Source organism: Eumetopias jubatus, unplaced genomic scaffold (assembly GCF_037043125.1).
Source record: "Eumetopias jubatus isolate StellerSeaLion01/CBP00866 unplaced genomic scaffold, mEumJub1_p1.0 scaffold_8, whole genome shotgun sequence".
NCBI classification, from domain to species: Eukaryota; Metazoa; Chordata; class Mammalia; order Carnivora; family Otariidae; genus Eumetopias; species Eumetopias jubatus.
In genome coordinates, this window is record NW_028274814.1 from 88,994,800 (window position 1) to 89,138,978 (window position 144,179).

At 37.4% G+C, this 144,179-nt stretch overlaps 1 pseudogene; it reads left to right on the top strand.

Moving 5' to 3' along the window:
- Window positions 1-42,646: 42,646 nt before the first annotated feature.
- On the top strand, window positions 42,647-44,510 carry LOC148163782 (pyruvate kinase PKM pseudogene; annotated as a pseudogene).
- The last annotated feature ends 99,669 nt before the right edge of the window (window positions 44,511-144,179 follow it).

The following is a 144,179-nucleotide window of genomic DNA, read 5'->3' on the forward strand; positions in this document are numbered from 1 at the left end:
TTTCTTTTTCTTAGCCAGAGGTTTACTCCATAGGTCAGAAGAAGATGAGAGACATAAGAGGTGGAACCCATAGAGAAGTTGTGAGGTTAAAGTCATGTTCCTAGAACACCAGTACAATACGAGGCCTGCCAAGCCATGAGGTAAATGGAGAAATCTCCTGCAGTGTTTTCAAAGAAACCAGATATGAAAACCAATCTAAAAACAAGCTGCGTGAAGTGTGAAAAAAATCACGCTGTTGCCAAGACCCATCTTCCCTTTCCCCGGAAGCACACACTGTAGTGCACACATGCACTTCTGCACGTAGACACACACGTACCTTTCCCCGGAAGCACACACTGTAGTGCACACATGCACTTCTGCACATAGACACATGTACCCTCATATACCCTCGTTATCTCTCTGTCCACAGTGTTTTGCTTGGCTGGCCGCCAGAGTAGAGGTTCTGAAATCATACTGTATCCAGTACATTTGAAAAAGAAAAAAAAAAGTTGATCGTAAATTTCCTTTAAAATACATTTTTATCTCAAACTGTATCACCAAATACATAACATGAGGCATCCCACTGGGTAGGCAGGGGACATTGCTAGGGTTCCTAATACCATTTGAACCTTCAATTTCCTAATTATCACCTACTCACTACTCCTAGAATGAACCTGTTAGTGTATTTTACAGTATTAATAGATCTTTTATTAGCAATTACGTTTCAGAATTGCTTTTCATATAAAAAGCCTTGCACTAACTGTGTCATCCCATTGATCTTACCTCAATACACTCCTTACAGTTATTTCAGATAGCTAATAACTTGCTAATACAACTTTACAGGTACATTCTGTACCTTTCTCTCCACCTATTGTAGACATACCAGCTCATTAAACACTGCAAAAGAATACTGGCTAAGGCCCCTTCTTTTAACAAGCCAGCAGTATGAAACCAAAGTCTAAGCTTTTTCCTGTAATGATCTTGCTGCACCACCTCCATAATACCAGGAGGTAGGATATGGGGACAGAATATCTCCTGGAGCTGCTTCTACAAGGGACAGTTAATATTGGGGTGGTATTTCTCAAACTTTCTTTCAGATGTTGTTTTAATCTTCCGGTTCCTGTCTTGCGTCATTTCGAAGTCTTACTGGCACAGTTAGCTGGCTGAATGAGGAACATGCCAAGGTCATACTGAACAATGAAACTTGTGTCAAGGCACACTGCCACACTAATATCACTAGTTTCAGTCCAGACCTATCTCTAACAGCACATAAAAAGAACGAGTTGCTGTCACTTGGCAAAATAACATCAAGGATGGCTTGAGTCTACAGGAATCCTCATGGGATGATGGTTGCTAACATAGTTACTAACTATAAAACACAGGATCTTTCTATTCCCAGTAGTCCTTGTGGTTGTGTTTGATTATTTGGAGGTTAAGTTGGAATGAAATGTGTCTTCACTAGTACAGACTGTTTAATAAACTACTTACAGGTAAGAGAGAAATATGCCTGCAGTTGTTTATATATTCAATAAGAAAATAGAATTCAGTTAACAGTAGAACCAATAAGAATTTAGTGGAGTCTCTTGCTGAGTTTACCATACATTTATATAAAATAGATACTGCATACCTGCCAGGAAAAAAAAAAAAGACCAGAGCTTAATTTGAATTCCATTACCCCAGTTAAATAATATAAAATGACAAAATTTTTCAATAATTGTATTCTTTTATTATACCCACTGTTGATGCTTTCAAATAAAATCAGTCATCTCTTACAAACAGTGTTTTTCTTGGGGGCCCTTTTAGTGAACGACTACTTCCAGAGTCTTCACTGAGTGAAAACCCCCACTGACTTAATTCGCTTACAGATATTTTCATAACCTCTTTCACATGAGCATAAATGTTCATGGGCTAAGTCCAAGAAGTTAACAAGCCTAAGATAACAGCTCTGCCGAGCTCTGAACGCAATTCCTCCTCCACTTTGAGGGAGAACATGCGATACTAGCAAAATAATGAAATGCAATACATCAACCTGTCTGCCTAGAGAATTCAACTTGCTCAGAATAAATTAATTTCAGCCACAGGTCTGGAGATTGGAAATGCAAATGAGCCAACATGGCTGCACCACCAATGCCATCTAGTTTTCACCATAGCATTAGTTTTCTTTTTTCTTTTTCTTTCTTTTTTTTTTTTAAGATTTTATTTATTTGTCAGAGAGAGCCCACACAAGCAGGGGGAGTGGCAGGCTGAGGGAGAAGCAGGCTCCCCGCTGGGCAGGGAGCCCATGTGGGACTCAATCCCAGGACCATGGGATCATGACCTGAGCTGAAGGTAGTCGTTTAACTGACTGAGACCCAGGCATCCCTATAGCGTTAATTTTCGCTGAGTGGAACACAGAGGTAGTGACTCTTACTCAGTGCTCCTATAATGCTTTGTACACGCTGCTTTCCAAGCCTTTTCATCAATGCACTGAACTTATTTCTTTCGATGAATTTTGCCCCTTAATGACCTTGCATCCCCTGAATGTAGGGAGGAACATATTTTTGGTTTTAACACATGCTTTTTGAATGAATGAATGAATGAATGAATTCTAAACATTTCCATTTTTTCCCCAAATGACTTAAGCCCTTCAATTTCAACTTATGTGTTTAATTTTAGTACTATTTAAAAAAAAATTTTAGTACTATTTTAGGTTTGCAGATATTTAAAATTTCAAATCTACCATCTCATTTTATTTTGCTAATGATCTTTCAAAGACTATTTCAAATATAACTTCAACCATGGAGCCTTTCTTAATTCCTCCTACTGCTGTGATTTCTTCCTCTTTTGAATATCCATAGCACTTGAAATGTATTTCTCTTCCAGAACCCTGCTTATCCCCTTTAATTCCGAGCTGTTTTTTGTAATCTTTTTATTTTCCCACACCCGTGTTAGACTAAAATTTCCTCAAGGACAGGGCTCATCTTTTCATCAGTTCAGAATGGAGCCATGTACATGGTGTTGTACATGCAACTTAACCAAAATTATTGATCACAAAATATGGCTCAATACTATAAAAAATATCTTACTGATTTCAAAAAATAAATGACAGTCCCTTCTTGTAAAACATTCTGGCCTTAAAAAATAAAATTGAAATACATGGAATTTACCTAATCCAACTAATTCACCAAAGGCACAAGTGTAGGCTAATATATTTATAGATATCTGCATAGAGAAACAGGTAATGTTTTGAAAGGTAGAGTAAAAAACAAGCAAAATCTATGAAAGACAAACATCAGGAGCTATAGTGTTGTATAGAAGAATGAGCTCTGCCATTTGCTATTTCTTGGGACCTTGGGAAAATTGCATTGCCTTTTCAGGTCTCTATAAAACGGACACAATCATGCCTACTTTATTTATTGTGAGAAGAATAAGATTTCTGAAGTTTTCTCTAAACTCTAAGATGCTACACAAATATAAGGTGTTTTTAAACACACAGGCTGTGGGTTCAGGAATAAAACGAAATGAAGATGGATAGGAAGGTAAGGTGGTATTGAAAACTCAAAGTCAAACAGAGCAGCTTGGATTTGATGAATTAGAAAATAGATGTGCATATATCTTTAATGTGGAGAATGACATTATAAAAGTAGTTTTAAGTTGTATAACCAAGAAGTATTCTGTGGAATTGAAGTAAGACTGACAGAGGAAGACAAATACTGTATGTTCTTACATATATGTAGAATCCAGACGAAGTTAAACTCTTGAAAATAGAGTAGAATGGTGGTTGTCAGGGGCAAGAGGGGGGATGGGGAGATGTTGGTCAAAGAGTACAGATTTCTAGTTATAAGATGAAGAAGTTCTGAGAGTCTAATGTACAGCATGGCTATAGATAGCCATTTTCAAATATATATAAACACAGGATCATTAAGAGAGTAGATCTTAAATCCTCTCACCACAAAAGAAAATGTTAATCATGTGAGGTAATGAAGGTGTTAACTAAGCTTACAGTGGTAATCATTTCCCAACAGATGTGATCATATCATCATATGATACACTTTAAACTTATACAATGGTATATGTCAGTGATATCTAGTAAAACTGGGGTGGGGAGAAGATACAGTAAATTTGTACAGGTGAGGTAGGACCCAGAGTTTAGTATTTTTAAAAAACGCCAACAGATTCCTGTGAGTCAGACTGAGAATCACACTACATACAATGATTGTCATACTTTAATATGCATAAATTTTACTTGAGGACATTGTCAGTATGCATATTTTGAAGCAGTGTGTCTGGATTGCATCTGAGATTCTGCATTTCCAATAATCCATAGGTTCTTCCAGACTCCTTACTCTCAAACTCTCAGGGATAAAAATTTTTAAAATGATCCGCAATAGTTACAAGTCAGAATTCTTGGACAATATGTCATATTTGGGGGAATTATTTTTTGGGTTTTTTTGCACTTTCCCAGTTTTGTTATTTACATATTTATATATATTGCATCACATTTTCTTTATCCATTCATCTGTCGATGGACACTTAGGTTCTTTCCATATCTTGGCTATTGTGAATAATAGCCAAGTTCACTGCAGTGAACATGGGGGTGCAGATATTCCTCCAGGATGTTGATTTCATTTCCTTTGGATGTGCACCCTGAAGTGAAATTACTGGATCATATGGTGTTCTATTTTTAACTTTTTTGAGGCATCTCTCTACTATTTTCCATAGTGGTTGAATTAGTTTACATTCCTGCTAACAGAGCACAAGGGTTACGTTTTCTCCACATTCTTGATAGCATTTGTTATCTCTTGTCTTTTTGATGATAGCCATTCTACTAGGAGTGAGGTGATATGGTGGTTTTGACTTGCATGTCCCTAATAAAATTAGTGATTTTGAGCAACTTTACATGTACCTAGGCATTTGAATATCTTCTTTGGAAAATTGTCTCTTGGGGTCCTTTGCCCACTTTTAATTGGATTATTTGTAGTTTTGTTAATGAGTTGTATGACTTTTTTATATATTTTGGATATTAATCCCTTATGAGATGTATGGCTTGCAAATATTTTCTCCTATTCCATAGGTTGCCTTTCTATTTTGTTGTTTCTTTTGCTGCACAGAAGCTTTTTAGTTTGCTGTAGTCTTGCTTTTTTTTATTTTGTTGCCTTTGCTTTTGGTGTCATATCTAAAAATTTGTTGCTAAGACCCTTATCGAAGAGTTTTTTCCCTGTGTTTTCCTGTAGGATTTTTACGGTTTTAGGTCTTATATTTGAGTCTGTAATCCATTTTGAGTTAACTTTTATGAGTGGTGTAAGAGAGGGGTTTGGTATGATTCTTCTGCATGTGAATATCCAGTTTTCCCAGCACCGTTTATTGAAAGGATTGTCTTCTCCATTGAGTATCCTTGGCTTCCTTCTCAAATACTAGTTGACCATATATGAATGGATGTATTTGGGGGCTATTGATTCTGTTCCATTGGTCTTATGTCTGCATTTATGCCAGTACCATACTGTTTTGATTACTATAGCTTTGTAATATAATTGAAATCAGAAAGTATGATGCTTCTTCTTTTTAGAGTCGTTTTGACTATTTAAGTCCTTTTGTGTTCCTATATGAATTTTAGATTTTTTTTTCTGATTCTGTAAAAACAAAATGCTATTGGAATTTTGATAGGGGTTGCTTTGAAACACTACTGATGTTTGCATTAGAAACACTACTAATTTTTGTATGTTGATTTTTGTATCCTTCAGCCTTACTAAATTTGTTGTTTAGTTCTAACAGTTTTTGGTGGAGTCTTTAGGATTTTCAATATATAAAACAATATCATCTGCAAACAGAGATTGTTTTACTTCTTCCTTTCAAATTCTGGTGCCTTCTGTTTCTTTCTTGCCTGGTTGCTGTGGCCAGAACTTCCAGCACTGTGTTGGATAGGAGTGGTAAGAATGGGTACCCTTGACTTGTTCCTAATATCAGAGCAAAAGCATTCAAACTTTCACCATTGGATATATTAACTCTGGGCTTGATTTAAAAAAATTTGTTTAAATTAATGAACATATTATTTGTTTCAGGGGTACAGGTCTGCAATTCATCAATCTTATATAATACCCAATGCTCATCACGAAATGAATTTTAAACACACACACACACACACACACACACACACACACACACACACATACACAGTATTCAGCAGGCCCTGGTGATAGACCACAATCAAGATGACTAAGCTAGGAGATAGCTATAGAAATTTAGGGGAGAGGTGTTGAAGCCTGACAGTGACACATAAAATGTGGAAGAAGGGGAAGACCCAAAAGACATCTTAATGGAATACTGACTAGAACTTGAGCAGACAGGGACAGGATGATGGCAAAAAGGTAAGATGAATAAAATTGAGATTAGGAAAATGAATGGTGGCACAGTAACAGAACAAGTAAAAAGGGATGTCAGTGTCATACGTTATTTTATGTTGGATATGAATTTGGAAACAGTGGTTTCTCTGCAGTTTGGATTCTAACCAAATTCCTGTAGTGGAACCACATAAATTTTGGGAGGAACTAGATAGTTTATTATCTAGAAAAGTTGATTTAGCCCTTAACTTTCTGGATAGGGGAAAAAGTCTTCACTGTCTTAAGTGATAATCTCAGGAAGTTCACCTGTTATTTACCAACAATATTATATCTGGCATTTTTTTTTACTCTCCAAACTGTATCTTTCTGATGCTCTAGCCTATTTATTTAAAAAACATGTATCTCTTACACAGCCTGAATCAACTTCTATTTTTAAAATTAAGTAACATATTTATTGGATACTTAGCACTTGTTATAAATATGATGGGGTGCAAAATAGAGAATCAAAGATTCTTTACATGTTCATATGATGTTCACAATCTAGAAACTAAAGGACAAGTCCACAGTCCTTCCCAGGTGCTATAAATGACACTTTTTAATTTCAAAATCGGTTGTGTCTGATCCTCGAGTTTTGTTTTGTTTTGTTTTGAAGATTTTATTTATTTGAGGGAGAGAGACAGCAAGAGAGGGAACGCAAGCAGGGGAAGAAGGAGGAGAAGAAGCAGGCTTCCTGCCCAGCAGGGAGCTCGATATGGGCCTCAGTCTCAGGACCCTGGGATCATGACCTGAGCCGAAGGCAGATGCTTAACGACTGAACCACCCAGGTGCCCCTGATCCTTCAGTTATTCCTGGCCAAAGCAGGCTTGATAGTAAAAGGAAGAAATTCATGTTTCTTTGAAAAGCCAGTGTCTGTTACGAACCTCAGTAACTTGGAAACCCACTAAATTAAAATATAATCTTGCCTTTGCTCTGCATACAATGGCTGGACTTCTGCCTCAGTTTCTCTGCAGAGTCCTTCTACTCTGGGCTTTACTATTTTGACTGCCAATCTAAGTCTTGTTAGATGTTTTCCTTGGGGATAAATTTTGTATATGGCCTGGCCTGGCCATAAATATGCTTCAAGTGTATCTTGTCACCTGAACTCACATTACTATGATTTTTTTAATCAGATTCAGTCGTTCTTTAATTCAATAGTTATTGAGCATCTAATACATTCCAGGTTGGTTCTTATATTACAAAACTACATTTACCTGCCTGAATCAAGCCTAACCCTTCTAAGAATTCCACTCTTAAGATTATGGAACCCAGAATATGAAAAAATGTGTGTGTGTGTGTGTGTGTGTGTGTGTGTGTGTGTATTTCCGTGAGCAAATTTAAATTAAGTATGTAATGCCTTCTGCATAACATACACCTTTTGCAGGTTCCTGTATGAGCTTGCTGTACATGCAGTTTCACAAACTTCATGCCATTTCTTATAGTCTTTCATCTGCTACCTGGTTTCCAACCCCCATACTGATCCCTATCACCTGCTCATTCAGTCTTAGTTCACATGATAAATGCCAACTTCTTTTTCATTACTAAGCTCTGGCACAGTTTATTGTCAACAATCTTTGGTTTTGTTTCTTTGGAGAGTAAATCAATCTTGCCTCTGTGGAGGCTTGAAAAAAGCATGAATTATAAAGAGGCTACTTGTCCCAATTTTCCTACTCTGGGTTCCATAATCTTAAAAGAAATTGTCTTGTGGATCTTATCCATCTAAATGCCAGCCTAACAGAATACCTGAGGAACTGAAAAAGTCGTTTAACTCTGAACCTTGTAAGGACAGCAAAATATGTAGTTGAGAGTGACATTCCCCACTGTGGAATAAGAATTGGATACCTATTACTTAGCATAACAATATGAAAACACTTTTTAAAAAGCTATCCATGCAGTGGGGCTGTGATACTAATCCTGTAAATCTTGATTAAGCGACAGTGAAAACCTTCAGGGAAATAGGGCACCATTCTAGCTATGATTCCTCCTGTGTTTTTAAAGTTATGCTTATCTTCTCCTGTGGACTCCACATAATTCTTGTCTTCTGAAAGTCTGTTCACAGGTGTTACTTTCTTATCACTGGGCTCTTATCATCAATGTTGCCTTTTAAAGTTGCTGAAGTTTTATACAAGTATCCAAACTGTGGCCGAGACAAGTTGGTTGTTCACCCATATCCTCTTTCTCCAGATTACATGTCCTTGCACTGAGGTGTGACCATGTGACTAAGCTCTGACCATGGTATATGGGCAGGGAACCACACCTGTGGAAACCTTTCCACACATAGTTCTCTGTGCTCTGTTTCTCTTCCAGCTAGCTAGAAGGGAGATGACTGTGAGGGCTACCTTCAGAACCATGGGTTAAAAAATGGTAAAATTGTAAGACAAAAGATGATGTTTTAAATCACTGAAAGAATAACCACCCACCAATTGGGAATACTTGTTTGAATATCATGGTAGAGAAAAATATTGATAATCTACTGAAATTTGAAGATTTTACCTATTATAGAAGCTAGTATTATCTTAATATTGCACTATATTATTAAAACTGGAAATGGTTGAAGTGCTACATTTCTGCTCATTGCCTTTATGAATTGGATGTTTTGTGATTGGCTACTCATCTGATAAGTATTTTATGTATTTACGTCTTGGATTTGAATTTCAAAGCTCTAAGTTCTCTTCACTCTTTTCCTTAGTAGTAAACAATTATACCCTAAGTCTAGTTAAAATCCAAGAACAAAGATTATTTATGCATCTCTTCTCTTCCTACTCCTATTTCTGTAGCATAAAGGAGAAAGAAAACAGGAAAAGGAAAGGCATACAGCTTCTCAACCCAGCTCATTCTGCATCAGTGAAAGAAAACAAGGAAACCTTAGTGGTGATAATTAAGGTCCAAAGTATCTCTGGATGTGTAGGTAGATGAGCAACAAAAAAGACTCTCAAAACCAAATTCCAGTTTGGAAAGTGAACTGTGAAGCTGCTTTGTCTTCCATTAGCTTACCTGAAGACTGTCTACCTAGTTGGATAAAGTCATGACATGGGAGGTGGTGACTAGAAACCGGTCTTAGCTGTCAGATCCCCTACCATGTAGGTTTCTATCCCCTCCATCTGCCCATGAAGAGATGCACTTATCTTCTCCATTCTCTGGGGTCCCTCCCTTGACTGATGGTCGATATTTTTGCTCTGGGCTCTGTCTCAGTGCTTAGAATTTAAGAAGTGCTTTGCATTTTTTACTAACACCCTCTTACCCTCTTATTATGTTGGGAAGTTTATACAGGTTAGCTTATATATTCTGTCAAGGATAAATAACTTATTCCATCTTGTCACACAAATACCCATTCTCATAATGCAATAATAGTGTTGCAACACTCCTGACCCAGATATAGAGTCCTTTCAAAATCTTGTAAATAGTAAAGGAAAAGCTTTTTAAATTGGGAATTAGATCTCTAACCTCTTCTCCTCAGTAATACTACTCAATAAATACTTATTAAACATCTGCTCTGTATGAGTCCCCGGGTTTGGCTATAGCCAAAATATTGGCTCCTGCTCTTGTTGGAGCTTTAAGCTTCGTCAAATACATTGAAAGGGAAGGTGTGTTCTGTTCTTGTTGCTAGGAATTATACTTTTCTGATGATTACCTGAACTGAAAATACATTCCTGTTTAACATCATTAGTAGTTTGAAGGAGCTAAAGAACATATTTAAAATACTCACATTCCATATCCTGGGAGTCACAAAAATTGTGTTATGTCTTCACCTGCATTTTCAAAGCAAGTTTGTGGGGTGCCTGGGTGGCTCAGTTGGTTAAGCTCAGGTCATGATCTTAGGGTCCTGGGATTGAGCTCTGTGTGGGCTCCCTGCTCAGCCAGGAGTCTGCTTCTCCCTCTCCCTTACCGTGTCCCACCACCCACTCATATAATCTCTCTCTTTTTGTCTCTCTCAAATAAATAAATAAAATCCTTTAAAAAAAAAAGCAAGTTTTCACATTGTTTAGCACAAGAACCATATTTTATAAATTATCTTTTTTTTTTAAAGATTTTGTTTATTTGAGAGAGAGAGAACACAGAGGGAGAATGAGAGGAAGAAGCAGACTCCTTGATGAGCAGAGAGCCAGATGTGGGACTCCATCCCAGGACCCTGAAATCATGACCTGAGCCGAAGGCAGACGCTTAACTCACTGAGCCACAGAGATGCCCCTATAAATCATTATTTATCTTTTTAAAATATTTTATTTACTTCTTTGACACAGACGGAGAGAGAGCATAAGCAGGGGGAGTGGCAGGCAGAGAGAAAAGCAGGCTCCCTGCTGAGCAGGAAGCCTGATGTGGGTCCCTATCTCAGGACCCTGGGATCATGACCTGAACCAAAGGCAGACACTTAACTGACTGAATCACCCAGATGCCCCTAAATCATTATTTCTGTTGCTGAGCACAATACCTGGCACATGGTAAACCTTCAACAAATATTTAAGTGATTTTTCTAGACCGTTCTGTCACCAGTATGCCTGGGTGATATTGCTGATGGCATCAACAATGGTTGTGGTCTCCTGTTACCTTCTATTCACATGAAAATCATAGAAATGTGCCTTACTGATGGTGAAAAGGGTTCAGTCAGCCCTAGAGAAATCTCTTCATTAAACCTGTTTTCAGTTCAGATTCACATCTCTTTCTCACACTGTTGCCAACATCTCCATCACATTTCTATCTTATGGAAAGTATTTCTGGGTATTCCCACCTACTCACACTGAAAAAAACAGGAGGGCAAGTTTACATGCTTGCCCTTGCTTCAAGAGAAGGAACTGTGAGAGTACATTCGTCAATCATTCTCTAGAAAGTAAGGAGAGGAGTAAAATCTTTGGGAAATCAATAATAAGGTGAGTGGGTGTGCAGGAGACAGGTGGCAGAGTTGTAAAAATCAGAGTAATTTCAATGACAGAAACTTCTTACTCCACATACAATATGAAAATATTAGGGGAAAATTCAAAATATCAAATTCTAACTAGAAAACTGAGTGTAGTTATCACAAAATCTGTGCCACTGACCTGACAATTCATTCCTGTATCGATAGCGGCTCCTTCCAAAAGCTTAATTGAAATTTTGTCATTAAGGATCTTAAACTACTTACGTACAGATTCTTCAGAAAACATGCATTTTGTAAAGTAAGCATTTGATTTTATTTACATCTTTATTTTGTGGCTCCATGAAGAGAAGTTAGTTCCAAATTACCATCAAATGCTTACAAAGCACATATATACAAGAAAGTTACAATTATTTATATATATACATATATATAACATTTATATATTTTAAAAATTTTATATATATACATATATATAATTACCTTCTGGCATAACTGGAGATAGCTATATTTTTGTTAGCCTATAAAATTATAGTAAGTAGTCTAGGTGATAGTCCTATCAGAAAAAAAAGAGGCTTTCATTCTTTATGCCCCTTAAAGATTTTACTATAATCAGCTTACAATAAGATAAACATAATAAGACCTTTACATTCCTGAAAAACAACCAACTTCAATGAATTCCAAAAATTAAATCAGATTATTTTATCTTTTTTTGTTTTTTGCAAACTTTTGGAAATAAGAATAGGTTATACCATCAAGTTACTTGGCATTGTCATAATTGAAGATAAACGAAAAATAAAAGCCAGATACTGACTTTCAAATAAAGATTCACTCAACTATTCTATATGGCTTCCCACAAAAATTAAAATCCAAGGCATGCTTATTCAGTTATATTGTAGTATTTATAAGATTGTTCAAGGAATGGAGGGATTCATTCCATTTAAAAGGGGAAATGATATAATATTCAAAACTGAGGAAGACACAAAGAGATGGAAAAACAGTCTATGCTCATGGATTGGAAGAATAAATACTGTTAAAATGTGCTACCCAGAGCAATCTACACATTCAGTATAATCCCTATCAAAATACCATCAACATTTTTCATAGAGCTGTAACAACTAATCCTAAAATTTGTATGGAACCAGAAAAACCCTGGATAGCCAGAGGAATGTTGAAAAAGAAAACCAAAGCTGAGGGCATCACAATTTCGGACTTCAAGCTATATTACAAGCCTGTGATCATCAAGACAGCATGGTATTGGTACAAAAACAGACACATAGATCAATGGAACAGAATAGAGAACCCAGAGATGGACCCTCAACTCTGTGGTCAACTAATCTTTGACAAATCTGGAAAGAATATCCAATGGAAAAAAGACAGTCTCTTCAATAAATGGTGCTGGGAAAATTGGACAGCCACATGCAGAAGAATGAAACTGGACCATTTTCTTACACCACACACAAAGATAAACTCAAAATGGATTAAAGACTTAAATGTGAGACAAGAATCCATAAAAATCCTAGAGGAGATCACAGGCAGCAACCTCTTTGACCTCGGTCACAGCAACTTCTTGCTAGACACATCTCCAAAGGCACAGGAAACAAAACAAAAAATGAACTATTGGGACTTCATCAAGATAAAAATTTCTGCACATCAAAGGAAACAGTCAACAAAAGTAAAAGGCAACCTACGGAATGGGAGAAGATATTTGCAGATGACATTACAGATAAAGGCTTGTATCCAAGATTTATAAGGAACTTACTAAACTTAACAGCCAAAGAACAAATAATCCAGTCCAGAAATGGGCAGAAGACATGAACAGACATTTCTCCAAAGAAGACATACAAATGGCCAACAGTCACAGGAAAAAATGCTCCACATCACTCGGCATCGGGAAATACAAATCAAAACCACAATGAGATACCACCTCATACCAGTCAGAATGGCTAAAATTAACAAGACTGGAAACAACAAATTTCGGCAAGGATGTGGAGAAAGGGGAACCCTCTTACACTGTTAGGGGGAGAGGAAGCCGGTACGGCCACTCTGGAAAACACTATGGAAGTTCCTCAAAAAGTTAAAAATAAAGCTACCCTATGACCCAGCAATTACACTACTTGGTATTTACCCAAAGATACAGATGTAGTGAAACAAAGGGGCACCAGCACCCCAATGTTCATAACAGCAATGTCCACAGTAGCCAAACTGTGGAAGGAGCCAAGATATCCTTCAACAGATGAATGGATAAAGAAGATGTGGTATATATATATACAATGGAATATTACTCAGGCACCAGACAGGATGAATACTTACCATTTACATTGACATGGATGCAACTGGAGGGTATTATGCTAAGTGAAATAAGTCAAGCAGAGAAAGACATAGGGTTTCACTCATATGTGGAATATAAGAAACAGTGCAGAGGATCATTAGGGAAGGGAGGGAAAACTGAATGGGAAGAAATCAGAGAGGGAGGCAAACCATGAGAGACTGTTAACTATGGGAAACAAACTGAGGGTTGCCAAAGGGGAGATGGGTGGGGGCATGGCGTAACTGGGTGAGAGGCATTAGGGAGGGCACATGACGTGATGAGCACTGGGTGTTATACACAACTGATGAATTGTTGAACCCTACATCTGAAACTATGATGTACTGTTTGTTGGCTAACTGAATTTAAATTAAAAAAAAAAACACATTGGGAAATACTAGAGAATAACAACAATATTAATATATCAGACATTTCAAGTTTTTGTCAAAAAAGACGTGACTAATAGGCAACCAAAATGAAAATTTACCACAGAAAATGAGATGAGTAAGAGAAGAAAGGGCATCCCGTATAGGTAATATGTATCTATTTCCATACATACATGTATATATGTATGTGGCTATACATATAAACCAAAAAAGACTCTTAGGTAGGAAATGAAATCCCCTTAGGAATCAACCTCTCAAGTAAAATGGAATTGATTCTCAAAGGCAACACTGTTACAAGAACAACTGCATGGAATGCATCAATAATAAAGTGAGAATAAATCTCAAAGCCATCTATAATCCCAACTGCTGTCCCATAGTTCATATATGTTCAAATCGAGTGTATGCCCCTACAAAAAAAAATGCCCACTTCACCCTCAAACTTCAGGGAGGTAAGGAATAGAATCTTCAGTTGATCCTGAGAATAATTCAATTTGATTTTTCCTGAGGCAGCATCCTGCCACCTACACATTATCTCTCCCTTGAGTTGAAATAACTCTTAGCATTAAAATGAAAAAAAAATTTAAATGCAGAAAATACAGCTTTGGAACTATTGAATTGCAGTCCAAATTTGACTATAAAATTTAGGGAGTTAGTATAAAACCCAAAGCTGAGTCACAAGGTGGTAAACATATGGGTTCACACATCCATTATAAATAGCCCTATTGGGAAAAATTAAGAGAATCCATGTGGAAATAGTCACCAAAATTCTAGTGCACTTTAGTCTTTGGTCACCCCTCATCACCACCACAACCATTTTTAGTGTTTAGAGAGAGTGACAGGGCAATAATAGAGAAGTGGTCATCATAAGCACTCCTTCCCACGTTATGGATAAATTTCAGTCCACAGTATAAGAAGGCTGTTTTTGTTTATTTTTCCCTCTTTTGGTACAATTCTTCTGTTTACAGTTCTGTTTCAAGCCAAGATTACCAAAATGTCAGCTTAGTGTTCAGATTCCCCAGGTTGGTATTACCACACAAGCACATTCAAAGCAAATGTCATCACACCATGCCAAGAACATGCATTCTGATGCTCTGGATGAACTTCGACTTTTGATGCTTCCCTAAAATTATACCAAAGAAATGAAACTGTGGCCATAGTTTTCCAAGTATCACAAAGTATATACAGAGCAAAAAGTGAATTCCATTCCATTTAAACATAGGAAGACTTAATTTCCTCTGGAAAGAAACTCTGATTTTAAATATCACGTGTGATTATTTTTTTTAAATACAGGAAACTCAGAACAAAGAAAAAATAAAAATGACCATTATATCACCACCTGGCTAGAACCATCATTAATATTTAGAATATTTTTCACATTTTTCTGTAAATTCATGAGTGTGTTCATGTACATATGTATATATGACTAACAGTTTATTTTTACATAGTCTGTATTTTATTTAACATTTTATTTGCTATGTTATTAAAAAGTCTTCATGGAAATTACTCTAATGGCTGCATAATATTTAAACAATGATTTTTTTTACTGTATTTCTTTTTAATTTTTGTTTCCAGTTTTTTTGAGATATAATTGACATAATAACATTCTATAGTTAAGTTGTACAACATAATGATGACATACTTTTCATGGTTGTTTTTATGTCTTCTTCAGAAAAATGTCTATTTGGTTCCTCTGCCCATTTTTTAACTAGTTTGTTTTGTGTTGTTGATTTGTATGAGTTTCTTAACCCCTTATGAGACATTAACCCCTTATCAGAGGTGTGGTTCATAAACGCTGTGTCCCATTTCTTAGGTTGCATTTTCATGTTTTTGGTGACTTTTTTTGTTTGGTGTAGTCCCACTTGTTTGTTTTTCATTTTGTCACCTTTGCTTTTGGTGTCAAATCCAACAAAAAACAGCAATAAAAAACTAAATTATGCCAGGACTAATGAAAGAAGTTTACCCCTTGTTTTCTTCTATGAGTGGTTTTAGGTCTTACACTCAATTATTTAATCCATTTTGAGTAGGTTTTTGTGCATGGTGTAAGATAAGGGTCCAATTTCATTCTTTTGCATGTGGCTGCTCAGCTTTCCTAGCATCATTTATTGAAGAAACTACTTTCCCCATCATATAAGCTCAGCTCCTTTGTCATAAATTGACATATATACATGAGTTTATTTCTGGGCACTCTATTCTGTTCTATTGATCTATGTGTCTGTTTTTATACCAATACCATACTGCTTTGATTACTATAATTTTGTAATATCATTTGAAATAAGTGTGATGCCTCCAGCTTTGTTCTTTCTCAAGATTGCTTTGGCTACTTGGGGTCTTTTTGGTTCCATATGAATTTTAGGATTATTTCTCTATTTCTCTGAGAAATGCCTTCAGAATTTTGACAAAGATTACATCAAATCTATAGATACATCATGTCTATAGATAAGTATGGACATCTTAACAATATGAATTCTTCCAATTCATGAACATGGGATACCCTCCACTTATTTGTGTCTTCCTCAGTTTCTTTCATCAATATCTTACAGTTTTCAATGCACAGAACTTTCACCTCCTTGGTTAAATTTATTCCTAGGTATTTTATTTTTTGGAAGCTATTGTATACGAGACTGATTTCTAAACTTCTCTTTCTGATAGTTCATTGGTAGAGTCTAAAAATGCAACTGACTTTACATACTGATTTTGTATCCTACAACTTTACTGAATTTGTTTATTCTAACGTTTTTTGGTGGTATTGTTAAGATTTTTTTATATATAAATATGTCATTTGCACGTAGAGACAGTTTTACTTTTCCAATTTGAATGTCATCTCTTTTTTTTTCCTTGCCTAATTGTTCTGGGACTTTTAGTACTATTTTGAACAAAAGTGGCAAGAGTGGGCATTCTTATCTTGTTCTTGATCTTTGAGTAAAAGCTTTCGGCTTTTCACTGTTGAGTATGAAGTTAGCTGTGGGCTTGCTATATATGGCTGTTATCATGTTGAAGTATAGTTCCTTTATAGCTACTTTGTTGAGTCTTTTTATCATGAAGTGATGTTGAATTTTGTCAAATGCTTTTGCTGCATCTCCTGAGATGATTATATGATTTTTATCCTTTATTAATGTAGTGTATGTTATTGATTTGTATATGTTGAACCATTCTTTGCTCCCTGGGATGAATCCCACTTGATCATAGTGTATGATCCTTTGTGGGTAGAATTTTTTTAACTGAACTATAGGTAACATACAATGTTATATTAGTTTTAGGTGTACAACATAGCAATTTGACAAGTGTATACATATTGCAATGCTCACACTATAAGCATAGTCACCCTCTGTCATCATATCACATTAGTGCAGTATGATTGACTGTATGCCCTATGCTATATTTTCCATCTTCGTGACTTATATGATAACTTGAAGTTTGTAGCTCTTAAGAATCCTCCTCACCTATTTTGCCCATACCATTATCTCCCTCTCCTCTGGCAACCACCAGTTTGTTCTCTGTATTTATGAGTCTGTTTTGGCTTTTGTTTGTTCATTAGTTTTGCTTCTTAGATTCCACTTTATAAGTGAAATCATAGGGTGTTTGTCTTTCTTTGTCTGACTTATTTCACTTAGCATAATTCCCTCTAGGTCCAATCATGTTGTCATGAAGGTATTGCTGAATTTGGTTTGCTAGCATTTTGTTGAGGATATTTGCCACCATATTTATCAAGGATAGTAGTCTGTAATTTTCTTGTACTGTCTTTTTCTGGTTTTGCTAGGGTAATGATAGCCTTTTAAATGAATTTGAAAGTCTCTCCTTTTCTGCTTTTTGGAAGAGTCTGAGAGGGACTGGTACTAATTCTTTTTGAAATGTTTGGTAGAATTCACCAGTGAAGCTCTTTTGTTTTTAATGGGAGATTTTTTATTCCTGATTCAGTGTTCTTACTAGTTATCAATCTGTTCAGATTTTCTGTTTCTTCATGATTCAGTCTTGGTAGGTTGTATGTTTCTAGGAATTTATCCATTTCTTCTAGGCTATATAATTTCTTGGTGTGTAATCGTTTGTAGTATTCTCTTATGATCCTATTTCTGGGGTATGAGTTGTAATGTTTCCTCTTTAATTTCTGATTTTATTTGAGCTCTCTTCTTTCTTGGGAAGTCTGGCTAACTTTTCTTTTTTTCTTTCTTTTTTTGTTTATATGTGAGACATTATAGCACTTTCGGTATCTACTCAATTGGCTATTCCCTTCCTCCTCTTTGCCCACGTGTCATTATAAATAAAAGCTGAACAAGCTATTTACTGAATTTCACAAATTCTTTCATGGTAGGCAAGTAACCAAGCTGTGGTCATGAGGAAGGCTGCTAGGAAAACTACTCTTATGGCATTTGCTTTTATATTCTATATTTACTTTTATATTTTATAAAAAAATTATAAATGAAAATTCCATATATAGAATTCTGTTCCCATTTTCTTATATGTATTCTCTAAAATAGAAAAGAAAATATGCCAATCTATTTATGTTTATAGAAAATTAATTAGTAAAACTTTTAATATTTAAGCAATAGCTGTAGATAGTATTTTATCATTTAAAAATTTAAAAATCTCTTGGGCACCTGACCTGCTCAGTTGGTTAAGCATACAACTCTTGATTTCAGCTGAGGTCATGATCTCAGGGTCTTTTGATCAAGCCCCATTTTGGGCTCTGTGCTGGGAACAGAGCCTGCTTAAGATTCTATGCTGTACTTTTTATCCCTGTGACTTATTCATTTCATAATTGAAAGTCTATACCTCCCTCTCTCCTTCACCCATTTTTCCCATCTGCCCAACCCCTTCTCCTTTGGGAACTATTAGTTTGCTCTGTTTACGGATCTGTATATGCTCTTTGTTTGTGTCCAATTTTTTGTGTTTTAGATTCCACATATAAGTGAAATTGTGTGGTATTTGTCTTTCTCTCTCTGACTTAGTTCACTTAGCATAATATCCACTAAGTTAGAGCACATCACAAGGACTCAATAGCCACATGTGACTATTCTGGAAAGTGGTGCCCTGGATTGTAGGCTGTTCCAAAGCAGGACTCATGTTCTAACACAAATCTGCTTGATACATAGAAAGACTTCGTATGTGTTTAATAAGTGTCTTAAAGAATGAATTTCAAAGTCAACAAATTTTTAAATGCACCCCTCCAATCCTTCCTCCCTTTGTAAATTGAGGTGTCTCTTACTAGTCTTCCTGTATTCACTACTAGCCTTCTTTAATAGAAATTTGTATACTTTTAATATTCTTTTTAACTTACAGAAATAATTTATATATTGCATTAATTTTATCAATAATTATTAATAGCAATAATTTTGGTAATTTTTTTCAAAGCCACTCATTTATTCCTTCTTTTAATCAACAAATAATTATTGAGGGTCTAGTATCTGCCACATTGTATTGGGAAGAAAAGTTAAAATGATGAGAAAAATCAAACATAATTTCTACCTTCTTGCTATTATTCCCCTTTCATAAGGCCTTAGTTTATTTTTTCCCTAGTCTTCCGGTATAACATTTGGATAAAAGTGATAGTTCTTGTGTCCTAGAAAAATTGCCATTATATTTCTAATGATGCCTATTTGATGAAATATATAGTCTTTATATTGCTGCCTTTTCCCCCAAAATATGTATAGATATTTCTCTGCCATCATCAAACACAGACTGTTATAGAGAAAAATTCTGAGAACAGCATGATTTTTTTCTATTGGTAGTTGGGTTTTTGTTTGTTTTTGCTTTTTTTCCTCCTGCATTGCACTTAGATGATTCCATTCTTACATGTCCACTTTTCTTCAGGATGTCTTTTATTTTTCTTGGAACATGGTAAATTCTTTTAATCTTTGCAAAAGCTCATTTCTTTTTATTAGTTCAGGAAAGATTTCTCCTTTTTTTTTAAATCTTTGATTTTTGCTTCAGTACCATTTGTTTCACTTTATAATTTTCTCAATTTAGAAATAGTTCATGTTGTCTTTTTAAGCCATGCATATCTATCATATTTTCTCATGACATTGTTATTTATTTTTTTCTTCTGTATTTAGAAAGTATCTTTATTCCTCTCCACATAGAATTGCACACAGTTGTGCAGTTGTGACCAAATATTAGCCCATGATCCATTTATCAAACCATGTGCCCTGAGAGAAGCTGAACCACCTCAGAGGTGTCCCTTGTTCTTATTCTGTCATTTAGTTCAGAACTTTTTTTCCTAATTCATCAGCCCAGATAAAGCACCTTTTTCTAGTCTGCATAAAGGACACTCTAAAATCTCTCAACAGCCCTGATTCTCTGCCATTAATTTTGTATTCTGCTGGGCCATTTTCCATTTTTTGCCAATAATGTTTTTTTAGTTCCTTACTGATTTTTCTTTATCTGTTGTTTTCCTAAGCCTGTATCTCAGTTGCTTCATGTGGCTTTTAAGTATTAACAAGCTTACCAGATTCCACTCATCGATTTTTCTTTCACTTACCATTGTTTTTGTTTCTATTTTTCCCCATTTGATTATGAAAACTTTTCAACTACAAAACTCATTTTGTTTTATTCTTTATTATGCAGACATTAATATAACTCAGTAAGCAAATGAAAACTCTTGTGGCCCAACCTTCAGATCACAATGTCTGCATCCTCAATTTGAGTCTCTTTCCACAGGCCCCGGTGGATGCACTTGTGCTCAATTTCCTTTTCACCTTCTAAAAAGTAGTATTTATTCCTGATTGTAAAAATGGTATATGCTCACTTTAGAAGATTTGGAAACTCCGTACAAATACTGAAAAGAAAAAAAATAAAATAACCCATAACCTACCACTCAAAATGTTAAGATTTTGATGTGTATCTTTGCATTCTTATGTTTTTTACTTTCCTTTTCAAACACATCATGACATTTTCAACACCATTAAATACCCTTTAAAAACATCATTTATAATGTTGTATACCATCCTATCATTATGATGTTCCGTAATTTATTTAACCTTTATTTTATTTAGATATTAATGTTGTTTTCAGTGTACAAAAACATCTTTGAATATAAACCTTTGTATGTGTTTTTGGTTACTTCCTTTGGCTTTCACTAAAGATAAAATATTTCTACACACTTCTGAGAAAATATTTCTTAATGACTCTTTCCTATTTTTCTGTTGGAATGGTTTATTTTTCCCAGCTTTATTGTGATATAATTGACATATAACATTGTATAAGTTTAAGATGTACAGTGTGTTCATTTGATAATTGTGTATTTTGCAAAATGATTACTATCGGGTGTTAGATAACACTTCATCACTTCATATGCTTACCATCACATCCCCCCTGCCCATTAGGACAAGCTTGATCATTTTATTTTACTTACTTATGTTGAGTATAGTTGATACCCAATGTGACATTAGTTTCAGGTGACAACATAACTACTCAAGTTTATATATTATTCTGTGTTCACCACAAGTGTAGCATTACTTTTTTGTGGTGAAAATATTTAAAATTAATTCTCTTAACAACTTTCAGGTATATAATAAGTTATTGTTAACTATAATCATAATGCTATTCATGAGAGATTCCCCAAAACTTATTCAACTTCTAACTGGAAGTTGTACTCTTTGAACAACATCTCCCCATTTCCCCCAACTGCCAGTCCCTGATAACCACCATTCTAGTCTGTTTCTACAAGTTGGCTTTTTTTAGATTCCACTTATACATAATAGCATACCAAATTTCTTTCTCTTTCTGATTTCACTTAGCATAATGCCTTCAACATCCATTCATGTTAGCACAAATAACAGGATTTCTTCTTTCTATGTCTGTATAATATTCCATTGTGTATATACACCACATCTTCTTTATCTGTTCATTCACTGAATGACACTTAGGTTGTATTCAATTCTTGGCTATTGTGAATAATGCTGCAATGCCCATGGGAGTGCACATGTCTTCGGTGTCTTATTTTCATTTCCTTAGGATATATACCCAGAAGTGGGACTACTGAATCATATGGTAGTTCCATTTTTAATTTTTTGAGGAACCTCCATACTGTTTTCCTTAGTGGCTATACCAATTTACGTTCCCACCAACAGCAGACAAGGGTTCCCACATCATGCCAATACTTGTCTTTTCTCTTTTAGATGATAACCCTCCTAATGTGTGAGGGGATAGGCTCAATGATTTTGACTTACATTTCCCTGTTGATCAGTAATGTTCAGCACCTTTATGTACTTGCTGGCCATTTGGATATCATCTTTGGAAAAATGTCTATTCAGTTTCTCTGCCCATTTTCTAATGAGATTTTTTTTTGTATTTTTTTTTTTTTAGTATAGTTGACACACCATGTTGCATTAGTTTCAGGTGTACAACATAGCGATTCAACTTCTTTATACCTTATGCTATGCTCACCTTGCAAGTATAGCTACATCTCTCACCATGCAACGCTATGACAATATCTGACTAGAGTCCCTATGCTATGCCTATTATTCCCATGGCATTTATTCCATAACTGGAAGCATATATCTCCCATTCCTTTTCACCCATTTTATCCATCCCCTATCCCCTCCTCTCTGGCAATGACTGATTCTCTGTATTTACAGGTCTGATTCTGCTTTCTCTTTGTTTATTCATTTGAGGTGCTTTTTAGATTCCACAAATGAAGGAAATCATAAGGTATTTCTCCCTCTGACTTTTTTCACTTAGCATAATACCTTGTGGGTCCATCCATGTTGTCACAAATGACAAGGTCTCATCCTTTTTAAAAAATATTTACTTATTTTTAGAAGGAGAGAGCCTGAGCAGGGGGAGGGGCAGAGGGAGAGAATCTCAAGCAGACTTCCTGCTGAGCATGGAGCCCAATGCGGGGCTTGATCTGACAACTTGAGATCATGACCTGAACCAAAATCAAGAGTTGGGCACTTTACCAACTGAGCCACCCAGGCGTCCCAAGATCTTGTCCTTTTTTATGGCTGCATAATGTTCCTGTGTGTGTGTGTGTGTGTGTGTGTGTGTGTCTGTGTGTGTCTGTGTGTGCACGTGCCTGCATGTGCACATGCACCATATCTTCTTTATCCATTTATCTATTGATGAACGCTTGGGTTGCTTCTATATCTTGGCTATTGTAAATAATGTGGCAATAAAACTAAAGGTGCATATATCTTTTTGAATTAGCATTTTTATCTTACAGATGGCTAATAGACACATGAAAAGATGCTCAACATCACTAATCAGGGAAATTCAGATCAAAACCACAATGAGGTATCATCTCACACCTGTCAGAATGGCTAAAATCAAAAAGAAAAGAAATAACAAATGTTGGTGAGGATGTGGAGAAAAAGGAACTCTTGTGTATTGTTGTTGGGAATGTAAATTGGTATAGCCTCTGGGGAAGAGTATGGAGCTTCCTCAAAAAGTTAAAAATAGAAATATTACACTACTTTATTATTTTGTACTATTATATGTTTTGTCTATTAACCCTTATCCAATATATGATTTGCAAATATTTTCTCCCATTAATTAGGTTGTCTTTCATTTTGTTGATTGTTTCTTTCGCTCTGCAGAAGCTTTTCAGTTTGATTTTGTCCCATTTACTGGCTTTTGCTTTTATTGCTTGTCCTTTTGATGTTCTATCCAAAAACATTGCCAAGACCAGTCTCAAGGAGGTTTTTCTCTGTTTTCTCCCAGAAGTTTTATGGTTTCAGGTCTATGTTTAAAATCTTTAATCTCTTTAATCCATTTCAAGTTAATTTTTGTAAGTGATGTAAAATATGGCTTTATTTTCATATTTTCAGTTTCAGTTTTCTGCATGTGGTTATCTACTTTTCCCAGAACCATTTATTGAAGAACCTATCTTTTCCCCCATTGAATATTCTTTAATCACCTGTCAAATATTGATTGGCCTTATATGTAGGGCTTCATTTCTGGGCCCTCAATTCTGTCCCATTGGTGTATGTGTCTATTTCTGTGCCTGCGCCACAATATTTTGATTAGGATATCTTTATGGTGGACACTTTTTTTTTTCAGTTTTAGAAGATGATTTTATTGGGAAAGAAAGTTCTATGAGGCTCTGCTCTCCCACCGCCAATGACTTCTAAAGCACCATCATCTCCATGGAAGCTATCAAATACTTGGTAATAAGTTCTCCAATGTGGAAAAGAAAGTATCAGTTCTAGGCTCTCTACCAGGAAATGGCCTTGAGGCTCTCCACCAATAGAAATAAATGTATGATGAGCAGCATCTCTTAACCATTCCACATCTGTATAATCTTAACCCAGATGTTGCCTCAACTTCCATTCCTCAAATATGTGGAGGAGGGTTTCCTGAAGTGAGGTTTCCAGACATCTGGTGGTCAGTCAAGTGGTCTTTAGGAAGTGTGATGCCTCTGGTTTTATTCTTTCTAGGACTGGTTTGGCCATAAGGACCTTTTGTGGTTCCATACAAATTTTAGGATTTTTTTTTCCATTTCTGTGGAAAATACCATTGAAATTTTGAAAGTGATTATATTGAAGCTATAGGTAGCTTTGGGTAGTATGAACATCTTGAGAATATGAATTCTTCCAATCCATGAACATGGGATATCTTACCATTTTTTTATCTTACCATTTTTTTGTGTCTTCTTCAATTTCTTTTAGCAAAGTCTTATAGTTTTCAGTATACAGATCTTTTACCTTTTTTATTAAATTTATTTCTAAATATCTTGTTTTTAATGCTAATGTTAATGGCATTGTTTTTTTTTTCAGATGTTCCGTTGTTAGTATATATAAATGCAGCTGATTTCTGTGTGTTGATGTGTTGTTCCCAGCCTTTTGAGAGAGAATTGCTATCAGCTAGAAATGCCTGAGGCACTTGCCTTGCCCTTATTATTTGTACTGAGTCTCAGATATTTTTCACACTGGGGCAAATGTTGTAGCTGGATCAGCCCTGTGGTTCTTATTATAATTTCAGGATACACTTCAGCAGTAACCATCAGGGAACTTCAAAGAACAAGATTTATTACTCACAGGTTCTCACAGCATGTCAGCAGCCACACAGCAAGATCACAAGAGAAAGAAAGAGCAAGTAAGCAAGCAAGCACAGACCAGAGACCCTGTCTTTATTAGGGTCTAAGGATGGATTGTCCCGGGTTTTGCAGGTTCACTCTTTATTTTGTAACTTAATGCATAAGAGTGGGAATTAGGGCAGAAGAGAAGTGGGGTCACTCAAAGAGCCAGGTTTCCCAGGACTTTCTGAAAGAGGAAGCTTCATGGGTTAGGATAGTCTATAATTTTTTACCTGATTGTTTGCTAGTCACTATGTCTCACAACTGACAATATTTTTATTCAAGATGGATGTCATTTGAGATGGGTGGCTTGACAATAAAAAGCTTAATGTCAGTGACTTATACTGCCATTCACCCTGCAAGGCATTAGATTTAAGAGTGAGGACATTAACAGCCTGCAAGGCAAAAATGTAAAAGTCAGGGGTAGGGCAAGTAGTGGCCAAGAGAGAGAACATCGGCTTAGGATTATAGGAATAAATCCATAGTAATTATACAAGTAGTGGCCCCCAGTCTGTAGCCATTACCACCAAATAGAAGGGTCCAGCCATAAAAAATAGGTCAGTGATCTCATTTGGGTGATATTATGGAATATTTTAATATCTTGGGCCATTTAGTTAAGTAGGTTAAACTTGTTTTGAGTTGCTGATATACATGATGCAAGCAGTCCCAAGGAAGCACAAACCCTCCCTTTTTTGGCCAGTACATAGACTAGGGTCAGACAATTTTCTAAAACCATTTGAGTAAGAGGGAGTGTTGCACAAGGGACAGGGTCCTATAGTCACTGTACATGTTGGGTTAAAGTGGCCAATAATTGCTGATTAGTCTCAATTACCCAATTTTGAGTGGCTAGGGCCACTATACCTGTGCCCTAGTCACTCTGTCAGTTCTGGTAATACTGATGCTCAGGAATAAGGGAATGAAAATTATTCTTCTGGATCAGTGGTAGTGAGTCAGGGCAGAAGTTTCGGGAGGCCTGTAACCTGAGAGCTAGACTTCTAGAGCCAATCTAAGTGAGACAATGGTACATTGGAGTGTAGCCCAGGGGAAGCCAATCATAGGACTGAGAAAGCGTGTGCTAGGTGAGAGCCTTGCGACGTGGGCCCACAGTAAAACCTGAAAGTGGATGTTCCTAGTGTAAAAATATTAACTGGAGCTTCAAAATCAGGAATTTGAGCATATTTGTTGGCTACCTGTGCTATATGATTCTTGTTGGTATAATTAAAGGGATATGTGGGCCATGAGCTGTTTTTGCCTTGCATCACCAAGGTGGCCTCAAAGGCTACCCCAAAATGACCCCTGAAGGAGCAGGTGGGGCTGAAAATAGTTGAGGCATCTAACTGAAGGGAAGGTCAGGGTAAAGATGGTAAGTGGAGTTGGCTGAAGTTGAGTATATAAGCAGAGTAAGAATTTATGATGGGATACAATCAGTTGGAGGCCAAATCACAAATCTAGCAATCTCTGATTTTCAGTGCATGGGCAGCCCTCTCAGCCCACTGGATATAAGTGTTGGTGGTGTTTGTGAAATATTTTACCGACAGTGTGGAAAGTCTAGGGGGAAGAGTAGTGGAAGAGGTCGTGATAGCATTGGGGGTAGTTGTGGTATGAGATTGTGGCATCATAAGGCAAGGACTGGAGGCAGGTTCAGCAGATATGTGACCAACAATGGTCAATGAAGGGAAACTGGTGGCATAACTGGGGAAAGCAGGGGACTAGCGCAAGCTTTGGTTGGGTGTTTCCATGAAAGCACACAGAAGCTGAAGATGAGAGGGTATAGACTAGGACAAGCAATCTAAATGGGTGGTATTTCTAGGCAGGGGAGCTGTCTGGTTCCAAATGAACATTTTGGCCTGCCACAGTTGGGAGATATGATGCAATGCTGCCCTAAGGCTGACAGAGGAGGTACTCACAGGGTAGGTCAGCAGGCAAGCACAAGGTAAATTCATGAAAATAATATTCCATTGAGTTCTCTGATTCCATCAGAGCAGTACATTTAACCAATTGTTCCCAGAAAGTCTCAGTTCCCATTGTGATGTCTTGTTGAGTTTGTGGTGAACTGGGGAGTGGGGCCATATGGGTGAATGGCAGGGTTTCTGATGCATGATGACCTCGGGTGTTATCTCTGATGTAGTGGGTATAGTCATCTCCAACGATGACCTCTTAGGCTGGGGTGAGGTCATCTCAGGTGAGGTCATCTTGGGTGATGTCCTCTCTAGTGATAAGTTTGTGTCACTTGGGATTGAGATCCTCTGGAGTGGTGGTCACCCGGAGGGTGACCTTCCTATTTTGTGGCTATCCAGTGGGGTATTTGTGATGGGCTGAGAGTAGGCTAGGCTGATATAACTTGGAGGCTTCCCTGAGGATTGAGCTGCATATCTGGAACCTGCTGCTAGTGAAACAGATTTTTAAGAGGTCCCTGGAATTGTCAGGGGCTACATTTAGCATAGGAACACATGCTGCCCCTTCACTCCCTGAGGAACTCATTCAAAGTGTACAAAGATTCTGGGCAATATCTATACCCCAGACTAAGGCAGATCTTATAGATGCTATTTAGACATTCCTAGGACCAACCCATGAGGATGATTGGCAGATTATATCATCTACAGAGGGTCCATTGCATGTCTAGAGATTCAGTCCCCTTGCCACCCAGACTCAGTGGCATGCTGTCCTGAGCTTTTCCATCAGGGCTCTCCAATATTCCCTTCTTTTCCATCCTGTGGTGCAATTGGGGGCTGGAGTGGGGTTGTTTCAACATTGCTTCTAGGTAATGATTAGGCCCAAGGGATCTTTTAGTAACCCTATCACTCAGGCTTCACAAAACAGTAAGAAGAGCAATAATCATATAGAACACCAATATTTGATGAGCTTGGGTCAGGTTCCTTCTGGATGAGCTATTTGTGTGTTGACTAGTGGCTGAACGTGGTTTTCTATGAGAAAGTCATGGCTTTACCTAATCTAGTGTGGGGTAAAGCCATGACTTGGTTTCTTCCATGCTTTCATGTATAAATATGGCTCCAGATATGGCAGAGAGTTTCTTTCCTTCTTGCAGACACCCAGACTATGTCACTGTTTGATCATGGGGAGATGATTTCCACCTCCTGTGAATTAGTAGGGAAATTTAGTTTCATTAGCCAGCCTTTATAGACACTCTATGCAAGCAGAGTGGCTGGCAGGTAAGTGGCTGCTTTTGGAGAGTCCTCACCATTGTCAGGGTTTTCAAAGAAATTATCTCACACTAACTTGGTGGACTTTTGACCTGGAGAGACATACTATACTATTTGCCCTTGATCATATTGCCAGTGTGAAACAAATGGTGAGATGAAAAAATCATAGCAAAAAGGAAACAGAGAGTCAGAAGATGAAATAAAAAGGACATCATCTTGGGGGTAAAAGCTTAAGGATCTTCTGGGGTGCCTGGGTGGCTCAGTCAGTTTAAGCATCTGCCTTCAGCTCAGGTCATGATTCTAGGGCTGGGATTGAGCTCCACATCCTGCTCTCTGTTCAGTGGGGAGCCTGCTTCTCCCTCTGCCTGCTGTTCCCCCCTGCTTGTGCTCTCTCTTTCTCTCTGTCAAGTAAATAAATAAAACCTTAAAAAAAAAAAAAACCTTAAGGATTTCCAGAGACACCAAAAGTGGAATTTTAGAAGGTGTGTAGTAGTTGGTATGTGCAGTATGAAGACCCAGGGGGTGAGAATTAAGCCCAGGGTGTCAGAATTAAGGGGGCTGGGGGCAAGAGTTCAGTCCATTCTGGGGACCACATGTCTGAAAGTAATTTAAGGAGTATGTCTTTAAGGTTGTTATGATGCTCAGTGAAGCCAGTCACCTGGGGGTGGCAGGCTAGATGAAAGTTCAAAGAATATGTTGGAAGGCCCACTGTTGAGTTTCCTAGGAGATGAAGTGAGCCTTGATCAGAATCTATGTCTGGTAATCCAAAGGGAATAAGAATAAATTTAGTGAGGAAAGAGAGTTCCCGTTTTGAAGCAGAAATCTAGGTGGGAGTCCCATATTAGTTATCAGTGATTGTCCTTGTATCTGGAAGTCCCAGAAGAAGTAGAGGGTCAAGCAATGAAATTATTCTGCTAGCAGGAATATGGTTGGTCTCCCCAGGAAATATATCCCCATCTGGATAGTCTCCATTGTTTACTTTGGGAGCAAAGAATGCAATCATCTGTCACAACTTTGCTGCAAAGGAGAAAGGGGAGCTCCTTCAGTTGTGCCCAAGTTGTTAAAGCATGAATTTCCCAGTGACCTAAGGTTGTGTGGGCCCATAGAGTGACCTGGTAGGAAAGGCTAGTACCTTGAGGAGCCTGTACCAGGCAGAGTATGGAGGGCTTAATGAGGGAGTCTGTGATAATGTTGAAAATGATCTCTGATATAGAACAGTTAGTATGAGTGGAAACATGAGTAATGTTAGGAGTTAGGGGTTCTACTACTTCCTTTCATATATGGATGCCCAAATGGTATTGCTTTATGTGAGAAAATTGTCCCTCAACCATTGGCCAGACCAAACCATAAGGCTGTTAGCAACAGCTCAGAAGTTTGTGAAATGTTAATATTCAGAGGCCCCTTTTTATGGCCTCCTTAAGGGCTAAGTGAACAGCTACAAGTTCCACTAATTGGGCTGAGCCAGGGGTGTTCTCAATTAGAGAGGTGCTTTGGGGCAAGGTGGAATGTCATGACCCTCCAGTGAAATGCATTGCCTAAAAATGTGGTGCTGCCATTGGTGAAGAACACTGACTCCCTGTCCATCTCTGAAAGTTGGTGCTCAGGGGCTCCTCAAGATGAGGAGGATGTGGAGTGCCACTATCAGTTCAGCAAGGTCTTTGGGCAAGGTTTGAGGAAAGAGGAAGCCACATCCTTCTGTGATTTGGAAAGACATTGACATCAGGTTTGGCCCTCTTGTAAAAGTACCATTTCACCATGGAGGCATCAAGCTACTGCTGGGAGGCATCTCTAAACCAGTGCATTACAGGAACTTGGGAATAGACCAGTCCTGGGTGGAGGCTAATTAGGGCCTTGATTTCTTTTTTTTTTTTAATTTTGACTAATTTTTTATACATTTTTTTTAATTTTATTTTCTTAGGTTATGTTAGTCACCATACATTACATCATTAGTTTTTTTTTTTACTGACGCTGAAATTTTTTTTAATTTTATTATGTTAATCACCATACATTACATCATTAGTTTTTGATGTAGTGTTCCATGATTCATTGTTTGCATATAACACCCAGTGCTTCATTCAATACGTGCCCTCTTTAATGCCCATCACCAGGCTAACCCATCCCCCCACAAGCCTCCCCTCTAGAACCCTCAGTTTGTTTCTCAGAGTCTATAGTGTCTCATGGTTCCTCTCCCCCTCCGATTTCCCCCCATCATTTTGAAAAGGTTGCTCCCTGTGTTCTTCTCTGGGATTTTGATGGACTGCTGTCTCACATGTAGGTCTTTCATCCATTTTGAGTTTATTTTTGTGTGTGGTGTAAGGAAATGGTCCAGTTTCATTCTTCTGCATGTGGTTGTCCAATATGCCCAACACCATTTGTTGAAGAGACTGTCTTTTTTCCATTGGACAGTCTTTCCTGCTTTGTCGAAGATGAGTTGACCGTAGACTTGAGGGTCCATTTCTGGGCTCTCGATTCTGTTCCATTAATCTATGTGTCTGTTTTTGTGCCAGTACCATATTGTCTTGATGATGACAGCTTTGTAATAGAGCTGGAAGTCTGGAATTGTGATGCCACCAGCTTTGCTTTTCTTTTTCAACATTCCTCTGGCTATTCGGGATCTCTTCTGGTTCCATACAAATTTTAGGATTATTTGTTCCATTTCTTTGAAAAAAGTGGATGGTATTTTGATGGGGATTGCATTGAATGTGTAGATTGCTCTATGTAGCATTGACATCTTCACAATATTTGTTCTTCCAATCCATGAGCATGGAAAGTTTTTCCATTTCTTTGTGTCTTCCTCAATTTCTTTCATGAGTATTCTATAGTTTTCTGAGTACAGATTCTTTGCCTCTTTCATTAGATTTATTCCTAGGTATCTTATGGTTTTGGGTGCAATTGTAAATGGGATCAACTCGTTCATATCTCTTTCTTCTGTCTTGTTGTTGGTGTATAGGAATGCTACTGATTTCTGTGCATTGGTTTTATATCCTGCCACTTTACTGAATTCCTGTATGAGTTCTAGCAGTTTTGGGGTGGAGTCTTTTGGGTTTTCCACATAAAGGATCATATCATCTGCAAAGAGTGAGAGTTGGACTTCTTCTTTGCCGATTTCGATGCCTTTTATTTCTTTTTGTTGTCTGACTGCTGTGGCTAGGACTTCTAGTACTATGTTGAATAGCAGTGGTGATAGTAGACATCCCTGCAGTGTTCCTGACCTTAGGAAGAAAGGTTTCAGTTTTTCCCCATTGAGAATGATATTCGCTGTGGGTTTTTCATAGATGGCTTTTATGATATGGAGGTATGTTCCCTCTATCCCTACACTGTGAAGAGTTTTAATCAAGAAAGGATGCTGTACTTTGTCAAATGCTTTTTCTGCATTTAAGATAAGATCATGTAGTTCTTATTCTTTTCTTTATTAATGTATTGTATCACATTGATTGATTTGCGGGTGTTGAACCAACCTTGCAGCCCAGGGATAAATCCCACTTGGTCATGGTAAATAATCCTTTTAATGTACTGCTGGATCCTGTTGGCTAGTATTTTGGTGAGAATTTTTGCATTCATGTTCATCAGGGATATTGGTCTGTAGTTCTTTTTGATGGGGTCTTTCTCTCGTTTTTGGATCAAGGTAATGGTGGACTCATAAAATGAGTTTGGAAGTTTTCCTTCCATTTCTATTTTTTGGAACAGTTTCAGGAGAATTGGTATTCATTCTTCTTTAAATGTTTGATAGAATTCCCCTGGGAAGCCATCTGGCCCTGGGCTTTTTGTTGGGAGATTTTTGATGACCGCTTCAATTTCCTTAGTGGTTATAGGTCTGTTCAGGTTTTCTATTTCTTCCTGGTTCAGTTTTGGTACTTTATATGTGTCTAGGAATGCATCCATTTCTTTCAGATTATCTAATTTTTTGGCATATAGTTGCTCATAATATGTTCTTATAATTGTATTTCTTTGGTGTTGGTTGTGCTCTCTCCTCTTTCATTCATGATTTTGTTGATTTGGGTCATTTCTCTTTTCTTTTTGATAAGTCTCGCCAGGGGTTTATCAATCTCATTCTTTCAAAGAACCAGCTCCGAGTTTCATTGATCTGTTCTACTGTTCTTTTGGTTTCTATTTCATTGATTTCTGCTCTGATCTTTATTATTTCTCTTCTCCTGCTGGGTTTAGGCTTTATTTGCTGTTCTTTCTCCAGCTCCTTTAGGTGTAGGGTTAGGTTGTGTATTTGAGACCTTTCTTGTTTCTTGAGAAAGGCTTCTATTGCTATATACTTTCCTCTCAGGACTGCCTTTGCTGCATCCCAAAGATTTTGAACAGTTGTGTTTTCATTTTCATTGGTTTCCATGAATTTTTTTAATTCTTCTTTAATTTCCTGGTTGACCCATTCATTCTTTAGTAGGATGCTCTTTAGCCTCCACGTATTTGAGTTCTTTCAACTTTCCTCTTGTGATTGCGTTCTAGTTTCAAAGCATTGTGGTCTGAAAATATGCAGGGAATGATCCCAATCTTTTGGTACCAGTTGAGACCTGATTTGTGACCTAGGATGTGTTCTATTCTGGAGAATGTTCCATGGGCACTAGAGAAGAATGTGTATTCTGTTGCTTTGGGATGGAATGTTCTGAATATGTCTGTGAAGTCCATCTGGTCCAGTGTGTCATTTAAAGCCTTTATTTCCCTGTTGATATTTTGCTTAGATGATCTGTCCATTTCAGTCAGGGGGGGTGTTAAAGTCCCCCACTATTATTGTATCGTCGATGTGTTTCTTTGATTTTGTTATTAATTGCCTTATATAATCGACTGCTCCCGTGTTAGGGGCATAGATATTTATAATTGTTAGATCTTCTTGTTGGATAAACCCTTTAAGTAGGATATAGTGTCCTTCCTCATCTCTTATTGCAGTCTTTGGTTTAAAATCTAATTTGTCTGAAATAAGGATTGCCACCCCAGCTGTCTTTTGGTGTCCATTAGCATGGTAAGTGGTTTCCCCCCACCTCACTTTCAATTTGGAGGTGTCTTTGGGTCTAAAATGAGTCTCTTGCAGACAGCATATTGATGGGTTTTGTTTTTTTATCCAATCTGATAGCCTGTGTCTTTTGATTGGGGTATTTAGCCCATTTACATTCAGGGTAACTATTGAAAGATATGAATTTAGTGCCATTATATTGTCTGTAAGGTGACTGTTACTGTATATTGTCTCTGTTCCTTTCTGGTCTATGTTACTTTTAGGCTCTCTCTTTGCTTAGAGGACCCCTTTCAATATTTCTTGTAGGGCTGGTTTCGTGTTTGCAAATTCTTTTAGTTTTTCTTTGTCCTGGAAGCTTTTTATCTTTCCTTCTATTTTCAATGACAGCCTAGCTGGATATAGTATTCTTGGCTGCATATTTTTCTCGATTAGCGCTCTGAAGATATCATGCCAGTCTTTTCTGGCCTGTCAGGTCTCTGTGGGTAGGTCTGTTGACAATCTAATATTTCTACCATTGTAGGTTACATATCTCTTCTCCCGAGCTGCTTTCAGGGTTTTCTCTTCGTCTCTGACACGTGTAAGTTTTACTATTAGATGTCAGGGTGTTGACCTATTTTTATTGAATTTGAGGGTGGGGTTCTCTGTGCCTCCTGGATTTTGATGCCTATTTCCTTCCCCAAATTAGGGAAGTTCTCTGCTCTAATTTGCTCCAATATACCTTCTGCCCCTCTCTCTCTTTCTTCTTCTGGGATTCCCAAATATTCTAATATTGTTTCATCTTATGTTATCACTTCTCTCTCGAATTCTGCCCTCATGATCCAAAGTTGTTATCTTTTTCTCAGCTTCTTTATTTTCCATCATTTGGTCTTCTGTATCACTAATTCTCTCTTCTGCCTCATTTATCCTAGCAGTTAGAGCCTCCATTTTGATTGCACCTAATTAATAGCCTCTTTGATTTTGACTTGGTTAGATTTTAGTTCTTTTATTTCTCCAGAAAGGGATTCTCTAGTATCTTCTGTGCTTTTTTCAAGTGCAGCTAGTATCTTTATAATCATCGTTCTAAACTCTAGTTCTGACATCTTGGTCCCTGGCAGTCGGTACTGCCTCTTGTTCTTTTTTTTGAGGTGAGTTTTCCTGTCTTGTCATTTTGTCCAGCGGAGAACAGATGAATGAGAGAATAAAATGCTAACAGGGTAACAATGACCCCAGAAAAATATACACTAAACAAATCAGAAGAGACCTGAAACTGGGAGAAAAGAAAGGGAAAAAAGGAAAAAGAATAAAACAGAATATGAACAAATATGGTCAGGCTGGTGCATAGATCAGTGCCACACACTAGATTTTGGGCATATTTTGGTCTGTTAGAAGAAACTGCCTCCCAAAAATTTAAAAGAAAAAAAAAACATATGTACAAAAATAAGGGTAAATACAGTGAAGGGATAGAATATGACTGTAAAGTTGAAAATTATAAAAGATTGTATAAAAGGAATTAATAAGAATTTGGTTGAAAAAAGAAAGAAGAAGAATTAAAAAAGGGTTGGGGGAGAATGTGATCAAGCAGGAGACTAGAACAAAGCCATACACTAGAGATTTAGGGTATATTTTGGTCTGTTAAAAGAAACTGTATCCCAAAATTTTAAAGATAGAACAACTTATATACATATACTAAAGATAAGGTTAACTACAATGAAGGGATAGAATATGACTCTGAAAATGAAAAATAAAAAAGATTTTTAAAAAAGGGATTGATAAGATGTTGGTTGAAAAAGGGAAAAAGAAAAACTTCAAAAAAATAGGAAAAAAAAGGAAATTAAAATTAATTTTGAAAGACTAAAGAATCAGGGGGGGAAATGCCATGAATTCTCTATGCAGTATTCCCCTACCGCTGGAGTTCTCCCTTTCTCATTGATCCGTAAGCTTGGTCTTGGCTGGCTGTTCATGCTGATCTTCTGGGGGAGGGGCTTGTTGCCGTGGTTCCCAAATGTCTTTTCCGGAGGCAGAATTGCCCCGCCCTTTCTTGGTCCCAGCTAAGTAGTCTGCTCGGGTTTGTTCTCAGGAGCTTTTGTTCCCTGCAAGCTTTCCATACAACTTTGGAGGACAAGAGTGAAAATGGCGGTTTCCCAATCTCTGCCCCAGAAGAGCCGAGAACTCAGGGCCTCCCTCCTCAGTGTGCCCCCAGAGAAAAGCAGTCAGTCACTCCCATCTCCCCGTCTCCAGCCACACTCCGTGCTCACCTGACCTGTGACTGAGCATTTCTATCTCTGGCACCCGACCCCATGTGGAGTCTCCAAACCCAGCAGATCCCTGCAGTGCGCTCCCGCTCCACTCCTCCTGGGGGAGGAAGAGGAGTCTCCCCAGATCTGCTGCTTGTTGGGTCCCTGCTGGAGGAGCAGTGGCCCAACTGTGCCAAGGTTCACGGTTTTTGGTAACCCCGAGCTGAGAGCCCGCGCCTCAGCTCCATCTCTGCAGCTGGCTTCCCTGCTCTGATACCTGGGAGCTCGGATGCACTCAGGCACCCCCGGTCTTTCTGTGACCCCGAGGGTCCTGAGACCACACTGTCCCAGTGAGGGTTTCACCCCCTGCTTAGCCACTGGAGTGACATCCCTCAGCAGAGCCGACTTCTGACAGTTCTGATTTTGTGCTCCGCTGCTCTATCACTTGCAGGGAGCAGCTGATGGAGGCCCCCTCCCCCACCATCTATCCTCCCGAATATCGCCTTGGATTCACTTCTCCGCATGCCCTACCTTCCAGAAAGTGGTCACTTTTCTGGTCAGAGAGTTGCTGCTATTCTTTTCTTCCATCTCCTGTTGAGTTTGTAGGTGTTCAGAATGGTTTGATACCTATCTAGCTGAATTCCTGGGACCAGAAGAAATTTAGATCTCCTACTCCTATGCGATCTTTCTCCTCCCTGCAGGGCCTTGATTTCTAAAAGAGACAAATTAAGATGCCAGAAGCTGGAGGTCAGGGCGAGTATATTGGTCTGTTGCTCGGCAAAATGATTAGTCTAAAACCTCATAGGAAGCCAAATAAACTTATGTTTGGTCCAGAGACTCCAGGATGCATACTCAAGTGTGGCCAATGACTTGACTCAGAACATGGAGCCAAGAAATAGTTAAAAAAAAAAAAGGTGAAGCCAGATGGGACTAAAGATAAGTCTTGTCAGGCTGCCTGTTTAACAGCTTCTGAAATGCACTGTTGGACCTCACTCCGATGGAAGGTAGCAGACTTACATACATGTGATTGTCAAGGATTAGTGAGAGATGAGGGATGTGTTGCCTCCAGAACATAAAAAGGCCTAGTATGTGTGGTGCCTGAGTGTAGTGGGTAGTTTAATAGTAGGCAATTGAGGTTTGACACCTGGGAGAATATTTCAGCTCTTATAGGACCAGATGATGCCCAGAAACTTGACAGATGGATGATTGCCCAGCCATGTTGGTATAGATGGCATGTGAGAACATGTAGATTTGCCTGTACGGCCTTGTCAGAAGGACTCCTCAGCATGCCATCAATATAATACCAAAAATGGCAATTTTCTAATTGTAAGGTATTTAAATCCTGGCAGCAGAGGTTATGTACAATTGCAGGATTATTTAAATATCCCATTGGGAGCCAAGTAAATGTATCCTGTCTCTTCAAAAATGAAACCAAATTGGGTCAGGGATTATTCCACAGTGGGAACAGATTAGAACATATTAGCTAGGTCAGTGACTGCAAAGGACATTCCTTGGGCCCATTGTAAGTCCTCAAACAATTCTATAATATTAGGAATTGGAGCCTTAATGAGGGGAATCTAAGCATCGAGGTTTCTATAGTCAGTGGTGAGGCACTACTCATTAGTGACTAGCTTAAGTACAGACCAACTATGGCTATTGAAAAGGGAGATTGTGGGCTTAATGACTCCATCTCAAGCATATCTTTAATGACAGGGCACTGGCCTTCAGTGTCCTGTTTAAGTTGGTATTGGGAGATATTTACCATCTTGACTAGAGGAGGAGTCACTGGCCTCCATTTGGTGACTCCCACCAGGAAATCCAAAAACTTGGGCTTGTTCCATGTGGTTTGGCATAGTTTCAATGCACCTATACCTATAATAGGGAAAAAAAAAAAAAAAAGCCAAGAGGCCACCACCAGAGGAAGCTGTTTGAGTCAAATGGTTCCAACATTTACATCAGAACAGATTTGTTCACCTTTGCTTCTTTTACCAACAGTGTTCTCTATGTTGAAGGACTTCCCCTTTGGGAATTTAGAGAGATTTCCCGGAATGACAGTGATTGGGCCCTAGTGTCTAACAGAATTAAAAAGGACTATGTATTTTTATTGTCCCAATAGAGCACCAGAGTAGTATAGGGGGCAGTTGTCCCCAGAAAGTGGAACAAGCCCCATGGAGCCACTGATTTCCTAGGGTAGGCTCAAGTGAACAACAGCCCTGGAGATAAGGGAAGAATGCACAAGAAGCAGTGGGGACTGGGTCTGGAACAGACTGGCTAGAAGTAGCTGTGTGGTAGGCAGAGCAAGATGGTGGAGGAGTAGGAGTATTTTATAGTTTTCTGAGTACAGATCCTTTGCCTCTTTGGTTAAATTTATTCCTAGGTATCTTATGGTTTTGGGTGCAATTGTAAATGGGATCGACTGCTTGATTTGTCTCTCTTCTGTCTTGTTGTTGGTGTATAGGAATGCCACTAATTTCTGTGCATTGATTTTATATCCTGCTACTTGACTGAATTCCTGTATGAGTTCTAGCAGTTTTGGGGTGGAGTCTTTTGGGTTTTCCACATACAGTATCTTATCATCTGCAAAGAGTGAGAGTTTGACTTCCTCCTTGCCGATTTGGATGCCTTTGATTTCTTTTTGTTGTCGATTGCTGTGGCTAGGACTTTTTATTTTTTAACGGGTGCTTCAGCTGTTTATTGACACACAGGTAGACTCTATAGCGACAGGTCTGGGCACGGCTGCAGCAGTGGGGAAAATGGAGGGTGGAGGGTGGAGTGTTTGCCTGCAGCGACAGCTGAGTGTAGGAACAGAAGTGCACAACGCACACAAGGTGGGAGTGGGGGAGCCTGAGGTGGGTGGAGAAGCAAGTGAGGGCCTGAGCCAGTCTCCTTAAACTGGAACCAGTGCCCTATGCTGCTACTCTTGCTGGCAGTCTCTTGACCGCAGACCAGGGTTGGGAGTTCTCTGGGTATCCGTTTTCTATAGGTAAAGAATGGAGTACGCAAAGGACGATAAGCAGGAGCTTTTGCCCTCCATGTTAAGTTCTGGGGCTTCCAGTACTGCAGCCTTCCTTTGTCCCTTGCTTGGGTGAGGTCACATGATGTGCAACCCAGCTCTGGGTCACCTCACCCGAACAGGGTCCTAAAAAGCAGTCATGTTTTACAGAGGCATTAATCTTCCCTGGTATCCCAGCCCACCAGTGTCACGTGACAACCCCCAAGTGAGCACTACAAGCATTGCTGGCCTAATGGATGGGTTGGGGAAAGGGGATGGGCCAGGGGCTGGAAGAGGAGGGGCTCTGGGGCCCATCACGGCACAGGCACGACACGCATGGTGTTGGTGAAGCCGGAGCCAGGGCGCCACCCGGTCAGCACAATGACCACATCGCCCTTCTTGAAGAACCCTCGGACCTTGCACACATTCATGGCCAAGTTCACCCGGAGGTCCACATCCTCAGCCCAGGCCTCCTGCACTGGGTCCTTACACACCACAGGAAAGATGTTGCGGTACAGGGGTGGGCCTGGAGAACAGTCTGGTGGTTCTGGGTCACAGCAATGATGGGGGCGTGGGGGTGGTATCTAGCCATCTTCTAACAGATCAAAATATACCCTAAAGCACTAGTGTATGGCTTTGTTCTAGTCTCCTGCCTGATCACATTCTCTCCCTTTTTTTCTTTTCTTTTTTATTAAATCTTCTTTCTTTTTTCAAACAACTTATTATCTTATCAATTCCTTTTATAAAATCTTTTATAATGTTCATCTTTACAGTCATCTTCCATCCCTTCATTGTATCAACCCTGATTTTGTACATATATAAGTCTTTCTTCCTTTAAAATTTTAGGAGGCACTTTCTTCTAACAGACCAAAATACACCCAAAATCTAGTGTGTGGCACTGATCTATGCACTAGCCTGATCATATTTGATCATATTCTGGTTTTTTTTGTTTTGTTTTGTTCTGTTTTTGTTTGTTTTTATCTTTTTCTTTTTCTTTTTTTTTTCTCTTTCTTTTTTCTTTCTTTCCCTTTCTTTTCCCCTGCTTTCAGGTCTTTTCTGATTTGTATAGAGTATATTTGCTGGGGATGTTAACCTGTTAGCATTTTGTTCTCTCATTCATCTATTCTCCTCTGGACCAAATGACAAGATGAAAAAAATCACCTCAGCAAAAAGAACAAGAGGTAGTACCATCTGCCAGGGACCTACTGAATATGGACATTAGTACAATGTCGGACCTAGAATTCAGATCATGACTTTAAAGATACTAGCTGGGCTTGAAAAAAGTGTGGAAGTTATTAGAGACACCCTTTCTGGAGAAATAAAAGAACTAAAATCTAATCAAGTCAAAATCAAAAAGGCTATTAATGAGGTGCAATAAAAAATGGGGGTACTAACTGCTAGGATAAAAGAGGTAGAAGAGAGAATCAGTGATATAGAAGACCAAATGATGGAAAATAAAGAGGCTGAGAAAAAGAGAGATAAATAAACAACTACAGGATCACGAGGGCAGAATTCGAGAGATAAGCGATACAATAAGATGAAACAACATTAGAATAATTGGGATCCCAGAAGAAGAAGAAAGAGAGAGAGGGGCAGAAGGTATATTGGAGCAAATTATAGCAGAGAACTTCCCTAATGTGGGGAAGGAAACAGGCATCAAAATCCAGGAGGCACAGAGAACCCCTCTCAAAATCAATAAAAATAGGTCAACACCCCGACATCTAATAGTAAAACTTACGAGTCTCAGAGACAAAGAGAAAATCTTGAAAGAAGCTCGGGAGAAGAGATATGTAAACTACAATGGTAGAAGTATTAGCTTGGCAACAGACCTATCCACAGAGACCTGGCAGGCCAGAAAGGACTGGCATGATATATTCAGAGCACTAAACGAGAAAAATATGCAGCCAAGAATACTATATCCAGCTAGGCTGTCATTGAAAATAGAAGGAGAGATAAAAAGCTTCAAGGACAAACAAAAACTAAAGGAATTTGCAAACACGAAACCAGCCCTCCAAGAAATATTGAAAGGGGTCCTCTAAGCAAAGAGAGAGCCTAAAAGCAGCATAGATCAGAAAGGAACACAGACAATATACACTAACAGTCACCTTACAGGCAATACAATGGCACTAAATTCATATCTTTCAATAGTTACCCTGAATGTAAATGGGTTAAATGCCCCAATCAAAAGACACAGGCTATCAGACTGGATTAAAAAACAAGACCCATCAATATGCTGTCAGCAAGAGACTCATTTTAGACCCAAAGACACCCCCACGTTGAAAGAGAGGGGGTGGAAAACCAGTTAAGATGCTAATGGACACCAAAAGAAAGCTGGAGTGGCAATCCTTATATCAGACCAATAGATTTTAAACCAAAGACTGTAACAAAAGATGAGGAAGGACACTATATCCTACTTAAAGGGTCTATCCAACAAGAAGATCTAACAGTTGTAAATATCTATGCCCCTAACATGGGAGCAGCCAATTATATAAGGCAATTAATAACAAAAGCAAAGAAACACATTGACAACAATACAATAATAGTGGGGGACTTTAATACCCCCTTGACTGAAATGGACAGATCATCTAAGCAAAAGATCAACAAGGAAATAAGGACTTTAAATGACACACTGGACCAAATGGACTTCAGAGACATATTCAGGACATTCCATCCCAAAGCAACGGAATACACATTCTTCTCTACTGCCCATGGAACATTCTCCAGTATAGATCACATCCCAGGTCGCAAATCAAGTCTCAACAGGTACCAAAAGATTGGGATTATTCCCTGCATATTTTCAGACCACAATGCTTTGAAACTGGAACTCAGGGCGCCTGGGTGGCTCAGTTGATTAAGCGACTGCCTTCGGCTCAGGTCATGATCCTGGAGTCCCAGGATCGAGTCCCATGTCAGGCTCCCTGCTCGGCAGGGAGTCTGCTTCTCCCTCTGACCATCTTCCCTCTCGTGCTCTCTGTCTCTCATTCTCTCTCTCTCAAATAAATAAAATCTTAAAAAAAAAAAATGAAACTGGAACTCAATCACAAGAGGAAAGTTGGAAAGAACTCAAATACATGGAGGCTAAAGAGCGTTCTACTAAAGAATGAATGGGTCAACCAGGAAATTAAAGAAGAATTTAAAAAATTCATGGAAACCAATGAAAATGAAAACACAGCTGTTCAAAATCTTTGGGATGCAGCAAAGGCAGTCCTGAGAGGAAAGTATATAGCAATACAAGCCTTTCTCTAGAAACAAGAAAGGTCTCAAATACACAACCTAACCCTACACCTAAAGGAGCTAGAGATAAAACAGCAAATAAGGCCTAAACCCAGCAGGAGAAGAGAAATAATAAAGATCAGAGCAGAAATCAATGAAATAGAAACCAAAAGAACATTAGAACAGATCAACGAAACTAGGAGTTGGTTCTTTGAAAGAATTAACAAGATTGATAAACCCCTGGCCAGACTTATCAAAAAGAAAAGAGAAATGACCCAAATCAACAAAATCATGAATGAAAGAGGAAAGATCCCAACCAACACCAAAGAAATACAAGCAATTATAAGAACATATTATAAGCAACTCTATGCCAGTAAATTAGATAACCTGGAAGAAATGGGTGCATTCCTAGAGATGTATCAACTACCAAAATTGAACCAGGAAGAAATAGAAAACCTGAACAGACCTATAACCACTAAGGAAATTGAAGCAGTCATCAAAAATCTCCCAACAAACAAAAGCCCAGGGCCAGATGCCTCCCAGGGGAATTCTACAAACCATTTCAAGAACAATTAATACCTATTCTGAAACTGTTCCAAAAAATAGAAATGGAAGGAAAACTTCCAAACTCATTTTATGAGGCCACCATTAGCTTGATCCCAAAACCAGACAAAGACCCCATCAAAAAGGAAAAGTATAGACCAATATCCCTGATGAACATGGATGCAAAAATTCTCACCAAAATACTAGCCAATAGGATCCAACAGTACATTAAAAAGATTATTCACCATGACCAAGTGGGATTTATCCCTGGGCTGCAAGGTTGGTTCAACATCCGCAAATCAATCAACGTGATACAATACATTAACATAAGAAAGAACAAGAATCATATGATCTTCTCAATAGATGCAGAAAAAGCATTTGACAAAGTACAGCATCCTTTCTTGACCAAAACTCTTCAGAGTATAGGGATAGAGGGTACCTACCTCAATATCATAAAAGACATCTATGAAAAACCTACAGCGAGTATCATTCTCAATGGGGAAAAGCTGAGAGCTTTTCCCCTAAGGTCAGGAACGCGGCAGGGATGTCCACTATCACCACTGCTATTCAACATAGTATTAGAAGTCCTAGCCACATCACAGCAGCTCCACCTCACGAGCGTGAAGACCGTTTTGCAGCAACAGTGCAGCTGGAGTGGGACTGCGCCGGAGGACCTCAGCAGCCATGTCAAAGCCCCATAGCGATGTCGGCACTGCCTTCATCCAGACCCAGCAGCTGCATGTGGCCATGGCCGACACATTCTTGGAATACATATGCTGTCTGGACATTGACTCGCCACCCATCACGGCCCGGAACACTGGCATCATCTGTACCATCGGCCCAGCTTCCAGATCGGTGGAGATGCTGAAGGAGATGATTAAGTCTGGAATGAATGTGGCTTGTATGAACTTCTCTCATGGAACCCACGAGTACCATGCAGAGACCATCAAGAATGTGTGCACTGCCACGGAAAGCTTTGCTTCCAACCCCATTCTCTACTGGCCAGTTGCCGTGGCCCTGGACACCAAAGGACCCGAGATCCGAACTGGGCTTATCAAGGGCAGTGGCACTGCAGAGGTAGAGCTGAAGAAAGGGGCCACGCTGAAGATCACTCTGCACAATGCCTACATGGACAAATGTGACGAGAACATCCTGTGGCTGGACTACAAGAACATCTGCAAGGTGGTGGAAGTGGGCAGCAAGATCTACGTGGATGATGGGCTTATCTCTCTGCAGGTGAAGCAGAAAGGTGCTGACTTCCTGGTGACAGAGGTGGAGAACGGTGGCTCCTTGGGGAGCAAGAAGGGTGTGAACCTCCCCGGAGCTGCTGTGGACTTGCCTGCTGTGTCAGAAAAGGACATCCAGGATCTGAAATTTGGGGTGAAACAGGATGTAGATATGGTGTTTGCATCTTTCATCTGCAAGGCCTCAGATGTCCATGAAGTCAGGAAGGTCCTGGGAGAGAAAGGGAAGAACATCAAGATAATCAGCAAAATTGAGAATCATGAGGGAGTTCGGACGTTTGATGAGATCCTTGAAGCCAGCGATGGCATCATGGTGGCTCGTGGTGATCTAGGCATTGAGATTCCCGCAGAGAAGGTCTTCCTTGCTCAGAAGATGATGATTGGGCGGTGCAACCGAGTCAGGAAGCCTGTCATCTGTGCAACGCAGATGCTGGAGAGCATGATCAAGAAGCCCCATCCCACCCGGGCTGAAGGCAGCAATGTGGCCAATGCGGTCTTGGATGGAGCAGACTGCATCATGCTATCTGGAGAGATGGCCAAAGGGACTACCCACTCGACACGGTTCGCATGCAGCACCTGATTGCCCGTGAGGCAGAGGCCGCCATCTACCACTTGCAATTATTTGAGGAACTCCACCACTTGGCACCCATTACCAATGACCCCACAGAAGCCACCGCTGTGGGCGCCGTGGAGGCCTCCTTCAAGTGCTGCAGTGGGGCCATAATCGTCCTCACCAAGTCTGGCAGGTCTACTCACCAGGTGGCTAGATACCGCCCCCATGCCTCCATCATTGCTGTGACCCAGAACCACCAGACTGCTCTCCAGGCCCACCCCTGTACCGCAACATCTTTCCTGTGGTGTGTAAGGACCCAGTGCAGGAGGCCTGGGCTGAGGATGTGGACCTCCGGGTGAACTTGGCCATGAATGTTAGCAAGGCCCGAGGGTTCTTCAAGAAGGGCGATGTGGTCATTGTGCTGACCGGGTGGCGCCCTGGCTCCGGCTTCACCAACACCATGCGTGTCGTGCCTGTGCCGTGATGGGCCCCAGAGCCCCTCCTCTTCCAGCCCCTGGCCCATCCCCTTTCCCCAACCCATCCATTAGGCCAGCAATGCTTGTAGTGCTCACTTGGGGGTTGTCACGTGACACTGGTGGGCTGGGATACCAGGGAAGATTAATGCCTCTGTAAAACATGACTGCTTTTTAGGACCCTGTTCGGGTGAGGTGACCCAGAGCTGGGTTGCACATCATGTGACCTCACCCAAGCAAGGGACAAAGGAAGGCTGCAGTACTGGAAGCCCCAGAACTTAACATGGAGGGCAAAAGCTCCTGCTTATCGTCCTTTGCGTACTCCATTCTTTACCTATAGAAAACGGATACCCAGAGAACTCCCAACCCTGGTCTGCGGTCAAGAGACTGCCAGCAAGAGTAGCAGCATAGGGCACTGGTTCCAGTTTAAGGAGACTGGCTCAGGCCCTCACTTGCTTCTCCACCCACCTCAGGCTCCCCCACTCCCACCTTGTGTGCGTTGTGCACTTCTGTTCCTACACTCAGCTGTCGCTGCAGGCAAACACTCCACCCTCCACCCTCCATTTTCCCCACTGCTGCAGCCGCGCCCAGACCTGTCGCTATAGAGTCTACCTGTGTGTCAATAAACAGCTGAAGCACCCGTTAAAAAATAAAAAGTCCTAGCCACAGCAATCGACAACAAAAAGAAATCAAAGGCATCCAAATCGGCAAAGAGGAAGTCAAACTCTCACTCTTTGCAAATGATATGATACTGTATGTGGAAAACCCAAAAGACTCCACCCCAAAACTGCTAGAACTCATACAGGAATTCAGTCAAGTAGCAGGATATAAAATCAATGCACAGAAATTAGTGGCATTCCTATACACCAACAACAAGACAGAAGAGAGACAAATCAAGCAGTCGATCCCATTTACAATTGCACCCAAAACCATAAGATACCTAGGAATAAATTTGACCAAAGAGGCAAAGGATCTGTACTCAGAAAACTATAAAATACTCATGAAAGAAATTGCAGAAGACACAAAGAAATGGAAAAAAGTTCCATACTCATGGATTGGAAGAACAAACATTGTGAAGATGTCAATGCTACCTAGAGCAATCTACACATTCAATGCAATCCCCATCAAAATACCATCCACTTTTTCAAAGAAATGGAACAAATAATCCTAAAATTTGTATGGAACCAGAAGAGACCCCGAATAGTCAGAGGAATGTTGAAAAAGAAAAGCAAAGCTGGCGGCATCACAATTCCGGACTTCCAGCTCTATTTCAAAGCTGTCATCATCAAGACAGTATGGTACTGGCACAAAAACAGACACATAGATCAGTGGAACAGAATAGAGAGCTCAGAAATGGACCCTCAAGTCTATGGTCAACTCATCTTCGACAAAGCAGGAAAGACTGTCCAATGGAAAAAAGACAGTCTCTTCAACAAATGGTGTTGGGAACATTGGACAGCCACATGCAGAAGAATGAAACTGGACCATTTCCTTACACCACACACAAAAATAGACTCCAAATGGTTGAAAGACCTAAAACGTGAGACAGGAGTCCATCAAAATCCTAAAGGAGAACACAGGCTGCAACCTCTTCGACCTCAGAGGCAGCAACTTCTTCCTAGGAACATCGCCAAAGGCAAGGGAAGCAAGGGCAAAAATGAACTATTGGGATTTCATCAAGATAAAAAGCTTTTGCACAGCAAAAGAAACAGTCCACAAAACCAAAAGACAGCCGACAGAATGGGAGAAGATATTTGCAAATGACATATCAGATAAAGGGCTAGTATCCAAAATCTATAAAGAAATTATCAAACTCAACACCAAACGAACAAATAATCCAATCAAGAAATGGGCAGAAGACATAAACAGACATTTTTCCAAAGAAGACATCCAAATGGCTAACAGACACATGAAAAAGTGCTCAACATCGCCCGGCATCAGGGAAATCCAAATCAAAACCTCAATGAGATACCACCTCACACCAGTCAGAATGGCTAAAATTAACAAGTCAGGAAACGACAGATGTTGACAGGGATGCGCAGAAAGGGGAACCCTCCTACACTGTTGGTGGGAATGCAAGCTGGTGCAACCCCTCTGGAAAACAGTATGGAGGTTCCTCAAACAGTTGAAAATAGAGCTACCATACAAACCAGCAATTGCACTAGTGGGTATTTACCCCAAAGATACAAATGTAGGGATCTGAAGGGGTACATGCACCCCAATGTTTATAGCAGCAATGTCCACAATAGCCAAACTGTGGAAAGAGCCAAGATGTCCATCGACAGATGAATGGATAAAGAAGTGGTATATATACACAATGGAATATTATGCAGCCATCAAAAGGAATGAGATCTTGCCATTTGCAATGACGTGGATGGAACTGGAGGGTGTTATGCTGAGTGAAATAAGTCAATCAGAGAAAGACATGTATCATATGACCTCACTGATATGAGAAATTCTTAATCTCAGGAAACAAACTGAGGGTTGCTGGAGTGGTCGGGGGTGGGAGGGATGGGGTGGCTGGGTGATAGACATTGGGTAGGGTATGTGCTATGGTGAGCGCTGTGAATTGTGCAAGACTGTTGAATCAGATCTGTACCCCTGGAACAAATAATGCAATATATATTAAGAAAAAAAAAGAAGAAGATAGCAGAAGGGGAGTAAGTCGGAGGGGGAGACGAACCATGAGAGACGATGGACTCTGAAAAACAAACTGAGGGTTCTAGAGGGGAGGGGGTTGGAGGGATGGGTTAGCCTGGTGATGGTTATTAAAGAGGGCACATTCTGCGTGGAGCACTGGGTGTTATGCACAAACAATGAATCATGGAACACTACATCAAAAACTAATGATGTAATGTATGGTGATTAACAGAACAATAAAAAATTTAAAAAAAAATAGAAGAAGCTGTGTGGCAAGAGGGTGGATAGTAGAAAGGGCTGATAGCTAGAGAATGCTAGTTTTAGGCTCTAGAGTTTAGAACTGGCTGCCTGATGATCAACTGACCAGGAACCCCGAGATTTTATAACTCCCAGTAAAGTTTGCCTGTCTCTTCCCATAGTGGCAAAGTTAGGTAGAGGATTTACTAAGGAGGAAGTAAGGAGCCCTTTCATTGAAGAAAATTTTCTCAAGGGGAGCTTCTTTGGGGCAGAGAGGGTAGAGGGACTTAAGTCTGGAGTATCTAGACTTCTGAATGAGAATCTCCTCCATGTCTGGCAACCATATCAACCATATCAACATTAGTACCTTTTAAATGGTTTTGGCAGTCCCGATAAAATATCGTAGTGCCTCATGGAGCATGTTTCTTTGTACTGTACCATTCCAGGGGAAAGCTAGGGGGTTTAGGATCTGTGGTATCTCAGAGGAAACATACATATAGCCCTGACGCATCTTGTGGAAGGTTATGGAATTTAGGGTTTTTAGAGATACCTGCCAGTTGGCACATTTTGGCAGCCCTACATAACAATTAAGAGCCTGTTCCAAACACCTGCCAATCAGCTCCTTTCTGTCCTTCCTGCTGCATAAAATCTTTAAAGTTCAAATTTCAGTTACAGTATAATTTTCCATTTCAGCTTCTCCTGTTGTCTTGATCTTCCATGTTGTTACTGGGAAAATTTGTGGAAGACATCCCTGTGAGCCCTCTTCATAAGCAGCCACCTCCCTTTCTATGGTGTCCCTGTTGACCTCTCTGGGTTTGGAGTCCAGCTCCACTTGCTCAGCCCTCACAGTGTACTTGGGAAAAGTCACTAGGCCTTTGGAGCATAATACCAGAGCCTCTGTATGTTGGCATATAGAGGAATCAAGCAGTGCCCAGGAAGCTTCCCCGGAGGAGTTTGCATTTATCAAGAACCTGGTGAACCTCCTTAGGGGTTTTAGGATGCATAGGCACAAGGTGTTCAGGACATCTATATTAGTCCATTAATTCTTTAGGGAAGGAACCTGTAAAATTCCATCAAGCTGGGGGATGAAGAGCAATAGCTGCAGGTGAGGCAGCCACATAGAGAGCACAGGCCCTCTGAAAGCTGAATTTCCCCTTTTATGGTGCCATTAGTTTCATGTTATGAAGCTATTTCACTCGTCAGGTTAGAACACATAGACCTAGGATGACCCATTGACTCAGTGGTCATAGGGGGAGGTCTCCCTCTTCCTTGCCTACCAGAATATCCTTTCTTTATGGCTTTACCCCCAAGGCTCACCTTGGGTGGTACTAATAGCCCTGTGATCCAGTCCACACTCTGTAGCTCAGCTTGGCCCAAGGCATGGAGGACACTTACATGTATAAGTACTTAATTAAGGCCTCTATAACTATTGTTTTAACTAGCTCATTAAACCCTATGACCTTGATCATGCTATTCTGGAGAGATTGTTGAATTATTACAGCAGCAGTGACACTTCAGGATGGGTACCTCAGGCAACACATGACAGAAGCAATACACAGCAGTGTATAACTTTATGGTGAGCACAGCAGATGATGCTGTCTTCCCAAATGGTGTTACCCTCCTGGATTAGCCCATTACTAAGCCAGTTGCCACTAAAGAGCCTTCCCCTCAGTGAATTGCAAATGCAATCAAGCAATCCTGTACTGTACCCAATTGTTGTCAGTTTCAGCCAAGTGTTGTGGCTGGACCAGCCCTTGTCATTCTTATTTTGACTGCAGGACAAACTTCAAAAACCATCAAGGAACTTGAGAAACTAGATTTATTACTCACAGGTCATAAAAGGAGTACAGCTTAACTGAGGGCCACACAGTGAGGTCATGGGTAAAGGAACAAAGTGAGTGTAGACCTGAGGCTTTCTCTTTATTAGGGTTCAAGGGTGGGGTGTCTAGAGTTTTGCAAGTTCAACCTTTATTGGCTAATTTAAAGCGTAAGAGTGAGCATTAGGGCATGGGAAAGGAGAAGAGGGCTCCCTCAACTGGTAAGTTACCTAGGTTATTCAGGACCTACTGGAAGAGAAAATTCATGAGTAGGGGAGGCCTGATCCCCTGTCTGATTGTTTTGCTAGTAGCTGTGTCACATAGCTGGTAACATTTATTTAAGATGGATGACTTTTGAAATGGATGCAATGACAATCAAAAGCTTAATGTTAGGCAATTTTACTAAATCTGTTTATTCTAACAGTTTTTGGGTAGAATCTATGATTTTCTGTATATAAAATTATATCCTCTACAAACAATTTTACTTCTTTTCTGATTTGGATGCCTTTTATTTCTTTGTCTTGTCTGATTGCTCTGGCTAGTACATCCATTACTATGTTGAATAAGACTGGTGAGAGTGCTGTTTTGTTCCTGATCTACTGTTGAGTATAATGTTAACTATGGGTTTGTCATATGTGGTCTTTATTATGTTGAGGTATATTTCTTCTATACCCAATTTGTTGTGTGTTTTCATCATGAAAAGATGTTGTATTGGGTCAGATGCTTTTTCTGCATCAATTGAGAAGATCATGTGACTTTTATCTTTCATTCTGTTCATGTGCTGTATCACATTTTTTGATTTGTTTATGTTTAACCATCCTTGCATCTGAGGATAAAGCCTGCCTGATCATGGTGTTGAATTCAGTTTGCTAATATTCTGTTAAAGATTTTTGCATCTATTTCATTAAGGATATTGGTCTGTGGTTTTCTTGTAGGTGTCCTCATGCTGGCCTGGTGAAATATGTTTGGGAGTGTCACCTCCTCTTCAGTTTTTTAAAAGAGTTTGAAAAGGATTGACGTGAATTCTTTAAATGTCAGATTGTTATAGGAGATCTTTTTACTTAATGTAAAGGTTTTTACATAATGTAGACATTAAGAGTTTTTTGGGGTTTTTTTGTTTTTGTTTTTGTTTTGTTTTTTTACTTAATGTAGGCATTTTTCACTATAAACTTCCTTCATAGAACTACTTTTGCTTCATCCCATAAGTTTTGGTGTGTTGTATTTCTGTTTTTGTTTGCCTCAAGATATTTATTTCATTTTTCATTTCTTCTTTGAAACATTGGTTGTTCAGGAATGTGTTGTTTAATTTCTACTCTTTGTAAATTTTCCAGTCTTCCCCCATTACTGCTTTTGGTTTTTATATCATTGTGGTCAGAAAAGATACTTGATATAACTTGTGTCTTCTCAAATTTGTTGAAACTTGTATTGTGGCCTAACATAAGATCTGTCCTGGAGAATGTTGCATGTGCAATTGAAATTCTGATTCTGCTGCTCTGGGGTGGAGTGCATTTGATCTATAGTGTTGTTCAGTGTCACTATTTGCATATTGATTTTCTGTCTGGACTATTATTGTATTGGTTTTTATTTCTCCTTTAGTTCTGTTAGTGTTTGCTTTATATATTTAGGTGATCCAGTGTTGGGTACACAAGTATTTACAATAGTTATATTAGTGAAATGACCCCTTTATTATTCTATAATAAACTTCTTTGTCTTTTGTGACTATTTTTAGCTTAAAGTCTATTTTGTCTGCAATTAAGTACAAGCATACCTTGTTTTATTGAAATTCTTTTTATTGCACTTCACAGATATTGTGGTTTTTACAAATTGAAGGTTTGTATCAAGCAAACCTATCAGTACCATTTTTCTAATTGCATGTGCTTACTTTGTGTCTCTGTGTCACATTTTGGTAATTCTCACACTATTTCAAACTTTTTCATTATTTTTTTAGTGTCTGATCTGTGATCAATGATTATGGCCAACTAAAAGTTCAGATGATGGTTAGCGTTTTTCAGCAATGAAGCGTTTTTAATTACGGTATATACCTTGTCATTTTAGATCTAGTACTGTTGGATAATTAATAGACTACAGTATAATATAAATGTAACTTGTCATATGTGTACAGGGAAACAAAACAATTTATGTGGTTCACTTTATTGCAGTCTTCACTTTATTGCAGTGGTCTGGAACCAAACCTGTGGTATCTCCAAATTATCTCTCCGTGTAGAGCTACCTCTGGTCTGTTTTGGTTAGCATTTGCTTGGAATTTCTTTTTCCATCCATTCACTTTTAATCTATGTGTGTCTTTTAAGGCTACAGTGAGTCCTTTGTAGGCAGCATATCACTGGTATCTTGATTTTCTTTTTTTTAGTCCATCCAGCCACTCTTTTGATTAAGAATTTAATCCACTTACATAAAGTAATTATTAATAGCTATAACTTTCTATTTTAAATCGGCCACCAGCTGGGCTCCACAGTCATCTCTGGGTGGGTGCAGTCACAGGTGTGTTCCCCAGCAGCCTGGTGCTTTTGGTTGCAGTCTGCAGTTAGTTGGTGCTGTAAGCAGGGGTCTTCAATTGTTCCTCGTCAGATAGGGCCTCAGACTGTGCTCCTCAGGTGGATAGTACTGCTGTCTGGACATTGTTTGGGCAGGGCCTCAGGGAGAGCTTCACGATCAGACAGGGCCTCAGGCTGTGCTCCAAAATTGGAGCACCGCAAGCTGAACTCCACCATTGGGCAGGGGCAGGCTGTGCCCTGCTTTTGGATGAACCCACTGGCCAGGCTCTCTGATCCTATGGGGCCTCCATCCTGTGCCCCACAGTTAGGTGTGCATGGAGTTTGTACTCTGTGGTTGGGCAGGTTCACTATCCAGGCTTCCTGGTTGGGTGGCACCAGGGGCTGTGCTGAGCAAATGGGAAGGGCCAGTAGGTTGGTCTCAGCCATTAGATGGAGCTCTGCGACCTGCCTGTACCATAGGCTGGGCTCTAAGGCTGCTTCAAATCACTGTTTGGGCTTCCTGGTTAGATGGAAATGGGGGTTATGCTCAGTAGCTGCGTGGATCTGCTGATTAGTTTCCCTGCACTAGTGTGCCATGGAATGTTCTCTGCAGCTTCCTGGCATCTATGGCAAGATTTTCTGGTGGGGCAGGCCTGGAGACTATACTCAGCAGTTGGATGGAGCTGCTGACTTGCTTTCCTGTCCAGGTGGGGCCATAGAATGGACTCCACAGCCGATAAGTCCCTTGTCTGGGGACCCAAACCAGGCAGAAATGCCAACTGAGTTCTCTGGCCAGATGGGACCATGGCTGGGGTCTCAGCTTGGGCGCCACTGCCATAAGGAACATGGTCTGCCAATATCCATGCACTAGTTGCTGTAACCCATGACCCCTTCTCCAGCTCTGTCTGATCCCTGGTGGTCCAGGCACCCCAATTACTTCAGTGGTCCCTATGAGGCAAAATCCAAGTACCCTCCTGGGTAGTATCCTACAATGCTGTGGAGAAGGATATCCACCTTGGGCTCTCTTTTGCTCACTGGAGAAGCCATAGGCTGGGGGAGTCATCTGTGTGTCACTGTGCTGGCCTGGGGAAGGAGCAAAGCAGTCAGCATGAAACCACTCCTCTTACCCTTTCATTGTGGCTCTTCTCAGTCTCTGGTCCTGGGAGAGGCTTCTGCCCAACCCTTGGGTTCTGGGATTTTCACCAAGGTGTCTTGTCTATGGATTGCTTCTAGTCAGTCTTTTTGTGAGTGGGATTGAAGTCAGAAACCTCCTATTCTGCCATCTTGATGGTATCGCCTTGTTGTTTCTTTTTAATAAGGAAAAAGTAAGCTGACTCTGATTTGTCAGTAGAAAGAGAATATAGATTACCCTCCTTTCTGCTCTTAGTTATTAGGCTGCTATTAAGTAACCACTGTCAGGCTTAAAGTAAATAGATATAAAAAGAAATGCATAGCCCACTTGTGTTGATGCATAGGAATTCATCAGGTATGACTTTGCTAAATAAAGGTAAATCTCTGCCCTTACTCTTTGAATCTCTATCAGAAATAGAACTAAATTGTCTCATCAAACACAGTCTGCATTTCTTCCTTATATGGTTTAGTGCCTGGAAGACCATATCTTCAAGCATGTACTACATAAGCATCTTTCATTCTTCCCTCTCATCTACTGTGACTAATATATGAAAATCATATATATCAGAATCCCATATCCTACTGTGTACCATCTTCAACTTTCTTTTTAATATTGTTACCTAGTAGATGTAGACCCCAAAGAATGCAAAAATTTACTAATGAGACCTAGGAAGGGAATGGTCTTGATTCTGCCTTAGAAACCAATGCTACACAGTAGGGGGTTGGTTGCCAGGTTTCTTATTGCTGCAGTCTGCATCAGAGTGCTTGAAGTAGACAGCAAGGAGGACTAAATCCACGTCATCGTAGATAGCTCTACTTCAACATGGCAACATGGGTTACTGTGTTGTATCATCAGCTCCATATGATCTAAGGTTATTGTGATTTGTTCTCAGTACACATGGTACTCTTAAATGCAGTTGACTCCAGAGATCAGTTAATCAGTTAATCACAACATGAATTCAATTTACCCAATGTAACTAAAATGATAATGATAGTAATAATATAACAATAGTGATAGAGTCCAGCATTAGTCAAAACTAGCCACTAGAGAGAATTCAGATAGCTCATACTGTTTTTTACCATTGTCTGTCAGAGGATGGCATCTCTTTGTTTGGAGTATCACCTTTGGATCCTCTTTTGGGATCTTCATCCTTTGTAACTCATTAAGGCTAGTACATGGTGCCTATCAATTATCTCCCGTTTGGGAATGGTTTCTCATCCTGGAAAAACCTATATTGCTTTCAAAAGAAGGCAGTTTTATTCATTCATCTATTGAAGGGTTTCAGAGGGGAGGACCGTCGGGGGGAGGGAGTAACAGGGTAATGGGTATTGAGGAGGGCACGTGCTGTGATGAGCACTGGGTGCTATGCTTAACTGATGAATCATTGAATGCTACATCAAAAACTATGTACTATACGGTGGCTAACTGAACATAATAAAAATTTTTTAAAAAGAAGTTATGTGTTGAGAACATGATTTGTAAATAGAGTCATTCATTTTTAAAGGAACACTAAAAAAAAAAGGCAGTTTTTCCACTAGAGGACATTTGGTGATGCCTAGAGACATTTTACATACTGCAATGCATAGGACAGCCCTCCACAACAAGGAATTACCCATCTCAATACATTAATGTACTGAGCTTGAAAAACTCGCTGCTAAAATGACCAGGATGAAGACTGCAGGGGGGAAAAAAAGCCAAGATTAGGTGACATAGAACTTACATTATTACATTTATTATTTTTTATTTTCACTATCACAATCCTGTGTGTAGGTCTTATTAGCCCCGTTTTACACATGAAGAAGGTATTGTGTGTGTGTAGATAGGTGGGTAGACAGATGGAAAGAAACATTATAAATAACATTACAAAGTGTATTTTAATGATTTGTTTTGTGTCAGTGTTCAGAAAATATTTTGACAGTTCAAATGGACTATTTTGCTCAATAGCTCAAGAGCCAAGTTCTAAATCCAAGTCTGTTCTACAAACCCCTCCCCTTTCCATGGTACTACTCTAGTTCTAATAACACAAGTACATATTTATTCATCTCTGAGGCATTGGTGAGCACTCACTCAGTTGCTATTTTGCTCTGGAGTGTAGCTGGACCTGGGAAGTAGCAGCCTGCATGAGGACACACACATGTAGCTCTGTGCAGTTATAGAAAGGGATTTTCATATATTATCTCATCATCAAAACAAATGTTAAAGTAAATGAAATTTTGTACACCATTTTTCAGTTGAGTAAACTGAGGCACCACAAATTTGAGGCCGAGACTCAAACTCAAGATCTTTCTAATTCTTTCCATTAATCTTTGCTAGAAAAGCCATTCTCACTTTAGCTTTTCTCATGTTCATCCGGAGTGTTCTTGCAATGCTTCTCAAATTTTTGAACATAGTGATAATATTTGCTCAGTCACTTTGGGCAGAGAGAGGTGTTATTTGCTTATCATCCTGGGACTTCAGCTGTTTCAAAGCTTTCTAGGCCCCAAGAGCTGAAAGGATCAATTTGGCATACTAGTAACCTACACTAGTGCATTGGATGTACTGATTGAGCATATCCATTTAGTCTCACAATTAGGCTCTATGACGTTTCTCAGTTAACTCCATTGCTCCCCAAAATGCTGTAGGCAGCGCCATTAACATGTCAATAAGAGTATGAATTTATAATCAAAGTTATAATGATTACTGCCTCAGATCCTACCTATATATAAATATAATATTTTCCTGTTTCCTAATATTTTAAACATAGATCAATTCAAACACTATCCACATTACTACTGGGTTGGATTAAAGAAACAGTTGCCCCTTAAGGATCTTTCACCCAATATATTTTCTCTCCTTATCAACAGAGATCAGTAAGAAAAGTGAATTATGATCTAATCCTATTTTTTTTAGCGTACCATTAATCCTTACCTTTACATGCTATTATATAATTCACTTTACCTAACAAAAATAACGTTCTTAATGTTATATTAGCTCAAATTTAACACAATATGTCAGGAATTAGAAATATGAATCTCAGATGTAATAACAAGTCAGCATGAGTGAATTTCCTTCTGTGTCACTTTTGAGCCTATTTTTCCCCTATTGGATCTTGGTCTCTTCAGATAAACATGTCCCAACCCCCATCACACCATTATAAATACGTTTTAAACCCTTCTGAATTAAATAATTTCACAGTTTCCTCTTGGCTAACCTTTTTCTCTAGCTAATCTAGAATTTCTATAAAATGTGAACAGATCAAATAATCACATGCATCCTATTTCTTACTTGAATGTGATAATTGTTAACATCTTGCAGTATTTTCTATTATCATGAGTAAGATCACATCGATTCACTTCATCAAGGATGCTGAAAATAGTAACCATTTGTAGAAACAGAATATGTTGAATACACAAGTTTATCTGATGAGTTTTTAGCAAAATTGAATTATGATTGGAAGAGATTGTAAACTTTTCAAATATGGTATCTCAGAAGATGTTTATTAGCTTTTTTATGGCTAAGTGTTTTCAACCTGCTATGTTAATAATATTTAGTAAATTAGTTTCCTAATGAAGAGAAGATATATTTTTATGGAATTACAGAGAACAAACTGGAATGCCAGTCACCTATGAATTAATTGTTCAAAATCTAGGCTCAATAATTTAAATATTATAAGCTCATGTGCCTATGCTTTCAAAACAAATACCTGATATTCATACCCTGTATGTTTTGTTTTTAGCATAGAAATTAAACTGAAAAAAAAATTTTGTGATCCACCTTTCTGTTGATAACCCAAAAAGCTTAGCTCTAATCAAAGTAAATTTTTTCTGTCTAATCTGAAAATTGGAGTTGCATACATAAACACACAGATGAATGTACAAATTCCTTCTCATTTTTACGCCATTGGGGGAAAAGGTAAGCTCCTTTGGGCAGCCTTCAGGATAACAAAAGCGATCATCAAATAATCATGCAATAATCATGAAGAGAAATTTGTTAGTAGGAAATGAAAAGGGAAGAAGAGAGGAGAGGGAGAAAAGAGTATAATATATAGAAGATTTCAGCTAGAATTTTGAATATTGCAGAGGGACCTAGGAACAGAATTATCCTAAGATTAATATTAAGCTGATTTCATTGATGTTAATACAGACCTATCCATCATTCCAAATATCAAATATGTATTCTGCACCAAAGGACAGAATTCCATCTCTGGGATGTCTAGGTACATAGCAGGACACTGCTAAAAGAGGATCTCTAAACTGAGCTAATTATGGAGGTTGGGAGCTAAGTCAGGTATATCGATAAGAACATAAGAACCCTTGATATTTGCAAGAATGTTGCTGTAGACATTGACCACAATCTATGGAATGCATGTTAAGTTAATTTGAGCTATACTTTAAGGACAGTGTGATTCCACCAGATAGCTTAATATGGAAGAAAATCAATCATGGCACTATTAACAAAGACTTTGTTTGAAAATGCTTAGCAGAAGACTCCAAAAATCTTTCTAACAAGAGAAGTAAGGGCAGTAATTTTATAGGACTTCAGCAGGAGGGCTTACATAATTTTCAGCTTATTTTAAGAACAGCGTAAAGGCAAATATAAATTAAAAATAAATATAAATTAAAAATAAGATGCTTAATTCTTTTTGAAAATAAAGAGAGTGCTATCCTTTTCCTTAGAACATTTATTTTAGAGAACTTGTAAGTTCTTTTTCTGTCTCTTTGAAATGCATGTAAATCTTTTTAGAAGTTATTAAGCCTCTTGCCAGCTTTATGACCCTGAATGTCTTTCTCAAGGATCTGGAAACCAACCCTATTGAAATATAAGAATCAAAGGAGTTTGCATCCCTTTTCCCAGTTTCTAGGGCAAGATAGGAGCCTGACTTGAGCAGGTTCCTGGCTCCAAGTTGCAAAACTGCCTCCTATCATAAAAATATGACAAGTTTATTTTCCCTTTATATAAAAACAGGTAATACATATAATCACCCCTATTTACTTAGTCAATTAGGATGAACTATGTATGACACATGGTGCTTTCAAATACTCTTACCTTGAGCATCAGTTATCATTTATCTTTAGAAAATGTAGGCAAAGTATCTGCTTGGATGAGAGGATGTGATTTCTTCCTGTCTTCCTGTCTTCAGTCTCTTAGCACATTGCCTGTGGTACATACCACTTTCTGGTTTAATGCTCATTCATTAATAGTAAAACTGTTTACTTTCTTTACTCTCCTTGTGGAGAAGTTTTCCGGATTGGGAGATTTAGTTTGTGATTATTTCCCCAGCGGTTGGCAAACAATTAACCAACAATTGTTCAAGGACGGTTTTCCCAAAAGGGAGGAATTTTTCTTGGGTATTAGCAATCATTGGACAATTTGGATTTACTGAGAGAGAATGGGAAGGAGGGTGTATTACACCATCAGAAATCAATGTCTTTGGCAAAAGATGGTGAGGAAGAACAGCTGTGTGTGTGGGGGAGGGTGATACAAGGACATGTGAAATCACAGTGGAAAATTCTCACTCAATGTCTATTACAATGAATTATAGAAATTGACATTTGGTCTCTCCTATAAACACACTGAAATTAGATTGTGAACTCATATTTGTATTCTTGACGTCTAGCATATATTACTGTCTAATACACATTTTTATTGGTATATAATTGGCATAACATTGTGTAAATATAAGGTGCACAATGTGTTCGTTAAATACATCTACGTATAGCAGCATGATTACCTCCATAGCTTTAGCTAACATCTCTATCCTACCACGTAATTATCGCTTCTTTTTTGTGGTGAGAACAGTTAAGATGTAGTCACCCAGCAATTTTGAGGTATATAATATAGTATCATCCGTGATAATCACTGTGCTGTGCATTAGATCTCTGGAACTTATTTATCTACTGCTTCCTGGTTTGTACCCTTAATTAATGTCTTCCCAATTCCCTTGCCTCTTAGTTGCTGATAACCATCATTCTGTGTTTCTGCAAGTTTAGCTTTTTTTTAATTCCACACGTAAGTGATATCATACACTATTTGCCTTTCTCTGTTTGGCTCATCTCGTTAAGCATAATGCCCTCCGGGGCCATCCATATTGCTGCAAATGACAGGATTTCCTTCTTATGTAAATATCCGTATCCTTATCCATTCATTCATTAGAAGACACTTCGGTGGTTTCTAATTCTTGGCTGTTGTGAATAATGCTGCAATAAACATAGCAGTGCAGTTATCTTTTTGATATACTGTTTTCATTTCCTTTGGGTCTATACCCAGAAGTGGCATTGCTGGATTATGTTCTTTTTTTGCTTTTTTGAGGAATCTCCATAACTGTTTCCCATAGTGGCTGGACCAGTTTCCATTCACACCAGCAACACACAAGGGTTCCTTTTTCTCCATACCCATACCAACATTTGTCTTTTCTCTCTCTTTTTTTTAAAGGCACTGCTCTTTTTTTCTTTAAATTCAATTCACCAAGGTATAGTACATCATTAGTTTTTGATATAATGTTCCGTGATTCATGAGTTGAGTGTATCACCCAGTGCTCATCACGTCACGTGCCCTCTTTAATGCTCACCACCCAGTTACCCCACCCCCCCACCCACCTCCCTTTCCACAGTCCTCAGTTTGTTTCCCAGAGTCAGGAGTCTCATATGGTTTGTCTCCCTCTCTCATTTCTTCCCAGTCAGTTTCCCCACCTTCCCACCCCTATTGTCCTCTGCACTATTCCTTATGTTCCACATATGAGTGAAACCATGTGATAATTGCGTTTCTCTGACTGACTTATTTCACTTAGCATAATACTCTCCAATCCCATCCACGTCATTGTAAATGGTAGATATTCATCCTTTCTGATGGCTGAGTAACATTCCATTGTATATGTAAACCACATCTTTATTGATTCATCCATTGAAGGACATCTTGGCTCCTTCCACAGCTTGGCTACTGGGGACATTGCTCCTATGGAACATTGGGGTGCATGTGCTCCTTCTTTTCACTACATCTGTTCTCCTTTTTATTATAATCATCCTAACAGGTGTGAGGGGATATTTCATTTTGGTTTTTGACTTACATTTTCCTAATGTTTAGTGATAGTCAACACTTTTTTCAGATACTTGTTTTCCGTGTGGATGTCATCTTTGGAAAAAAATGTCTATTTGGTTCCTCTGCCCATTTTTTAATCAGGTGTTTGTTTTGTTTTGTTTTGTTTTGAGGTGGTTGTTACTGAGTTGTATGACTTCTTTATGTATGTGTTGGATTTGGTATATACTTATTGGATTTGGTTATGTATATGGTTTGCAAATATTTTCTTCCAATTTGTAGCTTGTCCTTTCATTTTGTTGATTGTTTCTTTTGTTGTACGGAAGCTTTTAGGTTTAACGTCACCCCATTTATTGAGTTTTGCTTTTGTTGCTTGTGCTTTTGGCATCAGTTCCAAGGCATTATTGCCAAGACCAAGGTCAAGGAGTTTCTTCCCTATGTTTTCTTCTTGGAGTATTACAGTATCAGAACTTTTGCATGAGTGTTTAATCCATTTCAAGTTAATTTATGTTAGTGAGATAAGATAGGGGTCCAGTTTCATTTTTCTATATATGGTTATTCAGTTTTACCCACACCATTTATTGAAGAGACTGTCCTTTCCCCATTGAATGTTCTTGGCTCTGTTGTCAAATATTAGTTTATTGTATATATGGGGGGTTATTTCTGGCTTCTGTTCTGCTCCCTTGGTTTATGTGTCTGGTTTTAGGCCAGTACATACTGTTTTGAGGACTATAGCTTTGTGGTATAGTTTTAAATCAGGAAATATGATGTCTCAAGTTTGTTCTTCTTTCTTGGTGTTGCTTTGGCTAATCAAGGTCTTTTGTAGTTCCATACAAGTTTTAGGATTTTTTTCTATTTGAAAAATGCCATATAATTTTGGTAGGACTGCATCAGATCTATAGATAGTTTTGAGTAGTATGGGTGCTTTAACAACATTAATTTTTCTGAATTACTAACATGGGATATCTTTCTATTGTTTATGTCATCTTCAGTTGTTTTTTCTTTTTTATCTCATTTTATTTAAATTCAATTAATTAACATATAGCTTACATTAGTTTCAGGTGTAGAGTTCAGTTATTCATCAGTTGCATATAACACCCAGTGCTCATTACATCATGCCCTCCTAATGTCCATCACCCAGTTAACCCATTCCCCCACCCACCTTCCCTCCAGCAACCCTCAGTTTGTTTCCTGTAGTTAAGAGTCTCTTATGGTTTGTCTCCCTCTCTGATTTCGTCTCATCTTCAATTTCTTTAATCAAAGTCTTGTAGTTTTTATTATACAGATCTTTCATTTCCTAGGTTAAATTTATTCCTAAGTATTTTATCATTTTTGATGCTATTATGAATGGGATAGTATTCTTAGTTCTTTTTCAGATATTTCATTTTTACTGCATAGAAATGCAACTGATTTCTGCATGTTGCATTTATATCCTGAAAATTTACTGGATTTATTTATTAGTTACAAAAGTTTTGTGGTTGAGTCTTGAGAATTTTCTATGTATAAGATTATATCATCTGCAAATATAATTTTAGTTTTTTCTTTTCTGATTTGGATGTGTTTTATTTCTTCACTGATTTGATTGCTCTAGCTAGGACTTAGGAGTACTGTGTTGAATTAGAGTCATGAGAGTGGACACACTTGTCTTGTTTCTGATCTTTGAGGGAAAGCTTCTTTCACTATTGAATATAATATTAGCTGTGAGTTTGTCCTAATGGCCACTTACATGTTGAGATATGTTTCTTCTATATCCAGTTTGTTGAGGGTTTTTGTCATGAAAGAGTATTGTATTATGTCAGATGCTTTTTCTGCATCTATTAAGATGACCATATCATTTTTAACTTTCATTCTGTTAATGTGGTAGATTACGTTTTTTGACTGAGATTTTGAACCATTCTTGCATCCCAGGAATAAATCTCACATGGGCATGGTGCATGATCCATTTCTTGTGTTGTTGAGTTTGGTTTGCTGATGTTTTGTTGAAAATTTGCATCCATATTCATTAGGGATATTGGCCTGTAGTTTTCTTTTCTTATGGTGTCCTTGTCTGGTTTTGAGATCAAGTAATGCTGGCTTCATAAAATGAGTTTGGAGTGTTCCCTGATCTTGAGTTTTTTGGAAAAGTTTGAGAAGGATTGGCATTAATTCTTCTTTAATCTTTGTTGGAATCCACCAGTGAAGCCATCTGATCCTGGGCTTTTGTGTGTGGGAAGGTTTTTTATTATTGATTCAGTCTCCTTACTAGTAATTGGTCTATTCAGATTTTCTATCTCTTCATGATTCTGTCTTGGTAGGTTGTGTTTCTAGGACATCATTTCTTCTAGGTTACCCAATTTGTTGACATAAAATTGTGTATGGTAGTCTTTTATGATTCTATATATTTTTGTGGTATCAGTAGTAATGTCTTATTTTCTGATTTTATTTGAGTCTTTTTTCTTAGTTTGTCTAGCTAAAGTTTTGTTAATTTTGTTTACCTTTTTGAAAAAACAGCTTTTCTTTTCACTGATCTTTCCTAGTCCCTATTGCATTTATTTCCACTCTAAATATTATTATTTCCTTTCTTCTGTTAACTTTGGGCTTAATTTTTCTTTTTATAACTAACAACTGACAAACTTATGCCGGATTCTAGGCTTCCATTACAAATTATTTTTAGAACAAGTCTAGCTAGATGCCACTTAAAAGAAGAGATATTCTTACAGATAGAGATGAACCCTTAAAAGAAGAGATATTCTTACAGATAGAGATGAGACATAAGGGTTCTTTAATGACCCTATTTCTCTGATCATTTCTTGGAAAGAGTAATTAAGTTCACTAGAACTATAGTCATTGAAATCTGCTTTTGCAATTTGACTTTTTCCTTATGGTAGTTTTGTTTGTTGGTTTGGGTTTTAATCTCTCTCGCTCTTTTTTTTAAATAAACTCCCTATCACTACATGAACATCTTTTACTATCAAATATTCCTTTGAAGTGCACATGTCCCATTTATAGGTTTCAAGAAAACTTTGAATTTAAGGGCCTGGCTTTCTCATTCTTAGTACAGATCACCTCATAGCACTGGGCACACTCCTGATTACTATCCACCTAAGGGACAGTATGCTGCTACAGCTTTTGAAAAATCACACACCTAGTCTATAAGGCTGCTTTAATCAAATCTTTAACCTCAAGGGGCATAAATAAGCATTTCCTTCTCTGCTTCTTTCATTATAATACTAATCATCCTGCTATAATCATATCTGACTCCTCCACCAGCTCGAGAGGTCCAGATCAGAAGTATACTCTATTCATATTTCTATCAAACCTAGTACCTTCCCTGGTACTTAATAAATGTTTGCTGACTCAATGAATAAATCATAATTTCTCCAAACACAAATGAAATTTGATGAATTAAACCAAGCTAGAAAGAAAGTTTATCTAATGTGCATCTCTGGAAGATTGGTAGTGACCATCTGGAGAGCTATGTTGAGAAGGACTCTAAATATAAATATGTAAGTAAATGAGCATGTAAATACACATACGCTCCTTGAGAAGACTGCTATAATCAGCAATATTTGCTGTGAACTAGTAGAATAGTGTTGGCATAAATGACACATATTTACCACCTCAAGACCAAATGATGAAAAAAAATGTATATTTTATAGTTTTCAAGACTATAATGTAATTTAAAGCATTTGATTTTCACATCAACCTTTTTCCCTGCTTTACACATGTGTAAAAGGAGGTTAGAGCATTAAGTCATTTTCCAAAGCTTGTAAGTCAATAACTGGCTAACCTGAAACTCAAACCTGAATTGTAGCAACAGTAACACAAAATACCAAAGATATCCCCACTACAATACTATTGCTATCTTCTCTATTACCTGTAATGACACTCAGCTCATGTGCAGGCATTCCCAAGATATATATGGATGGCTACAGTCTGAGCGTAATTATAGCAAGGAAACAGGCTGGAAAGTGCAAATGGAACAATTTTACCAAAATGTATGCAGATGTGTTTCTTGCAAAGGCCAGTTGCATTAACAGTCACTAATTATATGTTCTTATACATTTTAGTTCAAACTCCTGTATCATCCAAGTGATTGAAGGTTATTCAAAAGTTAAATAGAGGAGGGGGCAGAGCAAGATGGCAGAGGAGTAGGAGACCTGGATTTCGTCTGGTCTCAGGAATTCAGCTGAATAGGGATCAAACCATTCTGAACACCTACGAACTCAACAAAAAAAAGTTAAACAGTAGAAATGTCCAGATAGTGATTGAACTTTCATTGTGAAATGAAGTTGAAACCCTTTGTTTTTTGCTTTGTATGTATGAGAATAGCCAAGTTAGCATAAATAAGCAAACAGCTCTAACAGCTACAATCCAAATGTACTGTACTTCAAAAATATGTATGGCCAAAGAATAAGACATGGGGTAGAAACTCAAGACTAGCTCAGCGCATTATCAGCCTTTCCATGTATTTGATATTTTTCAGTTCCACCCTCCACCCCTCTCTGTCCCGCCCCACTTCACCCTTCAAGGATGTAGAATTGTTGGTCAGCAGAGAAACAATTCCAAGGATTTTTGAAATCCCGTATAAATTCTGCTAAAGCCTTGCTCTGTAGTGATGTTTTCTGAATTAGAGACTGAGTAATAAAAAAGTTGGGTCAGAGGAAGGGGGTCAGGAAAGTAGTACCTAGATGTGGGAAGACATCTTCATGTCAGCATAGCTGTGTGACAGTGGGCAAAGAGATTCCCTGCAGGTTTCTGGCTTCAGTTCTCTCACCAAACAGTTGGGATAATAACATGGAGTCATTAGGAATGTCAAATGAGCAAATGTGCAAAATGCTTAGGAAAATGCCTGGCATAGGCCAGCCATTCATTACTTGTAAGCCACTAGTAATAAAAGTAGGTATGGTTGTCAAGTTGTTTTTTGTTTTTTTTGTTTTGTTTTGTTTTGTTTTGTTTTCTCAATACGAACCATAACAGCAGTATTAAGACAGTGCGATAGTGGAAAGAACGTAAACTCTGAAGTCTAAATATCTGGCTTTGAATCCAACCTTGCTACATGTAGACAAACCTCACTATCTCTTAGCATCATCATCAGGAAAATGGACCTAATAATATTTAATTCAAAGGTATAGGGTTAAAATCAAGGCCTTACACATTAAGAAAAGTTTTTTTGCAAACTAAAGGAAAAATACTATATAAACATTGGTCACCCTATTTCTGCATATACTAGGCAGAGCCAGTCTGTGAGTTGAGGGTGACTAAATCTTCCTAAAATTTCTTTGTAATAGGCCTGGTGTAGATGTTTTTTGTTCGCCATTACAGATTATTTCTGTAGCTTATCCATGTGCTTCTAAAGAACCTATAAAGCTGTTGGGTAGGACTAGACTTGTCACTGATGTATCCCACTCACTTCTGCTCTGACAGCTGGGTAAGAGTGGATTTGAATGGGGGAGGAAGACAGCATCAGAAGAGAGAACTAGAGCATGAAACACTGTTTGGGAAGGACAGAAGTGAGGAATTGGTGGTATGAGCAACATGCATTTAACTTTAAAGAGAGAAGGCATTGGGATCAAACGCCAAAGAGAAATTTCACTCAAACAACACAATTCAACGAAGTTAGACCTAGCTTGAACTCACACAGACTTTTTGTCATTTTCCTTTTGATAAAAACTATGAAGAATATACTGTTGGACAAAATATTTTGCTTAGTTTAAGTTTGATGTGAAAACCACTTTTTAAAAAATTTATTTTCTTCACTTGTGTTACTTGTCTGTCAGCTCACTAGTTCATCTAAATTAACTATAGACACAAATAAATGACCATTTTCTTTAACCACTGTGAGGGAAAAAAATCCTCCTTTATTGTAAAATACTTATTTTTCCCCAATGATGCTGTGATGAACAGTATACAATTCTGATGTGTTGTAGTCCCTGAAACTGACTTTATTAACATCGAAAACAACATCCTGGCTATCAGAAATCTCTCTGTAGTGATGCTGCCATCCTGAAGAAGCAGAGAAAAGTGGGAGAGGTCACTTTTCTGCAGGTCTTGGTAAAAGGGACTGTGTCTGTCTTCACAGCGTGCAGTAGCTCTTAGCTCTTTAATGTGGAAATGAGCAGTCTCAGCATAGTTTCAAAACTTCTGAAATGTCACCACACATATTTCCCTGCACCTGCATGAGCCACAGAGATTACAGCAGTGTTCCCAATCGCATTTCAGATATCACTGACAATTGCTTTAACTTACCTTTTTTGTTTTGAAACTAGAAACTCATCTCTGTTTTCTATCCTAGTTAGACATATCTAGACTTCCCTGGGAAGAGTGACGACTTGACTTTAGCTAGAACCTCTTGAGATACACCATGGTAATGCTAATTCACACACAAGATTGCAAATTACCCACAATTCTAAATTGTGCCCCATATCATGCTTACTTAATGCTCAAACTGAATGTGTTCCTTCTCAGTTACTTTTGTCTACCTAATGGCAGCAAAGCCTCAGAGAGGTCTTTGGGGATTAAGAATTAATACTTTAGTCACCAGACTGGGGAATGAGGCATAAAGATAGGAGGAGTAGGATAAGAAATATAGATTTAAGCAAAACTTAGATCATAAAAATGTTTCTTCCAAGGTTATGAGTACTTTGGATGGGTCTCTCATTCACTCCCTATGGCACTCCATGCAATGACCTGCTCAAATGGGCATTTCATAAATACCTACCAATGATGACGTGCAGACATGACTTTTAATAATATCTAAGCAAGGAACTCAAAGTATCAAGTTTTATTAAACTTTTCTTAGTGCATTTTCTCCCCAGTTCCCCAGTTATTTAGAATGGCAGAACATTTTAGCTTCCCATTTCTGGGCCTAAATGCTGTTTTCAAACATTCTCATCACTCATCTCTGGACAGTTTTTATTAGGATCTTGGATGCTTGTGAATGGAGCTAAGTGGTACTTTTTTTCTTTTCTTTTTTGAAAGTTGTATTTGCAAGTATCCTCTTCTTGGGAGGCTGAAAAATTTCCCAGAAAAAAGAGAACCAGGACCCTCTCTGAGGTTTGTAGATGTAAAAATAGTTCTGATGGGCTAGAATAAGCCCATTGAGATCAAACTTCAAAATAATAATCAGGGTCCCTGAGAGGGAAATCCACATAAAGCAAAACAGCCTGGAGTAATGATCTGACTATGACACCAAGACCTAGGAGTGTTTGGAGATATCAAGGCTCTGGCAAGACTTGTGGTGCTGTGGAACCGACACTGTGCCAGTCTCCCTAGCATCTTCCACGTCTTAGGGTAATGCCAAGGGGCAAAACCCCCCAAGAGAGATAACACCACTTTTAGCTCCAACGCTATAGGACACAGATTGGTTGAATGCAGGATCATTCTCTAGATTTGCTAAACCAGGGCATATAACTAGTAGCAAAATCCAAAGACCTCTGGCTTCCCCACAGGCCTGATTTCTCAGGCAGGTAAGGTCTACTTGATCACAGTAGCACTGCCCCTGGCCAACTTGGGTTGGTGCATGCCCTCTCAAGTACATCACTGACTTCTAGGGCCATTTACAGGCGAGAAGCATGTTCCTAGGTTAATGAATATCTTTGGGGGTTTAGAGAAAATATTTGAGGAAGTAAACCAAGGAAAAAACTGGATTTTTTTCTTAATAGGTGGGGTATTTAGAGCATTAAAACCTACAACAAAATGTGAACATGACCTTATTTGATACTGGGTTGTCCAGCTGGTATACCTAAACTTTTCCTCTACATAATCCAAACTGCAAGAACTCTGGGGATTATCTGGGATAAAAACAAACAAATAAAACTAACGATAATATAGAATCTTATTAATTATAGCAAGTCAAAATGTCAGTTCAGTGGCACACATATAGTGCCATTATTTCTACTTGCACCAGTTTCCTGCAGTGTCTGTGAGCTAGTTTAACATGGCCTATGCATTAGTTTTCTCAGCCAAGCTTCCTAGAGTTGAGGCATGCATCCCTCATAATGATAGCCAAGGGATGCTTATTTCCCTTGCTTGCAGGACACCTCCCACTCATCCTCTTTCAATTGATGCCAAAGCCATGATGCACACATTGTGAGCAGTCTGACATATCTAAGGAATTGACTCATCTCCTTACTTTCAGTCACTATCTTTTTCTTGTCTCCCCTTCATTCAGATGTTACGCCCCTTGGCCACCTTGCTCTCTCCAGCTACCTTACCTGCCCCTTGTGCGATGGTATTTCCCCTAGTTGTCTGATGTTCAGTGGATTTTCCTCTCCCAGTTTTAAAGATACATGAATTTAGAATGGTGAAATTAAAAAATTGCACTTCAAAATAAGCAAAAGTTTCTGATAATCTATTTAAATATTTGAATATCTGTTCCATGTTTAAAATTAGAAATTTAATAAAAATTTGCCTGATTTTTTTCATTTTTGGCAAAATAATTACATAGTAATTAATAGCACATAAAACCATATCAGTTCTTCTCGAGTATCATACAGGCTTACATTTTCCTGAGGTATGAATAACTTAGAGTTTTTGGAAAACAGTTTAAAGGAAAAAGAGAACCAAAATATCTGCAATAAAATATAACCATGAGCCTATTAAATAAGAAATGTAATAGTAAAAGCAAAGGAAGTTAAAATAGTATGAATTATGAGTAATAACAGGGCAGTGTTCTTCATAGGACTCAACCAGTTATTATTGGCCCACCTGCCCCCAAGCCAAAATAGCCAGTAACTCCTAAAACCCTATTACCCTCACATTGCCTATCCCCACCAAGGCTCATAGAGAAATGACAAGTGGCCTTTAGCTGCAGCAGAGTGAGTGAAGATTTGAGGAAAATGAAGCTATCTCAGTTCGAGTATCACATGGATCTGTGCAGTAGCAAACAGGGAAATACAGCTGGTCGTACTTTAATACAGTCGAGAAAGTCTCCACACCTTAAAATCTGAACTGTATACACTTACAGACTGCATAAGAATTAACTGTACCTTGGATATCAAGACTGACACATGGAAGTAAACCCCTTAATGTGGTGAGCAGGCTGGTTTATGACACAAAAAGGATTAGAAAACAACCAAACTCAGTAATAAACAGGAAAGGCTGAGAGTAGAAACATTTAACACATGCAACCAAAACTAAATATATCTCCAGAGACCCAAAAATTAATGATTGAAATAAGATAGAAGTTTGCTTCCCTCTTGTAATAGTCCAAGACTGGCAGGCAGGCTCCACTCCATCAAGCTATCCAGGGGCTAGGCTAGCAGGACAGCTCTACCATCCTATGGGCATTGTTGTCATCTGCATGATAGAACTGAATTTCCAGCCAGGATAACCAGTGGAAAAGAAAAAGAGAGCATGAAGAAGCCTATCTTAAAGCCCTGTCCAAAGGGGACACATTTCACTTCTGTTCATATTCCATGGGAGGAAGTAGACGGCAAAATTTAGACAGCTAGCAGGATTGGGCTTAATAGCAAGGCTGCATATAAATGAGGATACATTTTAGTTTTAGAGAGATAAATGGCTGGTGGACGATTGCCATTTATTAATGGTTTTATAAATAATTTGTGATTTATGTGATCTAGTTGGTGTAATGACTCTTAACTAAACTTTTTTATATTTTACAATGCCCTGAGTTTAAAGATCCACTTATGTTGTTCAAAACAAAACAAAACAAAACAAAACAAAACAAAACTCATTGATGTGAATGGACTCAAATTGCAGAGGTTAAGGTGTTAAGAATAAGGACATAGGTAAGCAGCAACATGACCAAAGGGTATATAAATCAGAACTTCTCTAGACCTTCCCTTTGCTGTGTTACCAAGGATTTACATCCATTTTGCAACATCCTCAGTTTTCTTTACTGATGTGTCAATGTTTGCTACCGTTCTGTATAGTGAGCAATGATAGATAGGTACAATATACCCATGCACATAGAGTAGCACACCAAATACCAATAATAAAGTGAGCTGCAAGGTGTGGAGAAAAGGGAACTCTTGTGCACTGTCAGTGGGAATGTAAATTAATAGGGCCATTATAGAAAACAGTATGAGGGTTCCTCAAAAAATTAAAAATATGTATGATCCAGCAATCCCACTTCTGGGCATATATCCAAAGGAAATGAAATCAGTATCTCAAAGAGATATCTGTATTCTCATGTTCATTGCAGCATTATTCACACAATAGCCAAGATATGTATATAACCCATGTTCATGGACAAATGAAGGACTAAAGAAGATGTGATACACACACAAACACCCACCCACACACACACACACACACACACACACAGTGGAATCTTATTCAGCCATGAGAAAGAAGGAAATTCTGCCATCTGTGACAGTGTGGATGAAACTGGAGGATGTCATGTTAAGTGAAATAAGCCAGACCAAGAAAGACAAGTACTGTAGGTGGAATAAAAAAAGAAGTCAAAATTACAGAAACAAAGTAGAATGGTGGTTACCAGAGGCTATAGAGTGGGGGAAATGAGATATTGATCAAAGGGTACAAAGTTGTCAGTTACATAGAATGAATACGTCTAGAGATCTACTGTATAGCGTGATAACTATAGTTAATAGTACTGCATCGAACACTAGAAATATACGAAGAGAATGGATTTCAGGTATCCTCATCACAAAAATTGGTAGCCATGTAAGGAGAGTTTGTGTTAATTAGTTTGATTGTAGTAATTATTTTCCTATGTATACATGTATCAAATAATCATGTTGTAATCTTAAATATATACAATTTTCATTTAAGAATATATTTTTAAATGTGCTGTATACTGACCTGGAGACATACTAACTGACCCCTAATATTTGGGGGAAGGAAGAGAGGGTTTTCAACAAGTTCCAATCATTATGCCCATAAAACTACTCTCTTTCCTCCAAGCAAAGCATGTCAGGAAGTTATCAGGATCCATGTTCAATGTTGTCCATGCACTTAAAGGCCAGCTTTTGTGTCTCTGATCTGTTTACTTTTATCACTTATCTACTTATAAGATAACAGAAATTTGGGAGGGGGGTTTTTATGACAACCATCTAAGGCTTTCCTGATCTGAGAAGAAAGGCAGTCCCTCCAGGAGAGTTCAGAGTGTATTTAACCTGACACTTTTCAGCTGGTTCATTTGAGAGTCAGAGTCGAAGTACCACTTTTTAGTTTCCCATCACACTAATCTCAGCAACATCCAAATAAAGAGAAAAGGATATTCTCAAAAATAGTTTTCTACAATTCTGTTCAACTGTGAGCAAGTGGCAACATCTGCAGAAAGTTGCATAGAAACGGGATCACCATTTTAAGAGCCTTCTGTTCTAGTATTTCTTAGGGTTTAGGGCTTTAAACTCATTTCATTGACAAGAAACTGTTCTTCATCCCTGTAAAATGTGAAATAGAGCATAGAAAGGAAAATAAAGGCAGGCTGTTCAGTGTGCACCCACTGCTTGCTAGCTTTGAATCCACCCAAGTTATTTAAACAGTCTAGGGTTTCGTGTCCTCATCTGTAGAAGAACTAACAGGTTGATGCCATAGCATAATCTGAGGATTAAGTGAGCCCTTCATGCCTGGCACATGGTAAGCCGTCAAGAATCAGATGATGGTTACTTACTATAGTTTATCCTTTGACTTTAGGTTTAAGAATAATGTTGACCACTTTTACAAAGTGCGGCAAAATACTGTGTGGTCTCTTCCCAGGTCTGCAATCGGCAGTGTCTTTCATTAGTATTTAAATTGGTTGTAAATATGTACATTTCCCCAGCATTTCAAGATAATGTTTTCCTATATGTTTCAGTGGTGACTGATGGTCAAAACATGAGACTCACTATGCTTGGGAAACTGGTAATGAAGCTTATAGAGCTTATTGAAAGTGCCATTTAACAAAATATATTAGCCCATTCCAAATGTCATCTCCAACTCTATTGTATTTCACGTTAAACGCCATGCAAAAACAGATCTAAAAGGCTCCATTACTTGCTTATTTTCAAGGGCATGAGGAAAATGTCACCAGCTTACAAAGTAAAAACTATGGTTTCTGTAGTGCCCCTCTGACAAAATGGTAGAAAGCAAGCTAAGTGAAAAACACTGATAATGATTCATCACTTAATGGGAATGATTAATTGATGTTTGTGATTTCCAAATCTTCTTTCAAAATAGTATCTACTCATTTCACTATTTCCTGGCATCTGTTTTGTATACATTAATGTAACATTTTCTTCCACAATTCAGTGGGGGAGATTTCTCTCTGCTGAAATGTCACCCTCCATAAATAAGTGGAGTGCGAGCCTTCCATCAATGTAATAGTTAAACTATGGCAAAGCTGAGTAATTGAAACAGAAAGAGAAGTCACCTTGACAGTCCTGTAGCTGGGAAAGCAGCTTAAGGCACCGGAGCTTTTATTGTGAGTGAGCTGAGTGAGTTTATATCTATTCACCAAACAAAATATATTTAAGTAATATTCCAATTTTGAGAAAATCAAGAAAATTCTTGTTGGATCTTTAATATTCTATCAATTGCAGTAAAATAGACATAACTTTGGAAAATAAAATTAAACTATAGTTTCTCTATAATTATTGATGTCGCTTTGGAGTCTTTTACAAAAGAATCTCATTAAAATAAAAACTAAATGAGGTGCTTGCTGTTGACTCTTCCTGTGAATTCTAGGATTCATTAAAGGTTTGGGTTTTGTTTTGTTATTTAATACCCCACAACAGGTATTAGAAAAACAGGTGTATCAATCAGTCTGGCGGAAATGGAGTTGTACTAGCCAAAGTAGATATTAGGAAAAAGAAAAAAAAATAAGGAATTTAGAAAGATAAGCGTGCCACTTTACTATATAGCTCACTAGAGTAAGATCTTTTCTTTTTCTCCTGAATTAAATACATAATTGTATCAAATTGACATTTTGGCATTGCTAATATAGATTCATTCTTAAACATTGTCATTATTATTTTTTAGGCACACAAGAAAATGGCAGCACTTAATTTCACATAATAAACGTTATTTTTTAGAAGACTGCTTTGAGTCACAAGTATGTAGAATATTTTATAACTTAGTTTGGGCAGAGACTCCATTTTAATGATCTGAGCAGAAATTAAACTGCCAGCTCAACATTATCAACATTTAATTTCCATGTAGGAAATACCACATGACCCAATAATGAAAATAAGGGCTTTTCATAAATATTAGAACTCTTAGCCTTAGTGTTTATTGCCTATCAAACAGATTTTCCATAAATTTAATAAAATGTAATGCATTCTTACTTTGATGTATTAACATTTCCCATCACACTTTCAATGGCATGGTGATTACTGCTTAAAATTAAATTAAACTTGAGCAGTCCTTGAAGTCTAAGCTCAAGAGCTGCTCAGTTGCCACATGACATTTTTCTGGAAATGATAGAAATATAAGGAAAGATGCTAAGGTGAATTCATCAGGAATATGCCTTGTGACACCCCACTAGGCAAGCTGAGTTGCTTATTCCACTTCTGGAATAGTTACAGAATAACTTGTTTTGATGGAAGCAACTAGAGACCCTTTTAGTTAAATTCAGGCCCCATGCCAACTGGGAATGTATAAAAATCCTGCACAGTGACTCTACACACAAATCAAGGAAGCACTGTTACAGGTGACCCAGAAATGACTGCTCGGGTCTCACTGGACTCTCCAGGGCCACCTGATCTTTCAATTAGGAATCTCTCTCCTAACATAGTTGTTCCCTGATAGTGTTTATTGCCTATATGTAGGATGCTTACAGTTTCTGTCCAATTACAAACACACACACACACACACACACACTCGACACTCACAGATGGTCACATGTTGGATTAGAGGAATATTTTTCTTTTTCTAAACATCCTTTTACTTGGACTTACTATTTTCCTTCATGTAAACCACCGTGAAAACAAAAATTAATACCATAAGGCTCTCACTGCAGCACTTGAAGTCCAGAAACACCAAGAGATGACATTTTTAGGTTTGTTTGTAGTCTCTATATTTTCCTGGTTTCTAAACTTTGAATATTTATTTATCAGTATATATCAGGGGTGCTTTTATTTACCAAAACTGAAAATAATGCTGCATAGTGTGACATACAAGTACATTTACAAAGAAAACAGAAGAGAACTTTTTGAAATCATTATTTTAAAAATTAGGTATATTGTTTCCTGGGTTGTATTATGCTCCATGGAGGGGCAGCCCATCTGGGCAGGATATTGGCAGGGCTGATCCCACGCTGAGCTGAAGTCATCACCCCAAACCAGGAGATGAGTACAAGGGTAAAAATATCGAATAGGTCTGGACCTAACTATAGGCCTCTGGGCTTGGTCCTGAAATTGCCATCAATGTAAATCTTAATGTACTTTGCTGAAAGCAAATTCGTAAAGGGCCAAGTCTGACAATTGTCTTCATATTTAAATGACCTTTTAAAACTATTACAATAAATCCATAAGATAGCTAGCTATATGCTTCTATAATATGGTGGAGCCGATGGTTATCTGACATTTTTTACCTCCGCATTATACTTTCTGCTTCCATAGAAATGCTATAAATTTTAAATATAACCACCTTTTTATAGGAGAAGGTATTCAACATAAAATTCAGCTTTTGGCGTTATTTGACCTGAATATTACCAAGTTATAAATCCCTTTGTTCTCAGGCAAGCAGTGCTCCGCGTTTTTTATATTCTAATCACTTACTGCATTGTCTTTGCCAGGCAGATCGATACCTGAGAAACAAAAGATACAATAAGCTGCTATTTAGCTTAAACTCTCTGTATAATTAATTCCATTTTGTTTTTTACTTGGCATGAGTAAACAAGCCATCCTCCTTTACATAATATCCTTTCTTTAGACTCAAGACCGCAGATGAAGTATCCCCAGTATTTCTTCCAATTGTCTTGTCTCTGGGTAATAAATGCAGTGATTATCAGTTCCCTGTTGGATTGATTTAAAATTCCAGGTTAATATTTAAGCCTGTGGTGGTATGTGTCCTTTCCATAGGATAGACCTAAAAATTGAAGAATCTGGTTTGCTCATTTTATCAAAACTCATCTCTATGGTGAGTCACAACAATTCTTTCAATCTGTTTCACAGGGAAGAAAACTGAGTGAATTTTGTCACCTAGTATACTTGTTTATAGTCTATCCCTATGAAGCTTTGAAAAAATAGAAATGTGGTAAATGCTTGGATAATTTGGTCAAAGCATAGAGTCATAAAAGATAACCTACTTGTCCCATCCTTTATCCAAGCTTACTTTCATGATATTGAATACACACGACTTCTAGATTTCTACTTTGCTCAGCTTCCTGAAGATAGGTTCCAAAAAAGGAAACAAAACTCACCATGCAATATCCTGGGACCCTGGAAGAAGCCCAGTGTAAATCAAGAAAGATAATGTTGCTGGAATATGGCATTTGCAAATCTGTTATAAAAAGTTACATGAATTCTGGGTTTTCAAATCTAGGATTTTCCCTGTCACTCATGTCTCAACTAAGATGATTATTCTTAAAAAATTTTTCCACTAGCATCAGTGACAGAGGGAGGGCCAAAGCCTTAAGTAACAGAACCCATGAGGAGGAAAAATCACATGGCATCTTGTATTACATTGTACAAAAGGTCTTCTTTACCAATTGTGCCACTGCAAAGACCCTGACTACTAAAATAGCAACATACCAAAAAAGTCTCCTGATAGCCTATTTGGCAGAAATCATGATTCACAGCATATAAATAGATGTCAATAATATGCAGCAAATCGTACTTACAAATATTAGAGTCAACCTTGAGTCACAACAAAATAATGCATTGTGTTTCAGAACTTTTAGTTTGACTGACTTGAATTTGGATGTGTATTCATTCACTCTGGTAATTACAAGTTTCCATTACCTGAATGTCCTTTTATTTTACTCTTTAGCCCAGTAGGATAAAAGTATTTTTTTAATTTTATTATGTTATGTTAATCACCATACATTACATCATTAGTTTTTGACGTAGTGTTCCGTTATTCATTGTTTGCGTATAACACCCAGTGCTCCATTCAATACGTGCCCTCTTTAATACCCATCACCAGGCTAACCCATCCCCCCACCCCCCTCCCCTCTAGAACCCTCAGTTTGTTTCTCAGAGTCCATAGTCTCTCATGGTTTGTCTCCCCCTCCGATTTCCCCCCCTTCATTTTTCCCTTCCTACTATCTTCTTCTTTTTTTTAACATATAATGTATTATTTGTTTCAGAGGTACAGGTCTGTGATTCAACAGTCTTACACAATTCACAGCGCTCACGATAGTACATACCCTCCCCAATGTCTATTTTTAAAATAAGTGAATTATTTGGGGAACCGCCTGATGATGATGATGATGATGATGATGATGACAGCTTAAGTGGAGAACCTGATTGACATTAATCATTTCACGAAGTTCTTACAACTTCAGAGTTAGATACTGTTGCCCTTACTTTATAGATGAGGAAACAAAGACTTTGAGACCAAAGATAACTTGTGCCAAACAGTGGAGCCTGAACTGGAACTGTTGTCTTTTTGATTGCACACTCCAAGTTCTGAACTACTAAGCTAACCCACCTCTGTCTTTTGAATGTAACGATCTTCCATTGGAAGAGAGATCACAGCTTCAAAAACTTCAAAAGCCTCTTCTCTTCCACAGAAGAATTAATATTTCAGTATTGAAAAAGAAAATTAGAGAAAACAATTCCTCGGGCCAAAAGGCTAGTAAATATTTTATTTCAATTGAGAATGTTTTGCTTGTGTTTAAGACCGTGAGGATTATGTTACTACCTACTGCATAAAAGAGCAGCCATTACTGTTTCTTTTTTTTTTAATATTTTTATTTATTTATTTATTTGACAGAGACACAGCGAGAGAGGGAACACAAGCAGGGGGAGTGGGAGAGGGAGAAGCAGGCTTCCTGCTGAGCAGGGAGCCCGATGCAGGGCTCGATCCCAGCACCCTGGGATCCTGACCTGAGCTGAAGGCAGACGCTTAATGACTGAGCCACCCAGGCACCCCGCCATTACTGTTTCTAGTAAGCTGTTTGCAGCAAGACCTTTTAGAATATAAACATGCTATTATACAGCATTTTCTACCAATAGAATCATTGTTTCTCTCCATATGTTCTTCCTGTAGGTGTCTAATGAGTTCCCATACATGAAAAATGACAAGGGAATCTATCTGAGAAATAATTCCAGCAACTGTGGCATATGGAGACATTGTTTTCAAGTCCCTTTGCCATGATTTCTAGGCAAAGCAGCAAGATTTCCCAGTGGTAGCAACTAGAAATATTGTCATCCTCCACTTACAGGTTTTACTGTGTTCTTTGCTGCAGATCTTGGGCTATTCTGACAGGCTTCGGGCTAAGAGTGATAATGGGAAACAAGGCAAATATTCTGTCAGACTTTGAGTATATACTTTGTGTCCTTGTCCATCCCATTGTGAATGCTTCTCTGCCACTCACCTCAATTCCACAGCTCCGTGAAAGGAGTTGTTAGGACATTAGTACATGGTGCATTTAGCTCTGCATCATTTATGAAGCCCTCTCGTGTTTCTGAGTGGCTTGATGCTCCCGCAAATACTTCTGAGGATTTGCCAAACTGACTGGTTTTGTTTCAGTAAAGACATATCCTAATCTACAGCTGTTTTTTCCTCAAATGGAGAAGACCCTAACAACCTTTGATACAGGGTAGTAGAGAGACATAGTGGAAAGTGACGCTATATCTCCTCTATCCTTCCAGATCCTTAAAGGTTGTGATTATACAGCTTATTTCTCCTGCATTTCAGTTATACATGCATATATTCACTCATCAATTCACTCATTGGCAAATCTTAGCACATTCCTGGATTGAGCAACTCAGTACTACTTTCCATCACACTTTTGTGTGTGCAGTGCTACTTAGCAGTACATAGGTTTACTTTATCGATTACATGCCAGTTCCCAATTTGGTCTTTGGTGTTTTGACATTCACAGAATTGACATAGTCCTTATTCAGGCCTATATTGTGATTCTGTATTGTGATTCAACTATTCAAGCAAGTGGCTGTTCCAGCCTTCCTTCCCCCACCCTTTCCTCTCTCTCTCTCTCTTTCTCCTGCTTGCTGCCTGCTTCACCATTTAAATAAACATGAATATGAGTGTCTGCTACCTGCCAGACACTGTTTTGGTATGAAGAAACAATGTCGAGGAAAATAAAAAAGATCTTAAGTTTATGGGATTCGCATTTGAATCAGATGAGGGAGGGAGGTATAAAGGCAATATATGAGTAAACTAATATCGTATTTTGATGAAAGCTTTAAGGAAAATGAAAAAGTTAACTGCTGGAGTGAATGGACAGAGTAAAGTGTTGCCTACTCTAAATAGGGTACTTAGGAAAGGTGTCTGTTTAGGAGGAAACGTTTGAGAAGATACATGAGTGACAAGAAGACAACTAAGTGGAGATCTGGAGAAATACCTTTCCAGACAGAGGGAACAGCTAGAGTAAGGAAAATGGAGTTTATTCTATTTTATTTAAGTATGCTAGACCATTGGAGGGACTTATTCAGAGGAGTAAGTTGTACATTTTTAATAGAAATTTTTATTGAAACAATTATAGATTCATATGCAATTTTAAGAAATAATGAAGAGAGATACCTTGACCCCTTATCTAGTTTTACCAGTCAAATATCTTGCAGAACTTTAGTCAGTATTACAACCAGAATACTGACAATGATAAAATCCACCCCACTCTTAACTTGCCACTGTCTTTCATTTTAGCTAGCATATTAATATATGCATAATGATAGCTTATTGTGGTTTTAATTTCCCTAGTACTTAGAACATATTTTGTTTCCTATTTTGTCTTCAGTGAAATATAATTCATGTCTTTTGCCCATTTTCTATAAATTGCTTGTTTCTTATTGTTGAGGTTTTGTTTGCTTGTTTATATATAATTGATGTGATTGATGTAATTGATGTAAGATAGTATTGGTTTTATATGCACAAGAAAATGCTTTGATATATGTATGTGTTGCAAAATGATTATCACAATAAGTTTAGTTAACATCCATCACCGCAGTTAGTTTTTTTCCTTGCAATGAGAACATTGAGGATTTACTCTTATCTCTTAGCAGTGTTCAAATATAAATGATATGATATTGTTAGCTATAATTGACATGTTGTATATTACATCCCCAGGACTTATATATCTCATAATGGGAAGTTTGTACCTTTGGCAACTTTCATCCATTAGTGCACGCACCCAAACCCCACTTTGGGCTATCATCTATGAATTTCGATTTTTGTTACATTTCATATATAAGTGAAATCAGACAGTTTTTGTCTTTCTCTGTCAGACTTTTATCACTTAGCATAATACCCTCAAGGTGCATCCATGTTGTCACAAATGGCAGAATTTCTTTTTTGTGACTGAATATTTCATCATGTGCATGTGTGTATATACACACATATATACCAATTTTCTTATGTGTGATATATACACACATCAATTTTCTTTGTCCATTCCTCAGTAGATACTTATATTGTTTTCATGTCTTTGCTATTTTAAATAATGCTACAGTGAACATAGGGTTGCAGATACCTTTTTGAGATCATTTTGTTTCCTTCGGATATATATTGAGAAATGGGATTGCTGGATCACATAGTACTATATATATATTTTTTTTAAGTAGGCTCCACTCCCAGTGTGGAGCCCAATGTGGGGCTTGAATTCACAACCCTGAGATCAAGACCTGAGCTGAGATCAAGATTCAGATGCTCAACTGACTGAGCCACTGAGGCGCTCCATGGTAGTTCTATTTTTAATTTTCTGAGAAACCTCCATACATAATAAATGCATAATTTACGTTCCACCAATGGTGCACAAAGAGTACATTGGTTCTACAACCTCACCAACACTTGTTCTCTGTTGTCTTTTTGAATACAACCATTCTAACAGGTATAAGGTACTGTCTCATTGCAGTTTTTTTGTTTGTTTTTTGGTTTTTCAGCTTTTTTTTATTATTATGTTATGTTAATCACCATACATTACATCATTCGTTTTTGATGTAGTGTTCCATGACTCATTGTTTGTGTGTAACACCCAGTGCTCCATTCAATACGTGCCTTCTTTAATACCCATCACCAGGCTAACCCATCCCCCCCACCCCCCTCCCCTCTAGAACCCTCAGGTTGTTTTTCACAGTCCATAGTCTCTCATGGTTCGTCTCCCCCTCTGATTTCTCCCCTCATTGCAGTTTTGATTTGAATTTTCCTGATGATTAGTGATCCTGAGCACCTTTTCTTGTACCTATTGTCCATTTGTATGTCTTCCTTGGAAAAAGAGTCTATTTAGTTTTTCTGTCCAATTTTTAATCAGATTGTTTATTATTGTAGCTATTGAATTGTATGAGTTGTTTTTAAATATATTTTGGATGTTAACCCCTTATCAGACATGATTTACAAATATTTTCTCCCATTCAGTAGGTTGCATTGTCATTTTATTGATGGTTTCCTTTGCTGTACAGAAGCTTTTTAGTTTTATGTAGTCCCACTTACTTATTTTTACATTTATGTCCTTTAATTATGGTGCCAAATTAAAAAAGACCATTGCCAAGGGCTACGTCAAGAACCTTCCTAAGTATGTTTTTCTCCTAGAAGTTTTATCATTTCAGATCTTACACTGAAGTCTTCCATTCATTTTGAGTTGATTTTTGTTTATGATATAAGATAGTGGTCCAGTTTCATTCTTTTGCTTGTGGCTCTCCAGTTTTTCCAGCATCATTTATGGGAAAAACTACTCTTTCCCCAAAGAGTTTTGGCTCTTTTGTCTTAAGTTAATTGAGCATATATGCCTGGGTTTATTTCTGGGTTCTCTCTTCTGTTCTATTGATATGTGTCTGTTTTGATTACTATAGCTTTGTAATATAGTTTGAAATCAGAAAGTGTGATGCCTACAACTCTGTTCTTTCTGAAGATGCTTTGGCTATTTGTAGTCTTTTCTGGTTCCATACAAATTTCAGGATTGTTCTATTTCCATGGAAAATACCTCTGGAATTTTGATAGGTGTTGCACTGAATCTGTAGATAGCTTTGGGTGGTATGGACATTTTAACATTACTAATGTTTCCTATCCATGAGCACAAAATACCTCTTATTTATAAGGTCTTCAGTTTCTTTCATCAATGTTGTACAGTTTTGAGTGTATGGTTTTTTCACCTCTTTCTTTAAATTATCCTAGATATTTTATTCTCATACAATTGTGAATGGGATGTTTTCTTAATATCTCCTTATGATGGTTCATTATTTGTGCATAGAAACATATGGATTTTGCATCCAGTAACTTTACTATGTTTGTTAATTAGTTCTAACAGTTTTTGGTGAAATCTTTAGGGTTTTTTACATACAATATCCTATCATTTGCAAATAGAGACAGTTTTACTTAATCCTTTCCAATTTGGATTATTTTTATTTCTTTTTCTGGCCTAATGCTTTGGCTAAGACTTTCAGTACTCTGTTGAATAAAAGAGGTGAGAGTGGGCAGCTCTGTTTGGTTCTTGACCTTTGAAGAAAAGTTTTCAGCTTTTCATCATTGAGAATGATGTTAGCTATGGACTTGTCATACATGTAAGACCTTTCTTATATTAAGGTACATTCATTCCTTTTATAGCCACTTTGTTGAGAGGTTTTTTTTTTTAAGATTTCATTTATTTATTTGACAGAGAGAGAAAGAGAGAAAGCACAAGCAGGATGAGTGGGAGAGGGAGAAGTAGACTCCCTGCTGAGCAGGGAGCCTGATGCAGGGCTCAATCCCATGACCCTGGGATCATTACCTGAGCTGAAGTCAGACTCTTAACGTACTGAGCCAATCAGGCACCCTGTTGAGAGTTTTTATCATAAATCGATGTTGAATTTTATCAGATGCTTTTTCTCTTCTATTAAGATATTACTTTTATCCTTCATTTGGTTAATGTGATGTAGCACATTGATTCATTTGTGGATGTGGAAAATTCCTTGCCTCTCTGGAATAAGTCCCATTTGATTATGATGTATGATCCTTTTAATTTATTGTTGAATTTGGTTTGCTATTAATTTTTTTATTTTAAAAATTTTCTATTGTGATTTAATTTTGGTTATTACATTTAGCATTGCAGCATGGTTAGAAAATACTAGAGAATCCTCAAATACCAATATTTCCAAAACAATTGTACAATTATCAAAATTGGCAAATTAATATTGATACATTAATATATTGGTACAATACACACCTTTTCCCAATTTTATCAGCTTTTCCACTAATGTTAATTTTATGTTTTAGGATCCAATATAAGATCCTACAGTGCATTTTGTTATCATGTCTACTTAGTGCTTTCCATTACTGTGAGAAATCTTCAGTCTCTCCCTGTCTTTCTTAATTCAGCATTTTTAAACAATACCAGTTATTTTGTAGGAAAGTTTACAGTTTATGATAGACAACTCTGTGGGATTTGATGAATGCATAGAGTTATATTTCCACTACAACTCATTATACACAAAATTTTATCACTGAAAAAATTCCCTCATGTCTCTCCTTTGTAGGTAACCATTCCCTGGTTTGCTATTATTTTGTTCAAGATTTTTGCATTTGTGGTCAGCAGGGATATTGGCCTGTAATTTTCTTTTATTATAGTATCCTAGTCTGGTTTTGGTATCAGGGTAATGCTGGCCTGGTAAAATGAGTTTGAAAGTGTTTCCTCTTCTGTTCTTTTGGAAGAGTTTGAGAAGAATTGGTGTTCTGTTTAAAGTGTTTGGTAGAATTCAACAGTGAAGCCACCTGGTCCTGGATTTGTTTTTTTTTTTAGGAAGTTTTCGATTACTGATTCAATCTCCTTACTAGTTATTGGTTTGTTCAGGTTTTCTATTCATAGTTCAGTCTTGGTAGGTTGTATGTTTCTAGGAATGTATTTCTTCTAGGTTGTCCGACTTGTTGGCATATAATTGTTCATTATAGTTTTTTATGATCCTTTTATATTTCTGTGGTATCATTTCTAATGTCTTCTCTTTCATTTCTGATTTTATTTGAGTCTTCTCCTTTTTTACAGTGAATCTAAGTAAAAGTTTGTTATCTTGTTTATCTTTGGAAAAAATGACCTCTTAGTTTCAGTGATCTTTGTTATCATCTTTTTAGTCTCTGTCATTTATTTTCAACCTGATTTTTATTATTTTCTTCCTTTGAAAACAGTTGAGCTTAGTTCTAATTTAGTTCTCTGATGTATAAAGTTGGATTGGTTATGTGAAATCTTTCTTTTTTTTTATAATGTTAATCACCATGCATTACATCATTAGTTTTTGATGTAGGGTTCCATGATTCATTGTTTGCATATAACACCCAGTGCTCCATGCAGTACATGCCCTCTTTAATACGCATCACCGGGCTAACCCATCCCCCAACCCCCCTCCCCTGTAAAATCCTCACTTTGTTTCTCAGAGTCCATAGTCTCTCATGGTTCGTCTCCCCCTCTGATTTCCTCCCCTTCATTTAATCCCTTCCTGCTATCTTCTTCTTCTTCTTTTTTTTTTTTTTTACATATAATGTATTATTTGTTTCAGAGGTACAGGTCTATAATTCAACAGTCTTACACAATTCGCAGCACTCACCATAGCACATACCCTCCCCAATGTCTAACACCCAGCCACCCCATCCCTCCCACCCCTTACCACTCCAGGAACCCTCACTTTGTTTCCTGAGATTAAGAATTCCTCATATCAGTGAGTTCATATGATACATGTCTTTCTCTGATTGACTTATTTCGCTCAGCATAATACCCTCCAGTTCCATCCACGTCGTTGCAAGTGGCAAGATTTCATTCCTTTGGTTGGCTGCATAATATTCCATTGTGTGTGTGTGCGTGTATATACCACATCTTCTTTATCCATTCATCTGTTGATGGACATCTTGGCTCTTTCCACAGTTTGGCTATTGTGGACATTGCTGCTATAAACATCGGGGTGCACATACCCCTTCGGATCCCTACATTTGTATCTTTGGGGTAAATACCCAGTAGTGCAATTGCTGGATCGAATGGTAGCTCTAATTTCAACTGTTTGAGGAACCTCCATACTGTTTTCCAGAGGGGTTGCACCAGCTTGCATTCCCACCAACAGTGTAGGAGGGTTCCCCTTTCTCCACATCCCCGCCAACATCTCTCGTTCCCTGACTTGTTAATTTTAGCCATTCTGACTGGTGTGAGGTGGTATCTCATTGAGGTTTTGATTTGGATTTCCCTGATGCCGAGCGATGTTGAGCACTTTTTTTATGTGTCTGTTGGCCATTTGGATGTCTTCTTTGGAAAAATGTCTGTTTATGTCTTCTCCCCATTTCTTGATTGGATCATTTGTTCTTTGGGTGTTGAGTTTGGAAAGTTCTTTATAGATTTTGGATACTAGCCCTTTATCTGATATGTCATTTGCAAATATTTTCTCCCATTCTGTTGGTTGTCTTTTGGTTTTGTGCACTGTTTCTTTTGCTGTGCACAAGCTTTTTATCTTGATGAAATCCCAATAGTTCATTTTTGCCCTTGCTTCCTTTGCCTTTGGCGATGTGTCTAGAAAGAAGTTGCTGCAGCTGAGGTCGAAGAGGTTGCTGGCTGTGTTCTCCTTTAGGATTTTGATGGATTCCTATCTCACATTTAACTCTTTCAACCATTTGGAGTCTCTTTTTGTGTGTGGTGTAAGAAAATGGTCCAGTTTCATTCTTCTGCATGTGGCTGTCCAATTTTCCCAACACCATTTGTTGAAGAGACTGTCTTTTTTCCATTGGACATTTTTTCCTGCTTTGTCAAAGATGAGTTGACCATAGAGTTGAGGGTCCATTTCTGGGCTCTCGATTCTGTTCCATTGATCTATGTGTCTGTTTTTGTGCCAGTACATACTGTCTTGATGATTACGGCTTTGTAATAGAGCTGGAAGTCCGGAATTGTGATGCCGCCAGCTTTGCTTTTCTTTTTCAACATTCCTCTGGCTATTCGGGGTCTTTTCTGGTTCCATACGAATTTTAGGATTATTTGCTCCATTTCTTTGAAAAAAGTGGATGGTATTTTGATAGGGATTGCATTGAATGTGTAGATTGCTCTATGTAGCATGGACACCTTCATAATATTTGTTCTTCCAATCCATGATCATGTAACGTTTTTCCATTTCTTTATGTCTTCCTCAATTTCTTTCGTGAGTATTTTATAGTTTTCTGAGTAAAGATTCTTTGCCTCTTTAGTTAGATTTATTCCTAGGTATCTTATGGTTTTGGTTGCAATTGTAAATGGGATCAACTCCTTCATTTCTCTTTCTCCTGTCTTGTTGGTGTATAGGAATGCCACTGATTTCTGTGCATTGCTTTTATATCCTGCCACTTTAATGAATTCCTATATGAGTTGTAGCAGTTTTGGGGTGGAGTCTTTTGGGTTTTCCACATAAAGTATCATATCATCTGCCAAGAGTGAGAGTCTGACTTCTTCTTTGCTGATTTGGATGCCTTTGATTTCTTTTTGTTGCCTGATTGCTGTGGCTAGGACTTCTAATACTATGTTGAATAGCAGTGATGATAGCAGACATCCCTGCCGCGTTCCTGACCTTAGGGGGAAAGCTCTCAGCTTTTCCCCATTGAGAATGATATTCACTGTGGGTTTTTCATAGATGGCTTTTATGATATGGAGGTATGTACCCTCTATCCCTATACTCTGAAGAGTTTTGATCAAGAAAGGATGCTGTACTTTGTCAAATGCTTTTCTGCATCTATTGAGAGGATCATATGGTTCTTTTTCTTTCATTTATTAATATATTGTATCACATTGATTGATTTGCAGATGTTGAACCAACCTTGCAGCCCAGGGATAAATCCCACTTGGTCGTGGTGAATAATCCTTTTAATGTACTGTTGGATCCTATTGGCTAGTATTTTGGTGAGAATTTTTGCATGAATGTTCATCAAGGATATTGGTCTGTAATTCTCATTTTTGATGGGGTCTCTGTTTGGTTGGGGGATCAAGGTAATGCTGGCCTCATAAAATGAGTTTGGAAGTTTTCCTTCCATTTCTATTTTTTGGAATAGTTTCAGAAGAATAGGTATTAATTCTTCTTGAAATGTTTGGTAGAATTCCCCTGGGAACCCATCTGGCCCTGGACTTTTGTTTGTTGGGAGATTTTTTATGACCACTTCAATTTCCTTAGAGGGAATAGGTCTGTTCTGGTTTTCTGCTTCTTCCTGGTTCAGTTTTGGTAGTTTACACATCTTTAGGAATGCATATAGTTGCTCATATATGTTCTTATGATTGTTTGTATTTCTTTGGTGTTGGTTGTGCTCTCTCCTCTTTCATTCATGATTTTGTTGATTTGGGTCATTTCTCTTTTCTTCTTGATAAGTCTGGCTAGGGGTTTATCAATCTTATTTATTCTTTCAAAGGACCAGCTCCTAGTTTCATTGATCTGTTCTACTGTTCTTTTGGTTTCTATTTCATTGATTTCTGCTCTGATCTTTATTATTTCTCTTCTCCTGCTGGGTTTAGGCTTTATTTGCTGTTCTTTCTCCAGCTCCTTTAGGTGTAGGGTTAAGTTGTGTATTTGAGATCTTTCTTGTTTCTTGAGAAAGGCTTCTATTGCTATATACTTTCCTCTCAGGACTGCCTTTGCTGCATCCCAAAGATTTTGAACAGTTGTGTTTTCATTTTCATTGGCTTCCATGAATTTTTTTAATTCTTCTTTAATTTCCTCGTTGACCCATTCATTCTTTAGTAGGATGCTCTTTAGCCTCCACGTATTTGAGTTCTTTCCGACTTTCCTCTTGTGATTGAGTTCCAGTTTCAAAGCATTGTGGTCTGAAAATATGCAGGGAATGATCCCAATATTTTGGTACCAGTTGAGACTTGATTTGCGACCTAGGATGTGATCTATTCTGGAGAATGTTCCATGGGCACTAGAGAAAAATATGTATTCTGTTGCTTTGGGATGGAATATTCTGAATATATCTGTGAAGTCCATCTGGTCCAGTGTGTCATTTAAAGTCTTTATTTCCTTGTTGATCTTTTGCTTAGATCGTCTGTCCATCTCAGTCAGGGGGGCGTTAAAGTCCCCCACTATTATTGTATTGTTGTCAATGTGTTTCTTTGCTTTTGTTATTAATTGCCTTATATAATTGGCTGCTCCCATGTTAGGGGCATAGATATTTACAATTGTTAGATCTTCTTGTTGAATAGACCCTTTAAGTAGGATATAGTGTCCTTCCTCATCTCTTATTACAGTCTGGCTTAAAATCTAATGTGTCTGATATAAGGATTGCCACTCCAGCTTTCTTTTGGTGTCCATTAGCATGGTAAATAGTTTTCCACCCCCTCACTTTCAATCTGGAGATGTCTTTGGGTCTAAAATGAGTCTCTTGCAGACAGCATATTGATGGGTCTTGTTTTTTAATCCAGTCTGATAGTCTGTGTCTTTTGATTGGGGCATTTAGCCCATTTACATTCAGGGTAACTATTGAAAGATATTAATTTAGTGCCAGTGTATTGCCTATAAGGTGACTGTTACTCTATATTGTCTCTGTTCTTTTCTGGTCTATGTTACTTTTAGGCGCTCTCTTTGCTTAGAGGACCCCTTTCAATATTTCTTGTAGGGCTGGTTTCGTGTTTGCAAATTTCTTTAGTTTTTGTTTGTTCTGGAAGCTTTTTATCTCTCCTATTTTCAATGACAGCCTAGCTGGATATACTATTCTTGGCTGCATATTTTTCTCATTTAATGCTCTGAAGATATCATGCCAGTCCTTTCTGGCCTGCCAGATCTCTGTGGGTAGGTCTTTTGCCAATCTAAGTTTCCACCATTTTATGTTACAGATCTCTTGTCCTGAGCTGCTTTCAGGATTTTCTCTTTGTCTCTGAAACTCATAAGTTTTAGTATTAGATGTCGGGGTGTTGACCTATTTTTTGATTTTGAGGGGATTTCTCTCTGCCTCCTGAGTTTTGATGCCTGTTTTTCTTTTTCTCAGCTTCTTTATTTTGCATCATTTGGTCTTCTATATCACTAATTCTCTCTTCTGCCTCATTTATTCTATCAATTAGAGCCTCCATTTTTTATTGTACCTCTTTAATAGCCTTTTTGATTTTGACTTGGTTAGATTTTAGTTCTTTTATTTCTCCAGAAAGGGTTTCTCTAGTATCTTCCATGCTTTTTTCAAGCCCAGCTAGTATCTTTAAAATCATCATTCTGAACTCTAGTCTGACATCTTACTAATGTCCATATTGATTAGGTCCCTGGCAATCAGTATTGCCTCTTGTTCTTTTTTTTTTTTTGAGGTGATTTTTTCTGTCTGTCATTTTGTCCAGAGGAGAATAGAATGAGAGAACAAAATGCTAAAAGGGTAACAATGACCCCAGAAAAATATACACTAAACAAATCAGAAGTGATCTGAAATGGGGGGGGAAAGAAGGGAAAGGAAAAAGGAAAAAAAAAAAGAAAAAAGATAAAAACAAACAAACAAAAAAAACAGAATATGATCAAATATGATCAGGCTGGTGCATAGATCAATGCCACACACTAGATTTTAGGTGTATTTTTTTGTCTGTTAGAAGAAAGTGACTCCCAAAATTTTAAAGAAAGAAAAACTTACATATGTACAAAAATAAGGTTAAATGTGATGAAGGGATGGAATATGATTGTAAAGATGAAAATTATAAAATATTTTATAAAAGGAATTGATAAGATAAGAAGTTGGTTGAAAAAAGATGAGGATTTAAAAAAAAATGGGGGGGAAAGAATGTGATCAGGCAGAAGACTAGAACAAAGCCATACACTAGAGATTAGGGTATATTTTGGTCTGTTAGAAGAAACTGTATCCCAAAATTTTAAAGAGAGAACTCTCTCTCTCTCTATATATATATATATATATATCAAAAATAAGGTTAACTACTATGAAGGGATAGAATATGACTCTAAAAATGAAAAATAAAGATTTTTTTAAAAAGGGATTGATAAGATGTTGGCTGAAAAAGGGAAAAAGAAAAATTAAAAAAAAAAAAGGAAGTTAAAAAAAATTAACTTTGAAAGACTAAAGGTTCATGGGGAAAAAGCCATGAATTCTATGTGCAGTATCCCCTAGCACTGGAGTTCTGCCGTTCTCATTGATTGGTAAACTTGGTCTTGGCTGGCTGTTCTTGCTGATCTTCTGGGGGAGGGGCCTGTTGCCATGGTTCCCAAATGTCTTTGCCAGAGGTGGAATTGCCCCACCCTTTCTGGATCCGGGCTAAGTAATCTGCTTGGGTTTGCTCTCAGGAGGTTTTGTTCCTGCAAGCTTTCCATACAGCTTTGGAGGACGAGAGTGAAAATGGTGGCCTCCCAATCTCCACCCCAGAGGAGCAGCAAATTTGGGGCCCCACTCCTCAGTGCGCCCCCAGAGAAAAGCAGTCAATCACTCCCATCTCACCAGTCTCTGGCCACACTCTGTGCTCACCTGGCCTGTGACTGAGTGTTCTGGCACCCGATTCCATGTGGAGTCTCCAAACTCAGCAGATCCCTGCAGTGTGCTCTGGCGCCGCTCCTCTCCAGGGAGGAAGGGAAGTCTCCCTGGATCTGCCACTTGTTAGGTCCTGCTGGAAGAGCAGTGGCCCGACTGTGCTGCGGATCATGGTTTATGGCAACCCCGAACTGACAGCGCACTCCTCTGCTCTGTCTCTGCAGCCGGCTTCCCCACTCTGATGCCTGGGTGCTCTGCCACACTCAGGCACCCCCGGTCTTCCTGTGACGCTGAGGGTCCTGAGACCACACTGTCCCAGCGAGGGTTCCACCCCCCGCTTAGCCACTGGAGCGACGTCCCTCAGCGGAGCCGACTTCTAAAAGTTCTGATTTTGTGCTCCGCTGCTCTATCACTTGCCGGTAGCAGCTGGCAGAGGCCCCCTCCTCCACTGTCTATCTTCCCAAATATGGCCTCAGATTCACTTCTCCGCGCATCCTACCTTCCAGAAAGTGGTTGTTTTTCTGTTCAGAGAGTTGCTGCTATTCTTTTCTTCCATCTCCTGTTGAGTTCGTAGGTGTTCAGAATGGTTTGATCCGTATCTAGCTGAATTCCTGGGACCAAATGAAATTTAGGTCTCCTACTCCTCTGCCATCTTGCTCCTCCCCCTCTTTATCTTAATGTATGCATTTTTCACTATAAAATTCCCTTTTAGCATTGCATTTGCTACATCTCATAAATGTTGGTGTATTTCTATTTTCTTTTGTCTTGATATTTTTTTCTTTTGATTTTTTTTTTTGCTAACCCATTGGTTGTTCAGTAGCATGTGTTTAATCCCCATATGTTTTTGAATTTTCCAGTTTTCTTCTTGTAATTTCTAGTTTCATACCATTATGGTTGGAGAAAATGCTTGATATTTCATTCTTCTTTAATTTATTATGACTTGTTCTGTGGCCTAACATTTTCTCTTATCCTGGAGAATGTTCCATGTGCCCCTGAGAAGAATGTATCTGGGATGTTCTGTAAATGTCTAAGGCCTACTGAGTCCATCATGTCATTTAATTCCTGGGTTTCTTTATTGATCTTCTGTCTGGCCACTCTATCCATTGATGAAAATGAGATATTGAAGTCCTCCAGTATTACTGGATTGCTGTCTTTTTCTCCCTTTATGTCAGTTAGTATTTGCTTTATATATTTAGGTGTTCTTTTGTTGGGTGCATAATTTTTTTTTTTAAAGATTTTATTTATTTGTCAGAGAGCATGCACGAGCAGGGAGGAGGGGCTTAGGTAGAGGGAGAAGCAGCTCCCTGCTCAGCAGGGAGCCTGACAGGGGACTCGATCCCAGTAACCTGGGATCATGACCTAAGCCGAAGGCAGTTGCTTAACCAACTGAGCCTGGGTGTATAAATTTTTATAAATGTTATAGCCTCTTGTTAATTTCACCCTTTTATCATTATATAAAAATCTTGTTTCTTATTACAGTCTTTGTCTTAAGGTACCATTTGTCTGATATAAATATAGCTATCTTAGCTCTCTTTTGGTGTCTACTTGCATAAATCTTTTTCCTTCCCCATCACTTTCATTTTCTTTGAGTTTCTTCTAGGCCACTTATAGTTGGGTCTTTTTTTTTTTTTTAATCCATTCAGCCACTCTGTGTCTTTTGATTGTAGAATTTAGTCCATTTACATTTGAAGTAATTATCAATAGGTATGTAGTTATTGCTATTTCGTTCATTGTTTTCTGGCTGTTTTATAATTCCTTTGTTTCAGTCTCCTGCCCTTGTGCTGGGTGCTAGGGGAATAGTCAACGTAAGTAAGCTAGAATCTGTTAAGAATTCTTTCTTAGTTCTCTCCCAGTTGTCACTGTGCTGGGGTTTATGGCAAGACTGTATGTCACTATGTTGGGGTTTAGGGTGAGGTTGTGTCTGAACCTCTCCTACCCATTTTGATGTGGGTTTTTTCTCATTCATTTGATGTGTAGGAGTCATTCAGCTAGATTTTGGATTTCTTTCAAAGGGAATTGTTCCATATGTAGCTGTAGATGTGGTGTGTCCATGGGAGGAGGTGAGTTCAGGATCCTTGTATGTTCAATCTTGAATCAGAACTTGTACTGTTGAGTTTTGAGAGTCCTTTGTATATTCTAGGTACTAGTCACCTGTTGGATACGTGGTTTGAAAATATTTTCTCCAAATCTGTAGTCTCTCTTCAGCCTTTTCACATGGTCTTTACAAAGCAAAAGGTTTAATTTTGCTGAGATCCCAGTTATGAATTTTCTCTTTCATGGATTATGTTTTAGGCCAAATCTAAGATTTCTTTGCCTAAATCAAAATCCCAAATATTTCTCCTACTTTAAAAAAAAAAATCCTATTGCTTTACATTTTACACTTAAGTGCATAATCTGTTTTAAATTTTGTATAAGGTATGAAGTTTAGGTTAAGGTGTTTTTTTGTTTGTTTTATCTGTTTTTGTTGGTTTGTTTGTCTTTGAGTGTACAAATGCCCCAGCACAATTTGTTGAAAGGTAGATCTATTCTTTTAAAAGTTTATTCTGGCTGTTGTGTGCAGAATGGATTATAGTCAGGGATCTGTATAGGAGTGGGGTGACCAATTAAGAAATTTTTCATTTACCTAAGTAAGAGATGATGGTGAATTGGACCAGTATGATGGCATAAGAGATAGAGAAAAATAGATTCAGGATATTTGGAGTTGTAGAATGAATAGCACTTGCTGATGGAATAGGAGAGGAAATGAGAGAAGAATTAAAGATGGCTAAGTATTCAACATGAGAAACTGGATATATGGTGATTATAATATTAGAGGAGACTTAAGGAAGAAGAAAGAATGGTCTGTTTTGCTCATGTTGTGTTTAAAATACCAATTAGATAGCTGAGTGAGAATGTCTAGTATGTTGGAGTAATGATCTTAGAATTCAAGGGCACTATCTGAGCTAAAAACACACACATTTGAAGAATCATCAGCATGGATCATATTGTTTAGGGAGAAAGTCTAAACAGTGAAAAATTTTCATCATTGTCATGGATCAAGAAATTAAATCTCCTGAAATACTCACATATAGAGTTCCTAAAAGTAATTAAGTTGGGATAACTACTAATCTAACTTAGAAAATCCCTAATTCTATGTATTTATACTGAGCATTAATATTTGAATAAATATTTTAATATATTTTATTGTATACACTTATGTAAGAAATACCATCTAAATGAAATGACAGCTGTTTTGGGGTTAAAATCTTGTATGTGCTTCATTGCACCTACAAAATCAGAATCCAGTAATGTAAAGGGACTTAGCCTGTCTTGAGTGATAGTTTATCTTTTGAAGATAGCCTCCATAAAATAAACAAAATATACTGGCATAAATTACCATTGGCCAAACATTATAAATTTTCAACCTTAATAACTATGATTCTAAGTGAAGGCAACACTCACAATTACAATCGATCTTCACTTTTTATGTGATTCAAAGGAATCTTGAGTGAATGGATTAGTTCTATATAGTAAAAATACTTGTGGCTGTTTTTGAGTGGATCGAAGTTTGTCTCTAGGATTTCTTAGTCAAAGATATTGATGGATTCCTATAAGCTCAAAGAAAAGTTTGTTCAAGAGTCACTGAGAAACTGAAAATGGAGTAGGAAAATTTACCTAAAAATCCTGGCAGAACTACACAGAGAACTCTATAATGAGCTCCAAATTACTTAAAAAACAAATGTGCAAAAGATGAGATCACTTTAAAGATAGATCTGTATAAATATTAACTGGAAGTCAAGAACTGAGATGTGGGAAATTCTTGTAAAACTAAACAATCTCATTAATTTCTCTAAAAACCCAAATCCCTCTCTTTTGGCTAGTTGCTTACATGTTAAATGGTGGTTGAGAGAGAATTGCAAAATAAAATAGAAAGTTTGGAGTTTGGGGAGATTTAGATTTGATATTTAGTGATTTACTTACTGGTTTTATAGCCATCAGATAGTTACTTACATCTCTGACTCAATGTCCTCTGTAAACTTAGTGATTATATATATTCCCACATGACTCCAGTAAATATCAAATGAAATTAAATAAGTCAAAGGTCCAATACTGCAGTAGGTGTGTTTTAAAATACCATATATCTCTTTAATTTCTGTTTTACATTTGCCTGCTCTTCCAAAAGGAATAGTCTCTATTCTAGAGGTGTAATTAACATTAGGAATAAGGTATCAGGCACATATATGAGGATGGAGATTGTTTTAATGGATTCATAACTCCATTTGACGTGGACTGTCTCTCAAAATTATTGAAAGAATGCCTAGATTACAGTGCCAAACCCTTGAAGGGTAATCATTGAGTCATCATGGATGATGTGGAAGCACTGGAAGACCAGGGATAGTAAATGTAATTTTGATTTCCAAAGATTGAAGTAATAATAATGGATGGATAATGGCACAAAGAGTAGGTATACCCTATTCTAAGTTACAAAATAATTTCAAGTTATATAGAATTCATTTGACAATAGTGTTAACATAGCTACAGGGAAACATGACTAAGCTACGTATTAAAAAAAAAAAAAAGACACATAAACCTCCCCATGGTACTTTGATGGAAATTTTGCCTCCCAATAATAAGACATTTGTTTAGGAATATTAAACTGGATGTGGAAAAACCTCAGCTTGCAATAGCATCCCATGTGCTATCATAGTTTTGTGACTATTCAAATGTGACATCTGGTCAGCAGTGGGGAATGCATGACGACTCACTGGGGATGTAGGATATATGCCCATCTCTTCTTTTACTTTTTAGAGTCCACAGGAGACAAAACCTGCATAAACAAATAGTGTTGATCTACATGGAAAGTTCTCCATGAAAATATGGCCTTTAACCTTAGCCTTATTTGTATAGCACTCACATCAACTGACCTTGAAATTATATGTATCTCTGCATATTACCCAGATGATTTATAGTGTTTTCCTATACACAACTAAAGGAGACACCATGATTGATAACAAGTCCATGCTTAGGAGCCACAGACTTTGTAGCCAGATAGATATCTAGGATTTGAATCCTGCTCTACTGTTTACCAGCTGTGTGATCCATGCAAATTACTTAACCTCTGCTGCTTTAATTTCCCATCAGTAAAATGCAGACAATAATAGTACCTACTTCATGAAGTGATTGTAAGCAGTGAGTGAGTGAAAATTTGTAGAAGAAAATTTGTAGAAGGCTTAAAACCATATATGACATATAGTCACCTCCTAATAAATGTTTGTACATACTTAAGCTACTATTTAAATTTTGTCTTTAAATTGAGGCTGCTAACTGACATAAAGATGGCCTTTGGAAGAAAAATAATCATTTCCAATTAGGAGTAAGAAAATAAAATATAATGTGACTCAATCTTAGAATAGCATAAGAAGGCCATACAACTACCATATTTATTTAAATCTATAAATGTTTAAAAGATAACGTGCTTCTAATCATTACAATATGAAAACCTTGTAAGAACCACAGCATATAACCTTATTTTAATTAACAATGTACTGTAAATAGCTCTCACTGGTAGAAAATATTATACAGATTTCACCAAGATCATCAAGTGTCATGTGTCTTCTCTGGCACATTCTCATAATGATAATAATATTAGAACACATTTGCCTAGCACTTTTAACTTTGCAGAGAATTAACCAATCTCTCACTTAATCTTCACAATGGCTCCAGGTAGCGGAGAAAACAAGATATTATTATTTATCTTTCACAGATAAGAAACTTGAGGCCTGAAGAAGTAAAGTCATTTGCTTGCCAAGGATCACAATTTATCAGTTTATGGCCCAGATTCCCTTAAAGAAAATGCCTAAATCACTAATTGAAAATCTCTGTCACTCTTATCCTTTTCATTCCTTTGAAACAAAACAGGAGGTAATACCTCTTTTATGATGGAGAAACTTAGCAGAGATTCTGTTTACAGTTATGCAAAGTGGACACTGCACAATTCCTAGGGACTGACATCCCCATAATGATATATGTAATGGTGCTCCTTGGATTTATACAGTGTCCAACCTATATGACCACACGATCGCAACTAGTTTCACTGATCCAAAAGCCTGAGTCAGAAGCAGCAGGCAACAGTAGACTTGACATTCTGGTTTCCATTTCATTGTGTGGTTTCACAGCAAAGAAAGAAAAAAATAATAAAATCAAGCAAAAGTAACTTTAAGAGAAAATCTGTCACTCAGGTTGAATTTTCTCTTACTTGAAATTCACCCTGTCTATATTCAATTGAATAGAATGACATTTGATTGAACTGACTGGGAAAAAAAGTGACAAGATACATCCAGATTCAGGCTCTCAAATTCAGTTTATTGTTTAGTGCAGCAACCTCTGAAATTAAATGAACACATACAGGAGATTCATCATAATGCTATCTGTGGAAATCTGTTTTAGGAACACGGTGCTATCACAAAGTCCTCCCACAGTTAAACTCCCAGGATGGACTCGATAGTCTGCAAAATACCACACTGCATTTAAGTGAGCCTGAACATTTTCTTTTTTTTTTTTTATTTTTCTACTTAAATAAATCTTGTAATTGGATTTTAAAAAGCTCCTTGTGAAGTAACTATCTATAATCCATTCTCAAGTACTCTTTTTCAGTAAACCTGTAAGAGATGCTAAGAGATATCACATACTTTCCCTTTCACAACTGCCGCAAGTTTCTCATCCAAACTAGTTCTGATAATGAGTCTTTTGAAAGAGAAAATGGGCCATTTTAACTTTTTAAAATTAGAAATCATAAGACAAGAAAGGGACCTACTGTTAAGCCAGGGGTGAAATGAGGAAGGGTTCAATGAGTTTCACATAGTATCATGAGGAGTGCTACCAGAAATAATTAAGGCAACAAAAATATTTAAGTTTCCATTAGTGTTTAGAGATGCTGGCAACATGCATCATTAGGTCATTATAAAACAATATAAAATTTTGAAATTTCTAGAATCATCTTGATAAAAGTTTAGCGTAAAAGAAATTCACAAAAAGAGCACTGAAGGTGAAAATAAACAGTGACCGGTGCCGGTGACAATTTTAGTAAAACATTTAAGATGACTGACAGTGAAATAGCAACAGATTGTATACTCCAGAGCAAACAACTCTTAAATTGCAATTTGAGTGTGTTTCTTAATGCCTTCAAACTAAAAAAAGGAAGTGCTTTCTATGTGAACTCACCAGTGAAGACTGACAACAGTGGCTAGGTAATATCTTGGTGCCATTTAGCAGCAGGGAAATTATAAGGAACAATTTAATCCCTCAGATTGTTTAGCTGTGACATTTTTGATGCATAGTACAAGAGATTTAACTATCAGCCAGAAAAACAAAAAGAATTAACGTGACATTTGCACTGCAAATCACAATCATGCTCCATTTGCCAGAAGCTTTCCTAACAGCTGATACTCAGCATTTTGAATAAGGAACAAGTTAGGCAATCAACAAGGAGCAAACTCAGTTATTACTAAATGGGCTTATGTAGTGTACATTAAATCATGCAGTGCTTCACTTAATAAGCAATGTCTTGTCTGCCTGCTGCATCCCAGGCACTGTTAACACAATGAGATTATCAAGAGGAAAAGACTAGGATCACAGGAGTTAGCCAGACAGCAGACAAAGAAACACTGCAGCAGAAAGCAATGGGACCATGCAGAAAAGGCACTTACATCTGCTTTTGGGGGTGAGGGAGTCTTGGTGGAGTTACACACTGTAAAGGAAAGCCCTACAGTATTTTTTTTCTGTCTCATATGAAAATCATTTTACCAAAAAAGGATTTGAAAATGGGTTGCAGATAATTACCTCCCGAGCACTCTAGAAAAAAATCTTATGGAAAATATTTTCAGTACAAATTATAAAATATCAACAGAAAAAAATAAGATTAAATATTTAATACAACCTACCTTTTGTAGAATCCTGAATTAAGTCCTTATTGAGAGTCTAGTTCTAGGAAGACTTTGTTTCAAAACTATTTTACCAATACTAATCTTGTGATAACATCTCAGTATTTGTCCACTTAATTTTATGATGGAAATATTATCAACAGAATTTTTTTTAAAGATTTTATTTATTTGACAGAAAGAGACACAGCGAGAGAGGAAGCACAAGCAGGGGGAGTGGGAGAGGGAGAAGCAGGCTTTCTGCCGAGCAGGGAGCCTAATGCGGGGCTTGATCCCAGGACCCTGGGATCATGACCTGAGTCGAAGGCAGACGCTTAATGACTGAGCCACCCAGGCGCCCCTGTCAACAGAATTTGATAATTTAAATTATCACACTTACAGATGTGACAAAGAGCTAACTGGAAATGGCTGGAGGGAGATGGAGAGAGTCCAGCTTCAGAGGTAAAATGAGTGTTTGTAGGAGCAGATGTGTTCTAAGAAGTACATACAAGAACATGGGTGTGGCAGAATTAGTTGTATGGGGGCGGTAAGAAGTTGTAATTAGTCGTATGGGGGGGTAAGAAGAAGTAAGCAGGGGCCAGATAATGGGATGCCATTTATGTTTAATAGAGTACAGATTTCATATCAGGACAGTGGGGAGCCATTGAAGAATTTAAAGTTGATGTGTATCAAAATCACTTTAGGCTGGAAATGATTACTCAGATGAGCAAAGTTGGCATTGAAGTCTAGCATGAAACCACTAATTGTGATAAAAAAAAAAAATGGCTCCAATTCTTCATCCTTTCCTGATCTAGCCTTGCATTGTGACTTTGCAGCAACCTTCACCAGGAGGTGGAGTCTTTTTCTCCACCGCCAGAATATGAGCTACCTTTATGACTTGCTTTGGACATAGAATATAACCAAAGCAAGTGTCCCAGTCCTGAGCCTTTGCCTATTATCTCAAAACCTTGCTTTCTCTGCCATGAGAACAGGCCAAGCTAAGCTGGTGAAAGGTGAGACACCACTTGGAAGTACCCCAGTTGTTCCAGCTAAGATAATGGTAGGTTAGGTACATGTAGCCAGATACCCACAACACATGTGAGAATCCAGAAAAACTCAGCACTGCCTGTCCATCCACAGCTCCCAGCAGTCACAAGTGTGAGCCCAGCCAAGACCCACAGAATCTTGCAGCTCACCCACAGACTTGGGAGCAATCATTGAGGGTTATTGTTTTATGCTGCCCTGTTTTGGAGTTGTATATTACACAGCAGTGGATATCTGATACATCACTCTAACAGATCGCCCTTTGATGCATGACAGTTGGACACAATATAGGAAACCTCACTTCCAATTAAGAATCAAAGGTAAACCTTTTTTAAAAAGAACAAAAGGTAAACCTTTAAAATAGAATACAGACTGCTAGTCTTCTGTAAAATACTCAGGCATCGCTGAGGTTTCCAATTACTAATACATGCCTATCCTCATCAAAACAATGGGCTTCCTTCTAAAATATTGTTATCTCTCTGCTCTTCATTTTCCCATTTTGCATTCAGCTGTTTCTCTCTCCAGTGCTGCTATGTAACAGAATTCAGTGCTCACAGAATCTATCTGAAGATTCTTAAACTAAGTTGCTTCAAATTCTGTTTATTATCCTTACAAGGAGGGAGGGGATATCACTTGAAAAAGAAGGTAAAGCTTACTACTTTTGACCCTTGAACAATGCAGGGGTTAGAGGTACCAACCCCAGGTGCAGTCAAAAACCAATGTATAACTTTTTTTTTTAATTGAATTATAGTTGGCATATTGTTACATTAGGGTCAGGTGAAACACAGTGATTCAGCAACTCTGAACATTATGTTCACAGTAGTAGCTACCATCTGTCACCACACAGCACTGCTGTAACACCATTGACTCTTTCCCTATGCTGTACTTTCACACTTGTGAATTAAACATTCTAAAAATGGAAGCCTGTACCTCCCACCCCCCTCCCCTCAGCAATCACTAGGTTGTTGTCTGTGTTTATGGGTCTTTTTCTGCTTTTATTTTTCATTTTTTATAGTCCACATATAAGTGAAATCATATGGCATTCGTCTTCTTATGTCTGACTTATTTCACTTAGCATAATATCCTCAAAGTAATCCATGTTGTCACAAATGGCAGGATCTCATTCCTTCTTATGGCTAAGCAGTATTCCAGTGTGTGTGTGTGTGTGTGTGTGTGCGCGCGCACACACACACACGTGCACACTTACATAGATATTTACATACTACATCTTCATCCATTCATCTTTCAGTGGACACTTAAGTTGCTTCCATATCTTAGCTATTGTAAATAATACTGCAGTAAACACAGGGGTGCAGATATCTTTTCAAATCAGTGTTTTTGTTTCTATTGGGTAAATAGCCAATGGTGGAAATGCTGGATAATATGGTATTTCTATTTTTAATTTTTGAGGAACCCCCATACTGTTTTCCTCAGTGGCTGCGCCAATTTATATTCATACTAGCAGGGTACATAGGTTTCTTTTTCTCTACATCCTCACCAACACTTTATTATTTCTTGACTTTTGGGTACTAGCTATTCTGACTGGTGTAAAGTAATATTTCATCATGGTTTTGGTTTGCATTTCCCTGATGATTAGTGAGGTTAAGCATCTTTGCATGTGTCTGTTGGCCATCTGTATGTCACCTTTGGAAAAATGTTTATTCAGGTCCTCTGCCCATTTTTTAATTGGACTGTTTGTGTTTTTTGGTGTTTAGTTATAAAAGTTCTTTATATTTTTTGGATTTAACTCCTTATCTGATAAACCATTTGAAAATATCTTCTCCCATTTAGTCGGTTGCCTTTTTGGGTTTTTTTGTTTTGTTTTTTTTTTTTTTTTGGTTGCCTTTTTGTTTTATTGGTGGTTTCCTTTGCTATGCAAGTTATTTTAGTATAGGCCAATAGTTTGTTTTTGCTTTTGCTTTTCTTGCCTAAGGAGACATACCTAGAAAAATATTGGTAAGGCTGATGTCCAAGAGATTATTGCCTATGTTTTCTTTTTTAAGGATTTTATTTATTTAATAGAGAGAGAGAGAGAGAGGCAGATAGAGAGAGCATGAGTTGGGGGGAGGGGCAAAGGGAGAAGGAGAAGCAGACTCCCCACTGAGCAGGGAGCCCAATGTGGGGCTCGATCCCAGGACCTTGAGAGCATGACCTGAGCTGAAGGCAGACACTTAACCGACTGAGCCACCCAGGTACCTGACTTTGTTTTCTTTTAGGAGTTTTATGGTTTCAGGTCTCACATTTAGGTCTTTAATCCATTCTTTTTATTTTTGTGTATGGTATAAGAAAGTACTCCAGTTTCATTCTTTTGCATGTAGCTGTCGGGTTTGCCCAGCACCATTTACTGAAGAGATTGTCTTTTCTCCATTGTATATTCTTCCCTCCTTTGTCATATATTAATTAACCATATAGGCATGGGTTTATTTCTGAACTCTCTATTCTGTTCTATTGATTTGTATGTCTGTTTTTATACAAATACCATACTGTTTTGATTACTATAGCTTTGTAGTATATCTTAAAATCTGGGATTGTGGTACCTCCAGCTTTGTTTTTCTTTCTCAGAATTGCTTTGGCTATTTGAAGTTTTGTGGTTCCACACAAATTTTAGCGTTATTTGTTCCAGTTCTATGAAAAATGCTGTTGTTATTTTGATGGGGATTGCATTGAATCTGTAGATTTCTTTGGGTAGTATGGACATTTTAACAGTATCAATTCATCCAATGCATGAACATGATCTTTGCATTTATTTGTGTTGCTTTCAGTTTTTTTTTTATCAATGTTTTATAGTTTTTAAAGTATGGGTATTTTACCTCCTTGGTTGATTCTTAGGTATTTTATTTTTTCTGTGCACTTGTAAATGGAATGGCTTCTTAATTTCTTTTTTCTGCTACTTTGTTATCAGTGTACAGAAATGCAACAAATTTATGTATATTAATTTTGTATCCTGTAAATTTACCAAATTTGTTATTACTTCTAATAGTTTCTTGGTAGAGTCTTTAGAGTTTTCTCTGTACAGTATCATGTCATCTGTAAGTAATGACAGTTGTATTTTTACCTTATCAATTTGGATGTATTTTATTTCTTTTTCTTATCTGATTACTATGGCTAGGACTTCCAATACTATATTGAATAAAAGTGGTGAGGGTGGACATTCTTGTCTTGTTCCTGATCTAAGAGGAAAACCTCTCAGGTTTTCACCATTGAGTATGATGTTATCTGTGGACTTGTCATATATGGCCTGTCTTATGTTGAGGTATGTTCCTCTAAACCCACTTTGTTCAGAGTTTTTATCACGAATGGATGTTGAATTTTGTCAAATGCTTTTTCTGCATCTCTTGAGATGATCATATGATTTTTATCCTTCATTTTGTTAACGTGGTGTATCACATTGATTGATTTGCAAATAATGAACCATCTTTGCATCTCCAGACTAAATCCCACTTGATTGTTGTGAACAGTCCTTTTAATGCATTGTCAAATTTGGTTTGCTAATATTTTGTTGAGGATTTTTGCATCTGTGGTCATCAGGGATATTGGCCTGTTATGTTCTTTTCTTTTTGTTTTTCTTTTCTTTTCTTCTTTCTTTGTTTTTTTCTTTCTTTTTTTTTTGGTACAGTTTTTATCTGGTTTTGGTATCAGGGTAATGCTGGATGCATAGACTGTGTTTGGAACATTTCCTTCCTCCTTTATGTTTTGGAATAGTTTGAGAAGAATAGGTATTAACTCTTTTTAAAATGTTTGGTAGAATTCATGTGTGGTGCCATCTGGTCTCAGTCTTTTGTCAGGATTTTATTGATTACCAACTCAGTTTTGTTATTAGTAATTAGTCTGTTCAAATTTTCTATTTCTTCTGATTTAGTTTTGGAAGATTGTATGTTTCTATCCATTTCTTCTAGGTTTTTAAGTTATTTGGCATACAATTTTTCATAGTAGTTTCATAATTCTTTGTGTTTCTGTGGTACAATTTGTCATTTTCCCTCTTTCATTTCTGATTTTACTTATTTGGATCCTCTTTTTGTTCTTGATGAGATTGACTAAAGATTTATCAGTCTTATCTTTTCATAGAACCAGCTCTTGGTTTCATTGATCTTTTCTCTTGTGTTTTTCCTCTATTTTTATTTATTTTCACTCTGATCTTTATTATTTCCTTCCTTGTACTTACTTTGAGCTTTGTTCTTGTTCAAGTTCCTTTAGGTGTGAGGTTAAATTATTTATCTGAGATTTTTCTCATTTCTTGCAGTAAGCATGCATTGCTATAAATTTCCCTCTTAGAACTGCTTTTGCTGTGTCTCAAAAATTTTGTACCATTGTGTTTCATTTTTGTCTCGGATTTTTTTTTTAACTTCCTCTTTGACTTTTTCATTGACCCATTGGTTGTTTAGTAGCATATTGTTTAGCCTTTATGTGACTGTGTTTTATCCAGTTTTTTTTATGTAATTGATTCTCGTTTCATACAGTTGTGGTTGGGCAAGATAATTGGTATTATTTCAGCCTTCTTAAATGTATAGAGATTTGTTTTATGGCCTAATGTGTACTCTGTCCTGGAGAATGTTCCACGTGCACTGGAAAATAATGTGTATTCTGTTGTTTTTCAATACAATGTTCTGTATATATCTGTTAAGTATATTTGGTCTAATGTGTCATTCAAAGACTGTTTTCTTGTTGATTTTATGCCTGGATGATGTATCTATTGCTGTAAGTGGGGTGTTAAAGTCCCCTACTATTATTGTATTACTATCAATTTCTCCCTCCATGTATGTTAATATTTGCTGTATGTTTTAGGTGATGCTATGTTGGGTGCATATTTACAATTGCTGTGTCCTCTTGTTGTATTGATCCCATTATTATTATGTAGTGCCCTTCTTTGTCTCTTATTACAGTCTTTGTTTTAAAATCTATTTTGTCTGATATAAGTATTGCTACTCTGCCTTTTTTTAACTTTCATTTGCATGTATTATCTTTCTCCATCCTTTCACTTTCAGTCTGTATATGTCTGTAGATCTAAAGTGAGTCTCTTATAGGCAGCATATAGATGTGTCTTGTTTTTTAATCTATTTTGCCACCCTATGTCTTTTGATTGGAACATTTAAACCATTTACATTTAAAGTAATTATTGATAGGTATGTACTTATTGCCATTTTGTCCATTGTTTCTGGTTGTTTTTGTAGTTCTTTATTCCTTCACTTGTTCTCTTTCCTTGTGATTGATGAGTTTCAATAACATTATGCTTGACTTTCTTACTCTTTATTTTTTTAGCTGTTATAGGTTTCTGGTTTGTGGTTACCATGAGGTTCATATATAATATCCTAAGTGTGTAGCAATCTGTATTAAGTTGATGGTCACATAAGTTCAAACACATTCCAAAACAACTTTATTTTTTTCCTCCCTCCACATTTTATGTATATGTTGTTGTATTTTACATCTTTTTGTGAGTCCCCTTTCCTTTCATAATTTTCTTCTAATTATGACCTTTTCCACGGAGAGAAGTCCCTTTAACAAATTTCTTGCAAGGCCAATTTAGTGGTGATAAACTCTTTTATTTGTCTGGTAAACTCTTTGTCTCGTCTTCAATTATGAATGATGTCATTGCTGGGTAGAGTCTTCTTGATTTTTTTTTTTTTTAATTTCAGCACTTTGAATATATCATGCCACTCTCTTCTGGTCTTTAAAGTTTCTGCTGAAAACTCAGCTATAACTTTATAGAATTTACCTTGTATGTAAGTAGTTGCTTCTCTCTTTCTACTTATAAAATTCTCTCTTTGTCTTTAATCTTTGATGTTTTAATTATTATATGTTATAGTGTGGACCTCCTTGGGTACATCTTGATTGTAACTCTCTGTGCTTCTTGAACCTGGATGTCTGTTTCCTTCCCCAGGTTAGGGAAGTTTTTCAGCTATATTTCTTCAAATACAATTTTTCCCCCTTTTTCTCTCTCTCTTCCCCTCTAGGACCCCTGCAAATGTTTGTTTGCTTGATATTGTCCAAGATATCCCTTAACCTAGTATCATTTTTTAAAATTCTGCAAATGTTTGTTTGCTTGATATTGTCCAAGATATCCCTTAACCTAGTATCATTTTTTAAAATTCTGTTTTCTTTTTGCTATTCAGCCTGGATGCTTTTCATTACCCATTCTTGAAGATCGCTGATCTCTTCTTCTTCATCCTCTGATCTGTTGATTCCCTCTAGTGTATTTTTCATTTCAGTTACTGCATTTTTCAACTCATTGGTTCTTTATTATATTTCTATCTCTTTGTTGAAGTTCTCACTGAGTTTAGCTACTCTTCTCTCCAGTCTGGTGAGCATCTCTATGACCATTACTTTTTTTTTTAAGATTTTATTTATTCATTAGAGAGAGAGAGTGAGAGAAAGAGCATGAGCAGGGTAAAGGGCAGAGAGAGATCAAGCTCTCCACTGAGCAGGGAGTCTGATGAGGGGCTTGATCCCAGGACTCCAAGATCATGACCTGAGCCGAAGGCAGATGCTCAACTGACTGAGCCACCCCAGCTCCCCACTATGACGACTTTGAACTCTTTATCAGGCATGTTGCTTATCTCTGTTTCATTTACTTTTTTTTTTTTTTTTGAGGTTTTGTCTTGCTCTTTCATTTGGAGCTTATTCTCTGTCTCTTCATTTCAATTGATTCTCTTTCCTAGTTTCTATGAATTAGGCAGAACAGATACTTCTCCTAAACTTGAAGGAATAAGCTTCTTATGATCACCCCCTAGGTAGACTCTGTATGCCTGGTTGACAGACAGGGGGTCCTGAAGCAGTCTGTGCTGGGATCACACTTGTAGGATGGCTAGAGCTGAAATGGGTGCAGGCTGAGGCAGTCCTGGGGCTCTCCATGCAGAGGGCACCCTGGTGAGATGGCTGAAGCTGGAGTGGGTGCAAGCCAGGGGGTCCCAGGGCTGTGTGTGTGTGGGTGGAGGGGTGCCCTGGCAGAGTGACTGGAACTGAGATGGAGCATGGGCCAGGGAGTCCCCAGGTGCTCTACATGGTGTGCCCTGGTGGGGCAGCTGGAGCTGAGATAGGCATGAGCCAGAGATCTTGGGGCACTTTTGTGCAGGGGTTGCCCTGGCAAGTTGTTTGGAACCAAAAGGGTGCAGATCTGGAGTGCTTCAGGGTCTTTTGCAACTTTGTCACCTTGGCAAGATTACCTGGAGCTGTAGTGAGCACTGCCCATGGAAGTCTGGTTGTGCACCACCTTGATGAGATAGATGGCTGGAGCTTGTGTGGGGTAGGGGCCCAGGGCTCACTGAGGTGGTCCACCTCAGTCACTGGATCTTGCTCTTGTCCACACTATCAAGGTGGAGGAAGACCATAAACTGTTGAGTTCACCAGCAAGAGTTTCAGCAGCTTTCCCCTTCCATTTGTTGGAGTTCTGGACCTGCATCTTGTATATTGTAGTTGGTCTTTTAAAACATGGCTTTTTTTCCCCTGTGCCCCAGGGCCTCCAGGGCTGGTATCTACTAGGGGCCTGGGGCTCACTGAGACAGCAGGCCAGCTATGGTGCCTGGACCCTCGTATCAAGGACCCACGCTATCAAGGTGGAGTGGGAATGTAAACCATGGTACTTGCCAGCCCCTCAGACCTGAATTGAGTTCTAGCAGTTACCCTGCCATTTGGCAGGGTTTGGGGGCTCGTTCCTTTATATTCAAGTTGCCCTTTTAAGTCATGGCCCTTTTTGTGAGCCGCAGGGTAAATGAATCTGCTCATGTCTATCAGTACTATCCGTCCCCACTGCAGTTTGCAACATTGGGGGTGGGTTTTCCTTTGTTACCGTGCCTCTCTCTTCCCGTTTTGTACATGGTCTCTCTGTCTTTTGTTGTACAGAAGCTGTTCAGTCAGCTTTCAGTTTTTCCTCAGGAGGAATTACTGTATAAATAGGTGTATATTTGCTGTGTCCATGGAGGAAGTGAGTTCAGGGTCTTCCTATGTTACCAGTTTGGACCTCAAGACTCATGTATAACTTTTGACTCACCCAAAACTTAACTACTAATAGCTTATTGTTGACCAGAAGCCTTATCAATAACATAAAGAGTCAATCAACACATATTTTATATGTTATATGTATTATATACTATATTCTTATAATAAATAAAACTAGAGAAAAATAAATGTTATGAAAAATCATAAGAGAAAAGAGTTCTTAAAACTTTTGGCACAGAGTAAGGACTCAAGAGATGCTAGCCTTTTAACCTTGCCTGTTTTCATCCAAAGATGATCCAACTATTCATTTACTTGGTTTTTGTCCAGGCTGCATTACATGGAAAAGTCACATATCTCTACAAGTTAAGTGCCCTATATTATGACTTTATTGCTTTTTGAGCTTTGAGTATCTAAAAACACCAAAATTTGCTTCAAATATTTTCTGTTCGCCTTGATTTCAAACCAAACTCTGTATCTTGTATACTCAGCAGATAAATCTCATCTACTTAAAACCTGTATGTGCTGCTGTTTCCTCAGCCCAGAGGCCCCTAGGCATTATTTCCTTTAACCTCACTTTTAAATTTCTCCCTAGCTTCATCCATTGTTGTTCATTTATCTAACAGCAAAAACATAGATTCCTCTCACACTAACCCTTCCCTTTCATATTCCAAGACTATTCCTAATAAATCCCTTCTTTTATCAGTGCAATGCCTCTACATCTTCCCATTCTATTTAGCACAAATACCAGCAGGCCCCAAAACTTTTTATATCATATATGATATGGTTTTATTATTTTCTGTCAACACAATTTATACACCAATTGCAGGATGAACAGAACTGACCTCTTTCACAAACGAAGAACCACCATTTAGTAAATACTATGCACTACATACTGCACTTTGCATATATTAATTCATTGAATCTTCACAACCATCCTGTTAAAGTATTTTCACTTTATAAATAAGGATATTGTGACTTAGCTAATTTTTCATTAATCTATTTATGATCTTGGAGTCATTAACTTTCTAACTCTCAGTAGCCCAGGTATAAGCTGAAACTCACCCATGGGCTTATCAACTCTGATGATTGCTCTTTGATTCATGGTCTGCCACACTAGTGACACTGTTGTGTGGGAGGTCACCAAAGACCTAAGCACCAATTGCTTCTTCACTGTTCACCCCATTAGATTTTCTGTGGGATTTGGTTCTATTTCTTCCTTACACATTGACTTTCTTTCCATATAGATATGACACCCCCTGCTTTCATTTCCTATTTATTTTCAGTTCTAGGTTCTTAACGCACTGCTCCCCCTCTTCCCTCCCTCTTTTGCAGCATATATAAACACACTCTTATTTCTCCCATATTTAAAAAAATGCACTATTTGGATTCTGCCTCCCCTTGATAAACACTACCGTACTTTGCCTTTTCATTTCCCACTCAAAGAGAAGTCTATGTATGCTATTTCCACTTTCAAATCTTATTCATTCTCCAACCCAATGAAAGCTCAGTTCTACAATAAGCACTTCATTGAAACTGCTCTTTCCAAGACCAACAATAATCTCTAATTGCAAATCCAATAAAACCTGTTCAGTTCCTATCTGACATGACGTTTCTGAATGTTTCATTGGTACTGTAAACTCTGTAGGCTTGAAAAAAATGAACTCATTGTCTCTACCTGCCACTTGGCTTGCTTTTCCTCAAGTTTTTCTGCCATTTTTAACTGAGCCTCGGTTGTCCCATTTTGGTAAGCCCGGGACCTTCTGGAGTTCTCTTTCAGGTCTCCCTTTTACTCATCCAATCATTTCACCCAACTCCTCCCTTCCACCTTGAGCAAAACCCCTCATTAGAATCACCTGGAGAGCTTTTAAAAAATAATAATAATTGGTCTAGGATTAAAGCCTAGGCACAAGTAAGAGCATATCAGAGAATAGGGTCAAGCATGGGTAATTGTTAGGATCCTCAAGTAATTTAAATTGCAACTGCTTCACATTCTTCACAGTGTAATAGTCAAAGCTCAGGCCTCATTCCCTCACCCCCAGATTATTTTAGTCCTTTGTCACTTCAAGTCCATAATCTCTCTTCTTTAAGATTCTCAATCACATTTTTGCTAAAATCTGTAAAACACAACTATGGACATGCACTGTCCTGCTTACCTAACTTCTAGAATAAAGTTCAAAAATAAAGTTCAGTCACTTTCAATAACAGGATTTGCAGACAAATGTTTAGGGCATAATGCATCCTATTTAGTAATTTGCAATATATTGAAAACAGATATGAAAAAATTCAAAACAAATACGAAACACTTAAGTCTTTTGTGTACCCATTTTCCCATAGGTTAGCATAATACCATGCATAAGTAGAGCATTGAAAAATTACCTTGTGAACTGATTTTAAAAGTATTTTAAAGGTTAAAGGTTAAACTTCAGCTAACCCCCAAATGTAATCTAGCCAGATATACCTAGTAGGAATTTAGTAACTGTTAAATGCCAGATAATTATAATGTCTACACTACTTTTCAATCTCAGTGCAAATAAAAACAATGAAGAAGAAATCTCTTTTCCAAAGCATTCTATATATATATATATATATATATATATATATATATATAAAAAAGACAAACCCTTACCTTGATAAATATAGTGATGTGCTACACTCTGTGGGTATGTTCTCTGTGTGGGTAAGGGGCACAGGAGGCTGCCCAGTGTGTATGTCTCCTCTGACTTTTCTGTTTCTCCTAGCAGAGTGTCTGCCATCATTCTATTCCTCCCCACTTAAGTCAAAAGGAGAAAAGCATGATGATGAAAAATACTATTTGATATCTTTGCATATATGGCTCTTTCAGATGGATGTATCATCTATGAATTGAGAAAATAAAACTTTATCAAGTCCTACTTAATCATTGTGCTATTAGCTATTGGGTATCATCAAAGGTCACAGCCCAATTGTACAGCACAGGACTTGCTGAGGGAAATAACAGGATCAAATCCCTTTTTATTCCAACCTCAGATACAGATTCTCAGTTCCCCTCCTACCCATTAAAGTCAAAACCAAGTTTGAAATCACATGTGGTACTGTCTGGCATTAAAACTGGAAGCCTCCATTATGTTAAGGCAACAAGAGTGTTCAAAAAATAAAGAAAAATAAAGTTAAAGGATGTTATTCTAAAAATAGAGAACTTGAGAAAAGTTATTACAGATCACTCATTGACCATATTCTTATACTCTAATCCACACCACAGTAAAGTTTTACCAAGTTAGTTGAAAAGGATAAGATCTCTCTCTCTCTCTTTCACACACACACACACACACACACACACACACACACACACACTGCATGTGAAACTGGTAAAATCCAAGTAAAGTCTGTATTTGGGTTAATAGTATTGTGCCAATGTCAGTTTCTTGGTTTTATAAGATTTTGTCATTGGAGGACAGTGGGAGAAGGGGCACACAGAAGTTCTCCACTCTTTTTTGTAATTTCTTGTGAATTTTAAACTAAACTATTTTTAAAAAATTTGAAAGCTGAGTTATAACCGTATCTGATATTTTCATTAACATTTCCATATATAATGAATTTCAAAGGATAAGCAGCGTATTTAGCAATTTGTATAATAAAAAGAATTTTGCATATTGCTAGCAAACATCAGTTGTGCTCATAGTCAAGATGTGGGCAAACAGCACAAGTGTAAATGTATCTCTTTCAATTGTTTCCTAGGAAAGAAGCAAATCAAGTATTGGAACCTTGTGTAAATGGCAGGAGTTGCCATGGATTTTTATTAAAAGTTAGATTAGATTGAAAAATTTTGTCAGCTTCCCCATGAATTCAGAGGTTTTTCTGGATAGTAACTGAAGTACTTTTAAAATAAAACACTAGAAAACAAACAGATTCTCCAAATGTAACTCATGAAAGAGAGTCCATTTTATATCCCAATTTTATTTACTTTTTCTGAATAGTCACAACATTAATCTACTAGGGATAATCTAGTTAGTATATTTGAAATTCCATTTATTTTTTCTATTGATATGCTTGTGTTACACTTGTATATAATACAGAATTTCCAGTGTTGTTTTAAAGGACTCAGTTTAAAAAAATGAGAAGCATGATCTACAATTTCAGACAAACCTAGGAAAAATTCATAATTTCCAAAATAATACAGTTTTCTACTTTGTTCCAAAGAAATTAAATGCTGTTATAATTGATGCAAAAATTCCAGCACAACTGTTATTTTCTTTCTGAATTCATACATAATCTCGAACCATTGCAAAATCCACTCAGAGCCATCTAATTAGTTTTATGTATAATTAACAGGGAGGGAGGAAGTCATTTCATCCCATGGACTTGTGGGGCAGTACACTTTGGTTCAGTGTCCAAAGCATACTTTACAAATTTAATTTTTAACAAATTTTACACTTTTAATTTTTCTGCCCAGAAGACATTCTGGGTAATGTACTGCTCTTTGAAATTTGTTACCAACTAACAGGCCAAAACTCTCCAAGGTATGTCAGCCTCCATCCTGGAAACCAACATAGACTTAATTGACCATGTCAGTGAGTTTTAAAAATATGAAAGATGGTCACATCTTTTCTAACATGATGGAACTTCTAATAGGAAAATTTCTGAAGTACCTTCCTATTAGGCTAAGATGAGTAAACAAAGGAGTCTCTCCAGTTACATCCCTTCAACTAGACATTTACACAATATTACAGATTGGCTATGCATTTTCAATTCTTCTCTACCCTCACATAACAAATGAAATAAAATGTATAAAATTATACATTCTGTAATAACTTAGAAAAAAAGTACATACATGTTTAAGGCCTTTAAATATTTGTAAGACTTTCCTGTAGAACTGAAGAACAAAAATATTAAAATGACTACAAAACTGTGGACAGAACCTGACCTAAGAAATTGTTTGAATGGGACAACTGTAAGGAAATATTTATAAATTCGAGACCAAGGAAAAGGAACAATTCTGTTAACGGACTGAACAAACAAATACATAAGCATTCAAACAGTCATTGGGAGCGAGCAAGGGACAGTCTATTAAAACGAAAGAAAGGACAGTTAAAAAAATTACTAGAAGAAATCTTAGTGAATAACTCTCAAGCTAAGAAATCAGATATCCACATGCGTCCCTGTCGATTTTTTGAAACTGAAGGCTTCCTACATACTTGACTGCTCACTGCTGATTTCTGTGAAGGGAAAAAGTAAATGTAAACATGAAAGAAAAAGCCCACTTGAAAAAAAAACAAAAACAAACACCGAGAGGGAGAGTACCCTTAGAAGTACAAAATAGCATATAATGAAAATGGAAATTCAGTTCTAACTATTACCTATTTAACTGATAGAGAGCTGCAATAGTATGTTAGCCTTGGGGAAACATGTCAGCTTGTCTATACATTCTTATATGATTGATGTAGTCAGATAACTATTACTTGCCAACAATAATTATTATCAATGGATATATATTTCCATTCCTTTAACAAAAGCAACTTTAAGATGTTAAAACATGTAGGCTTTCAGAGCTCTGAGAATAGGATACAAATAAAATTGTCTCAGTCTACACCATGCCAGAGAAGTTCGCAAAGGAAATGTCAATAAAGGCGGGTGCAGTCCCACCAGCCAATGAACACAGGACCGGACCCAGGAACATATCCATGGCAGAAGGCCGGTGCACTTGGCAGACTTTCAAAAACAAGAAAAGCAGTCCCATTTGAGGCCAAGAACCCAAAAGGTGAGTGTCTCTGACATCACCTGGAAACACCAACTCTTCAGATGGCAACTTCAAATTCTCTTAGCAAGTGCAATTTTACAAGTTGAACACAGTTCAAATCTGACAAAATCTTCATGACACAGAAGTTCATGTCTGACTTTTTAAAAGTCTTGGTTTCAAGAAGAGGCTGATGACGAGCCATGAAATCCCTTGGAAATAAGACTCTGCAGTGCCTCTTGTGAGCGATATAAAAATCTCCCTTCAAGATCACCTCAGGAATTAAGTTTCTGTGCATATGTTCAGTGTAATCAGGCTTGAGGATCACTTGATTTATCCTTGGTTAATGGGTCACCTACAAAGGAAGAAGAAAACAATCATTTTATAACAAGGCTATGATCTTCAAACTCCAAACACAATTTAGTATTAGAAATTAATAACTCAAAATGGTGGTATTTGCTATATCAAATAAATTGTTGAATTTTAAAGGACTACCATATTCACATTTTGCCACCTATAAAAGTACACCAGTTTTTTTTTTTTTTCTCTTTATACTTTCACAGGATTTTTAGAGCCACCTGAACAACTATCCAAATGGCTGCAGCTCTGAGCAGGAAGATCTTAACTGGTGACACTACCCGTCTCAAATCCAAAGAATGATTCTGGAATCTTTGTTCTTGGTACAGACTTGGAAGATAGAAGCTGGAGATCATAAACACTTTATGCCAGGCCTCAGTAAAGAAAGACCTTTGTTCACAGGAACACAATCAGACCACATCTTCAAGAAAGTCCTTGGGCATTGGCTCCATAAAATCCATTCTTCAAATAGTTTAAAACTTGAGTGCTTATTTGACTCAATTAGGTTTCAGAAAAATTAACTATTCATGAGGAGAAAAGAAATACCTGGGGAGAAAAACAATGATTGTACGATATTTTACCAAGTTTTAAAAGCGTCCAAAAATTCTCAAAAAATTGATCAGTATTAATGCTATTATTAATATTATTAAGGGAGATTCCCACTGGCTTTTCACACCTACTTAAGTCCAAAGAATGTATACAGGAAAAAATAATAAACATCTAGAATACTTGATACCTATATATATATATATATATATATATATATATATATCTCTACATGCGTACATGTAGATGATAGATGGATACAGAGAAAGACAGATTTCTGCTGTGTCGTTGAATTTCTAGTTACACTCTAATATCAAGGTACTTAGAGTTGCATAACTATTCTTTTCAAGCGATGGTTATAACAAAAAGTGAATTCTTGAAATTTACTGTGGATACTTTGGTTTTATTCCATTATATAATTACTCATCCCTTCATAAAATATTTATGGAAAGGCTGTTTTTTGTTTGTTTTGTTGTTTTTTGATCAACTCTGAAAAAGAGAAACATTAAGCAAAATAACCTAGCTCTGGCTCTGCCACCTCTGGGCTCAAGTTATACTACAAAAGGAAGCTATACATTCAAAAACAAGTATTTTCTGTGTGGAGGCAGCCATCTTATTTATGTCTCTTTTGTCAGCTACCCTGCCCAAGAAGGAGCCTCTGCTTGTGTATTTAAAGCTTCTTACTCCCATGCACAGGGGAACTATGGGAGGAATTGAAGTGGCGATGGAAGGACACAAATACAGAAAGGGCCTGCTCACCTCCAGAGATGCTGGGAGCAGGGCTCTCTTAGGTAGGGCAGCAATCTCACTTTCAGTTTGTCTTCCGCTCAGTGGTCATTTTATAGAAGTTCTGTGAATGGCTTCCAGTTTGAGTGTGAGTGTACTTTACCGTGGAAACTAAACATGAATGTTTCTACAGACATTCTGTCACAGGTGGTCAATGGAGGTAGCTGATCATTGTGAAAAATACAGACTCTTTATGATAAACTTTCTTATACTGATTTAACACAATCTTTGATGGCCATTGCCTGAGCAAGATCCACTTGCCTTTTCTGAAGATTCTCCTCTTACTAGCATGATAAGGGACTGTATTTCCAAAAACTACTGCGAGGAAAACAGAGGAATTGAGAGAGACCGAGAGAGAACAAATGGGTAAGCCTCAGCAGGGATTCAGCATAGGCAACTGGAAGGACATGATGCCATGACCCCACAAGAGTGAGTGGCCTGTCCTGTGTCATTTCAAGCCCTGGTTCTTAGTAATCCGTTCGTGGGTACGGTAGATGCATTCTTCTATCTTCATTCCAAGCTAAGTATGTCATCCTGCTAGTTTATATAAAGCTGGGGAGTGATTCTCCAACTATATGTTAAACCTTTGTTTTTACATAATTTTAAAAACAGACACTCAAATTTACAGTACAATACCAAAGGTTTATGGACGTAGAACAAATTTTTCGTCCATCTCAGTAAACAGAACATGGATACACATAAACACATAATACAATGCACATCCTAAGAACATCATAAATCTACATTTTTATTCTATCAGCTAAAATAATTGCTAGAAAATAAAAATGTAAACATGACTAAAAGAATTGTCTAAGCATAGATCAAAACATGATTAAAATGACTTTTTCCCTCCAGTTTTACACAATATTCCTAGTTTATTAATCCTAAAAATATGCTAGCACATTTTATGAGATGAAGATAGGGCCTAAGTGGACTATTTGTTTTAGATTTCAGTTTTGTAAATTACTCTGATCAAGTAATTGCTTGGTGTGTGGAGTTCAAGGTTACAGTCAGGGTGGTAGTACTTGCAGGCACAGTGGATGCATCATGCCACCTCTCAGACCCTCAGTTTTCCCGTACGTAGAAAGGGGATAATCCTGTTAACCTCACAGGGTTGCTGCAAGGATCAAATATAATAATGCTTATGAAAACATCGATTCTGAAGTAGTATAATAAAAGTTCAGAGTTTTGTGTAATGCACAAATCTTCAACAAGAGAACCACTAAAAGTACAATGAGAGGTTCACACTACCAGACACTTAAGTCAAATTAGAGGAACTCTTAAGGAATCCAAACAAAGGCTAAGTAATTCCTTGCCCTTCTCAAGGTAGTACAAATTTGAACATCTGTGAGCATGCCTCAGCACCTTTCTTGACAACCTCCAGATTTGTACCAAATGAAATGGCAAAACCAAAGATTTAAAAACGTAAGGATGATTTTGAATGTAGGTACATTATCACCAATTTTAATCACCTAATACACAAGACACGGTAATATTTAAAATGAAATTGTCTAAAGTATAACACAAAAAAACAACCCTTTGATAATTTACGTGCTTGTTAAACAAGTCCAAGTTACTCAAGTCAGAATTCTGGCATGCTAGTTGGAAAACAAGTGCCCTTTGACCCTTCCCTGATATGCAAGGGTTGTTTAAGCAATATTAGTACAATCTAACATTTAAAAATGTTGCTCTTAAATTAATTTTTAAATACACCACATTAAGCATCGCCTTATTTTTAGAACTAAATATAGCTCTCTCTCTCTCTCTCGCTCCAGACATATCTTTTGGAAGAGGCCAAATAGTAAAAAGTGGTAGCTTGTAAAGAGGATTTTCAGTAACTAAAAGTGGGACGTTGCAATAAAACCATCTTTACAGGGTAGGAAATATCATTTGCTACCATGAACATACTGTATGTTGGTTCTGAGGGCAGTAGATATAAAATACTGCATGAGGGAGAGAAATGGTCCTACCATCATTACAGTTGTGCCTTGAGCTTCGTACGTTTTAATCACCACCTCAAGTGAATTTACCTCTCCAAAGGCAATGTTTCACACAGCTGTTCCTTTTTATGTAAATCGTATGTGTGCTGCACACCAGCCAATTCAGCAAGTAAAAATACTTGACAGCTGAATACAAGCAAAAGGTAATAGTAGTAGTAGTAGTAGTAGTAGTAGTAGTAGTAGTAGTAGTACTAGTAGTAGTAGTAATGGCAGCTTTTCTAGTCACAAGCACAAAGCTATCTCAGTAATGACCCACCAGGATGGAGCTAACCTGCTAACATTAAACAAAAAGCACTAATTCTTTAAGAATTATCCCCTTTTTAAAAAGCCCATCCCATTTATTTCTCTCAGTCTAACAAATCTATTATAGGATCCTGATTATCTCAAAAATTTGTGCTAAAATCACATCCTTTAAGTCTGTTCACCAATTTAATCAGAGAAAACCAGGTAATGGCATACCTAACGTTAGTTAAATATGAAATTGTCAGCTATTTTATAGTTTTTATTTTATATTTTGAACATTATGCAGTATCCTCTGCCTATCTTCTAGTGAAGATAAATTAGAAAGGCTAAAAAGGAAATTCAAGAATCTATCCTGTTCCCCAAGTGTAAAAGATGATTTTATAAAGTTCTTAAAATAATTCTATTCATGGAGTCTGTAATTCCTTATCCCCACTCAAGGCCTGCCGCCTGAGTTATCAGTGAGAGGCAACACACTATGATCAGAGGGATGACAGTGCAGCCTGGGTTCAGATCTCTTCCTTAGCGTTTTGTCACACGGTGGGGCTGAATAAGTTATTTGAACTCCCTGAGCCTAGTCTTCCCCAAGGATAATATGAGAATGGTATTACCAGACCCCATGCATTCGCTATTGTGGTTAAATCAGATAATCCTTCCAAAGTGTCCAGGAAAATGCTTTTTTTTTTTTTTAAGACTTTATTTATTTGACAGAGTGAGAGAACACAAGCAGTGGCAGTAGCAGAGGGAGAGGGAGAAGCAGGCTCCCTGCTGAGCAGGGAACCCGACGCGGGGCTTGATCCCAGAACCCTAAGATCATGACCTGAGCAGAAGGCAGACGCTTAACCATCTGAGCCACCCAGGTGCCCTGGTAAAACATAACTGGTGGTAGTAGTAGTAATTCCCAAACATGACACAAAAGGTGATACATAGGATAATTATTGGAGGGGGCATTACTGCTGCTTTCTCTGTAAGTATTGATTTAAAGTTAATTTTCAGTGTCTTATAGAAACTGACCTTGCAGTTACTCATTTCGTATTCTTAATAGTCATAAAGTCATATCAAGAGGGAAGCGCCACTGTTTGGGCCTACTTTGGGAGTGAAACACTTTTCAGATGAGGTGATATGGAGTAGTGGTTAAAAAGAGTGTACCTGAAGCCAGGCTTCCTAGGTTCAGTGCTCAGTTCTGCTGCTAACTCAGTGTGTGACCTTGAGTAAAACAGGGATAATATTAGTACCTACATCACAGGGTTGTATGAGCTGAGGAGCAAACAAATTAATAGGTCAAGTGCTTAGAACAGTGCCAGGAATGAAATAAACACTGTGTAAATGGTAATTATTATTATATATTATATATAAACACACATACACTTCTAGCCCTCTGAATGCACTGAATTCCTAGTTTTTGCCCTTATTTCTGATCATTCATTACTAGTGTTTATAGACACATAATCCATTCTTTTTCATTCTTTCTTTGTCTTTTTAATGGGCCAGCTGCCATCAGACTTTGCATACAGAATATTTAGGAAATTAGCACTATATTTTAGCCATCTAGCCTTAAAAAATAAATGTGGTATAATTATGCCAAAACAAGATGCCGATTTGTAAATTTTCTTATTACTGATGATTCCTCTGATATTATTCTACTCTGAGTTCTAACCCATACTCCAGATTTTTTTTTAAATCCCAGTTGTTCAGTTTGCCAGTCTACATAAAGTTGTGAAATCACTGCCAAATTTCCACAGCATCAATGTGAATCTTATCATTTTAGCTTAATTCAAAAAAATAATCTTTTCTCCAGTGTGGTCATTAAAATCTTGTTATGAGAAACTATTGAACAGTATTTACGTTCCTGCGAATATAAAATCGGTCATATACACACAATAATAGAACAGACAATGCATTATGAACATTACAAGTCAATTTCAAAAAACATGTTGAATTTACAGTAAATACCCAAGTTATTAGAGAAACATTTATTTTTGACTGATGAACAATATTTAAACAGTTGGAAGGCAAGGAATAAATATGTGGCAGTATTTCCAAAAGGAGGTGGTAGGTTTAAATGCAGTGCATGTTCAGTCTTTATAATACAGCTGCTTCATGACATCACAACAGGCACCAAGTCAAACTAACATTCTGATAAGTAAATTTAACTTATTTGATAAAAGTAAAAGGAAAACTAGAAAACCTTTATAATCCTAAAAACTGATTTGAATGAACTTTCCCTTGCTTGGAATATAATTGCTGCTTCGATGCAGATGTATTTTTTTAATGTAGCTCTTACAAGTACATGAATTAAGCTCTTGCCTTAGTTTTTGTGTCCTGAATGTGCAATTAAAACATCGTTACTCTGCAGTAGCAGGTTTTCTCATTTAAACTAGAGAAAAGCTGCCACTGAGCTGGTCATAATTGTATGTGAATGCACTTGTCCTATCTTAAAGCACCTTATATAATGAGGTATTACAAAATGAAAGAACCTGTCGGTCTAGAATAATCCTTCAAGAGTAAGCTGACTGACAGCATTTAGGTATAGATGAAACACTGTAAGGCAGTGACATGTGAATCATCTTCATAAATCTACCCACATATATAAAAAAATTAAGGCTGTATTTTACTTTCTTGGCAATGGAGGTGATTCCTATAGCCATGAAAACTGTTGGATTTTCATGCCACAGTTTAATTTTCCTTCCTAAGAATGTCCGGTGCTGGCTTGGCCTGAACATTTAACATTTGAGGCACCAAAAGCCAGCTGTATAATACTTCTGCTAGGGTCAGCATTTCTACTAAATGACCTTGTTATCTGTCTTATAAATTCTCTAAAAATTTAACAGCCTTGGGTGATTGGAAGGATAATCCTTTCAAACAACAGAGAGCATTGCCCTAGCTAACTGGTATAACACAGTGTGTGGAAGCAGAAAATGTCATATAATCTAACTACACTGCTGGAGAGAACCAAAACACCAAGCGTAATGGAAGAGGGGTGGCCTTACTCTGATGAGTTTTATACTACTGTTACTATCTGCTAGTCTGAGCACACTGGACAAGTCACTTAAAAATCTCTGAATTTCCAGGGTTTCTACCTACTGAGTGAGTCTGTTGGACCCAGTGAGCTTCTCATTCCCTTCTATCCCCAAACTACTCTGACATTTTTAAGAAGCACTAATTCCAAATGGGATAAAACTTTATCCAGATTACCTAAATTCAGTGGTGGTATAACCACTGGGTAGACTTCATTTTTCTAAGAAGCCTACTCATTATATTAGAATGCAAAACTAGTAAGCTTTTACCACAAACACAACATCTGTCAATGGCTTTCAGCTTCCTATGCTGTGCAAATGAAGATCTTGACTGGAAATGAATCTTTTGAACAGATGGACCTGCACTATTTCTCGGAACTTTGAAAGCTGTACAGGGCGCCTGCCATGAACTTTTCTATGTGACTCATGAAAACAGATGACTGTCTGCTTTGCCATTTATGCACATTCATCTACTCACAAGCAGATCAACTGATTCTGTCTGGATGACATTCACTGCTAGCGTGCGCGCGTGCGCGCGCGCACACACACACACACACACACACACACACACACACACACCATTCCCTGATTTTTCTTTGGGTAGCTAATAAGTTCCTTTAGGACATTAAGGAAATGTAAGACTTTTCTTCTCCTGGCCCCTGTTCACACCTTGTGTTTATTTCAGGTGGAAAATGACCCCCAAAATTAAGATCATTCTGAAAGAAACAGATAATGGAATCTAGTTATGTTTCACTTCAAAACATTGAAAAGTTCTTAAAAGGGGAAAACAATTATATTTGAATACTTGGAGGTAATCTGAGTAGACTTAAAAAAATATTATTTCATACACCAGCATAGTTCACACATTTTTAGAGACAGTTGAGATTTTGAACTCAATTGGAAGGTACTTTACCTGCCAAATTTGATATTAGGTTCATTTTTTCAGACTCACCTCTAATTTATAAAGGCGTAATTTGAATTGATAGTTTTTATCCACTTTCTGACTTAAAGCCTTACTTGGGAAGTTTAAATCTATCTGTTCAAGTATCGCACTTCTCAAGAACTTCAGCCTCACGGCATATGAGAGCTAGCAGAAACAAGCAGTATGAATTGTACTCAAAAGGTGAAGTTAAGTGGAGTTGGGGAGAAGGGCTGAAACATGGAAGAAATTCTTCTTAGTAGCCTAGAGATTACTAAGAGCAACATTTTCTCTGAACTTCCTGGATAGTTTGAGTTACAAATACAAATGGCTCTTAGTTAACAACCTTTCCTCGAGATACCTGTCTGAATAAAGAATATGTTGCTGTCACTTGGAGAAGAACTTGGTGGGACCTGTACCAAGCTAGTATCATGCCTGAAGTAACACATACACTCTCCTCCCCTCCCTATCTTTTTCCATAATACCTCATTTAGAGATGATCCTTCCATATGTGGTAGATCTTTCGAAAAAAAAATTTACCTTCTGTAAGTTGCAAAACTAGAATGTATTTTCTGAAAAACAGTGTAATACAGTCCGTGATGTTTAATATACTGGGTGCTTTGCTTTCTCCCTTCTATTTCTCAGGTAGATAGTTCCCTGGGGTGTTCTTGGTTTTTGGTTTTAGAATACTAGCCACAATTCTGTAGCTTCAAATTCCTAAAGTTGGTCAAAATGTGACTCTTTAGCTATTTCTCATTGTTTAGATGCTAGTTTGACATAGCTGAATCAATTATAGGGCAATGTAAATATATGAAGATTGGACCATTAGATAAGAACACAATCTTCACTTGGTTTATGGAGATTCAGTGAAAGCCTGATGGCTCAGTACTTTTCATGCTGATTTCCACATTAATAGGCAGGTTGAACACTGACAGAGGTCCACTAATACACCCAAAGTTTTGTATTATCCATTTCCCGTTCTTGGAAAAACAATATCAACTGCAGCGCCACTGTAGGTGACAATATTAGGTTCACCTCTTTGTAGCAGTTTTAATTTGTGGTTCTCATTAGTTCAAAGAGTGATGCCCCCTTAGTTCTATAAAAGATAGTTCAATGCTTTTCTTTACTGACCACTGAGACAGTTCTTTGCCTTCTGATCCCTAAAGCTGTACCGAGTTCATCTTTCCCTCTGAAATCAGGAGCACCTGGAATGTTAATGGTAACTATAAGAAAGAGTAGGTTACAGTTAGTCCTGTAACACAATGTACACACCTGCTGCTCTGGGAGAAATAAACCAAGACGAGAGCCCATTTCAGGAGATGTTTTGAATCTTTACTCCTCAATGAAACTTCTGTCCCTTCCTTAGAATCCGACCAACACTAGGATTCGCCACACTAGTGCTCCAACGTGGAGCCACAATTTTTTTGAGTGTGGAAAAATCAAAAATTGTCATCAGGCACAGCAGAAACCTTCTCTTTCTACTTCTCCATTCGTACTTGAAGAGTTTTACACGTTTGCCTAAGGAATAAACACATGTCAGGTACTCCACTGTTCAACAGATGATTACAAGAAGCAAACCTGAGAGAAAGGGAACATTTCAACAAAAAGGGATAGAGAGACAATAACTTCCTTTACATCCATAAAAGTCACAATGGAGATAGGATTGCATCACTCCCTAGAGGATTATAAATTCTTAGAACATTTTTTTTAATTTCAGAAAAACACATACTCATAAATGGGACCTAAAATAAAAAGCTATTGCAAGAAATTGATACAAAAGTCATAAGAATTTCTTGTTAATATTTTGGGGAGCATTCTGCGCAAACTTAATAAAAAAGTTCATTAAAATCAAGGGAGAAAGTATATAGAAATCCATACACAACCATTTTGACATAAAAGGGTAAAAGAATTATACAAATAGTATTATGTAGTAATATTCCATTACAATTCAAATATTTACTATTTGCTACCTTAACCATTCATAGGCTTTCCTGGACATCCATGTCTTTAGTAATTTGTGATTTTGCTACAGCATGAACCTGAATCATACACTTACACATACATTTAATGCTGGTAAATGGGGCCAAGTCATTTAACCAATGTATAGTATAGGTCTAGCCACCCACAAGCCAGCTTTGTTAGTCTCTGCTCATCAACTATGTAATCCTCATTAACAGTCTGAATGAAATCCATGACATTTTTCAGTTGTAATTTATGACATTTTCTAGATAGAGACTTTCAAAGCTTTTCTTTATCATCTCTTTTCCAAAGTACTCCAGAGATATAAAACATGTACTATTTGAATTTCAAATATTTGAGTAATTTACTATTTGAGAGCATAACATGAATAACAATAATAAATAATAAAATCATATGAAGGAGTGGCTAGTAGTTTCGAATTAGACAATAGAAGGTTTTGGTAACATGAATCAAAGTAAAATATTTCTTACATAAATTTGAGAGCTGAGGATAGTTAAAACCAATAGCATAAAAAAATCATGTTATATTATAAAAAAAGTATTTCCCAAGTTTGAAAAAACAGACTGAGTCTTTGAGTAGTAAGAACCAACCCCCTGTCCCCGTCATGCCTAGATCTCTCCCTACCTGACTGGAAAATGTAAGACTAAAATATGGCCTGAGAAGGAATGAAGCTTTTGAGTTCCAGTCACTATGATCACTTGATTTTATCCACACAGGTCAGAGCCAGTGCAGTCATACGTAGTAGGTCGGTGTCATGACTTGCCAAAGACACATGTGACAAAGGATGAAGCTGGAGAAAATTTAGAGGAGCTTCATATCAACACACCCACCTTCCTCTCTCCATCTTTCCAACCCCTTCAGAGAGACACAGGCTCAACTCTAGTCATAACTAATACTCACAGGACTTGATATGCCCATTCAGAGCTCCTTCTCTGTATATATATTTTAGCTTTGCATGAAATACTTGTCTTTCAAGTCTCAGAAGAAATGTTACCACTTCATAATTCATAAACCTTTGTGATTCATCCAGTCAGCACTCTGTCCATACATCTAAGACATATCTCATCGTATTTTGATTATTTATTAATCTCCTTGTTTCTCGCACTAAACTATGATGTATTAGAAAAAAGATATTAGCATACATTTTGCTTCGTCCTTGCTAAGCAGCATTCCAGGCACATATATGATGCCTAGTATTTATTAAATTGCAAAACTGAAATGATGGGTGGGTGGGTGGATAAATGGACAAATGAAGGAATGAATATAAGAGGAAAGTGATACGTAATTTCAAAAGAAGGAAACCTAGAGCCACTATTTGGATTCTCTGTGAATAGCTAAGGGAACGATTAAGTGACCCAAAAGGTCAGTTCCTCCATTCTATTTTTTCAGGATTATTCCCATGATTCTCTGGTTTCAGAATTTGAAATTATAGATATGTATGGGTCCTGACATCAGTTTCACATTCCCACCTTGGATATTTAAATTTATTCTCACTTGGAAAGGTCTGATTTTTAAAACAAAATTAATTCATGAAAATAATAATGCAAGAAGATAATAGCAATGTGTGATGCTTTAATTGGTATTAGACTAACCACTTGGGATGTGGAAAATGTCCAAATTGATACATCAAGGTTGATTCTGGCATACTCATTACAGTTAACATTTCAGTTAGAAATTATCCTAATTTTTTTTAATGCACTTCTCTCTCGAGTAATTTCCATACTGCTGCTTAACACTGTCAGGAAAATTTTCTCATGAAATATTCCATGGTGACAATTATCCTACACCTAAGTATTACATGCTCACTTGACATCAGGTGTGGTGGTATAAATGAAATACCATCAAATTTCTTATAATAGAACAAAGTAAATAAATACCACAATGATGGTTTCACCCCCAAAATAATACTGTGCATACAATCTCTCTTTCTTATACACTGATTATATGCTCTATATTTAGTTCAGGATCCCTGACCCCGCCCCCATTTTTTTCCAAATATAGAGGCTAGTATTTTAAAAGGCAAAGAGAAGTTAATTTTTGCTTAGCGAAATGCAGCAGACTCCATTTTCTGGTCTAGACTAGAATGCCAAAGACAGCTGATCCTTCTCCTCAGGGAAGCCTGGAACCCTCCTCATGCTTTCTTTTGCCTCCACCTCTCAGATCATAATTGCTGGTATCAATAGACAACTTAGGGCACATTTGTTTTCTCTTGTAATCCTCAAAGTTATTCTTCAAGACTATCCCCATTTACTACTTACAGATCTTAGGCCTTGTTTTTAGTTACTATTATCTTCAACTTACAGTTGAAGAAACTGAAGTTCAGATAAATTAAGTGAAACTTCTGGAAGATGCATCTAAGGAGCAAGTGATAGCCTGGGGACTGAGATCCTCATTCTGGGGCTTCAAACCCAGTGAAATGGGTCCTGCACGTCTGGTTCTTCCATTCATTCACTTGACTAATATTGACTGAGCACATACTCAGTAGCAGACACTGTCCTAGGTGTGAAAAAAATCACTAACCCTATGAACTGACAATCTAGAAAGGCAGACAAACAACAGACACGGTAATTAAAATTTTCAAATATGTTAGCCATGCCAGGAGAAAAGTAGAGTCAAGAGGAAGAGAGAGGTTTTTGTGGTAGTTAGCAGAGACAGGGAAGATTTGCTGAGAAATGAGACCAGTAAAAGCCTACAGCAGTGAGGGTCAGTCGAGTTAATGGTTGGGGGAAGAGCTTTTTAGACAGAGGGAACAACATGTGTAAATGACCTGAGACAAGACAGGAGGATGGTGTGGTGTCAATGGAGTACACAAGGAGAGAGTAGTAGGAGATGAGGTTGCAGACGTTATTCAATCATCAGTTTCTTTGTTCAACAAATGTTGTTGCTTCTATGTTACCTACTGAGGATGGGGCAAAAGCAGATATGGTCCTTGTTCTCATGTGGGCACACAAAAAAGGAACTAGACACACACATGCTGCATACCTTCCTCCTTCCAAAAGTCTCATTCCTGGAAGTCAGAACTGGATAGAACCCGAGTGAACACAAGAGACCTCAACGATGACTTTTTAAGCCCTGTGGAAGCCACTGTTCTTTCTTTTCAGACAGTGAGATTTACAGAGTTTTACAGGAGAGGGTAGTGAGCCAGTCTGTGTGTGTACAGGAAGCAAAAGTTTTTTTCTGGCACATGTTTTCATCTGACTATTGGCAAAGAATTCCTCAATGCATGACTTAAATTCCCTTATAATCTAGCTAGATTGAGACATCCCCTAGTATAGAGAAACAATCTAGAAGAAGAAGGGCACTCTTCCTTCACTCTTCCCTTCCATTTAGCTTTTCCTTTGAAGGGATGTCTCCTCCCCAAACTCTTCAGCTGTTCTTGGGATAATGAAACTCAGGAGAAGTGTGAGGCCAGTCATGAGGAAAAAATACCGTATCTCTGCTTTGAGGGGGTTCTGAAGAGAAGACATGGAGAAGAATGCAAATGGATAACCGAAGCAGAAGGAAAAGCGCATCTTAGGCACCACCCCATCCAATGCAAACTGGTTTGAAATGTGTAGCAGACGGGAAGCCAAAAATTATTTGGTCCATTTAAGCTTTTCCTATTCAAATATTTAACCTTATAGGTTGGAGACTAGACTGCCTCTGGGTTTAGTCCCCACTCCATTGCTTATTAGCTATGTAATTTTGGACAACCTCCTTGTCTCTCATTCTCCTGTGGAAAAATATCTCATGTATAAAATGAAGATAATAGTAAGCTTATCTCCTGGGGTGGTTGTGAGGATCAAGTAAAGTAATATGTGTTCAGTGCTTATAATACTGCTTTACGACAGTGAAAACTCATTTTTACTAATTCTAATAAAAATGAAAGTAACATGCAAGCACTAATGTAAGCAGAAAGTCACTTATCATGTGGTCTCTTCATGAGGAATTAAACCCTTCATCATTAGGAAATGCTTCTCCTTAGCAATAATTTTTGCCACATTCTTCTTTACTATTAATATTATATCAGCTTTCTTTAGGTTAGTGTTTGCATAAATGTATGTTTTCTATTTTCATATTTTCAGTTTTTCTTTATTATAATTTAGATGCGTCCCTGCTAAGCAGCATATATTTGTGTTTTGATCTTTTGATCCGAGTAACAATCCTTGCACTTATTTGCCTTTTAAGTGGATCATTTAAGCCATTTACATTCAGTATAGTCACTGATAAATTTGCGTTAAAATCTACCAAGTACTTTCTATTTGTTCTACTTGTTCTTGATCTCTTTTTCCTCTCCTCTTTTGCCACCTTTTGTACTCCCTCTAGCATTGACAATTACCTTCATGGGTTAAGTAACTCCTAAAACTGGACAAATCTCTCTCGATCTTCATCCAACCCAAATCCTGGACCAGAAACTCTTCTCTTTCTTGTTGGTTTCCAATGCCTCCAAGTATACCATCTTATATTTTGTTAAGCTATTCAGTCTCCTTTTGGAGAAGAGGAAGATGGAGTAGTTTGACAATACTACTAAACAACCATTACTAAAAGTGAAAGTCAAGTTTCAGGAGTTCAGTTTTACTGATGAACTTGGTATTGATTAGTCATCCACTGAATTAGGTAACATTTGAAATTTATCTTTGGTATTCTACCTGCATAGTACCTCTGCATAACAATCATATTTAGTTTGAGTCTTATTTCCAAACTGACTTGCATCTAACGCTCAAAACATAAGTTGTTACTTATACTTGGGATTACTGTATTTTTCAGTTTGAGTAATAGTTCTGATTTACACCTATTGTACTGACTTCCTGTTGGGTTTATCTTGGAAATATGTCCTATTATGGACAATAAATTGTATCTTCATCCATATAATTATCCTTATTGTGGAAATTTCAATTTTAGTAAACAACTCCTGAATGTTAAAATCTTTTTTTAATTTTATTTTATTATGTTATGAATGTTAAAATCTTAACTCTACGAATGATTCTCTAATACAGGAATTTCAGCCACTGTGATCAGCAAAAAAACGGAACATTTCTTGAAGCATAAAACATTTCTGAAACCCATTAAATCACATCAAGTTGCTAATAAATTTTTAAGGCTGGCATTGAGAAAGGGTTCCTAGATATAGCTCTGTATTAACTTCTTCAACTTTTCTATCATAAAAATGAGACACTGAGGTTGTAATGTTAAAGACTGACTATAATGTTATCAGTTACTATTGTAATCCAAGGTCATGAACTCAGAATCCAATTAAAGCCATGGCACATACTATTACCTTTGAGGTAGAAGATTCATTGTAACAAAGAGGTCAAAATAGGCTTCTTACAAAATCTAGATCTATTTTAAAACACTAATACTCTCTTAAGTGTAGTGTTCATTTGCTGATATATTTTGTTATTTCTATTACATCATAATGAAAAGTTATAATGGCATTTTCCTACTTTTGCCTAAAATTGAAAAATGATCATTGTGAATTTCAATTTCCCCTAATTTTTTTCTTCTCTTTACCAGGAATAATTAAAAGTTGGCTAGGAGGTACATATATTGAATGTTCATCTACTGATGATGATAAAGAAAATGATGAATTTAAGATTTTCAGAGAATCAGGCAGGCAGTAATTGATAAGTAATGGTTAAGAGCATGGGTTAAGAGTATCATCCAGCCATGGGCTTATTCTGACTTGGGTATTTATTAAGTGTGTGGCCCTGTTATTCCACTACAAAAAACCTGTTTCCTTTCCTATACGTGGAGATGGTCCCTATCTCATCACACTGCTATGCAGGTTAACTGCAATAATGCCTATAATGAGAATACAATAAATGCTACCTCTTAAACACTTACAAAGAATACTCTGAAATATTTTCAAAAACAGTTTATATATTTAATATTCTCATTATTCCATTGTTATTATAAAATATGAACTCTAATTGTATAACAAGGCATTAAGTATGGATGCATTTCTGGCTCTCTGATACTATAGTTGTCCTTTCCAAAGCTAAACGTTTCCTGTGCCAAATCTGTTTTATTTTCAAAGGTTATACTAGAGTCAGGATAAGTTATAAAGAGGGTATATTGTGCACATAAGGTCTAACACAATTTTTTTCTTTCCTAAGAACAAAAACTTATATATAACACATTTTGTTTGAAATGTACTGAGGTTAAAAAAATCACTTAGGTTTTATTTGTTATTCCATAAATAGGAATTATTAGCCTCTGCTAATTGCTGAATATCTATAAACACTTTCAGCATCAGTTTCTACTTGGTGTTTTTGTGATTTAGTAAGAACATTAATGTTGTATTAGTAATAGCAAAATGGGTAAGAGCAGCTCAGCATTCAATAAAATAGTCCTTTACTGCCATACCAACTACTCCAAGCTAACCTCATCTTAAATTGCCATAGGCAAGCAAGTACAAAAAAAAAACTTAGAAAAAAAAAAACCCCACAAACCTAGCACACAAACCCTAGCATAACATTTCTTTCTCTCAAGTGAATGGAACCTTTTAACCATAGAAGGAAACTTTTTTGTGAGACTGTCTTTGAGTTATACCAATGGATGTAGAAATATCAGTTGCGTAAATGACAATAATTGCAATGTTCAGGAAAAAAAAATCGTCTCCTTCACTTGGTAGCTCTGATAAGTCCTCAAGAGTCCTCACCATTTTATGGTGCTGTAAAGGAGAAAGTGTTTCTGCTCCTGCAGCATAAACCTGCCTTTACAATTTTTCACCAGGCCCATCTGTGATAGGTAACTGGAATGGCCCAGATCCTGTTACCATTACAGACACTAGAATCCACATACTCCAGCTCTATGGTTCCTTTCTGGCATGATCTTTCTGTAGCTAATCCAAAAGGGAAATAGGTACACAGACCAACCTTTGAAGAATTTGTGCTTTTTAAAGTCCATGTTTAAATGTGAATGGAAGGGAGGGAAAAATAAAACAAGAAGTAGTCAGAGAGGGAGACAAACCATAAGAGACTCTTAACTATAGGAAACAAACTGAGGGTTGGTGGAGGGGAGAGGGTGGGGGGATGGGGTAACTGGGTGATGGGCATTAAGGAGGTCATGTGATGTGATGAGCACTGGGTGTTATATACAACTGGTGAATCACTGAACTCTACCTCTGAAACTAATAGTACACTATATGTTAATTAATTGAATTTAAATTTAAAAAAAGATAGTTGAAAAAAATGTGAATGGAGGCAGTAAGGGAAGTCTTGAGATATCTCTCTGTTAGCGCTTATTTAACAAGACTGACTACTTGGAATAATAATGTTCATGTTTCAGTTTTGTAAAAGCTGGCCCATTTTATGAGCCTATAAAAAACTTTCTTGATTAATGTAGTTTACTTAACAAGTACATATAGCCCTTATCCTTGAACAGGAACTGTTTTAAGTGCTGTACAAATATTAACTCATTTAATCTATATAGGGAACCTATGTGGTGGATATACTATTATCATGATCTCACAGATGTGCAAACTGAGGAGCATAGATGTAAAGTAACTTGCCCAAGGCCACCAGCTACTAAGTGACAGAGTCGGGATGTGAACCCAAGTAATCTGTCTCCAGAGACTGGTTTCTTAATCATTACACCATCCTTGAAGACATTCCCAAGAGATCACAGCAGCCATTTCTCATTGAGGCAAATAGGACCCATTGTAAAAATAGACAAACAGCTCCTGGCACTGCATCCATTGTGAGTGATGAAGGCAAAGCTAATACAACTCTTGGAAACATTCTGGAGTCTTAGAGCAATTTTTTTTTTTTCATGTAAAAGTCATCTTAAATTAAACACAGATTTTTATTCCCTTCCCAAGGAATAACATTTTCTTGCTTATATATTAGACTAAATCACTAGGCATACCAGTTCTAGAATATGTTTCTGACTACTATGTTTCTTAGCTTTTTGTATGTGGCATGACTAAAGAATGAGGTTATTTTCTTTGGTGTAATACTGGTTTCTCTTGTTGTTCTTATAAAAAATGCATCCTTTATGCATGGATGATTTAGAATGACTTTTTAAATTACTTGCTTGCCTTACATAACTTCTCAAAAGACTGGCTTCTCTTTCCTAACTAACCTGGTATTTCATAATAAGAGGTATGTAACCCGAGGAGGTAGGTCAGAAAAAATATGTCAAACTTCCACTTATATGGGACAAGACAATGTGCATAAGAAGAGGCACCTGTATTCAGCAGAAAGATTTGTGACTATATCTGTCTTTGGATATCTAGTTCCTAATATAATGACTGGCACTGAATAGATGTTCAATAAAGCTTAGCAAATTCAGATTCAGGTATGATTTTGTTCTATCTCCATTGACAGGTACAACACACAGAGTTAAATAAAACCCCCAAATTTACACATAGAGTGCCAAACTTGCATGCATAAAAAAAAAGTCCCTTAGGCATATAAAAAGATTTTTTTATAAAATTTTAATTATTTTTTCTTACTGAGATATAATTGACATATCAGTTTCAGGTGCACAACATGATTCACTATTTGTATACATTGCAAAATAATTTCAAGAATCTAGTTAACATCCATCAGCACACAGTTAGAAAATTTTTTTGCATGGGATGAGAATTTTTAAGATTTACTCTCTTAGCAACTTTCAAATATGCAGTACAGTATTGTAAACTGTAGTCGCCATGCTATACTTAACGTCCAAATGACTTAATTGTTTTATAACTGGAAGGTTGTGCTTTTTGAACCCTTCACCCATTTGGCCCACCCCCACCCTCCAACCTCTGGCAATCACCGGTCTGTTCTCTGTAAGCTTGGTGTTCTGGGGGTACTTTGGTTTCTTTTGGTTAGATTCCACCTGTAAGAGACGTCCTATGCTATTTGTCTATGTCTGACTTCTTCCACTTAACATAATGGCCTCTCTAGGTCCATCCATGTTGCTGCAGATGGCAAGAATTCCTTCTTTTCTCTGGCTGAAAATACTCCATTGTATATATACATAACACATTGTCTTTTTTTTAAGTTTTTATTTTAATTCCAGTTAACATAATGTTATATTAGTTTCAGGGGTACAATATACTGATTTAACACTTCCATGCATCACCTGGTGCTTGTCACGGCAAGTGCACTCCTTAATCCCCATCACCTATTTCACCCTTCTCCCTACCCACCTCCCCTCTGGTAACCATCAATTTGTTCTCTAAATATAATTAAGAGTCTGTTTCTCGGTTTGTCTCTCTCTCTCTCGTTTTTTCCCTTTGCTTATTTTTTTTGTTTCTTAAATTCCATATGAGCTACTATGTTGTTGAGAATTTTTGCATCCATGTTCATCAGGGATATTGGCCTGTAGTTCTCTTTTTTAGTGCTCTCTGGTTTTGGTAGCAGGGTAAATGCTGGTGTCATAGAATGAATTTGGAGGTTTTCTTTCCTTTCCTTTTTTTCCTTTTTTTTTTTTTTTTTGAACAGTTTAAGAATAGGTATTAACTCTTCTTTGGATGTTTGGTAGAATTCACCTGTGAAACCATCTGGTCCCGGACATTTGTTGGGAGATTTTTGATTCCCGAGTCAATTTCTTTGCTGGTTATCTGTCTATTCAAATTTTCTACTTTGTCCTGTTCATTTTTTGTAGTTTCTATGTTTCTATGAATTTACCCATTTCTTTCAGGTTGTCCGATTTGTTGGCATATAGTTTTTCACAAAATTCTCTTATAATTGCTTGTATTTCTGTGGTATCAGTTGTATCTCTCCTCTCTCATTTGTGATTTTGAGTCCTTTCTCTTTTTTTCTTGATGAGTCTAGTTAGCAGTTTATCAAATTTATTGATTTTTCTTCCCAAAGAAACAGCTCCTGGTTTTATTGATCCGTTCTATTTTTTCCTTCCTTCTGCTAATTTTAGGTTTTGTTTGTTGCTCTTTTTCTGGTTCCTTTAGGTGTAAGGTTAGGTTGTTTGAGATTTTCTTCTTGAGGTAGGCCTGTATTGCTATAAACTTCCTTCCTAGAACCAGTTTTGCTGTATCCCAAAGGTTTTGGACCATTATGTTTTCATTTTCATTTCTTCTATATATTGTTTTATTTCTTCTTTTATTTCCTGATTGACCCATTCATTGTTTAGTAGCACGTTATTTGACCTCTGTGTTCTTTGTGGTTTTTCCAGGTTTTTTCTCATGATTGATTTCTAGTTTCACAGCCTTGTGATCAGAAAAGATACATGGTATGACTTTGATCTTTTTGAATTTTGAGGCTTCTTTGGTGGGCTAATGTGTGATCTACTCTGGAGAATGTTCCATGTGCACCTGAAAAGGATGTACTCTGTTTTAGGATGGAATGTTCTGGATATATCTGTTAAATCCATCTGGTCCAGTGTGTCAAAGTCATTGTTTCCTTGTTGATTTTCTGTTTAGATGATCTGTCCAATGATGTAAAGTCCCCTACTATTACTGTGTTCTTCTCAGTAGTTCCTTTATGTTTGTTATTAACTGTTTTATGTATTTGGATGATCCTATATTGGGTGTATAAATATTTACAATTGTTCTTCTTGTTGGATAGTCCCCTTTATTATTATATAGTGCCTTTGTCTCTTGTTACAGTCTTTGTTTTAGTCTATTTTGTCCAATATAAGTATTGCTCCTCCAGCTTTCTTTTGACATCCATTTCCATGATAAATGTTTCTCCATTCCCTCACTTTCAATCTGCAGGTGTCTTTAGGTCTAAAATAAGTCTACTTTAAATTGATGGAAACTTAAATTTGAATGAATTATAAAAATTTTATATTTTTGCCCCCACTACACATTTTATGTTTTTGATACCATATTTTGCATCTTTTTATTTTGTGTATCCTCTAATTATTGTAGTAAATTTTACTACTTTTGTCTTTTAACCTTTATAGTAGCTTTGTAAGTATTTAATCCACTACATTTACTATATATTTTCCTTCACCAGTGAGATTTTTACTTTTGTATGTTTTCTTGTTACTAGTATCTTTTTAGCGTAAAGAATTATCTTTAACATTTCTTAAAAAGCTGGTTTAGTGGTGATGAACTCCTTTAGCTTTTGCTTGTCTTGAAAACTCTTTCAATTCTGATTGATAACCTTGCGGAATATTCCTTTTTTTTTTTTTTTAGACAGCTCAGGCTGAGCCCCCAGACCCACTGCCAGACAAGATGCGCCAGTGTGTGAGGTCCTGCACTCTGACCTGGAGTATTCTTTATAGTTTTTGTTTTTTTTCTAGAGCATATAGATGGGTCTTTGTTTTTATCCTTCTGTCACCCTATGTCTTTTGATTGGAGCATTTAGTTCATTTGCATTCAAAGTAATTATTGATAGATACGTATTTATTGCCATTTTATAACTTGTCTTATAGTTGTTTCTAGAGCTTTTCTCTGATCCTTTCTTGTCTTTCTCTAATGTTTTGCTGATTTTCTTTAGGGATGTACTTGGATTTCTTTCTGTTTATACTTTGCACACTTAGTTTTCTTGATATATGGTTACCATTGGGTTTATATATAATCTCTTCTGCATATAGCAGTCTGTATTGTAGTTTAAGTTTGAACCTATCCTTTACTCCTCTTCTCCCCATGTTGTAGGTATATGTTATTTTATTTTATATCCTTTTTTTGAGTTCCTTAACTGATTGCTTTTATGTTTCCCATCTTTATGCTGTCATTTTTGGTCTCTCTAGTCCACTCAAAGAGTCCTCTTTAATATTTCTTAGAGAACTGGTTTACAGCTCACAAACTCCTTTAGTTTTTGTTTGTCTGGGAAACTCTTTATCTCTCCTTCTATTCTGAATTATAGTCTTGCTCAATAGAGTATTCTTGGCTGTGGGTTTTTCCCCTTCAGCACTTGGAATATATCATGCCACTTACTTCTGTCTTGGAAAGTTTCTGCTAAAAAATCCCTTGCTGGCCATATGGGGCTTCCCTTCTATGTAAATGTCTTCTTTTATATTGCTGCTTTTAAAACTTTTTCTTTATTATTATAGTTTGCCAATTACATCAAGCTTGTTTCTCATTTTGTTTATTGAGCCCTTTATCTCTGCTATGTTATTCCTTATCTCTTTGTTAAGGATCTCATTCATGTGTTCCATTCTTTTCTCAAGTCCAGTGAGTGTCTTTATGATCATTGCTTTAAATACTCTATCAGGCATGTCACTTATATCTGCTTCACTTAGATCTCTGGCCATGGCCTTGTCCTGTTCTTTAATTTGGGATAAATTTCTCCATCTTCTCATTTTTGTCTAAGTTTCTGTGCATGTTTATCTGTGTTAGGAAACCCAGCAAAGTCTCCTGTTCTTGAGAGTGATGGCCTTATGAGGAAGGGGTCCTGTAGTGCCCTGCAGTGTAGTGTCCCCTGTTGTCCAGGGCCTCGTGCTTCTGGGAGTATCTCTGATGTGTGCTAGCCGTGTTGTACTATTTTGTCCTGGCTACTATATCCTTCAAACCAGCCATCGGCAGAGGCTCTCTTTGCCTGTTGTGAGCAGTGTTTGGTCCCTGGCCTGAAGGTGGTGCTTTAACTGGGTGTGCTCTGTTCTGCTTGTGAAATGAGACCTGTCACCACCACCACTCAAACTGAGGCTCTGCAAAACTCCCATGTTGAGAGATGGCAGTGTGAGCAGGGGTTTGGGGCCAGTCTTCAGTGGAAGGGGGCCTATGAAGCTGGGACTGAGGCAAGCATGCCTGTGAAGGGTAGTTCCAGTGGAGTTGGGGGTAGGGCTTGGTTTAAGCAAATTAATTAGCAAGCATCTGCTCTATACTTGTTATCACAGGTGTCCCTGTGGTTATGCTAAAGGGTGAGAGAAGGAAATGGTGCCATATAGTTATTTGTTCCCAGAAGGGTCTCTCTGTGAATGGTGCTTCTCTAGGACATGCTCTGAGAAGAGCAAATCATCTCCCCTCTGTTTGCCCCAGGTGCTCTTCAGATTGTTATGTCTGCCCTGTATGTCTGTGGGTTCTTTGCCTGCCTCCTCTCCAAGATCAGCACAATGCCTTCTAGGCTATATCCTAGCCAAGCCTGCTGACCTTTAAAACTCTAGGCTTTAAGCCCCGTTGCCTGAAGTCACAAAATCCAGCCCCTCACTTTCCAAGCTAGAGATTCATTAATGGAGATTCATTAACCCTGTGCACCCTCCTGTGTGTCATTCTGTCTCTCACCCTTTTCTGCAACTGTGGCTCCTTGCCCACTGCAGCAGCCACAGTCTGTTTCTCTCCCAAACCTCATCTCCACTCTTTCACATGGCCCCTTCTTTACCTTTAGTTGTGGAGTTTGTTCTGCCAGACTTCAGGTCAACTTCTGGGGTATTTAGGATGACTTGATAGTTATCTAGTTGTATTTGTGGGATGAGGCAAGCCTAGGGTCCTCCTACTCTGCCACCATAGCCCTACACCTTAACACATTTTCTTTATTCATTCACCCATTGATGCTCACTTCGGCTGTTTCCAAGTCTTGGGTACCATAAATAATGCTGCAGTCAACATGGGGATACATATGTCTTTTAAAGTTAGTATTTTTGTTCAGATAAATACCTAGAAGTAGATTGCTGGATCATATGGTAGTTTTACTTTAATTTTTTGAGGAACTTCCATACTGTTTTCCATAGTGGATGTACCAGTGTACATTTCTACCAACAGTGCACAAGGGTTCCCTTTTCTCCACATTCTTACCAACACTTTATATATATATAATAGCCATTCTAACGTGTGTGAAGTGATATCTCATTGTGCTTGTGACATGCATTTTCCTCATGATTAATGATGAGCTCTTTTCATGTGTCTGTTGGCCATTGGTATATCATCCTTGGAAAAATGTTTCAGTCAGATTTTTTTGGCTATTGTTTGTATTCTTAATATATTTTGGATATTATCCACTTATCATTTGCAAATATCTTCTCCCATTCTGTAGGTGGCCTTTTCATTTTGTTGACAGTTTCTTTTGCTGTGCAGAAGCTTTTTAAGTTATGGTAGCCCTAATTGTTTTTCTTTCATCGATGTCTTATAGCTTTGAGTATGCAGATCTCTCACCTCCTTGGTTAAATTTATTCCTATATATCTTATTCTTTTATAAATGGGATTTTTTTTCTTAAAATTTCTTCCTGAAAACTTATTAGTGTATAGAAACAACAGATTTTTGTACATTGATTTTGTATTCTGCAACTTTACTGTGTTAGTTCTAAGAGTTCTGGTGGAGTCTTTAGAGTTTCTAAATATGTCGTGTAAATAGTGACAGTTTTACTCCTCCTCTCCAATTTTTTTTTTTTTTTTTTTTTTTGCCTAATTGCTCTGGCAAGAACTTCCAATATTATGTTGAATATAAGTGGCAAGAGTGGGCATCCTTGTCTTGTTTCTAATCTTAGGGGAAAAACATTCAACTTTTCACCATTGAGTTTGATGTTAGCTGTGGGTTTGTCATATATGGTCTTTACTAGGCTGAGAGTTTCTATCATAAATGGTTGCTGATTTTCTCAAAAGCTTTTTCTGCCTCTGTTGAGACAATCATATAATTTTTATTCATCATTTTGTTAATGTGGTGTATCACGTTGATTGATTTGCAGAGGTTGAATTATCCTTGCCTCCTTAGAATAAATCCCTCTTAATCATAGCATATGATCCTTTAATGTACAGTTGAAATATGTTGCCTGACATTTTATTCCAGCTATGTTCATCAGGGATGTTGGCCTGTAATTTTCTTTTCTTGTGGACCGGTGAAGCTGTCTGGTCCTGAACTTTTGTTCACAGGGAAGTTTTTGATTACTGATTCAGTCTTCTTACCAATAATCAGACTGTTCAGGTTTTTCATTTTTTCATGATTCAGTCTTGATAGGTTATATGTTTTTAAAAATTCATCTCTTCTAAGTTGTCCAATTTATTGGTATATAATTGTTCATAGTAGCCTCTTATTATCCTTTCTATTTCTGTGGTTTCATTTGTAACTTCTCTTTCATTTCTGATTTTATTTGGGTCCTCTCTTTATTCTTGGTGATACTAGCTAACAGTTTGTTAATTTTGTTTATCTTTCCAAAGAAACATCTCTTAGTTTCATTGATCTTTTCTATTGTCTTATTTTATTCTAACTTTGGGCTTCATTTGATATTTTTTCCTCTAGTTCTTGAGGTGTGCAGTTAGGTTGCTTACTTGATATCTTGCTTGTTGATGTAGGCATTAATTGCTATGAGCTTCCCTCTTAGAACTGCTTTTACTGTGTCCCATAAGTTTTGGTACGTTGTATTTCCATTTTCATTTGTCTCGAAGTATTTTTCCTTTGACTTCTTCTTTGACCCATTGGTTGTTCAGGAGCATGTTGTTTAATCTCCACATACTGTTGAATTTCCAGTTTTATTTTTTATAATTTTCAGTTGTATTCCATTGTGGTCAGAAAAGATGCTTGATAGGATTTCAGTCTTAAATTTATTAAAATTTGTTTTGTGGTCTAACATATCATCTATCCTGGAGAATGTTTATGTGTTTGAGAAAAATGTGTATTCTGTTGGTTTTGAATAGAATGTTCTGTAAATATGTGTTATGACCATCTGGTCTAATGTGTAGGTTACATTTAATGTTTATTTTCTATGGGTGATCTATCTATTGGTAAAAGTGGGGTATTAAAATCTCCTACTTATGTGTCACTGTTGATTTCTCCTTTTAGGTCTATTAATTTTTGCTTTATATTTTTTAGGTACTTCTATGTTGGGTGCATAAATATTTCCAAATGTTATATCCTTTCATTTGATTGACCCTTTATCACTATGTGATGCCTTTCTTTGTCTCTATTATCAGACAAAATAGACCTTCAAACAAAGACTGTAATAAGTATAGCTACCTCAGCTTTTTGTTGGTTCCCAACCAATTTAAGTCTGTGTGTCTCCTTACATCTCAAGTGAGTCTGTTTTAGGCCATGTACAGACAGGCCTTGTTTTTTTATTTCATTCAGCCACTCTGTCTTCTGATTTTAGAATTTAGCTCATTTACAATTAAAGTAGTTATTGATAGGTATGGACTTTTTGCCATTTTGTTACTTGCTTTATGGCTGCTTTTTAGTTCCTTTCTTCTCTTGCTCTCTTCCTTTGTGATTTGGTGAGTTTATTGAGTGGTATGTTTATACCTTCTTCTATTGTGGTTACCATGAGACTTACATACTTGTAACCATCTATTATAAGCTTATCTAAAGCTCTACATTTTTACTCTTCCATCTGTTCTATGTTTTTGATGTCACATTTTACATCTTGTGTATTCCTTAACTAATTATTGTACTTATTTTTAGTACTTTGTCTTTTACCCTTCATACTGGCTTTATAAGTGATTAGTGCACTACCTTTTCTTTATGTTTACCTTTACCAGTGAGATTTATACTTTCATATATTTTCTTGTTCCTAATTAGTGCCCTTTCTTTTCAACTTAAAGAAGTCCCTTTAACATTTTTTTGAAGAGCCGGTTTAGTGATGATGAACTCCTTTAGTTTTTGCATGTCTGGAAAACTTTATTACTCCTTCAATTCTGAACGTTTGCTGGGTAGAGTATTCTTGATTAGCAGGGGTGTTTTGGTTTTTTTTTTTCCTTTTGGCACTTTGATTGTTATGCCACTCCCTCTGGCTTCAGTTTCTGCTGAAAATTTGATAGTTTTATGGGGGTTCCCTGTACATAAGTTATTTTTCTCTTGTTGATTTTAAGATTCTCTCCTTGCCTTTAATTTTTTACATTTTAATTAGAATGTGTTGGGTTGGGTCCTTTTGAGTTCATCTTATTAGAAACTTTCTGGGCTTTCTAGATTTATGTTTCCTTCCTCAAATTAGTAAAGTTTTCAGCCATTATTTCTTCAAAGAGGCTTTCTTCTCCCTTCTCTCTTCACTTCTCCTTGGGTACCCCTATAATGTGAATGGTAGTCCACTTGATGTTGTTCCATCAGTCTCTTTTTAAATTTCTTTTTCTTGTTGCTGCTCTGATTGGATTGTGTCCAATGTGAGGTTCAAACCCTTTGCTCCTCAGGGAGAAGCTCCAAGCTTTGAGTTCTCTCCCAATTGTGGGTTCTGGGCCAGGGATGAGGTTTATAGTGAGATTGTGTCCCAGTCTCTCCTACCCACTTTAATGTGTAGGAGTTGCTTAGCCAGCCTTGAGATTTTGTTTAAAAAACTGTTCCATAAAAAATAAGATAAAAACAGAGAGGGAGGCAAATCATGAGAGACTCTTAACTATAGGAAACAAACTGAGGGTTGCTAGGTGGGAGATAGGGTAATTGGGTGATGGGCACTGAAGAGGACACTTGAAGTAATGAGCACTGCGTGTTGAATGCAACTGATAAATCAGTATATGTTAAATCGAATTTAAATAAAACATTTAAAAAAGAAACTCTACCATATATAGCTACAGACTTGATGTGTCCATGGAAGGATCTTCCTATGTTGCCATCTTGAGCCCAGAACCCCTAAAGAAAGAGTCCACTTTTGAACCCACTGCAGCTGGATGTATCCATAATAGTTTTGACCAAGAATTGTGGTCAGATTTGTTGCTTCGGGGCTGATTAAATAATTGCCAGTGCAAACCCCTCCAGAATTATCTTTCACCGTGGCAACCAACAACATATCAGACCATGTCTGCACTTCAGTCTTGGTTATGGAAAGAGGAAGACCCAGAATTGACACCTTAAGGCCACCTATGACGAGGATACAGCCTGAGTAAGACATAAATCTTTGTTGTTTTAAATTACTGAAGCTTTTTTTTTCCTTTTTAGCCTAGTCTAATATAGAGCCTATCCCATCAGATCATGAGTGGGAACATTTCCTGGCCAAAGACTATGTCTTACTCATATAAGGTATGAGTTTAGTATGGACCCTGACATTTAGTAGGTATTCAATATTATTTTAATAACTGAAAAAAAATCTTTATCAAAGCAACATCAAAATGAAGTACTATACCTAAAATTTTAGGAAACAGAGTTTATAAACAGCACTGGAAAATTCTGTGATTCACAGAAATTGAGTCAGATGTTTAACTTAGAAACCTGATCAAAAGGGGTTATAATATGGGTGCCTAAAACAGATTCAGTGAATTACAATTATAAATTTTGTATAGACCATCCATTAAGCAAATACAGCAGTTGGCAATTGAAAGTCCTAGAGAAAAGGTTACTTAAGTGATTTACAATGCATTTCTAGTCTCCAGAGATTCTCACTTTAATATTGGTGCAGTGGTTATAATTTTGCATGCCTGTCTTGTTCAAGAGGTCTTTGCTTCATCAGACACATAAGACCTTTTTCCTTGTTTTCATCTTAGTACAAAAGTTCTTCCCTGTGAATGTGAATAACCGATGGATCTTGACGAATGGTATTGTTTCCCTCATGAAAGCTGCCAATTCCTCACAATAATACCTTGTGAAAACTGCTATCATCATTTTATTCGGCTTCTACCTATAGAAATATCTGACCTTTTATTGGTGACCCTAGTTCTTTAGCCCTTACAACTATACATGGATGATTATACATGCACATAGTGTTGAACATTCACAGTATTTCTTCTAAGAACATCAACTATGCAGTCATAACATTTGTAGAACAAATGATAGTCATGTCAATATTAGGCAGGACTTTCTGAGAAAATATTACCGAAGATATATTTACATTGTAATGGTTACATGGCACCTAGAGTTTTTCTACTTCTTATGAAACAATATATTTAAGTGGAAAGCATATACTCTTTGGAATCAGATTTGTGTTTGACCTTTGTCACTTACTAATTATGTAGCTTTAAGAAAGTTAATTTCCTTGAACCTCTTTTTCTCATTTGTACTAAGGAATAATAAGACTTATAATGCTAGGGTGGTAATTATTAGAAATATTTTGTTGAGATGATATAGCACAGTACCTGGCAAAAGTTGTCACTCATCCAAAGACAGGTATTATCAATGTAATTGCTATTTTATATCTTCTAACCATTTCTGAATACTGTTGCAAATAAAATACCCAAGTGTATTAGTGAGGACAGAGGAGGTCAGCCTTTTTTTCTATTCAGGACTTTGATTAGCCAAGGTCTACCCACATTATGAAGGGCAATCTGCTTTACTAAAATTTCACCAATTTAAATGTAAATCACATCTAAAAACACCCTCACAGCAATGTCTAGAATAATGTTTGACCAAGTATCTGGGCACTCTGGCCCAGACAAGTTGACACACAAGATTTCCTATCACACCAACTAATTCTTGCCCTTGACTTTCTGAACATACAATTCCTATACTCTACCACCTTGTGAAGAAACAAGATTATCTGATGACTAAGCAACAGCTATAACACTTGTTGAACTGCTCTCTGGTGGAACTTGAAAGAGACTCCTAAGACGACCATTCCTCTTATAAAACCTTTTAAGAGGTAGTTGACATCTGCATTTTGAACAGGGATTAGTCTATTTTCATGACTGGTTTATAGAATTCCTATTTCACACTAGATAAAAAGAGAAAAGAAGGGAAATGCTCTGGAGGATCTGGTATTCCCATTCCAAAGCAAGAGATATGTGAAATCATTAGCAAGACTTAACAGGAGTGACATATATCTCATTATGCATAAACACTGGACACATCGCTAATACCCTATCCTCATTTTAGCAGAACTCACCCAGGGGCACTCTGGAAGAGTACAGCATGCTCTGTAAAGCATTCATCATGAGAGAGTTGGTATACATTTATGAGTATGAGGCTGAGAGAACCACAGTGAAGAAAAAATCGAAGGAGGATATTAGGTTTATGAGGCCTGTGGGAACTTGACAACATCATCACAAAGCAACCATGAGTGGCTATGGTGAATTAAAAATCACCTGATCCAGCCTGAGAGTGTCTTCATCTTTCTGTAATCTCAGTAACGTCAGTAAGGCTGAACCGTTAGCGAGAGGTTACTGGTACTACCAAAATTGATTCTACCCTAGATTTTTTTAGTCCACTGATAGGAACACTTTCATGTTATGATACCTTTGGTATCAAATAGCAACATCTTATAGTTTCACTGAATAGGGTCTCCTTAAACTGGTATATAGGTGAAATGTCAACTTGTCAAAAGTTAACATTAACAGCTTTTATCCTAAACCTATTCATAAGGAATTCCCTTACAGGTCCTATAAGAAATCCTCAAAGTTAAAATGTGGAGGCAGATATTTCACATCTATGTTATATATGCAAGGGTGCTCTCAAAAAGTTGATTTCACTTGTGAAATGTAATATCAAACAGTGGTTGACTATCTGCCAGACATTTGCCTTCAGTAATCTCATAAATTGATCGTATGTTGTAATTGAAGTTGGAGGTTGAGATTTCTAATCATGATACCTGTTTAAATTTTTCTGTCAGCCAAAGTGTCTGTGGAGAATATTCAATTTTATTTTTTTCAAGATAGAATAAAAGCATCTCAGTATATGAATCCTAGAAACAGTCGGACCGAATCAACTCTCCCCACAATTATTCCAGCATCCCTTTCAAGAATAGGTTATTTTAAAGTTGCAAACTAGAGATTGTATTCAATTATTTTCAAACATCCTTTGAAAATGAATTTACACTGTCTGGTATTACCAAGTCTGTTTCTCTCTCATTCCTATTCTCTTCCCAGTCCTGTTAAAAGAAAACTAGGAGATTCAAGGTGAAGGTAAAATATGTTTGCCACCAGAATAGAATAAGCAATAAGATAGAATAGTCAACAGCAAGCAGAACCTCAACAGAATAGCCCTTTATTGACTTTGGGCTAATCCCACCATAAATCATGGAAAGCCAATATTGCTACTTAATATAAGAGCAAAACCCAATAATACTAAAACACAAGAACTGAGGGTACCTTCAACAACTAAATAACTCTGATCTTTAATATTAAAGTTCAGTATTAAACATCGTAAGAAATGGAATTCCCTGGTTTAATATAAACAATAAAAATTCTTTGTTTTAATTTGGTAATTTGAGTTTTATACCTTTTCAAATGAATGCCTGATTTTTAATATATATTAATGATTTTGAAAGTGTCCTATAAGCTTAAAGCATTAATAAATTTGCCAATGTTTTAAGGTTCCAGTATTCTTATTTGATGGCCACAATTTTAAAGTATTTTTCATTTAATTAGTTATACTGTGGCCCCCTAAAGTCCTTCTTTCCCTCTCCTCTCCTCTCATATTTTGTAACTGGTAGAAAACTTTAAAATGATTTAAAAGTCTAATTCAAAAAACTTTGTTTTCTTATGATAGTATACCATCAAATACAACTCAAGTTCAGTTTTGACATCATGGAACATCATATTTTGATTGTGCTTAGACACTATATATTAAGGAGATAAACTGAGTAAATTGCCTTTGAAAAGCATCAAAATCTGTTATTTTGAGTTTTGGGAGGGCTATGGACCATGCAGTATTAAACTGCCAGTGTACTCTTGACACCAGTACAAATCTCTGTTCTACCGCTTCTGTACATGACAGTGATTTACTAACTTTGTCTCCAACTATGAACTCTTGGACATCAAAGAGCCATGATTTTTTTTAATTTGCCTCCCCAGAGCCGACCACAATATCAAGCACATGGCTACATACCAGACATGTACTTTATCTTTATAGAGTAAATGAACAAATAAATGGACAAGCTCCCCTTGAATGGAGTTTAATTCTACCATATTCTTATTTTATTTAAAGATTATTTGAGGGAGAGAGATAGAGCCCAACAAAGGGCTTGATCTCAGTACCCTAAAATCACCACCTGAGCCAAAACCAAGAGTCAGAAGCTTAAATGACTGAGCCACCCAGGTGTGCTATTCTTATTTTAAAACTGTTTCTTATACTTCATTTTACTTTAAAGAGATGCACATTCTACAGTATTTTCAATGTGTTACCAATGACACCATCCAATGAGGAGGCAAGTTCTAAGATTATTCAACTAACGGATTGTGAACTTTAGTATTTCTTACAAATGTCATGTTCAGAAAGAAGTTTAAAGTCCACATTATCTGGTAGGTTCTATGTGTTTGTTGTAGCAATCGACAGCCCTGGCTCCCTGGAACTCTCTCTTTCTGTGTTTTCTCAGACTCTAGGTTCTGTTGGTTTTCCAGTCGCTCTGCCCACATTTCTTGTTCCTCAGCCAGCACCTTCTTCTACATTACCTGCTATGATGTCTTTGATCCTCTTCTCTTTGAACACATTCCTTCTGAGACAGCTTTCTTAATCATTTCCCCATCATCTAGGGGGTAACTGTTCCCAAACTTCAGTTTTCATCTCATTGTGTCTTTATCAATATCACCATATAGGCTAGGCCAAAAGTTGGAGTCTTTGTGAAATTTTCCTTTAACAAAATTCTTATATTTAATTAATTACCAACCCCTATTGATTCCACTTCCAGAGTATCACTTTCCTATTAGTTCAGGCCTGCTTTCTGACATTCCTCTCAATTCCTTGCAGGAGACATTGCAGACAAATAGATTTTCTAAAGTGTTAGCTAGACCCTTCTCTCTCCTCAAGGTTCTTTTGTAGTTTATAATTTCTCAGAGAATAACATCCAGATCTTTTAGCATGGCATTTAAAAGACTGTTAAAATCAGTCGGCCATGACTCCCTGCACACACAGGGTTACCCCATGAACTGATTTCTATTCTGTGAGCAAAGACATGATCTTCTATACCTCCATGCCTTTGCCCAAGCTGTTGTTTGTTATGGTAAAGTGGACTAGCCAACTCCGAAGACTTCCAGAAATGAGGAATCTACTGTTTCCCAAGGCACCCCATTTAACATCATCCAGAGCTGACACCACAAGTTATTCCTTGCCCTTAATTGTATTCCTTGTGCCCACACAGAACAAGTCTAATTTTTTTCTTTTTATATGATAGATCTTCCAATAATTTAAAA